Source organism: Pleurodeles waltl, chromosome 11, assembly GCF_031143425.1.
Source record: "Pleurodeles waltl isolate 20211129_DDA chromosome 11, aPleWal1.hap1.20221129, whole genome shotgun sequence".
NCBI lineage: Eukaryota > Metazoa > Chordata > Amphibia > Caudata > Salamandridae > Pleurodeles > Pleurodeles waltl.
Window position 1 is genome coordinate 941,767,451 of NC_090450.1, and position 144,179 is coordinate 941,911,629.

At 47.0% G+C, this 144,179-nt stretch overlaps 1 protein-coding gene across 1 annotated transcript; it reads left to right on the top strand.

Moving 5' to 3' along the window:
- The first annotated feature begins 8,973 nt into the window (after window positions 1-8,973).
- On the top strand, window positions 8,974-98,436 carry DRG1 (developmentally regulated GTP binding protein 1). Its single transcript, XM_069215073.1, has 9 exons — window positions 8,974-9,130; window positions 10,385-10,508; window positions 23,811-23,986; window positions 31,050-31,119; window positions 42,180-42,349; window positions 66,708-66,838; window positions 75,197-75,364; window positions 91,555-91,677; window positions 98,152-98,436. The coding sequence occupies exons 1-9, from the start codon at window positions 9,089-9,091 to the stop codon at window positions 98,249-98,251; spliced, it is 1,104 nt and encodes a 367-aa protein (XP_069071174.1). The 5' UTR covers window positions 8,974-9,088; the 3' UTR covers window positions 98,252-98,436.
- Window positions 98,437-144,179: the final 45,743 nt, after the last annotated feature.

A 144,179-nucleotide genomic window follows, 5' to 3' on the forward strand; every position in this document is an offset into this window, starting at 1 on the left:
GAAACTTCAATGCCTTCGTAGTGTAAAGGTATTTCAAGATGGAGGGTCTACATCTTTTACCAGACCTCCTTCAGCCGGGAGACTGGCTGATACGACTAGATCTCAAAGATGCCTATTTGACGATCCCCATCTGGCATCCCCACAGACGTTTCCTCCGGTTCAGGTGGAGGGGTACTTGGATGGAGTACTTAGTTCTGCCCTTCGGGCTCTTGTCGGCGCCTTGGTGTTTTACCAAATTGCTCAAGCCAGTAGTGGCATTTTTGAGGGAGAAAGGGATTCGTTTGATCGTCTATCTAGACGACATCCTGATCATGGCTCAGTCCCAAGACCTGTTGAGGCAACACGGTCTCACAACTGTCACTCTTCTTCAAGATCTCGGATTTGTCATAAACGACAAGAAATCGGTCCTGGTCCCCTCCAAGACTGTAGAATTCTTAGGTTTTCAGATAGATTCCGACAGATCGCTCCTGGTTCTTCCCAAGACCAAACTTGGAGCCACCAAGAAAGAGCTTCAGGTGGCCTTGTCCAAGACGTCATTGTCCCTGCGAAAGATCGCACGGATTGTGGGTCTCCTGGCATCCTCGGTCCAGGCAATCTTTCCAGGTCTCCTCCATTACAGAGCGTTACAAAGACTCAAGATACGTCATCTCCAAAGGGGTTTGTCATATTCGGACTTGGTCCCTTTGACAGAGGAAGTCAGTGCGGAACTCAGCTGGTGGCTGTCCCAGGTCGACGCGTGGAACGGCAGAGCCATCTTCAGCTCCCAACCCGAGACGGTGATAGAGTCAGATGCCAGCCTTTGGGGCTGGGGCGCGAGATGCGGGGACATCTCGACGGGGGGGAGATGGTCTTCGCAGGAACTTCAGTTGCATATCAACTGCCTGGAGTTACTGGCGGGGTCATTTGCGATAAAGACCTTGTCGCCCAAGAGAGTGTTGTGTTCCATTCTTCTTCGGATGGACAATGTGGCGGCAGTCAGGTATATCAACAAGCTGGGGGGCACTCGTTCGCCTTTCCTTGCGGAGATAGCCAAAGATTTTTGGCATTACTGTCTGGAACATAGCCTACAAGTGAAAGCGGAATATCTGCCGGGTCAGATCAATGTGATAGCGGATTGGCACTCTCGCTATCTCACGGACTACAGCGACTGGAGGCTTCTGCCTTAGCTGTTTCGGTTGACCCAGCAACTGTGGGGTCAATGCAGAGTGGATCTCTTTGCCTCTCGCCTAAACAAACAACTTCCGCTGTTTTTCAGTTGGAGGCCGGATCCATTGGCAATGGCGACGGATGCTTTTCTTCAGGATGGTCAGGTGCCCTCAACTATGCATTTCCTCCGTTTGCCATGATTCCGAGGGTGGCGTCGCAAATCAAACGCCAGAAGGCGGAGGTGATTTTGATCACTCCACTCTGGAGAGCACAACCATGGTTCCCGCTGCTGTTGGCACTGGTGTGCGACTATCCTCTTCTTTTGCCTTGGTCGCCGGACATGCTTCTGGGACAGCAGGGCGAAAGACACCCTCTAGTTCTGGACAGGAAGCTGCAGCTGAGGGCCTGGAGGCTTTCAGGCAACAGTGGCTTTTGCCAGGCCTTTCGCAATCAGGTCGAAAATTCATCAGTGGGGCTTGGGCCCCTTCCACTAGAAAGAGATACCTCTCCGCTTGGAGAGCATGGAGTGGTTGGTGCCTGGAACGGTCTTTGGATCCCGTGGCAGCTGAGCTTGCCCACGTTGTGAATATTTTATCGCAGAAAGCCAAAGATGGACTCTCTTACAGGTCAGTAAATAATTTTCGTTCAGCTATTTCGGCTGGCCAAGTTAAAGTGGATGGTGTTTTGGTAGGTATGCATCCTTTGGTTGTTAAGTTATTAAAAAGAGTCAGGGTTTCTAAGCCTCCTTCCTCTAAGTATACTTCCCTTTGGGATGTGAATCTGGTTCTTCATCTCTTTAAGAGTTGGCCAGAGAATTCTGACCTTTCTAGAAAACAGTTGTCGGCGAAACTAGCTATGATGCTGTGCCTACCAGCTTGTCGATGTTCTTCAGATGTGGTTGCCCTGGATCTTGCAGGTAGAGTGTTTACACCGGATGGTGTCTCTTTTTCCATTTCTAGAACAACAAAAACTATGTCGTCCTGTATAGACTACAGTGCTTTTCCTTTTTCTAGGAAATTATGTGTTGTTGCTTGCCTAAAGGAATATGAACAACAGACTAGATCTCTCAGACAGAATTTGACAGGTCAATTGTTGATTTCTCTGTGCAAATCTTTCAAACCTGTAGCTACAGCTACCATTGCTAGATGGTTGCGCTTTGTCATGGCTCAAGCAGGTATTGATACGCAGGTATTTGGTGCGCACTCTGTTCGGGGCGCCATGGCTTCCAAGGCTGTAGTTTTGGGTATGTCAGTGTTGGACATTATGAGATCGGCAGATTGGTCGTCAGACTCCACGTTCAAGCAACTTTATTATAAACCAGTGGGTGATTTTGCTTCCAGTGTGTTTCAAGCAGCTTTGAACTAGCATAATCTGAGCCTCTGGTCCTGACATAGAATAAAACATTTGCTAGCTTTCGTGCCAAGAATATTTTCAGTTCTATTAAGGACACGGAGGCAAAGATTATCCCGCCCTAGGATTGTATGGTTTAAGCACTCGCTTTCTAGTTAAGGCAGTTTTTTCTGTCAAGATGTGTCGTCATGTTCCCTCCCTAATTTATTCTACGATTAAGTAAATATACTTATTGATGCTAAAGATATTTTTTGGGTGTTGTTATCCCTTTCTCGTTATTATTATGATCTTTCTTGTCTTATCTAGGATCGGACCAGAAAGGAGAATAGGACACAGTACTTCCGAAAGCTCGCTGGCTTGCTCTGCTGGTGAAATGTTCTCTTCAGCTTAAATGTTCTCAAGCGTTCATCAAGTTCGACTTTGGAGTTTGTACTATCCAGTTCGTGTCGCAAAGAAAGAGGAAGTCCAGAGGCGTTGATAGACTCTAATATGAGTGGAAGACTGTTGATTGGTGGACATTTGTTGCATTGCTTTATGGGAAATGTAGTTTGTGTTTTGATTGGCTGCTATTATTTAAGAAGTAAAGAAAGAGAAGCATAATCTTCGCCTCCTGTCCTGACATAGAATTGAAAATTCTAGACTGGAAAGCTAGAAAAGTTTTAACTTTACTCTCCCTACTCCACTCTACGACACTGTACTCCAGCAATTCTATGTCAGGACCGGAGGCGAGGATTATGCAGAATCTTTCTTCACTTTTAATGACAGCAGGTTCAAAGTAAACAAGAAAAAACTACAACTCCCATGAGACCCACTCCCATGGCAACCAATGTCCAATCACACTGCCGTCCGACCAAATGTATAAATATCCCAATGCCGTGACGTTCTTCCTCTTTCTTCACTGCTCTCTGTCAGATAAGTGTCACCTTCTCTGTCTCTGAGTTGTTGAGCTAAGATAACTGTTCGGTTAAAACGATTTGTTTTTTCATAACTCTGTTCTTTCATCGCGCGTGTGTGTTGTAGTGTTTGTTGCTACGGCAACACCAACGCGCGGTTAGGCTTTTCAGCCCGAGCGCGATCGAGAAATAATCTCGGTCGGGTCCACCAGAGGGCGCTCTTTCGCGCGCTCAGGTGCTCCCGAGCGTTATTCTTTAGCGTTTTGAGTCGCGTTCGCGCTCGCACGCTTCAGATTAACGCTTTGGGGTTTAAAGCGAGTCCCTGCTCACTTTAAACCCTCCCAACCCCCGCGGACACCGCGAGTCGGTGGTTTCTCTGTGTGGGCCGTCTGCTCAACGAGCGCTTCGCTCGTGACGACCCGGATTTCCCTGTCACTGCAGGAGCGCGGGGTCTGCCCGGCGAGATTTAAAGGGCGTTTTTTCTTCCTGCATAATCCCGACATGTCCCTCAACGAGCGCGACGCTTTCCCCACCCTGTCCCCGGGGGAGGGCTCATCCCAGAGGGCCTTGGCTCCTGAGATGGACCTCATGCTGTCACAGGCTATTCATAGGGCCCTAGGGCCCTTACAAGACAGCGTGGCCAGGTTGTCGGACCACGTGTTTGGGGAAACAGGGATGGGGCTGACAGGGACTGACCTACAGGGAGAGGCAGTCCCCAAGAAACCTCGCAAGCGTGTCGCGGGGCACCTGGAAGGATTCGGTCGTCTGACTGAATCTTTCTGTAAGAGTGCGCGCACGCTGCAACAACTACCCTGCCGGGAGGGGTTGGAGCCCGGCGAGACCGGTGAAGTGACTCACAATAGATCGGACCCCCAAAGCGGGTCGCGAGGGACACGGATGGGGACTCTTCCTCTGATGAGGATCAGGAAGCGGGGCGTCCCTGGCGCCCATCTTCTAACTTATCAGACCCGCCCGGGACGGAGGACTCGGAGGAGGAGATGTTCCACCCTGAGGATTTGTACCATCCCCGCTCTTCGGAGTGGCACCCGGATAAGAGGGTGGCAGACTATGTAGCCAGCAAAATTCGCCAGCCCCTGGAGAAGGAGGTTCGGGCTAGATTGCGGGCGGAATGCCCACGCCCGACTCTTCCGGATCGAGTGGCGGCTACCCCTGATCTAGATCCCAAACTATGTACTTTCTTCGGGAAGTATGTCAAGGACCCGAAGAAGGGTATCGATCGTTCCTGGAGGGGATGCCAGGATAAGTTATTGGATGTCCTGGGTCCCCTCACGCAGATCATTCAGCTCGCCGATCGGGCTCGGCGATCCAATTCTCCCATTCCCACAGATATCGTGGCGGGGTGGGCCCAGAGGGCGGTCTGCTTGTTGGGGAACGCCAATTGCGCCCTCTCTGCGGAGAGGAGAAGGTCATTACTTATTAAAATAGACCCTAAACTAGGAGAACTCTCCAACTCAGAGGCAGGGGCGGTGGCCCAAGGGAACTTGTTTGGGGATCCTTTCCTGAAGGAACTGAGCAAGTTCGTAGCAACCTTCTCGGCGCTCGATAAGGCGCAAAGCTCAATTAAGAAAATCTTTCCTGGAAAGGTTTTCGGCGGGGCCGGACGAGGCAGGGGCCGCTCCTCCGGCCGTGCTTTCCAGCAAGGCCCCTCGCCCTACCCAACAAGTGGGCCTCCTTGACGTCAGACGCTTGGGTGCTGCAGACGGTCAGGGGGTTCCACATAGAATTCCTGGGGACCCCAGTTCAGGACTCTCTTCCACGGCCCTTGGTTTTCTCGGACGCGGAAGCAGCTTTGATAGACGCGGAAGTTCAGGAGCTCCTTCAGAAGGAGGCTATTCACCCGTCGACGATCTATCCCAGGGGCTTCGTGAGCAACCTGTTCCTTGTAGAAAAGAAGGACAAAGGGTTTCGTCCCGTTATCAATCTCAAGTCCTTCAACGAATGGGTGGTGTACCGCCACTTCAAAATGGAGGGCATTCACATGCTCAGGGATATCCTACTGCTTGGGGATTGAATGGTACGGTTGGATCTCAAGGATGCCTACCTTGCGGTCCCCATCTTTCCTCCTCATCGCCGGTTCCTGCAGTTCCTCTGGAGGGGTCAGGCATTCGAGTTCACTTCCCTGACATTCGGCCTGGCTTTGGCCCATGGTGCTTCACGAAGCTACTCAAGCCAGTCGTAGAATACCTGTGGGCTCGGGGGATTCGCTTGATTATTTACCTCTACGACATCCTCTTGATGGATCAGTCGCGCTCGCAGCTCGTGTCCAATGCGAGCATAACTATTCAGCTCCTACAGGATCTGGGCTTCGTGATCAACTCACAGAAGTCGGAACTGCTTCCCTCGCAGTCGATGACCTTTCTGGGGTTCCTCATCGATTCCCAGGCAGCCTCCCTCAGTCTCCCGGGTCCGAAGGTCAAGAAGATCAAGAAGGAGCTGTCCACGGTCTTGAGACGGGACAGAATTTCCCTGAGGCAACTGGCCAGGGTGGTGGGGCTCCTTTCGTCCTCGATCCAGGCCATCTTCCCGGGCCCTCTTCATTACAGGGCCCTGCAACGTCTCAAGGCCCATCACCTACAGAGGGGGCTTTCGTATTCAGAGCTGATAGCTTTGTCCCAGGAGGCGCGGACGGAGATCCAGTGGTTGCTAGACCACATGGAAGCGTGGAACGGCAAAGCAATATTCGGGGACGCCCCCGATCTGATCATAGAGTCGGACGCCAGTCGTTCCGGCGGGGGAGCTCGTTGTAGGGACATCTCCTTCGGGGGGCGCTGGACCCAGCAAGAGCTCGATCTACACATCAATTGTCTGGAGCTCCTGGCGGGTTCCTTTGCGATCAGATCCTTGACGCGGGACAAGGTTTCTTGCTGCGTGCTGCTAAGGATGGACAACGTCTCGGCGGTACAGTATATCAACCGCCTGGGGGGGACCCGCTCGAGGGCCCTAGCGGAGTTGGCAAAAGATTTTGGCATTTTTGCCTCCAGCGTCAGATCTCGGTCACTGCGGAGTATCTTCCGGGGTCCCAGAACATCCTGGGTAAGGAGCAATAGCTCAGTGGTAATGTCATCTGCCTGTGATGCTGAAAGCTCCCCAGGACAAGGGTTAGAATCCCTCCATGGCTGGTAAAAATTGTATTGCGGTGTTCCTAGCTCTGCTGGAGCGATGGGGTCCTTGTGCAGTGGATCTCTTTGCCTCCAGGTGGAACACTCAGCTTCCTCACTATTTCAGCTGGCGCCCGGATCCGGGAGCGAGCGCAGTCGATGCTTTCCTTCAGAACTGGGGCCGAGATCAGAACTATGCGTTTCCCCCCTTCCTTCTGATTCCGAGAGTAACAGCTCAGGTTCGTCGCCAGGGAGCGACAGTCATTCTGATAACACCGCTCTGGCGGTCTCAAGTGTGGTTCCCATCGCTTCTGGAACTATCTTGCGATTTTCCCATTCGGCTTCCGGTTCGTCCGGACACACTGTCGAATCCAGAGGGGCAATTCCACCCGTTAGCCCTTCAAGGCCATCTCTCTCTAGTGGCCTGGCGGATTTCAGGGAACGCTGGACGGACCACAGACTTTCACGAGAAGCTGAGGATTTCATCAGACAAGCATGGGCCCCTGGTATTTGCAAGAGATACAGATCAGCCTGAAACGGCTGGGCTCGTTGGTGTCTGGCGAGGCACTTCGATCCCTTGGGGGCCCAGATTACCGATATCTTGAATTTTCTAGCTGGCCTAGCTGCTTCTGGCCAATCCTATTGCTCTGTAAATTCTTTTCGTTCTGCGATTTCGGCGGGACACCCTCCAATTGATGATCACCCCGTAGGGGAGCACCCGTGGGTGTGCAAGCTATTGAAGGGCATCCGCATGGCCAAGCCACCGGAACCCAGGTACACCTCCTTGTGGGATGTCGATCAGGTTTTACGATTCTTGATCGCATGGCCGGATAATCAATTCCTGTCGCGTAAACAGTTATCGGCCAAACTGGCGATCTTGCTCTTCCTCATCTCATGCAAACGGGTCTCTGATGACAGGGCTCTAGATGTATCCGCTAGAGTTTTCTCGCCGGAGGGGGTTACTTTCACGATTTCAAGACGTACAAAGTCTAGTACCAGGTCAGTAACCTATCCCGCTTTTGAACATACGCCAAAGCTTTGTGTGGTTAGATGCTTAAAGAGGTATGAAGAAGTGACGGCGGAACTCCGGCCGTCGGGGGAGAGACAATTGCTCATCTCCATCAAGAAACCCTTCAGGGCGGTTTCCTCCCCCTCTATCGCCAGGTGGGTCCGGTGGATCCTGTCGGAATCGGGCGTTAATGTCCAGCCGTTTGGAGCTCACTCCACCCGAGGTGCCATGGCCTCTAAAGCTTTCCATGTAGGCGGTAGATTGGAGGACATTATGAATGCGGCCGACTGGTCCTCTGAGTCGACTTTTAAAAAATTCTATTTTAAACCTATTCATGAAGCCGCTTCGTTGGTGGTGAGTAAGCTTTGAACATGCATAATCCTCGCCTCCGGTCCTGACATACAATGAGAAATTTCCTAGCTAACGTGAAGGAAAGTTTCAATTCTATTAAGGACACGGAGGCGAGGATTATCCCGCCCGCCACGGTGGCCATGGCGCCCGCCCGGAGCGAATTTTATCCATTGCAAGGTGGTATATTTAGTTTTTCATTACGGATATTCAATTTGCGATGTCATGTATCCTGCCTGATTTTGGTATTATAAGCTTGTTTGCTCTATCAGTCAGAGAACTACGAGTTCGTTTGTATGATTTGTCGACTTTGCGGATTCGATTGCTTACCTTTTACTCTTTACTTGTTCTTAGGAGTGACTCCTGCGTCTACATAGTGGCGGTCCACGTCAGTTCGCAGTGAAGACGAGGAAGAACGTCACGGCATTGGGATATTTATACATTTGGTCGGACGGCAGTGTGATTGGACATTGGTTGCCATGGGAGTGGGTCTCATGGGAGTTGTAGTTTTTTCTTGTTTACTTTGAACCTGCTGTCATTAAAAGTGAAGAAAGATTCAGCATAATCCTCTCCTCCGTGTCCTTAATAGAATTGAAACTTTCCTTCACGTTAGCTAGGAAATTTCTCAATCGACTCTACAACACTGCTCTCCTTCTGCACTCTATGACACTTCATGTCATTAACTTTTAGCCTTGCTGAACAGCAGCCACACTGTTGTACAACATGGGAAAAACACAACCACATTGCCGAGCCAATACTTCTTGTATAGGCGAGATCTAATGTCTTTGCCAATGCTTGTTCACTTTTATTGTGCTTTATTTCAAATATGTTTTAGCGGTGGTTGCTGGTAAATGTACTGTAACGCGTTCTGATGCCCACAGAAAGTCACAAATAAACACGTCCTGTCGTATAATATACTTAGAAACGAGGAATTCCTTGTTCAATTGAGGGCCCACCGACAGACACTGGTATAACCTAAGAGCCAGTTTAACACTCTAGTTCTTCGTTAGAAAACTGTGCGTATACGTAGTTTGTTCCAATGAGAGCTGGTCGAGAGGCGGGAACAAATTGGCATTGTGACGGAAGCACGCATGCAAAAAATGCCTAGCAGCTCGCGCGAGATTTTCTTTTAGTTCTCGCGTCTGCGTGTTTTAGTCTTCCTCTTGCAGCTCCGGCTTCTGTGCTCGTTCTCTTGGACTGCCTGGAGCCTCTGAACCGGCACCATGAGCGGGACCCTGGCCAAGATAGCAGAGATAGAGGCCGAGGTATGCCTGTGAGGCGGGGGCTGGTGGGTCAGGCATAATTAGCGGCCCGGGGGGACTGAAGAGCGAGGACAAGTATTGGAGGAAGAGTGAGGGGGACAGGCATGAGCAACATTGTAAATTGTAAAATTGCGACATGCTCGTGAGCTGAATAACGTCTGAGCGGAGTTGGGGGGGTGTAAAAGACGGTGACGAGATGGAGAGAAGGTATCCGTTTTGGGTGAATGCTTTTAAGGAGACTTGAAAGGAGATGTGAACGGCGAAAAGTCTTGTAACTGACAGGGAGCATGGAACAGCTCACAGTTGGGAACATTTGCATGTTACTTTCCCTTCTGCTAGATGATAGTTTTACTGAATGAAACCTAGATCAGGGAGGTTATTTCAACAAGGTGCATGAGGATCCCTGAGAAGGATACTTCGACAGGCCCCTAGTTTGTGGAAAAATAGGTCTCAAGTGATGGGTGTACCAAAGAGGGACATTTATGAGATGGGGAGAGAGGTGTAGACTAAGGAAATGGAGAACACTTTTGAGTGAGGAGAGTTCACCCCTGTTGTAGAGTCGTTGAAGGGTCGACAATAGGAAAGGCCTAGTGAGAACCAGAGATGTAGAGGTAGAATGTTCGCTGTTGAGATGTATATCTGGTAGCCGGAAAATGGCTCTCAACAAGAAGATGCCCACCCTGAGGCAGGATAAACAGGAGGGGTCTGATAGTATGGAACTAAATGAGAAGCCAGGAGAAAGCCTATGTCTCGACCCACTCCTCCGAACATATTTTAGCATATGACTTGGCACGTTTTTGGTGAGTGGAGTGATATTTCACCCTGGAACAAAACATTTTAGAAGTTCGCTAGTAAGAGAAGGCACTTAGATGAGCAATACCTTTAGGTGAACGAGCAAATTAGTTTGCCCCTTCTCCCCAATAAATGCACGTATATGGAGCAAAGCAGTGAAGAATGAGTGAACATCCCAAAGGAAATGGTAAAATCTGAACTACACGCCCCAGGAGCAGGGTACGTAGGGTATTGATGCTTTGGTATAGAGGTCAGGATGAACTGTTCAGAAACATGCAGCTTATTTATGTGTGGGTCAATCCTCTCGCGTCTGTTTTACACTTTTCCTAATGTACCTCCCTTTGTTATGTGTTAAAATGCTCAGCATAGTCTTTGCTAAGTTCTCGGGTTCCTGTAGAATTCAGTTCCGCCCCCTCACCCAGCTTTCGCTTGCAAAAAAAATAATTTTAAATTTTAACTCTGCAGATGGCCCGTACGCAGAAGAACAAGGCCACAGCTCACCACCTGGGGCTGTTGAAAGCTCGCCTGGCCAAACTTCGTAGGGAGCTAATAACTCCAAAAGGAGGTGGTGGAGGAGGGCCAGGAGAAGGTTTGTTATTTCTCTTTCATTTTTCTTTACTAGGTTTTTAAGCGTTGGCTGGTGACGAGTTGTCACTTTGGTGTGCTTCAATGTCCCTATCTCTTCTAGAACTGGAGTTGAAGTTGTGGGGGTTTGTGCGTCCTGATGCTTCAGGATCAGAGTTTCGCAGGGTCAAACTGCACTTAGAGGAGCCATGAATTGGTGGGAAGGCTTGTTTGAAGAGACTTAATTTCAGATGTGTGTTTTTTTTTTTTTGTGTGATGTTAAACTGGGTTGATGCCTTGTATTTGGGCAGAGCACATTCCAGAGGTGAGCTCCCATGTAGAAAACTGACCTCCTACAATGGCATTTTTAATTCAGTCTGGGCTGAAAAATGAGATTTGCATTGATATATTTCTATGATTAGGAGTGCAGTTTTTTTTTTTATTAATCTATTTTTTTTAAGCAAGTTATTCTGTCATTACAGGCAGTCGTGATCATGTTGCCGTTTATATTACCCAGTACTATCAACATGAAACACGTTAAACATATAAAACTGACTCTTTACCTTAACCTTACAAATTGTATAATTTTGGGAAGTTGGAAACTACCTTTTTATTGTAGTGTAATAGTATTTATATAGCGCTTACTACCCCTGATGAGGCGTCAAAGCGCTTTTCGGCGAGTAGCACACTACTCCGGAACCCAACAAGAATTAGTGATGGATTAGTATCGGAAATATGAGTACAGTTTTAGTATTATGAGTGCATTTGAGCCGCGGATATGAGAGTTTGTTAGTTAGATTGACTGGAGAAATGGAGGGGTGGAGGAGGAAAGAAATCCAGAAGTGTTAATTGGGAGTATATCCCTCATTTACTCATCTCAAAGGCTTGTGATGAGTAAAGGGGGGTGAAGAAGGGAAGAGTCTGTGGAAGGGTTAGGGAGATCATAGTAGCAGGGTGAGATAAATAAGGGAGAATTTAATAGGGTTGTTTGGGAGGTCATGGTAAAGTGAAGTTTGGTGAGTTAGATGTGGCAGCAGAGGGGAGAGCTTAGGCAGAGTTATTTAGGAGATGAAAGTAGTAGAATCAATCAATCAATCAATCAATCACAATATTTATAAAGCGCGCTATGTACCCGTCAGGGTTTCGAGGCGCTGGGGGGAAGGGGGGGGGGTGGAGGTGTGCTGCAGTTAGCGGTCGAAGAGCCAGGTTTTGAGGAGTCTCCTGAAGGTGAGGAGGTCCTGGGTCTGGCGTAGAGATGTGGGGAGAGAGTTCCAGGACTTGGCGGCGAGGAAGGAGAAGGATCTGGCGCCGCAGGTCTTGCGCTGGATTCGGGGGACGACGGCGAGGGCGAGGTTGGCGGATCGAAGTTGACGTGTGGGAGCGTAGAAATTGAGTCTGGAGTTGAGGTAGGAGGGTCCGGCGTTGTGAAGTGCCTTGTGAGCGTGGGTGAGGAGTTTAAAGGTGATCCTCTTCTCCACCGGGAGCCAGTGGAGTTCCCTCAGGTGAGGGGAGATGTGACATCGGCGGGGTATGTCGAGGATCAGTCGGGCGGAGGCATTTTGGATACGCTGGAGTCGTTTGATGTCTTTGGTTGGGATGCCTGTGTAGAGTGCGTTGCCGTAGTCAAGTCTGCTGCTGACGAGGGCTTGGGTCACCATCTTTCTGGTCTCTGTTGGAATCCACTTGAAGATTATGCGGAGCATGCGGAGGGTGTTGAAACAGGAGGAGGAGACGGTGCTGACCTGTTTGGACATGGTGAGTGCAGAGTCCAGGATGAAGCCGAGGTTTCTAGCGTGGCTGGCAGGGGTGGGTGGGGGACCGAGGTCGGCGGGCCACCATGAGTCGTTCCAGGCCGAAGGAGAGCGCCCGAGGATGAGGATTTCCGTCTTGTCGGAGTTGAGTTTCAGGCGACTGTTGTTCATCCATTCGGCGATGGATTTTAGTCCTTCGTGGAGGTTTGTTTTGGCGGTGAGTGGGTCTTTGGTCAGGGAGAGGACGAGCTGGGTGTCGTAGGAGATGATGCTGAGGTGATGCTGGCGGGCCAGTTTTGCGAGGGGGGCCATGTAGACGTTGAACAAAGTAGGACTGAGGGAGGATCCTTGGGGGACGCCGCAGATGAGGTTGGTGGCTTTGGAGCGGAAGGGGGAGAGTCGGACTCTCTGAGTTCTGTCGGAGAGAAAGGATGAGATCCAGTGGAGGGCTTTGTCTTGGATGCCGGCTTCCTGGAGGCGGGTCAGTAGGGTGCGGTGGCAGACTGTGTCAAAAGCGACTGATAGGTCGAGAAGGATGAGGGCCGAGGTTTCGCCGTTGTCCATTTGATGTCTGATGTCATCTGTGGCGGCGAGGAGAGCAGTCTCCGTGCTGTGGTTTCGTCTGAATCCGGATTGTGAGGGGTCCAGGATGGAGTTGTCTTCGAGGAAGTGGGTGAGTTGTGTGTTGACGATCTTTTCGATGACTTTTGCTGGAAAAGGGAGGAGAGAGATCGGGCGGAAGTTTTTGAGATCATTGGGGTCGGCCTTGGGTTTCTTGAGGAGGGGTTGGATTTCAGCATGTTTCCAGCTGTCCGGGAAGGTGGCGGAAGTGAAGGAGAAGTTGATGATCTTGCGGAGTTTGGGGGCGATGGTGGCGTTGGCTGTGTTGAAAACATGATGAGGGCATGGGTCCGTGGGGGAGCCTGAGTGGATGGTGTTCATGGTTGCCATGGTTTCTGCGTCGTCCACGTGGGTCCAGGCGGTGAGGCGGCAGTCGCGGTTGGAGACGTCGGGGGGGATCTGGCGGTGGGCCGGTGTTGAAGCTGTTGTGGATGGTAGCGATTTTCTGGTGGAAGAAGGTGGAGAGGTCGTCGCAGAGTTTCTGGGAGGGCGGGATGTCGTTGGCGTTGGCTTTTGGATTTGAGAGTTCTTTCACGATGCCGAAGAGTTCTTTGCAGTCGTGGGCATTGTTGTTGATGCGTTCGGTGAAGTGGGCGCGCTTGGCGACGAGGATCCGTTGGTGGTGTTCACGGTTTGCGTCTTTGAGGGAGGCGAGGTTGTTGGGCGTGCGTTCTAGGATCCATTCCTTTTTGAGCTTCTGACAACGGCTTTTGGAGGTGGTTAGTTCGTCTGTGAACCAGGCTGGTTTTTTCTTTCCTTGGTTGGCGGTGGGCTTCTTGAGCGGGGCTAAGGTGTTGGCGCAGTCGAGGATCCATTGATGGAGGTTGATGGCGGCTGTGCTCGGGTCGGTCGCGTCGGGTGGAGGGTTTTTAACGAGGGTGCTGGTCAGTTGGTCTTGGGTGACTTTGCCCCAGCGGCGGTAGGGGGGTAGATGGATGCGGTGCTGCTCGGTAATTTTCTTATAGGAGAAATGGACGCAGTGATGGTCGGTCCAGTAGAGTTCGGAGGTGTGGCTGAAAGAGATGTGGTTGCTTGAGGTGAAGAGGGGGTCGAGGGTGTGTCCAGCGATGTGGGTGGGAGTGTTGACCAGCTGGCGGAGTCCGAGGTTGAGGAGGTTGGAGGTCAGTGCTGCGGTGTTGACGTCGTTGATATTTTCCATATGGTAGTTTAGGTCTCCCAGGAGGATGTAATCCGGGGAAGCGAGGGCGTGGGTGCTTGCGAGGTCGGCGATGGTGTCGCTGAAGGGGGCTCTTGGTCCTGGAGGGCGGTATATGAGGGTTCCTCTGAGGGTCGTGTTGGGGTCTGTGTGGATCTGGAAGTGGAGGTGTTCGGCTGTCTTGAGGGTGTCGTCAGTGTGGGTGTGGATTTTGAGGGAAGCTTTGTGAGCGATGGCTATTCCGCCGCCGATTCAGTTGGTTCGGTCTCTTCTGGTGATTTTGTAACCGTCCGGTATGGCGATGGCGATGTCCGGAGCCCAGGAGTCGTTCCACCAGGTTTCGGTCAGGAAGGCCACGTCGGGTGCAGTGGAGTCGAGCAAATCCCAGAGCTCGATGGCGTGTTTTCGTGCGGAGCGGGTGTTGATGAGGATGCAGTTCAGGTGGTTGGGGTTGAGTGATTCTATTGTTGGTTTTGTCGTTCTGATGCAGGAGAAGTTGCAGGAGCGGCAGGAAAAAGGTCCTTTGGTGTGCTTCGGGGACGCCAGGAAGCACTCCGTGGAGGAGCCGGTGTTGAAAGCGCGGAGTTCGTTGGCTGAGTAGCGGACGCGGGGGCGCGAGGACCAGGGGGGTGAGGGGGGAGGGAGGAGCAGCTGGGAGGCGGGAGGCGGGAGGGAGCGGCAAATGGGGGCGTGAGGGGGGCGGGGCCGCAGGGAGGCAGCGGCAGGGATCGGGGAGCGCACAAGGGGCAAAAACACAGAAAACAAGCAAAACTAAAGGCAGTCACAATAAGAAAAACCACACAATAAGAAATACAATACTGGCACAATACACGATCGGGGAGACAGCAATCAGGGGGGCACAATGGGGGCAGAAGCGCCGGCGGCGAGGCGCAGAAAAAACGAAAAACAACTTACGGGACGGCGGAAGCGGCACACGGGTCAAGTGAGCCCACTAGCCACCAGGGATGAGGCGCAGGAGGATGCCTGCGGGTGGAGGAGGGCCTCGAACACGCAAACGGCAGCGTGGTCGTGGGACAGAGGCAGGAGGCAGCAGGTTGGTGCTGCGGTCGTGGGGGGCGAGCTCAGGACCTAAAGCAGGTCAGAGTTCGCTCACTCGCGACGCGCAGCGCCAGCCATTAAGAAGGGAGGGGGGAGGGAGGAGCAGGTGGGAGGCGGGAGGGAGCGGCAAATGGGGGCGCAAGGGGGTCGGGCTGCAGGGAGGCAGCAGCAGGGATCGGGGAGCGCACCAGGGGCAAAAATACAGAAAACGAGCAAAACTAAAGGCAGTCACAATAAGAAAAACCACACAATAAGAAATACAATACTGGCACAATACACGATCGGGGAGACAGCAATCAGGGGGGCACAATGGGGGCAGAAGCGCCGGCGGCGAGGCGCAGAAAAAACGAAAAACAACTTACGGGACGGCGGAAGCGGCACACGGGTCAAGTGAGCCCACTAGCCACCAGGGATGAGGCGCAGGAGGATGCCTGCGGGTGGAGGAGGGCCTCGAACACGCAAACGGCAGCGTGGTCGTGGGACAGAGGCAGGAGGCAGCAGGTTGGTGCTGCGGTCGTGGGGGGCGAGCTCAGGACCTAAAACAGGTCAGAGTTCGCTCACTCGCGACGCGCAGCGCCAGCCATTAAGAAGGGAGGGGGGAGCAGCTGGGAGGCGGGAGGCGGGAGGGAGCGGCAAATGGGGGCGCGAGGGGGTCGGGCCGCAGGGAGGCAGCGGCAGGGATCACAAGGGGCAAAAACACAGAAAACGAGCAAAACTAAAGGCAGTCACAATAAGAAATACAATACTGGCACAATACACGATCGGGGAGACAGCAATCAGGGGGGCACAATGGGGGCAGAAGCGCCGGCGGCGAGGCGCAGAAAAAACTAAAAACAACTTACGGGACGGCGGAAGCGGCACACGGGTCAAGTGAGCCCACTAGCCACCAGGGATGAGGCGCAGGAGGATGCCTGCGGGTGGAGGAGGGCCTCGAACACGCAAACGGCAGCGTGGTCGTGGGACAGAGGCAGGAGGCAGCAGGTTGGTGCTGCGGTCGTGGGGGGCGAGCTCAGGACCTAAAACAGGTCAGAGTTCGCTCACTCGCGACGCGCAGCGCCAGCCATTAAGAAGGGAGGGGGGAGGGAGGAGCAGCTGGGAGGAGGGAGCGGCAAATGGGGGCGCGAGGGGGGCGGGGCCGCAGGGAGGCAGCGGCAGGGATCACAAGGGGCAAAAACACAGAAAACGAGCAAAACTAAAGGCAGTCACAATAAGAAATACAATACTGGCACAATACACGATCGGGGAGACAGCAATCAGGGGGGCACAATGGGGGCAGAAGCGCCGGCGGCGAGGCGCAGAAAAAACTAAAAACAACTTACGGGACGGCGGAAGCGGCACACGGGTCAAGTGAGCCCACTAGCCACCAGGGATGAGGCGCAGGAGGATGCCTGCGGGTGGAGGAGGGCCTCGAACACGCAAACGGCAGCGTGGTCGTGGGACAGAGGCAGGAGGCAGCAGGTTGGTGCTGCGGTCGTGGGGGGCGAGCTCAGGACCTAAAACAGGTCAGAGTTCGCTCACTCGCGACGCGCAGCGCCAGCCATTAAGAAGGGAGGGGGGAGGGAGGAGCAGCTGGGAGGCGGGAGGTGGGAGGGAGCGGCAAATGGGGGTGCGAGGGGGGCGGGCCGCAGGGAGGCAGCGGCAGGGATCGGGGAGCGCACAAGGGGCAAAAACACAGAAAACGAGCAAAACTAAAGGCAGTCACAATAAGAAAAACCACACAATAAGAAATACAATACTGGCACAATACACGATCGGGGAGACAGCAATCAGGGGGGCACAATGGGGGCAGAAGCGCCGGCGGCGAGGCGCAGAAAAAACGAAAAACAACTTACGGGACGGCGGAAGCGGCACACGGGTCAAGTGAGCCCACTAGCCACCAGGGATGAGGCGCAGGAGGATGCCTGCGGGTGGAGGAGGGCCTCGAACACGCAAACGGCAGCGTGGTCGTGGGACAGAGGCAGGAGGCAGCAGGTTGGTGCTGCGGTCGTGGGGGGCGAGCTCAGGACCTAAAACAGGTCAGAGTTCGCTCACTCGCGACGCGCAGCGCCAGCCATTAAGAAGGGAGGGGGGAGGGAGGAGCAGCTGGGAGGAGGGAGCGGCAAATGGGGGCGCGAGGGGGGCGGGGCCGCAGGGAGGCAGCGGCAGGGATCGGGGAGCGCACAAGGGGTAAAAACACAGAAAACGAGCAAAACTAAAGGCAGTCACAATAAGAAAAACCACACAATAAGAAATACAATACTGGCACAATACACGATCGGGGAGACAGCAATCAGGGGGGCACAATGGGGGCAGAAGCGCCGGCGGCGAGGCGCAGAAAAAACGAAAAACAACTTACGGGACGGCGGAAGCGGCACACGGGTCAAGTGAGCCCACTAGCCACCAGGGATGAGGCGCAAGAGGATGCCTGCGGGTGGAGGAGGGCCTCGAACACGCAAACGGCAGCGTGGTCGTGGGACAGAGGCAGGAGGCAGCAGGTTGGTGCTGCGGTCGTGGGGGGCGAGCTCAGGACCTAAAACAGAATGGATTGGGATGAGTCAGAGTGGGAATGGAGGATAGATTGATAGAGACATGATATATGATGATGGGTAGTTAAGTGTGATAAGATGAGAACAGGGATTTATATATATCTAGTATAACAACCCACCCAGGAGCTATGCAATGACCCACAAACATGCCAAGCACAGAAGAACATATACACATACATGTGCCAGACGCACAGAGGGTCATAACATTTCCAGTCACCACATATGAGTATTTCTGTTTCAGAGGTATTTAGTTGAGATGGCTTCAGGTCATCCACTGATCAACGGCTCTGACGCAACAGTAGATTTCTGAGTTTTCAATGTTTTTGGGGCATTCTAATTTAAGTAGTATTGGTGTGTCATCTGCATAGTTGTAGCATGTGAGATGGAAATCATTGATCAGTTCTGGTAATGATATCATGTAGATGTTGAAAAGCAAAGGTGAGATGATTGATCCTTGGGGAACCCCTGCTTTTGTGAGGTAGGGTTTGGACGAGAAGGGGAGCGAGTAGATGATGTTAGATCTTTTTTAAAGAGAGGAAGTAATCCAGTTGAGAGCAGTCCCTTGTATGCGGGCTTTGTGGAGTCTTTGAATTAGGGTGTCATGGTCAACCGTATCAAAGGCAGCTAAGCGGTCCAAGAGAAGTAGTGCAGCAACTCCATTACGGTCAACTGTGTTTTTAAGATCATCACAGATTGCTATGAGTGGTGATTCAGTGCCTGTTCCTTGGTGGAATACAGTTTGGAAGTCCGAAAGTATGGAATTGTTTTCAATGAATTGTGACGTCTGGGTGAATGCTGCTCTTTCTATCAATTTGCCCAGGAAAGGTCCATTTGTGATTGTTCTGTAGTTGTTGGGGTCTTGCGGGTCTAGGTTTGTTTTCTTTAATAATGGTTGTATGTATGCCTTTTTCAGGTCTACAGGAAAAGTTCCTGTAGTTAGTCGTTGATGATTCTTCTTACAGGTGTGGCAGCAGAAGTAGATAGAAGAATGTTCTTGAAGATTTGTGGTGGTTAAGGGTCAGAAGGGCAACCGGAAGGTCTGCTTGCTTTGACCAAATCCATAAATTCACCTTGGGATATTTGTTGGAAGGACTGTAGAGACTGTGTTTGGGATAATTTTAGAGGATATTTTAGGAAAGGGGTTGGTGCTGATGGTTTTCTTCTGTTTTAAATAGGAGTCCAATGTGTCTGCCTTGGTTGTGTAGTGAGTTGCCAATTTGTTTGCGAAATCTTGAGTAGTGGTATGTTTGATTTTAATCTGTTCTGACTTAACTAGTATTAGAATCTTGTTTCTCCTTATTATGATCATACACTTCATTCTTTCCTAGTTTAGTGTGTAGTGAATGCCTAAATAAGGGGGTTCATGGCTTTGTTGTGTGTGCAGTCGAGATATGTCATCACACCATCAACGCTGGAGGTGCGGAGATAGGCATGTGGGAGTTTGTGCTACATTGAATGGTTCGTGGAGGTCTGTTGCATATTTTTTCGGTGCCAGTGTGTGTTTCAGCTTGTCCCAACTGGTCGTTTTCATGTGCCCAATTGCCCACCTAATTAATGTGGATATGGCTGTATTCTTAGCCTATGTGATTTCTGATATTTATTTCATCCTGGTTGCTGTCCATGGTGCCTTCATTTACTTTCAAAACATAGCTCTGTGTCTTTTCACGAGGATCATGTCCAGATCTACAATTTTTTTTTTCATTTTCTTCTTCTTTTTTGACCTTTTCAAGAATCCTCGGGCTATCCATGTTGATCCTTCCCATGATCTCTAAGATAAAACTACTTCTTGGCCTTTCAGAAGCCTGATTATGCAGATCAGGTCGAGAACATGTATAAGGGGGCCCACATCAGCCCTTTCTCCTCCTGGACAGGTGTTTGGTGCTGTCGTTTGTATCTAGCAGTTAAGGATGCCCTATGTAGGTCATAAAATATGATACATTTAAACCTAGTGGTTCTCAATTCTTCTAGGGAAGTAGGACATCTCCCATTTTCCTATCCAGAACCATCTCCCATGTATGTTTGAGGATTGTCGGGACAGTCCCTGATGCTTGTGGTATGTTCAATATATTACTTACCACCTTTTCCATGTGTGAGACGCATGGGATATACTGTGTGCGTTGAAGGCTCCAAATCAGCTCATCCACTACGTATGACTGACTGGGGCGGGTACCATGCTTCCAGAATTATCCCATTTATATTTAAGACTTCCAGTTTTTACTGATTTTTACAGATCAATACATACAGAAAATTTATTTCCTGTCTGTTTATTTTTTTAAAGTGAGAGAATACAATCGTGCTTCTTGTGAAGGACGCTCCTTGTTCTTCATGAATTCCATACCAGCTGCTAGGCAGATAGACTGACAGTCCCTTAAAATTGGGTATATGTTAACATATATTTGTATATAATGCTAATAGTTGACTGTCGTTTTTTTTGTTATATTTAACTGCCTAATTTGCTAAAGCACAGCAGGCATCAAAGTGTAAGTGCATGTTTATCAGTTAAATGTGGAAATATACCATTTTACAACTCCATTTATTCTCAAAACATAAAATAAATATGGATAAATACCAATAAAATTGCCCAAAAATAAATATGAATAAATACAGATGGAAATGTTTAAAAAAATGAATACCATAAAACTTAGAGCCCTATTCCATAGGATGGTCATATTCAGATGATTGCAGACTCCCGTCTGAGACCAGTTTTCTCTCAATGTCAGGATGTTCGATCTGTGCCATTGAACTGCAGTTTTGGAAAGTCAGACCTCGGAAAATCATGAAAATGTTAGTAGACCTGCAGATCAAATAACCTGAATAATGTACTCGACCTAACTAATGTACTTGATCTGTAAACAGGTCTCAAATTGTGTGGTCCTAGGCAAATATTTTATTTTACAGCATTGCCTTTTTCTTCATTCTCACATATGAGTTGCACCATCAAATGTGAGTTCAGCATTTCTGCTATACAGAAAAACCTCTTTTGTTTGCTCCATGAAGAATAAGAAGTCAGCCCTCATATAGGGTAGGCATGACCCATGCCTTGCCTCTTGGTTTACTAATAGCATTGCCATCAGGGCAGGGGTGTTTCTCTGTTTATGTGTAAAAACTCTTTGAATAAATATGCTACGAAAGCATGATTTGGGAGCACACTGTCATTTGCAGACAAAAAAAATGCCCCAAAACCTTCCCACTAATTTGCAGCTTTACTGATAAAACTATATAGTGTATTAATAATCTGTGCAAATTGGATTTCATAAAACATCATTATCGTTTGTATTTGATATGTTTTCATCCTATTAAAATATTTTCCTTCACACAAGTACAAAATATGGACTTTCACAACTACTAAAATATATTTGAAACGTTTGCACAGTGGACCTAGAAATTTAAATGTGTGTTAGTTAAAACCCGACATGCTATAGCCTTTCATTTCACACTCTGTTCAGCAGGTCAGATGGTTCACCTTACAAAATCCTGGAACTCTGCAGTCAGAGGAAAAATTAATTGTAAGAAGACAAACTGACTTTTGACCTCTGTTTCTAAACAAAGAGCAAGTGTAACAAGATAAGAACAAGATTTAAATAAGTCTTTATGGCTCCTTCACTTTCTGACTGAACAGAACATCTGTTCTTTGTTAAATGACCAGAAGGGGCGAGTAGGTCCTAAAAATAGCTCAACCTAATAAAATATGACTCGCCATAGCGAATGGGCGATTAGATTTTGGAGGATTGAAAGTGTTTTAAATTTCAGGTAAAACATTGCATTGGAGGTTTGGAGAGTGTGTTTCAGTGGTTTTATTGCATGTCAGGCACTGCTCCCAGCACCATCGTAGCAGTCCTGGTGCACCGTCAGCGTCCATTGATATTCTGGTCAGAGCCATGTGGTGTAGAGGTTTTCTGACATTTAGGCTGTTACCATTCAGATGGCCACTTAGCTGTGCTGACAAATAGTAACTTTTGCAGTTTGGTGCTCCCAGTCCTCTGCACAAGCTGGAAAGTTGTATTGTTTGCAGTGTCAGTGAATATGTGCTTGCACGGTCCGGTGCTTATTTAATTTTGTGAAGAATTTTGGCAAGTTTACCCATCAGTATTGCGTAGTAGTACATGAAGCAAGGTAGCACAGTTGTCTTTAGAGAGCTTCTTCCAGACTGGATGAAGTTTTTCATTTTCGTCATTGCTGTGACTATATTAACCTCAGCGGCGTTGGTATCTCCACGATATATCTGAACACACTAGGTGCCTAATTGTGCGTATCTTCCACCATGGCCAAATCAGGAGAGTGCTGTCATCCTAAGAGGCCTGCAGGAGAAGTGGAAACACACTTCTTTTTTATTTGTTTACCAGTAGTCCAGGCATTTTGTTACATTGATATAGTGACATCATATACAATAAGACTGTATTCACAGTGCGGAGATATAGCAAAACTTCATCCGCATACAGAGCTATTATGTGTGGGTAGCCTTAAATGTGATTTGTCTAATATCTTTTTTCCTCTTACTCATTACTGCCATCAGTTCCATAGCCAAGGTACCAAGCATTGACAAAGCTACTAGATCTCGCCTGTTGGACACATTGGCTTTGCTAGTGTTTTATTTTTTTATTTTTAAATGCTGTAGAGCATTACCAATGTAAAAGCTTATAAAGCAGCCTTGTCACTTTGTAGATGGTGGAAGTAACAATAGAGTGCAGGGCAGAAGTAACACATAGGGCTGGAGAAAACCTGGGGGAGAGCACATGAAGCACGCAGGTGAGAGAGCAATTTGGGAGCTTCGGTGGAAAAGAAGCACATGGATGAGGAAGCAACACAGGTGGCAGAGACAACCCGGGGCAAGTGAAACAAGTTGGGGGTTAGGAGAGAAGCGCACAGGCAAGAAAGATAGCAGCACAGAGGACAGCTTTGAGTACACTAGGGACATCTGGAAAACACATGCGGTTTTATGAAATGCATATCCAAAAAGGAAAAAAGTAATACCTGAAAGTTATGTGCAGGAAGGACATAAATAAGGTGGCCATGCTCCAGGGGAGGGACAAGGGCAAGAGGAGGAAGGCAAGCCACACAAGTTAACAAAAAAGAGGCAAACGAGTCCCATTAAAACCAATCGTTGGTAAGCGGTGGGAGGACTCTAAGGCCACTGCAAGCTGACATTGGGGCATTTCGTAAGCAAACAGCTAGCACTGTCTGGTAGGTGAGACCTAAAGCAGAGTGGAAATTATGGATATTACCGCCTCGTTCCTCTCTTCACTCCACAGGAATTGGAGATAACATAACTGCTTCACACCCTGGCTGTTGGCTCGTAGTACAGGATGTGCACCTATTCCCTGATTATTGACCCCCATATGCTATATTCTCCAAGACTGTAATCTGGTACCTCCAGCTAGGAGAGTCAAATGCTTTCTCGATGTCTGTGGCAGCTACAGCTGTCTTTGTGTTGTCTGTACAAGTTTATAAAGAACGTAAAACAAACTTTGTATGTTTAGGGATTTTTGCACAGCACACAATTGATCAGAATGTATTATGTCAGGCAAGAAGACATGGGTTATTCTGGTCACTAGTTCTTTGCATACTATAACACAGGTCTGTATTTTGTTCCTGCGTTGTCACTATTATCACTTGTTGGCAGTGGTGTGTATAGACCCCTTCTGCTTTGCTGCTGGGTACATATCTAGTAGGTGTGATGCAAACATATTCTGATATGTTGCATAAAATGTGGTTGGCAGGCCATCACAGCCTGGGGTTTTAATGTGTTGACTGGGAGTGTAGCTTGGGGACAATCACTGATGGGTAGAAGGATCTTCACTGCAGCAACTTTTTAGCTGACATCTGTTACATTTAAGGAGCAATTGACTTGTAGCGTAAGGGACTGCAGGCATTTTATTAGGATATTTGGAGGCTTATGGAAGCATTTAATGCTGAGAGGGTCTAAGGACATGGTTGGCTGATGCAGCAAAAGTTCAAATGTATTAGTTTGCTTTGGTGGTGGTTTAGCGACTGGCAGGCTGTCACCTGTGTTTGTGGTTGGTTGTAACTGCGACAATACTTCATCTTGATCAATGGTTTACAGCAGGCTTGTTTTCGTTCACAATCTGGAAATGTAGTAGGTAACGTGCTTGTAGCCTTCATTTTGCACTACTTGGAGGTTTGCTGTGACAAGAATTTGTTGGAAACAGCATTCACATGCTCTTTTGTGTCCTTAAACATGATTTTAAATCTTCCAGGATTTGATGTTGCAAAGACCGGAGATGCACGCATTGGATTTGTGGGTTTCCCATCTGTGGGGAAGTCCACACTTTTGAGTAACCTGGCTGGCGTGTACTCTGAAGTCGCAGCATATGAGTTCACCACCCTGACAACAGTGCCTGGTGTTGTGCGATATAAAGGAGCCAAAATACAGGTAAGAATGTTTACCAAACAGATATGGGGCAAAATCTGTTTGTTTGCTGTTGAGTACATGATCTCTGCTGTTAGTAGCTTGAAGGTACTTTGTGCTTCTTGCTGCCTAGAAGCAGCAGTTGTGCCAAAACAGTTTAAAATTGTAATTTTGAGTTGAGCTGCGATTGGAGAATTGATTTTGGTACGAAAATGAACTAAAGTCTAGGGTGTTCTTTTAGTTATGCTCCTCCTTACTCCCAGCTTGTACGAGAGACTAGCTAACGTTAGGTGAATGTGATGCTTTTGGTCAGAGTAGTCCTTGTTTAGTCAAGTTCTGAATGATTCTCACCAAACTAAGTCTGCTTTCCTATGTACAGAGATTTTTTTGGGGGCGGGGGGCAGGAGGTGTTGGATTGTGTAATTGCCCTCCACATAGCATTAGATGGGGCGGGTTTATGGAAAGATCAGAGAAGACACGACCAACCAGGCATTGGAAGTTACTTGTATGGCTCAGTATTAATCTGCAATTCATTACTGTGATTCTGAACCATAATGAACCAGGAATTCGTTGACTTGGCAGTTTGTGGCGAAGGCCATTAAAAATGCAAATTTACAAGAGATAAACCTGCATTTTGTTTGTTTAGACGTTGTGGGTTCATACTGAAGCTATTTGCGACAGTTGGCTGAACAATAATTGGGAATGTGTAACCAGCATGACATCCAGCGGGCTACCACATATTTGTATGACCCAGCATTAATCAAATGCCTGTTGTAAGAAAGGGCCTCTTTTGACATGGTAGCCCCCCACATTTTGCCTGGAAAATTATGTTGTTTCAAACTGTAAGTACCCTGGGCCCCTGCTAAAGAGGTTCCCAGGGCCAGATCTTTCCCCAAAATTGTACTTTGTATTGGCACTTCAGCTACCCTTGCAAGTACCTAGTAAATGGTACATACAGCTTGGGTACTGAACTCCTCCCCCCCCCCCCCCCCCCCCCCCCTTTCAGAACTGGAACATCTATTATGCTACTCTGAGAGGCTCCACACCAGCCTCTAGCAGACTGCCATTGCAGGTGCATGACAAAGTGTATTTAAAAGTTGCAAACTCGACATGGCACTCACTAAGGGTGCCCTGTCCACTAACACTGCATGCATTATAGGTAAGTCACTTCTCTGGCAGGCCTTACAACCCTAAGGCAGGGTGCACTATAATGCATGGGAGGGCATATGTTTGCGTGAGCAAATATGCCCCTACTGTGTCTTTATAAAACCATAAGACATAGTAAGTGTATAGGGAAGCCATAGCAGATACCTGTGCTGGACACTGGTAATTAAGAGTTCACCACCTACATGATGGCCTCTCTGAATACTGGTTTATTTGGTATCAAAGAACTCAGAATAATAAACCCACACTGATGCCAGTGGTGGATTTATTACACCATATACCCAGAGGGCACCTTAGAGATGCCCCTTGCAAAACCGAACATTCCTGGCATGGTTGCTGACTGGTTTTTACCAGCCTGCCACCACCATACAAAAGTCTGGACTACGGGGTGAGAACCTCTGTCCTCAGGAGCCAGAACACAAAGCCTTTCCTGGGTGGAGGTGTTGCACCTCCTCCCCCATGAAGGCACCCAGGCCCAGCAGTCCGCTTCAAAGGCTTTACCGCCTTTGAAATCTGACCTCTGACTCTGGTGCGAGCAGCACATGACCGCCCAACTGTTTTTCCCCCACTTTGAGCAGGGAAACCGCCAGGAACACTTTGCCAGAGTAGGAGTGGCCACACCCAACCTGCACCACCCCCAGGTTTGGTAGGCAAGGTAAACCCTCTATTTCATTTTCCTACCATCTTGGATACTGGCCCTCCAACGTCGAACACACAAACTCTCCTAGGCCCAGAAGCCAGCTCCAGTAAAAGGACTTCAGGACACCCAAGAACCACCCCCCAGAGTGGCCCTGCTGACCTGTAGTCCATCAAAATCGGAATTATTTTTGTAAATATGTCGAGTGTGTGTCCACATTTATTGATACTGTGAGTACAACAAAGGCTTGGCAAATCACCAAGATAAGCCTAACTGCTCGCCCACACTACCACAAAAACTGGGCATTAGGTGCTCTGCTTTTTACCTCTGAAATCCAAGATAGGATTGCTTGGATTCTCTTCACAGCGCACATTATTTTTGGACACTATATAGATAGACCGCCTCCTACACCTGTGTCCAATCATCTACTCTCTCATGTTGAACTCATGAATGGCATCCTGATGTGGAGGATGATTCCTCTGAGGATCAAGAAGAAATCTTCTGGATAATTGTTCATAGCTTGATGGAGGTGGAACCTATTTTGCACTTCAAGGATGTTTTGTGTGGTTTAGAAGAAGGCTGTTGCCACCACTGATGTAAGGTGACCCTGAACATTGGTACAGCGAAATTGAGTTTCTGTTCTAAAAATGTTTTTGAGAAAGTCTTGTTCTTATGAGACGATGATATCAATTGCCATGGACTTCCGAGGTATTTATCAACAGTGTGAAGGTTGCGTAGATCCAAGGAGTCAAGAGTTAGTGTCCGTTTCGTTTTATCATTTATTTTGTGTTTTTTTTGTCCAATAAATGAGAGAATAGTAGTTCTTAATGGTGTCACATCTGGAACAACTGTAATAGCCCAGGGCATCCTTTTAATATTGTTGTGAGTTTGGCACACCAGTCACTAGTAGAATCCTGATGGAGAACCACAAGAGGGATCATAAGGAGCATGTGGATATCTCTTATGTGAGTAAGGATCCAATAACAGCCCTGTCAAAGAGAACCTCAGAGGACAGTGGCCCACCCCTAGGTACTGAAGTGCAGTTAGTTGTGGTGCTAGTGACCCCCCGGCTCCCTCATCCCAAACAGTCAAGGTTCCACAATAATGGCTGAAGCAAATGCCATCCAGCCGCGAGAAGGGGGCATCTGAAGCTGCCCAAACAAGGGATTTTTCCCATTCCCATTTTCTGTCAACTTTGGGTTGGCAGGGAGTCCCAAAAAGTGGTTGGTCTATTGAGACTTGTGATGCTCAAGGTCTTTCATCATGTCCTTGTATTTTGTTTTAAGTTGCTTGAATTCCTCCAAAGCTTTGTCTTGCCATGTAATGGTTAGGGGCCGTAGCTGTCAAAAGAGCTTTCTTCTCAAATCATGCAGTGCTTTAATCAAGCTTACAACCCAAAACAGTCTGCCCCAATCCAGTCCCAGGCAGTCTGCCCCACTTCAATCCCAAACAATCTGCTCCCATCCAATATGCCAATCCCCAATCCCAAACAATCTGCCACACTCCAATCTAGAACAATCTGCTCCAATTCAAAAGTCTGCCCCACTCCAATCCAGAACAGTTTGCCCCACTCCAATTATAATCTGTCCCACTCTAATCTACCCCACTCCAGTCTGCCCAGTCTAACCCACTCCAGCCCAATCCACCCCATTCCAATCCTTCCCAGTTGAATCTACTGATTTCCTCCCCCCTCCCCCCCATATCTCCAGTCCATCCCACTCCAGTCTAAATCACCTTAATCCAATCCACCCCACTGCAGTCCAATCGGGTGTGGAATTCCTATAGCCCGACGCCCAGGACATATATTGTTTGGTGTCAAGGACAACAAGTTTTCATGGTTTTATAGTTAAGGACAAGTAGGCCCAATCCCCTGCAGCACAAAACCTTTGGCTTCCAGTTTATACGGAAGGGAAGTGTCTGAAGTTGAGGTAATTTTTCTGTTTATATGTTCATACTGTTACATGGTTTATTTATACAAAGCCTTTATTATAAAGGGTGAACACTGTAAATAAATGTTGTAAGCTCGAACTACACAAGACAGTGGTTCTTGTAAGTGAATGTGTCCACACACACGTTTGAAAAGTTTAACAAAATGAGGCTACGTATAATGCTCACAGAATGCTCTCTGATTAGATACAAATGTTTGCAGAAGCCTGTAAGCAAGACTGCTTTCAAAAGAAAAAAAAAATGCAACTAGGAAACAAAAAAGTTTTACTAAAGTACTGTGAAATTGTAGGTACCATTTCTTTAAATAATCAATAAGTGAAATGTGTTGATGCATGCTAGTATTCCCGAAACATATTCAGAATGGTAGATCAGTGTAACCAGTTTCAACAAGATTATGGGAAGTATGAAACTAAATCAATGGGAAAGCCAAACCCATCTGACATTGGTGGTCAGTCTTTTGGGTTTGTCAGTGCATAACTTGTTTTGAAATGGCTTTTGGAAAACAATATTGTTGTGGAAGCTGCCAGGCCCTCACAATTGTAACAAACATTGGCAAAATACAAAAATAATGTTGGGTCTCAAAAAGCACACACTGCCACAGTAGTTCCTGGCACTGAACAAAACTACTTTGTGTGCTAATATGCTCTTTGTGAAAGAGCAGATTGCTATCATTCACAGTAAAGCACGCTAATAGATGGATAAATAAAGAAGAATTTTAATAAAAATAAAACGCTAGGCCTAATTGGAGGCCCAGTTCTTGAAGAAAGTCACAAAAGTGAACCCATGGTATATGTCATTGCATTAGTGCAGAATGATGTAAATTCTTGTGATTTCACAAAAGCCATGAGTAGAGCAGGAAATTGTACTCCTAGAAAATATTTGTGAAATGTATTTTAGCATGAGCAAATATGCAAGAGTAGTTTTACTCATGCAGCGTTTACAAGTTCACATTCTCTCCAACCTCTTTTTCTCTGCTCTGGAACAACTACTTCTGTGCTTGTCAGAAGTAAATTTCCATTCTTTCTCAGTATGGGAAATTATTTGAGACAATCTGATGAAAATCCTTAAAACATGCAAGTTAGTAGGTTTGCACGGACTCAAAGGCATTCAAACCCTTTAAGTATTTCTTACTGCTTCCTCCAGCCGCAATATGTAGATCTGCACAAAGGTGACAAAATAAAGAAATTGCTAGTGTTCAAGCCCTACTATAGTAGTAGCCCTGGCATAATCACCAGAGCTCTTACATAATGAGATTGCTGACGTAATTAGTCGCCACTCTAAGTGGCACCAAAGGGACAAGTCGATTTATTTTTATAAGATAAGTAGGCTTATGAAGCAGCATGTCCCATGGACAAGTAGATATTTTATTAAATTCCACACCCCTGCCAGTCCAGTCCACCCACACTAATCCAGTCGACCTCCACTCTAGCCCAGTCCACCCCACTCCATTGAGTCCAGTCGACCGCACTACACTTCAGTGAGTCCAATCCACCCCACTCTAGTCCAGTCTAATACGTCCCACTCCAAAGTACCACATTCCAATCCACGTCACCTCACCCCAGTCCATTCCACTCTACCCCAATCCAATCTCCACCCCAATCCAGTCCTATCACTTCAATTCATTCCATGCAATCTAATCAACCTCACTCCAATCCACCTCAGTCCTGTCCACCTCACCCTATTTCAATCACCCCATCAGATCCACCCTCTCCAATCCACCCCACTCCACCTAGTCCTACCCTAATCCAATCCATCCCACTCTACTCCAGTCCACCAGACTACCTCAATCAAATACAACCCAATCCACCCTATTTCACCCTACTCCACGCTACAACACTACCTGCCACTGAACTCTGCTCCCCTTTACCATTCTGCCATGGAGTAGGGGTGAGCAATCTACTCCTACAAATCCACTTCACAACACTACTCCCCCACTCCAGTGTATGACCCTCCACACCACTAACTTTTAGACATACTGAACATCAGCCACAGGGGTACACAACATGGCAAAAACACATTGCCAAGCCAATAGCTCTTATGTAAGCAAGACCTACTGTCTTTTCTAATGCTTATTTTTGTTTATGGGGTCGTTGTCAATGATATGTATGGTAGCTGTCTCTGCAGTAGCATGATCTAAAGCAAGATTGGTAGTCATGGAGGAGATGGTTAGTGTTAATGTTATGTAGAATTTAGCATAGGCTGCTTTTTCAATCTTGCAGATGAAGGTTTGTGAGCGATGAGTGGAGTCATCAGGGTCTAGTGCAGGTTTCCTTTGGAGTGGAGGAGCAGGCCTGTAGTTACATCTTCTGGTAAGGAGCCTTGAGTGAGAAAGGCATGGACAATGGTGAGTAGGGGTGGGAGTGCTTCTGAGGGAAGAGCTTTAATGAAGTGTGATTTTGAGGCAACTTTTTCATAGGAGGTGGCGTTGAGGGTATCAAATATCTCAGAGCAATAAGATTTTGAAGGATGACAATTCCCACCATACTATGAGAAGGGATGCGTCCAAGAGGAGAAACAGACTTGGTGTTAATGTGTTGTCATCTCTGCTGTATTTTTTCACAGAAGTTGTTGTTGATGGAATATCACTTTTTTTGCGGAGTGTAGGATAGAAGTGTTGTCCAAGAGGTTGATGCAGTGCTTGATAGTCTTGATAATTTTGCTTTTGTTGGCAGCCTAATGAATGGTGTTATAGTGCTTTGCAAGGCATTGTCTGCGTGTTGTGCAGAGGGACTTTGAAGTGAGGACTTAGGGTTTCTGTTTTTCTTAGATTTTTGTTCCTCGCTCCATAAGGAACATTTGTTGCCGGCAGGGTCTTTGGAGTACATGTAAATGAGATTGCACATGGCAAACTGAGTTACAGAGTGGTAAGTGCTGTGTGAGTAGCTTGGAGGTTGTCTCTCGCTTGCCTGGTTAACGTGCTTGTGGGTGACAGTAAAGGCTTTTTACATTTGTGGGCCAGACGATGGGTGTTGTGCCCTTCAGGAGCAAGGATATCTAGGATGTGCCACCATTGGGGGGTGAACCAGTTGGCACAGGAATACTCTAGACTCAATAAATGGGCTGTGATACAGCCTCCACAGGTGATGGAAGTTAAAGAAACTGGAATCTGGCAGCCAGCAATCAATGATATGGCTTTTTGCCTTGCTTAGCTGTTTGAGATCTGGTCTTTTGTTGGTGCAAGCTTCTCAGAAGATGAGGTGGCATTCTGCTTAGTGCATGCTTCAGTAAGGTGACATTTGAGATTTGGCCCAAGATTATTTATTTTGAGATGTTTGCCATTATTTTGAGATTTTATTGCCCCCAACTGATTTTCACCAATTTTATTTCCAATGTATCCAGCTTCTCGATCTACCAGGTATCATTGAAGGTGCCAAAGATGGAAAGGGTAGAGGTCGACAAGTCATTGCAGGTGAGAAGTTTTTTTTTTTTCTTTCTAACCTTCAGTTTCACATTAGCATCCTCTCACTGCACATGGCTGTTTTTAATACCTATACTATCCCATAAATTGTCCATGCAATAATCGTGAGTGCAAGTCTCTTTCTAGTCTTGAGGTTTTAGGCATGTTTAGAGTGCCATGTGGATATGTCAGTTATGCAGAGAACTTGACAGACAGTTAAGCTGTCAGTGTATCAACTTTATCAGGGGCCCCTCGAGAAACTGAATTATCGTCATGTTGGCTAATAAAAAGAATATACAACGTTCAGAGAGGCTTCCGCAAACTCAAGTATTTAGGGGTCAAATGATGAGTCTAGACCAGGCCTTGCCCAGGAGGAATTCACTGTCTAGCTCTGAACTAAGTCTCAATTTAGAATAATTTGGGGGCACTCTGAGCCCCTCTGCTGCTTATCACATAGGAAAACTTGTTATTTTAAGAGGCAGGCTGTTCTTGAAGACAATCAGTTTCAGCTATCCAAAGAACTCAGATCAAGTAAGAACGTAAGTTTGATAGTCAGAAATTTAATGTGAGATCATGTTTATCATGTTTATCATGGAGAAAATGCCATTGCTGTACATTAAAAGGATATTGTAAGTTCCTGCCGCATTTTCTTTTTGATTATCTAAAGGATTGAATTCTTGTGCATCTAGGACTCTGGCTTAATCAATGCTTATAGTATGTGATAGGGTGCACTTTATTACATACATAATTTTAGTTTCTAGAGCAGGTATCCAGGTTCAATTTAGGCCCCAAGCCCATTCCACTTGGTCATTCTTATGAGAGACTGACATGTAGGTAGATATACTAGATGTGAAATTCACAGTTGGCTTCAAGCAGCCAGTCAGTGACCCCAATGCAGGGCATGACGTGGTCCTGATCTCTTCTGAAAATGGGCCAACCTTTGTGGCTGCTCTCTAACCATGAATTTAGTTGGGCTGCTCCCTCTTAGCTATAATAGCTGTTCAAATGTCAGGGAAGCATTTCCCTGTCTCGGTTCTAGACGGACTCAAAGGGCCATACCTGAGATTCCAAATTATAAAACTTTAAGTACCCCACCACCAAAGGATGCCAATGTTGACTTTCTGTTTTCTAGCCTGCACACTAGCATCACCAGTATGCTTAATGCGGTGACCTCTCTCCATGAAAGTCAACTAAAGCCAGCCTTACGGCATTGATACCCAGTTCAACCTAGATCTTTCCGATATGGAGAGGTCCAGTCGAAACTCTGTACTGTGCTGGATTAAGTTTAGGCTGAAAGCAAATGCTATCCAGTGCAAAGTAACCACACAAGGCTATTTCAGAAAGGTACACAGAATAACATGTGTATGGCAGATTGGCAAGTTACCAAATCAGATGAGGAACTCCTCAAGATTTGTCAGTGTAAAAGCCCTTATCTCAACAGTAGTTGCCAAGGCTAATTTTTAGAAAAACAAAAATATTGACATTTGAGAAGTCGTCTGGGTGGGTGCAGAGCAATGTCCAGTCTGGGCTTCATAGCCAGCGTTAGTTTATGATCACCTCTTAGGTTATTTACGGCATAGGAAGAACAAAATCTCCAATGCTGCTGAAGCACATGGTTGTAAAGGTCTCCCCTTCAGGCACTAAGGCATGCCATAGTTACTGCTATTCTAAAGAAATCTCCAGAAAGTCCAAAACCCCTCATCCAAATGTTGCCCAGTCACAAACCTTCCTTTGCCAACAAAATCACCCAGTGAACCCTTTAAGGATTTGAGGCATACCAACTACTTCATAACTGCCAATAAAAGGTGCAGGCCAGCTAAAATCACTTGGGCTGTTAGGGATGTGGGGCAAGGTAGGAGAAAGACGGGCTGCCATATCTCAAGGATTAGATACGACAGGGACACAGCAAAACTTTGTCCATAGATTTGAGATTTCTGCAGGGGTGTTATAGAATGAGCTTCCTTCGCATATAAACCTGGATCTTGCATGCCAGAGATTGATTAATAAGACCAGGAAGCTTAAACGGGGACTGCTTTCGGACTGGTAGCCAGTGGAGAGCTTTTAGAATGCGTAGCAGGAGGAAGATTACAGATCAAACACGCTGCCATCTTTTTTACAACTTGCAGTTTGGAAAGAAGAGCTTAATTGGCTGCTACCAACAGGGCATTCCCATAGTCAAGATGACTCACGATCAGGGCTTGAATTAGTATTTTCCTGGAACTCGATGAAAGCCACAGGAGCACTTTCTGAAGCAAACAAACTGTAGTAAAACCGGTGCCACAAACGAACAGAACATGTTAGAGAGGTTCTCGTTGACCATAAAACAGAGAGTTTTAAATTACCCCCTGGGACATGGAGCAGGGCCGAACTCGGATGGCCACCAATCTACTGAACAGAGAGGGCCTGTGCCTTCCTAAACAGCAGAATTTCTGTCTTGTCTCCATTGAGCTGAAGACGGCAGAGCGTCGTCCAAGCTACTGTCTTCCTCACAGTCAGTAAATCTAATCTTAACATTATCCAGATCTGCCCCAAATGAGATGATTAAATGGTTATCATCTGCACAAGATAATGTAGGAGACTGGCTCAGTTTATGGTGTACTTCTATGGTGTGGCACCCTACAATGAGTCCAGGTAACCCTTAGTGATTGTGAATAGGTGATCAGATAGCAGAAGCTCTCTTGGAGCCTGAGGATCTCCCGGAGGAAGAGCCAACAAGTCTTGGCAAGTGCAACAGTCCAGAGCACAGGGGTGCCAGTCTAGTGGGAGGAGCAAGGGCCTGCAGTCTCCCAACTTTGATAGAAGACAAGCAGGATCCAGAGGAGGCCACAGACTTGCCACTTGTGAAGCAGGATCTTCGGATGTCCAGGGACAGCAGACTAGGGGTGTGGCTCCTTCACTCGAGGGGTGATTCTTTTGTGATTCCTCAGGGCTAAAAAAATGTACTCGACCACTTGCTATGGCAAGTCATATTTGAGCAGGTCAAGCTATTTCTAGGACTTACTTGTCCCCTCTGGCAAGTTGACAAAGAACAGGCGTTCAGTCAGAAATTAGAGGGGCAATAAAAGATGCCTTTACAACTTGTTATTGTATGTCACATTTGCTCTGTGTTCACACAGTGGTCAAAAGTCAGTTTGTCTTACAATTAACTTTCCTTCTGACTGCAGAGTTCCAGTATTTTGTAAGGTGAACTGTCTGGCCTGCTGTTTAGTGTGTGAAATAAAAGGCTATAGGGTGTCAGGTTTTTCCTAACACGCTACATTTAAATGACTAAGTCAACTGTACAAACATTTCAAAATATCTCAGTAGCTGGGAAAGGACATTTTTTTTTATTTTTATTTTATTTTAATAGGATGAGAACAAATCAGAATACGTGTTGATGTGTAAAGGATATTATTTCTGAAACCCAATTTTCACAGATTAATACACTATATAGTTTTATCAGTAAAGCTGCAGGTTAGTGGAAAGGTTTTTGCACATTTCTCGGAAACTTACTGTCTGTAGATGAGTGTATGCTAGCACGTCATGGTTTAGTAATCTATTTTTTAAAAGTGAGTGTTAAACTGAGAAACACTCCTACCCTGATGGCAATGCTACTAGTAAACAAAAAGCAAGTCATGTATCCCCTATATCTGGGCTAGATTCTAGTGATAAATGCAGAAAACCTTAGTTTACTCATTCAAACAAGTTTTTTTTTTTGTACTGCAGAAATGCTGAGCTCACATATTTGAAGGTGCAATCATATGTGAGACTGAAGAAAAAGGCAACTGTAAACTATTTGCTTAGGATCACATAATTTGAGACCTGTTTACAGGTCAAGTACATTACTGTTAGGTCGAGTAGATTATTCAAGTTACTGAACCTGCAGGTCTGGTAACATTTTCATGATTTTTCAAGGCCTGTTCCTGGTTCATACAGAGTTCTTGTGATCCTGGAGGATGGGAATTCTTGCAAGATCCAGAGAAACAATGTTGCAGTGGGAACCTTCCACTCCAGAGCCAGAGAGTCTTGCTTGACAGATGTGAGGACCCAACCGTGAGGAGACCTTAACTCCAAAAGGGGGTTGGTCACTCTGCAGTGACCCACTTATCAGAAGGGGGTCAGGAAAGTCTCCTACCTGGCCTAACCAACCACGTGCCCCCAGGGGCTCTGCACATCTTATTTTCAAGATGGAAAAATCAAGTGGTCACCAGGCAGAACTCTTGGCACCCCTTTAGGGGAGAGGCTGGACATAGTGTGGTCACTCCCCTGTCCTTTGTGTAGTTTCAAGCCAGAGCAGGAACCAGGGGTTCCTGAACTGGTGCAAACCGGATTATGCAAGGAGGGCACCACATGTGCACTTGAAAGCAGTCTGGTGGTGCTCAGAGGCACTTAGACACCTAATACACAGAGAGAGGTAGTCACACCTCTCCCCTGTAGGAAATCCTTTGCCCTGCTCCTCTGGAATGAACCTGGCTCATCAGCAACAGGACATAAGTGTCTAAGGGTCCGCAGCAGCGTGGGCTGGAAGCTGTAACCCGTAAGGCTGCACAGGCAGAACTGGAGGCTCTGCTAGGGCACCCACAGAGTACATGGTATCATGCAACTAACACTATAATCGGTGTTTGATACCAAATATGCCTAGATTTGGAGTAGCCATAATGTAGTTGGACCACTCGTGTTGACCAGTGTCCACTACATACTTTAAGATGGCTTCTCCACACTCCAGGAATTTGGCTGGGGTCTATAGGGGGTACCCTGCTCATGCAGGGGCACACTCACACTTAGAGACATGCACCCTGCCTTTGGGCTGAAGGGCCTCCCAGAGTGGTGACTTGTAATGTCTAAGTGTAGTGGTTAGGTTTGGCAATGAAAGGGTGCATAAACCCTTTCATGCAGGCTGCAATGGCAGGCCTGCAGTACCAGTTTGCATGGGCTCCTATGGATGGCATAATACATGCTACAACCCATAGGGGATCCCTGGTGCACAAATGCCCTGGGTACCTAGGTACCCTATACTAGGGACTTACATGGGTGCACCAGTATGCCAATTGGGTGTTAAAAGTAACAAAACAACTAAATTCAGGGGAGAAAGCACCGTCACAGCGGACATGGTTAGCAAAATCCCAGTGAACTACAGTCCAAGCACACGGACATCAGGCAAAAAGTGGGGGTTACTATGCCAGAAAAATGGCACTTTCCTACAGATATATCAAAGCCGCAGGATTTGACAATTTGAGCGGTGGGGGGTGGGGAGGGATTACATAGATGTTAACCCCTTGCAGGCCACGGACGTAATGGTTACGTCAGATTACTGGCCCTCGAGGGAAGCACTAGCACTCTTCCCCCCTCCCCTGCCCCCCCCCGAGGGCCACCCCTCTCCCCCACCCCCTAGGTCATGGCTGGAAGGGGAATCACTTCCCCCGACCCCCCCAGTGACGTCTGATGAGGTCAGCAGGCGAGAGTGTGCTGACATCATCAGAGGTCACCTCCCATCTTCCAGCGCGATTGCGGAAGAGAAATGCTCAGCATTTCTTTTTCGCTCGGGAGGAGGGGACCAGCAGAGGCATGAAAGGAAAGGCCTTTGTTTTTTTTGGGTGAAATGAGCAGAGCGGCCCCTTGGGCAAGGGCCGCTCCCCAGGGGGGCACATCATTTTTGGCCATTTCTGCCCGTCCCCACCCCACCCCGTGCAGAAATCCCCTAGACACCAGGGAGAGATAGATATATATATATCTATTTTTTTTTTTTTTTTCATTTGTGTGGGGAGCGACCCCATAGGCAAGGGTCACTCCCTGGGGGGCCAAATTGTTTTGGGAGGGGGGTAGGGGGAGCGGTGCAGAAACCGGTAGACACCAGGGATAGACATATATATATATATATATTTTTTTGTTTTATGTGTGGGGGGCGACCCCCTTAGGCAAGGGTCGCTCCCTAGCGGGCCAAATTGTTTTTAGGCCATTTTTTTTTAATTTGGGATGCTGCCATGTAGAAAAATCCACAAGACCCAGACGCATATGAAAACTTAACATCTGGCTTCACATGCACCCCGCACCATTTTCTTACCCACGGTGCCCTGCAAACCTCCAACTTTGCTGGAAATCGCACATTTTTCCCACATTTTTGTGGTGGAAACTTCCGAAATCTGCAGGAATACACAAAATTCCTACCACCCAACATTGTCATCTATACCAATAGAAAGCCTGCTGCACTTGTCAGCCTAAAAATGTTATTTCAAACTGCCCTTTTGGACACGCTTTGGTTCCCACCTCAATTTCAACATGTTATTGGCTCTTCCCTGTCGCAGGCGCGTGGCCCACCTACACAAGTGAGGTATCATTTTTACCGGGAGACCGAGGGGGAACGTTGGGTGATAGGAAATTTGTCCCGGTGCGGTGATGCCACACAGAAATGTGGGGAAAAAGTTTTTTTTTTTTTTTAAGGCTAAATTTGAAGTTTGCTGAGGATTCTGGGTAGGAAAACATTGATGGATCCACACAAGTCACATCTCCCTGGACTCCTTCGGGTGTCTAGTTTTCAGAAATGTCTGGGTTTGGTAAGTTTCCCTAGATGGATGCTGAGCCCAGGACCAAAAAGGCAGCATCCCCCAAAAAAACAGGTAGTTTTTGTATTTGATCATTTTGATGTGCCCAGATAGTGTTTTGGGGCATTTCCTTTCGCGAGCACTAGGCCTGACCACACAAGTGAGGTACTGTTTTTATCAGGGGACTTGGAGGAATGCTGGGTGGAAGGAAATTAGTGGCTCCTCTCAGATTCCAGAACTTTGTCACTAAAATGAGAGGTAAAAGTGTTTTGCTGGACAAATTTTGAGGTTTGCAAAGGATTCTCGGTAACAGAACCTGGTCAGAGCCCCACTGGATTCCCCTAGGTGTCTAGTTTTCAAAAATGCGCAGGTTTTGTAGGTTTCCCTAGGTGCCGGCTGAGCTAGAGGCCAAAATCTACAACTAGGCACTTTGCAAAAAACATGTCAGATTTCAATGTAAAAATGCGATGTGTCCATGTTGTGTTTCCTTTCGTGAGCATTAGGCCTACCCACGCAAGTGAGGAACCATTTTTATCGGGAGACTTGGGGAAACACAGAATAGCAAAACAAGTGTTTTGCCCCTTGTCTTTCTCTACTTCTTTCCTTCCAAATGTAAGACAGTATGTTTAAAAAAAAAAAAAAAAAAAGACATCTATTTGAGAAATGCCCTGTAATTCACATGCTAGTATGGGCACCCCAGAATTCAGAGATGTGCAAATAACCACTGCTTCTCATCACCTTATCTTGTGCCCATTTTGGAAATACAAAGGTTTTCTTGATACCTATTTTTCACTTTTTATATTTCAGCAAATGAATTGCTGTATACCCGGTTTAGAGTGAAAACCCATTGCAAGGTGCAGCTTATTTATTGGCTCTGGGAACCTAGGGTTCTTGATGAAGCTACAAGCCCTATATATCCCTGCAACCATAAGAGTCCAGCAGATGTAACGGTATGTTGCTTTCAAAAATCTGACATCGCAGGGAAAAGTTAGAGTAAAACGTGGAGAAAAATGGCAGTTTTTTTCACCTCAATTTCAATATTTTTTTATTTCAGCTGCTATTTTCTGTAGGAAACACTTGTAGGATCTACACAAATTACCCCTTGCTGAATTAAGAATCTTGTCTACTTTTCAGAAATGTTTAGCTTTCTGGGATCCAGCATTGGTTTCACACCCATTTCTGTCACTAAGTGGAAGGAGGCTGAAAGCACAAAAAATAGTACAAATGGGGTATGTACCAGTAAAATGTCAAAATGGTGTTGAAAAATTGGGTTTTCTGATTCAAGTCTGCCTGTTCCTGAAAGCTGGGAAGATGGTGATTTTAGCACTGCAAACCCTTTTTTGATGCCATTTTCAGGGGAAAAAACAACAAGCCTTTTTCTGCAGCCCTTTTTTCTTATTTTTTTTGTTTGTTTTAAAAACGAAATTTTCGCTGTATTTTGGCTAATTTCTTGGTCTCCTTCAGGGGAACCCACAAAGTCTGGGTAGCTCTAAAATCCCTAGGATGTTGGAAAAAAATAACTCAAATTTGGCGTGGGTAGCCTTTGTGGACAAAAAGTTATGAGGGCCTAAGCGCGAACTGCCCCAAATAGCCCAAAAAAGGCTTGGCACCTGAAGGGGTAAAGGCCTGGCAGTGAAGGGGTTAAACAAAGTAGGCCTCAAAGAGTACCCCTGAGGGACCCCTTTGTTCATTGCCATGGTTCAGGATTTAAAGGAGTCTAGTGAAACAGTCTGGGTCTTATTTTCCAAGAAATCTATGATTCATTGGAAGGCTTTTCCCTAGATACCAGTCTCAAAAAGCCTACAGCTCAGATTGGGATGTAAGGCAGCTGGCAGATTGAGTAATATCAGCATAGCCAGAGGGTCAGCATTCAGTGAGAGTCTAATTGAGTCACCTACTGCCACCAATGGGGTTTCTGTAACATGGAAAGCTCTGGAACCAGTTTGAGAGGGTCCAGTAAGCCACAATCCTCCAAATAGGAGGAAAGTTGTTTCTTAACAAAGACCCTCAATCCTTGCCTAGAAGGGGAAGGAGCCAGATGGGTTGATAATTGGCAAGGTTGTTGGGGGTCTATTATTGTTCTTTAAAATAGGGGTGACCTGAGCGGATTTCTAATCCAGCTGCAGTTTTGCTTAGTCTAGTGATAAGTGTTAGAAATTGGGTCTCTAGTTGGCAGAGGTATGCAACGTGTCCAAGTAGGGACCACAATCCTAGTCAGGATAATTCGCAACACAATCCAAGATGCACAAGTCAATCTATCACCTTTTTTAGGTTTAAATAAGTCTTAATCCACAAGAAACAGTGGTTGTATCCTGTTAACACAGTACCTGGGTTGTCAAAAATAACAATGAAGTGGAGGGGATGCGTTGGAAAATAAAGCAATGCAATGTTTTTTCCAGTGCAGCAAAGGTGAATGTCGTTTATTTCCATGGGGCAAAGTGATGGATCAGTTTTTCGAAAGCACAGCTTTGCTTCCTTACTGCGCTGCAGGAATATTTTTGATGTGTGGAAAATCCAAAACGTGCTGGTAGGATGGAGCAGGTGTTGCATTAATTCAGCAGGCGAATCGATGATTTTCCAGCTGAGACAGGCCAGGCACTGTGTTGACTCTGCAGGCATTGCTTTGATTTTTGTGTTTTCAGGTTTTTATTTTTTTGTTTTTTTGGCATGTGGTGCGTTGATTTTCTGACGGGCTGGATTTTCTCTGTTTGGTGAAGTCTTCGATGACCGTGAGACTTTAGAACGGAGGCAAACTCAATCCAAGCCCTGGGAAAACACTTGTGGGGACAGGGGGAGCCCTTCCAGCAGAGTCGGGGGCCAGCAAGCAGCAGGGCAACTAGTAAGAGAGAAGCAGTCCTTCCAGAAAAGCCGTCCAGATGAGCACTTTTGGCAGTCAGGAAGTCCCTTTGACAAAGTTCATTTGCAGGTATATGTGTCAGATTTGGTGGGGTCACAGACCCAGTATATATACACCCAAAAGTGCCTTTAAAGTGGAGGAAACTTCAGAGAGTGGTTTTGAAGTGCACAGATTTCCTTTTCAACCCAGTCTGCCAGGAGATCTATGGGGGAATTTCAGTCCTTTGCGTGAGGGCAGGCATCTAGCCTTGGAAGTGTAAACAAAAGCCCCTCTACCCTTCCTGCCCAGACAGTCCCATCAATATGCAGATGCAGCGGAGTTTTCTGTGTTTATGGTTTTCTGGGTGGAATGCACAAGGGGAGCTGTCAACTGGCACAGAGCAGAGGTGGATTGGAGACTGGCTGTATGGCATAAAGAGCAGTAAGGGCAGAGAAATGCCTACTTTGTAAAATTAGCATTTCTAAAATAATAATGTAAAATCCAACTTCACCAGCCAGTAGGATTTCTCACTATCATTCCAACCATGTCAACAAAACAAGGCTACTCCTCTCAGATCAGAATTTACCGCTTAAAAGAATATAAGGGATTTTCCAATGCTGGCCTATGAGAGAAGCAGGCTTCACAGTAGTGAGAAACGACTTTGGGAGTTTTTCACTACCAGGACATGTAAAACGTATAAGTACGTGTCCTGTCTTTGACTTACATAGCACCCTGTCCTCTGGATTGCCTATGGCCTACCTTAGGGGTGACTTTTATATGTAATAAAGGGGGAATTTAAGACTTGGCAAATAGATTTAAATGCTAAGTCGATGTGGCAGTGAAACTGCACACACAGGCTGCAATGGCAGACCTGAGACATGGTTAAGGGGCTACTTATGTGGGTGGCACGATCAGTGCTACAGGTGTTTAATTTACAGGTCAGGGCACATCTAGTGCACTTTACTAGGGACCTAGAGCAGTGGTTCCCAACCTGTGGTCTGGGGGTCCAAGGGATTCCAATTATGATTCAGTGGGGATCCCTGGGTTCCAGTACTGATAGTGGGGGTCCACAGAAGTCAAAAGGTTGGGAACCACTAACCTAGAGGTAAATTAAATATACCAGTTGGGTATGAGCAAATGTTTCCTTGTTTAGGGGAGAGAGCACAAGCACCAGTTAGCAGTAGTAAAGTGTGCAGATTCCTAAAACGAGCAAAAAACAAGGTCAGAAGTCGGTCGGGTCTAGCAATAAATTGGAAGGTGTTAATATGACTGACAGGCTGTCTGATGGGCTGGCCACTATATGAGGGGCACAGGGGTCCTGCAAGAACAAGTGTAGTAGATGTCTAACATCTCCTGCACTTGCTCTTGGGAAATTGCAGCAAAAGTCTCCAATAATACAGGGTAGTTTGTTGATTTATTCATCTGTAACTCAATATCTTCAGCTTCCGAGGATTGAATAGCACATTTCTGATAGGTTTAAGTAATAATTCCCTCGAGGTGATCAGCAGGTGAATAGCAGGTATACAGGCATGCAGATTGGTGAATTCATTAAGCACCTTGAATAGTTCTTTGGCAGAATTACCAGCCTGTTCAGTTCTATTAATGGTGTAGAATCTGCTTGCCTCGCTAATTTAATTTTCCTATGTTAAATAACTAGCACTAATTTATATGCATTTTATAGCGCTCACTTCATCCCCTTGAGCTGTTTCTTTCCACAGTTGCCCGCACATGTAACCTGATTCTCATTGTACTGGATGTACTAAAGCCACTAGGACACAAGAAGATAATTGAGAATGAACTGGAGGGTTTTGGCATACGCCTGAACAAGCAACCTCCAAACATTGGTTTCAAGAAGAAGGATAAAGGAGGCATCAACCTCACAGCCACTGTAAGTTTTGGAGAAGGGGTCTTGAAATGACTGTTAAGATCAAGAATTGCTGATAGAAGAATAATGTACAGCGCAGAACGTGCTCCAAATGGTAGTGAAATAGAACTCAGTATATATTAACAGAACATTTAGCCAGCATGCGAGAATCACCAGACATGCAGATAGATTTACAATGATGCCTGGGGCCAATACCTGCTTTCAAAAAGAGGAGTTGGGAAACACAGAATCACAGTGGGGTTTACATTACAGTCTAGAATAGTAGAAAGATTGTGGTCTGTGCACAGTCTTTCAGCAATCATAGTCCAAGTACTGTATGTGCATTACTTATGCACAGAGTATAATATGAAATTATGTAGCGGAAACCAACAGGAAGGTGTTGTCACATGTTCTGTTCCTGTTTTTCAAGTACCGTTTGTTTAGTTTTTTTTTCCTCTCTGCCTTTTGGATTAATGTCTGAGGTATGTTATGTGGTACAAATATTTTTGAATCCTCTGTTGAATGAAAGCAGTAACTGAAATCACATACATTTTTCCTCCTTCCCATATCTTACAATTTAATATTAACATACACAGCCTTAAATCATGTTCTCATTGTGAGGCATAGAAATATGGATTGCTTAGATTTTTACATTTAAAATCCCCAGTTGCAACTCTTTTTTCTTTCTTTAACATACTGTCTTTGGTAGTGGCTTTTCTGTCAGTTGTCCTACTTATTTGAATCTCTTTCTGGTAATTGGGCAAGTTCTAATTCTTGATTTGGATTGTCTGCTTTTTCATTAGCTATGTTTTTTGGGCTGATGGAGTCTTATTAGTTGTTTCTATGTTATTAAATCATTTTCAGATTTTTCTGGATCTGTATGAGCAGGTCTTATTCATTGTTTGTCAGAATCACTACTCAAGTATGCCCTTAACGTGTGTTTTGCCCTTCTTTCCTGTGCATTGCTACACTTCTACATACAAGTATCAGTCCTAAAATTGTCAACATGTATTGCATTTGTTTCCCCTTTGGCTTTTGGTGTAAGCCTAGTCTGCATTTCAGTTAAAGCAATGCCATAACTACGACAATGCTCTCATTTGTGTACTAAGCATAACCGTAAGTTAGCAATAGCCAGAAATGTCCATAGTGAAGCAGATAAATAAAATTAGCATTCCCCGCAGTGTATCTTGGTTACCTGGAGTTCATTCTCAATATATTTTGCTAACCGTAATTGCTTGAATATGTTCTATTTGGATATTGCAAGTGCGTCAATTTAAATATAGTTGCTCAATGCTTTACAAGTGTGTATTTTATGGTGTCTTTCCATTCAGTCTCTGTCCCGCTTTTATTTCCTCTTTGGTTCTTCATTCAGGCTTTCTGAAGTGATCGCCATGTACGTTGTTGTTACTGGTCGTCCCCATGTGTTAATGCTTTTAATGCTTGTAGTGTATGAAAGTTCAGAGGTGTACTATGGAACTCCTTCACTGTATCTTGTGCTCTAATGCCCATTCTCTCAAATAGCAGAAACTGTCCTCGTGTAATCCACGATTTTCTCTGGCATCTTCAAAAGTGAGCATTTCACCTTCACAAAGGTATCTTATCCGTATTATTCCCTTTTGGATCCAGGTTGCTGCTATGACCCTAGGGGCTATTTGTCTATATTCTTTAAGTCCCCATAATGTTTTTTTTTTCCTTTTTACAAATTGTATTTTTATTTTAGATTTAGCTGGTGAGCCAGCCCTAGATCTGAGTAATCAAGTGTGTAATGCCTTCAGTAATCACAGGTTATGCAAAGTACATATGTTTCAATTCTGTACCACCATAACAGCCTTTTAGCAGCTCTTTCCTCAGACTACCAGTATGGGAAGCTTTGGATCTGTGATGCCAAGTAGTAATCTACTATATCTGATACGCCTATTCCTCCTTTATCATACACTTAATTGTAGTGTCTTCTGTTTAATCCTCTGCCGCTCAATAATGATGTAATAATACTATTTAGTTCATGGAACACTCTTGGAGGAGGTGTAAGCCGACCATAGAATGCATGTAGTTATCATCGGGCTATGATTATATTTCTTTGTGCCATCCTGCCCACAATGGACAACAGTGCTGTCTAGTTGTGCAGTGTAAATGTTTCCTGCATTCACATGCTGTGCATTGTTCCTAGTCATTGGGTCTAGTATTGACCATTGTAGTCCGTCGTCTCTTTTAATTATTATTATTTTTTTTTCTGTGGGTTTTGGCGATCCCTGTGAGACGTATTCCCTGGAAACTCCTCAACCTAGTCACTTTTTTCAGATTTTTTTTTTCTGTCCTGGGGTCTGGAAGCAGCAGCGAGAGCCTCAGGGTTAAAATAAAGAGAAGCTGCACCACAGAAGTCTTTTTGGCAGAAAGGCAGAAGGAAAAACAAAAGAGAAAATCGGAGATCGCAAGGCTTTCCACTTGGTAGGAGAAAACACCATAGATCGAAAAAACACAAAGAGGGTGAGACTGACACATTAAGACCACGTGTGTCAGCGAATGCGAAAAGTGCAAGGAGAATACACTCTTTAGATTTTGCCAGGAGTGCCACCGCAAGTATGTGCAAAAAAAAAAAACAGCCCAAAGTTTAAAAGCTCAGCATCTCGAAAGACCAACGTTCAGAGGACTACACAGCGTGCGCAGAGTTTTGCACAAAAATGATCCTGGCAAGACAAACCCAGGTTGGTCATGGCTGCCCCGCAGGGAAAACGGGACTCCCTTTGATACCTTTGGTTGTCCAGTGAAGATAAGGCACTTGGAGAAAAACAGGAGCTCGAGACACCAAACACAAGGTAAATCCACAGGGACATCTGATGCTGGAGCCAAGAGCATCGGATTCAAAACTCAAAAAACCTGCAGCAGCGCCGAAACGTTCATCACTGGAGACCAAAACAAGGCCGAAAGAGCGCCACAGATCCAGGACAGAAGACATCTTCGAAAGCAAACTCTGGGAACAAGCTTAGACCTGGGAGTGACAAACTCAACGGGAGAGGATGACGCGGCACTGAACCCAAAGAGCCGTTCAACACCAGTGCCCAAGGGTGGTTTGACATTAATGCAGAAAAGCGTTTAGACATCGAGGGCTAAGTGAGACAGAACTCTATGTTGATCAGTGATCTTTTTAGGTAGATAGAAAAGAGGCACCTCAAAGCCGAGCTGGAAGCCCCCATCCAGAAGAAGAAAATGTTCAATGAAATGCTACAGAGATCCCACTGCCTCTCAAGCAGCAAACCAAAGCACACAGGGAGCAAGAGGCAGAGGACCTCGAACCTCCACTGACACAAGAGCCTAAGAAGGAGTTGGAAGCGGTGGTCTTCAAAGTACAACACCAGTTCCAAGAGCAAGAATCCTCACATTCAGGTAATCCTTTGAAGCCTGGCAAGACATCAATGACGACTTTCCAGATAGAGTTAGACTCCTACTTGTCCGACCCTTGCCACCTAATGACATTACTTCATACAACATGGTCATTGAAAGGGCGGGTAACTCTTATGGGCTATAACTGCAAGAGGAGCAGAGTGAAGTATGCTTCCTCTTAGCAACATTGCTTCTAGATCAAAACAAGCATTTGCAATGCAATAGGTTTGCAATTTCTTGAGTTTGAGCTATTGGCATTGTAAATTCATAACTGGACTTTCCTTGCTACGTATATTGGCCAACCCTGCCTAATAATGTCGTCTTTTCCTACCATATAATTCCAGTGTCCCAGCATTTAACTAAAGCACTTTCATTTACCACATCCTGAAACAGAAGTCAGAGTGTGGAACAGCAGGGGGCACTGCAGAACAGCAGCAGCAGCAAGAGGTGCATTAGCAGTTGTATGTGGACCCCAAAACCGCAATATTGGGGCACTTCAGATCAGGATTGGGAGTATAGACCGAGCTGTGTACTGGCCCAGTGCTGGAATAACAAAGGCAGTGGGTGAGGAATGAGAAACTGAGCGCAGTGTAAGTCCTGGTATTGGAATAATGGGGCGCTGCCGGTTAGGGTTGAGGAGCAATGACAGAGTTGTATGTGGGCTGCAGTACTGGAATGGTAACAAGCTCACAGTGTCGGAAGTGAGGTACGTTAATGGAGCTTTGTGTGGAACCTAGTATTGGCGTACCAGTGTTGCCGAGTGGTAGCTTGGAGGTGCCCTGGTGAAGCTGTGAGTGGGGCCCAGCATAGGAGTGGCTTTGCCTCTGAACCACAGAAATGAGGGGCGTGTGTGTGAGCCGTAGTACTGAGAAGAAACATGCACTGAATGTTGGAATTGATGGATTCTGGCGGAGCTGTGGTGGTTCCCATCAACAGTGGCGTTGGATGTTAGAATTTAAGTGCACTGGCTGAGCTGTGTATTGCTCTTTTGGGTCCCGTATTGGCTTGGCAGTGGGACTGAATATTATAATTGAGCTCCTGTAACAGAACTGTATGTGAGCGGGGACCCAATATGAGTAGAACTGAGATGCACTGATGGAGCTGTGCCCGAAGTCCCAGTACTGGAACAGCAGAGTGTACCAACTGTAAGAACTGAGGTGCTCTGGCAGACATTGTGTGTGGGGTTCTGGCACGGGCACAGCTGAGGGGCTTGCACTGATGGGGCTGCACCTGAGGTCCCAGTACTGAAACAGCTGTGTGCACTGACTGTAAGAACTGAGGTTCTCTGGCAGACAGTGTGTGTGGGGTTCTGGCACAGGCACGGCTTGGAGTGTGTAAACTGAGGGGCATTGATGGAGCTGCTACCGGGATCCCAGTATGGAGCACAAGTGGACACTGTCTCTAAGGATTGCGGAGCCCTGTTAGAGCTGGGTGCCTATGCTATAAGCAATTACAAGCGATCATCTACCCGGGGGACCACAGGCAGGCACACTTGGTAAAGAAGAAGATAGCCTGATTTATAGCCTTGTTTACAGCTAGGCTTGGAGCAAGAGTATTCTGCAAATGAAAAGGGAAGCTTACCTGGACAGGAGCAGGAAACATGTTTTTTTGTTTTTTTTAAAGTCCCCTACAGACCAGATAAACAGGACAAAGCCTAATTATACAGTAGTTGGTCCCTACTCCCACACAGAAGGAGGGACAAAGAGGCATGACTGATCCCTAGCAAGCAAGGGTCTTTAAATGACACTGAAACTAACAAATGAAATAGCTGGAAGAAAAAGCTATACAGTAGAAATATACTTAAAAGTATACAAGAGGTCGTATGCTTATGCTCGACCTAAAAAGGGACCAATGTCTTCCCATGCTATCAAGTGTCCTAGATCAGGGGGGAGAGTCATTCCAGGAGCCTCCTGCAGCTGAAGCCTTAATATAGAAGGTAAAAAAGGAATTCCTGTTTTCCACCACCCTACCTTCATTTGGCTAACACATCAGCTGACTCCCTAATAAGTACAGTGGCCAGCAAGCGGGCAAATACCCCCTCATCCATCGGGCCCTATCCAGACAATGAAAGCAAGAGGGTGGACATGGTGGGGGAGATAGATGGAGAGCTTGAAAGCAACACAGTGGTGCACAGCAAACTCAAACGACCTGCCCAGGCGGTACGCTCATTAGCAGTGAGACATAATAGAAGTGCTCATGCAACACCTACCAGACAAGTTAAAAAAAAAAAAAAAAAAAAGGGGAGGGGAGGGGGCAAACTGTGTGCTGCATGAGGGCAAAACAGTTGCCAACGCTAGACTTAAGTGAGTAGTAGATGTAGAACGTACAGCCAGTAGGTGGTAATCCAACGCTGCTGCAATGCACAGGAAAGCTTGGATCAATCTCCAGATTTAAACAGGAAGTACAATATGCAGTTGGAAACAGTCTCTTTTGTGATAGTCAATGAGGCTCTACAGTGCATGAAAGATAGTGGGGAGTCCAAGGCCACCGGGGTCTATTAATATAAAGTGCCTTTTTTGAGAGAGTATAGTACAAAGAAAGCACACCCACATAGGGAGGTGCAAAGCCAAGCACCCCACATGGTCTCTTCAGCCAACAAACCACTGCTGCAGCAATACCACCGCTATGGCAATATGGTTCAACATAAAGACAGTCCTTTTGGGGACAAATATGGCTCAACATCAATATGGTCTTTCAGGTAGAATATCTGAGTGCCTACCATGATTAGAAGGTGGCCTGATTAAAAAGCCTTGAGGGTCTTCACCCAGGGTCAAGGTCTACAGCTATTGATACTTCTGTCATTGTACCTGGAAGGATGGCACACTCCACTGCCCTCTAGACGCAGAGTTTTCCCAACCTTCATTTCTTTTAGCTCGGATGCCAATTCATGTTTAGTTAGCAGGGAATCTAGCGTTGTCATTAGTTCTACTGTTAGTCTGGATATGTTTGTCAGGTAGATCTCAGCGTTTTGTGGGTTTTCACATTGTTTTGTTTGTATAGGTTTTCTAATAGCATGGAATGTATTGTTTACTTTGATTGTGGAATTATGCACCCTTCCTGTGTTCTCCTATGGTCTATAAGTTGATTTTATTTTTTTGTTTCCACATTAGTAGCCATGCCAATAGCCTCTCGATCTTTCTCCCTCTCTATATAATTCATGCCTATACAAGGTGTTGGTGTATTTGTCGACACTGTCATATTGTTCTTTGTGTGTTCCTGTTTCTTGGACTCCCAACTGTCCCAAACGTTTAACCACACCTCGATGCAGGTCAGCTATCTTCAGTTTGGTCTGACCTGTATCTGCCTACATTTGTGTACTCACCTCATAAGTCTTCCCAGTGCATGCCTCTCACCTCATTGTCGCTTTCAATGTGTTCCACTCAGGTGATCTAATGTAGGCTTTATTCCAGTGTTTGTCAAAGATATACTGTCGATCTAGAAGTCCCTGCTGTTGTGGCTGGTTGTCTACATGGGTTTCCAGATATTGCATTGTTGAAGCCACCTGCTCACATTACTGGGGTGTCTACCTCTGCATTCATTTAATTTTTTATTTTCTGGGTTGTTAAAGTAGCTGTCGCCAGACAATTATGTGAGGCTCGCTAAAGAGGGGCTTTGGCTACTTCCACATATTGGTAGCCAGGACTACATGTTTTGATTGGGCAGAAGTTGTGTGCTTCCACAAAAATGTTGTTGCCCTTCACACAGCTGTGATCTTTGTTTATTTATCCAGCTGCCTAAGCTTGAAATTTCATGGGCACACACACAATATTAGAATGCCTTTTTTTTAAAAAAAATATTTTTTTATTAACATTTTATCATTCAATAAACAGTATTATGTTTACAGCACCATCTTGTTTGCTTCGTGTTAGTGCATAACAGTGTTAATATCACTACTGTCTACATTGTTTGAATGTTCTACTTCATTAATTATTCAATAACCTTTATACTTTAAACGTATGCAAGAATAGAACATCAGTGGCGCTTCTTCTCGTATGGGTTGCCCAATTGGCCTAGTGTAGCAGGGTCATGTTTTTCTAGCTATTATACAACACCTTTAACTCGTTTCAAACATTAATTAACTTAAACTTAAACACGATGGCAAAGTAGGGTGTGGAGGCTGCTAATGCAGGGGGATGCCATTTCTTGGCTTTTCCAGTATGTATGGTGTCATTACTCATAGACTTGTCTGGTTTCAGGTGGGTGGGGCGTCTACCGGGTCCAGCCTGTCTGTTAATCAATGTCATGGGCTCTGTCCCCTGTTGCCTGCCTTTTGTTTAATCTCGGCCTTATTGTGTCTTCCCTTATCATGTCCTAGAGGGCGAGGCAACATTTCCTCCCTTCCTATGTTCATCCAGTCTCCACTCCTGTTGGAGTGTCTGCGTCCACTGTTCTCAATATATTGTCCCAGCTTGTCATTGCTACTTCCCATTTCTGTGCTATAGGGTGGCGACGCAGTCCCCTCCCCGCTCTTCAGGACCTGGAGTTCGGCTCTAGCCCATGTTGTAACGTCTTGTCTCCACCCAACCCTGGGGGGCCGAGACTGTGCCTTCCAGTTCTTTGTGATCTGTCTCCTATATAATACCAGTGCCAGATTCAGAAATCGGGTCTCCACTCTTCCCCGCGGCAACCCATTCCCAAAGCCCATCAAACATCTGTCAGGGGTCGGAGTCAGGTTCATATTAAGGAGTCTCGATAGGTCGGACATCACCTCTTCCAACCCCAGTTGGATCTCTGGACAGGTCCATACCATGTGGTCAAAATTTGCGTCTACATTTTTACATCTGGGGCACACCCTAGGAACTCCCCCATAGATTACTGTTAGCCGATGTGGGGTGAGGTACGTTCTGTGGAGATAATTATATTGTATATATCTCAGGCGCGTACTGCGAGCGACGGACCGGGGGTAAGCCAAAGCTCTGTTCCATTCCGCATCTGACGGTTCCCTACCGACTGTCCTCCCCCATCTCTCTCTCAGTGGCCGCAGGGAATCTAGTGCATCCTCAACTTGAACTCGGTATAATTTAGATATCAGATGGGACTCATCTCCTGATGTCAATAGGAGATGCAGCACCCTGTGGGTGGCTGGTTCCGCGTTGACCGTGATCCAGTGCGTTTTCAGCACATGTATCAGTTTATGATGCATAAGGAACTGACCCGGGGAGACTCCACTGTCAACAAGATTAGTGAAAGATCTCAACACTCCCTCCTGAAACAGGTCTCCCACCGTTTCTATTCCTGCTCTCCTCCAGGTTCCGAGGCTCATGCCTCCCAGGTTCCTCTCACCAGCCTCGATCGTAAGTACCGCCAGGGGTAGGGCCGGAGAGTACGGGGGGACAGTGCCATCCCTTTTCACGCACCTTTTCCAACATGCTGACGCCACTTTTGTCATCGGGCTGTGCATGTGGGGATTAAGCTTCCTATTTGTCATTCGAGCAATGAACTGATTTATGTCCTCCACTACTCGGTCGGCGTACCTCTCCAGGTGACCCTTACCTGTGAGCCACCCGGCAACCCATTGCAGCTGGGATGCCAGGTAGTAGGCTTCAAAATCTGGTGCTCCTAGACCCCCCTTGTTAGTTGGCCTGCATAGTATCTGGAGCGAAGTGCGTCTACGGCCATCATCCCATATAAGTTCCCTGAGTAGGGTGTTAAGTTCACGAAACCACGCTGTTGGAATCAGAAGGGGCGGGTTAGCGAAGTAGTATAGAAGCCGGGGCAGCATTACCATTTTGGACAATGCTACTCTGGCCATTATCGTCAATTTCAGCGATCGCCAGAACCCCACCGAGGACTTCAGAGATCGTAGAGCTCTGCCCAGGTTACCCTCGCGCAAATCTGCCCTGTCGTGAAACACCTGTATGCCCAAGTACTTAAAGGTTCGAGAGGCCCAAATCATATCCCCAGGGCATGTTGTCGGGCGTTCGCCGCCCGGAGCCATAGGGAACACGCATGTCTTGCTACGGTTGAGGCAAAGTCCAGATATGTTCCCATAGTTCTCCAGCACTCCCAGCGCCCATGGGAGATCCTTCTCTCCGTCCCTAAGGTAGACAAGTATATCGTCAGCATATAGCGAGATATGTTCTTGGTGTCCCCATTCCACTCCTATACCCACGCCCTCCCGCCGCATCTGGGACGCCAGCGGCTCGATGGCCAGGGCGAATAACAGAGGGGACAATGGGCAACCTTGTCTGGTTCCCCTGTGAATTGGGTAAGTTCCGGATACTGTTTTACCTGTTCTCACTCTTGCCAGCGGTGACGTGTACAACAAGTCCACCCATTTGACCCAATCTTCACCCATTCCCATACGGAGCATCACTGCTCTCAAGTAGTCCCATCTGATCGAGTCAAATGCCTTCTCAAAATCCACCGCGAGCAACACCCCTGCTGCAGGTTTCATGTCGCTAGGCATATTCAGGACCGCAAAGAGACGTCTCAGGTTTAAGGAGGTGCTGCGATTCGGGACGAAACCATTCTGGTCTACATGTACCAGAGTTGGTACAAGAGGGAGTAAACGGTTGGCCAAGATCTTGCTTAGTATTTTAAAATCACTGTTTAGCATTGACAGGGGGCGGAAGTCAGTCACCGAGGGTTGCCTAGATTTTGTCTTAGGGAGTGGGACTACCATTGCCTCTCTCATGGTGCACGGCATTATCCCATTCTGTAGCGATTCTGTATACATCTCTACCAACTGGGGGGTCAGTTGCTTCTCGAATTTTTTATAAAAGTCCATGGGGAGGCCGTCTGTTCCCGGGGTCTTCCCTGAGGCTAATTGAGCTATAGCTTCACTGACCTCCGCCACCGTCACTGGGCCCCCCAGCCTATCCCTGTCTCCGGCCATCAGGCTCGTTATAGGTATATGTTGTAGGTAATTATCAAAGACCTCCGTACTGATTTCAGCCGGTTTTCCATATAAAAAGGTGTAATATTCCTTGAATGCATCATTTACAGGGCCTGGTCTACTTCTGCATGACCCTTCCTTATCCAGCACATTTGAGATGGGCTCAGCATCTCCACCCGGCCTCACCAACCAGGCTAACATTTTCCCAGACCTACCCTCTTCAGATTGTAGGGAGGCAAAGTATTTTTGTGTGCTGTGGCATCTAAGAAGTTGTTCGATCTGGGAATGGTCTCTTTGCCTGAGTATATTTCTCATTTACTAGTGTGCCAGTCCCCTGAGTAAGTTCTCCCTCATGTATTATCTTCTCTAGCGTAGTCCGCTCCCTTTCAAGTGTGCGTCTCACTCCGGCCGATTGTCCAAGACAAAAACCCCTTGTCACCACCTTGAGGGCCTCCCATTCCGTAGATCTAGAGGTGGTGGATCCACTGTTAAATTGAATATGGTCAGTCAGATGCTGTCTCAGGGCGTCTCTATATGCTGGGTCCTCAAGTGCTGTAGGGGACAATCTCCAGGCCGGAATGGGGGGCCTAATCTCTGCTGCCCTCCATGTTACCAATAGGGGGCTGTGGTCGGACAGTGTACGGCCCAGATATTCTGAGTGAACCATCCCACGTGCAAGGTCTGCCGTACACGCCACCCTGTCGATTCTGGTGTGGAGTCGGTGAAGGCCCGAATAATATGAGTAATCCCTGTTGTGTAAGTGTTGTTCCCGCCATATATCCACTAGCCCCCAGTAGCTCATCCATTCACTAAGTTTCCCAGCTATCTTACTTGACATTGCACCCTGTAGTGGGGGGGAGGATCTATCCAAGTCTACATCTAATATACTATTGAAGTCCCCTCCAACCAAAAGCTCTCCTCTCCTCTGGCGGGTGAGGTGGCTCGATAATTTCGTCAAAAAGGGGATCTGGTCCTGATTTGGGGCATACATGCAGCACAGGACAATCGGTGTGCCGCATAGCTGTCCCTCCAGAATCACGAACCTCCCCTCACGATCTATGTTGGAAGCTTCTATCTCTAGGGGAACCCCTGCACGGATCCAGATCATTACTCCCCTTGCGTACGCTGAGTACTCTGTTGCGAACACCCGCCCCCTCCACCTACGTCTCAATCTCTCAGGTTCACCAGCCGCCAGGTGGGTCTCCTGTAGCATTGCTACCTGTTTATTCCTCCTTTTTAAATAAGCCAGTATTTTGTGTCGCTTGGCCGGTGACCCCATCCCTCTAACGTTCCACGTTAAGAAATTGTATTCTACCATGTTGGTGATTTTTAAATTTACATTGGCTACTCTTTGCTACTTTTACCGTCTGCTGTCTCCTGATCCTTAGTGAAGCACTGTTGTTACGCAACCATTCACCACCCCTTGCCATCCTAACTAGTAACTGCTTATCCCAACTCCCCCTCCCCAGGGCACCTCTCAAACAGTAGGCTGCCCAAAAACAGAAAAAACACCCGTGCAACAGTGCAGCATGTTTCATCTTTTAGTTGCAGTTCTCGCCAGTCCACCTGTACAGGCGAGATTCCAGTAGGGGGGTGGCCCTGCACGGAGGGGCCATTAGTGCACCATTTGCGCCCGCCCCGGGGTATCCGGTAAGCCTCTGGGCCTCAGAGGTCATCTGCAGTTTGTGGGGTCACTACCGGGGCCTGCACCGAGCTGCTCAAGCCCCCGCCGATGACATCACAGTCTCATCAGATTCACCGCCAGAGTCCTCCCGGGGGGGGTCCCCTCTCCGTTCACACGGGCCGCTGCCTCCAGTGCTGCTCTTCTGCCACTTTTCTTTTTGGTTCCGGGATGGTGCCAAGCGTGGGCGACTTCGGGTCCGTCTTTCCCTGGGGGGCCGGCGCGGTCCACCCCCGGTCGGGCCCCCCTCCCGAGCCGCTCTGTCTGGGTCCCATGAGTTTCCAGCCATTCCCATGCCTCCTCCGGGGATTGAAGAAATGTTGTTTTACTGTCAAGCATTACTTTCAGCTTAGCCGGGTACAGCAACGAATATTGTATACCTTCGTCCCTTAGGGCCCTTTTGACTGCCATGTATGAGGCACGCTTACTCTGTACCTCTACTGTAAAGTCCGGGAACAGCGTGACTTCGCCATTTGCTACCTTAAATGGGCCCTCTTCTCGCGCCCTTTGTAGCAAGATGTCCCTGTCTCTATAGTGTAGTAATCTTGCGATCACCACTCGGGGGGGCCTGCCCGGCGCCAGGGGCCTCGCAGGCACGCGGTGCGCTCTTTCCAGAGTGTAGAATGAAGTCAGCCGGCCCGGTGCCACCACTGTGCTCAACCATTTTTCCAGGAATTCTACCATATTTGATCCTTCTGCCCCCTCCGGGAGGCCCACCACTCGCACGTTATTCCGCCGGCTTCTCCCCTCTGCGTCCTCAGCTCTTCGCTCTAGTCGCATCACTCTATCTCTGAGGTGCGTCATTTCGGCCTGCAGGTCTTTTTGTTTTGGTGCAATGTCGGCCAGTGTGGTTTCTGTCTCTTTGACTCTGTCCGATAATTTGTGATGGTCAGCCCTCAAGAGGCCCAGTTCAACCGCGACCTGATTGATGTCGTGTTGCAGTGTTAACTTAGTGTCTTCTATCGCACCCAATATTTTGTCCAGGGTGTCCTGTACATCGACCTGCAATGGACCCCGCACGTCCCCCCCCCCCCCGCGCCCGGGGGTCGCTGTGCCGTCCATGACTTTAGCCCTGTGGCGGTTCTTAGGGGACATCGATTACGTAGGAGATCGTCCCCCCCCCAGTGGCGAATCCGACCACGGTGCGTTAGCTCAGGGGATCCCCCATCTAGGACTTCCGTCTCAACCGCAGGGGCCGCCAGGTAGAATCCCATCAGCACCAGAGACCCGTGCTTTCTCGCTCAGGATCTCCGTGGACTCGGGGCGCGTTGCACCAGGACACGAGGCACCACACCAGTTCGACCACAGTAGTCGCCACTTCAGGGACCGGACCGGACCGGTCAGGCAAGGCGCCCACTATCGACCATCCCCCGCGGTGGGCCACCGCGCGGAGTACCGCGGACCGCTCCCATCCCGTTTCGGCAGGCGAGCCCTGCTAGGCAGTTCATCCACTCTTAAGGAGGCGCTGCAAAGCGCCACTTCGCTGTGCCTTACCCCCGGGCCACCGGCCGTCCGCCGTTACTCAGTTCTTCGATTGGCATGCCCCAGTCGGGGTCACCCCGGGATTCTCATCTCCCCAAATGCAGCCGGGCGATCCTTCATGCTCTGTGGCCCGGGGCCCACCATGCTAGTCCCAAGCTCGGGGGCCAGCGCTCCGTTCGCGCAGTAGGCCACCACGGGCACGACCATCCAACAGGGGGCCCCTCTATCCGCCGATCGTCTCGCTCAGCCGAGGGTCCGGTACTTTCCTCCCCAAGGGCGGCCCTCCCGGGGCCCGGCCCGGCCCGTTCCGCAGGAGTGTGCCGGTGCTCAAAGTGGGTGTCCGCTACACCAGAGGCCCCTTCCGCCAGACACAGCGTGCCGCATGCAGGGTCGGCGCCACAGCAAGGCTCCCGGCAGCCGGGCCCCCGCCAAGCCCAGGGGCTCCGGTCGTTTCTCCTTACTTGCGAGGGTGGGGCCGGAGGGCCCGCACGCACCCCCGGTCGCCGTCACACCGTCCTCCGCGGTCTCTGGAACACAAGGCTTTCCACGAACAGCCCTGCAGCAACCCCCAGGCAGGAGGGGGGCCGCGGTCGGCTGGCTCCCCCTCAAACGGCGCGCGGTCCCACGCCCAGCTGCGTATTCGCTCACTCGCTCAGTCCGGCTCCCGACATTAACGCGGCGACAGGCCCAAGGCCGAGGGGCTCGCCGGCCGCCTCCGACGGGCTCCGCCAGGCTCGCTCTGGGCTCCACCGGTGCTCGGGTCGCCCACACGGGTCCCCAAACTCGCTCCCCGTCAATTTGCCCCGGGGGGAGGCTCAGGATAACAGGAGAAGTTTAGGCCCCTCCGGAGCAGACGGATCAAGCGTGCGCCATCTTTGGCTTCGTGGCCACGCCCCCCATATTAGAATCCCTTTAATGCATCTTAGACAACTTGATAATTTACGTTGTTTTTCCTGTGGCAGCATCAGAGAAGAGGGCAGTCATTAACCAACATGTATTTTTAGGTCCGTCTTGACCATGCAGCTATCACCTGACCTACCCCAATATAATTCTACAGTTCTTTGCTTCCTTATAAATACATACCTATTCCTGTGCTATTTACTTGTATGGTAAGTTGAAGCATTACAACATTCCTTTAAAGCAAGCTCTATTGGTATTGCCAATGCTTGTTGTAGTACGTTGGAGCAGAAGTATTGGTTTGAAATGCTCTGAGCATGGGTATTCATCAGGCAGATATCTAGAGACATAACATGGGTGGCCATAAAAAATACCCTTTATCATCCGCCCCTTGAATAGCGGGAGAAGTATGTCTCTCCTATCACCAGTTTAGCATGTTCTATCCAAGTTGTGTCTCTTGAAGGAAAGCTACTCCTACCTATTTATGCTTTAGGTCTGCTAAAACTTTTTTTTTTTTTTTTTCTTCTTCTTATAATTGTTAAAACCCTGCACATTGCACATCATTTTACTGTGCCTTCCATTTGTGTCTAAGTGTGAGTTTTCATTATTTGTCAGCCTATTTTTGACAACTGTACCACTACTTCTCACCTCGCATGCGTATTCCCAACATGCATTTGCAGTGTGCATGTTGTATTGATGAATACATCTTGTATTTCTAGTTTCGTTTCACTCACTTGGTCAGTGCTCTTGGTGTGGTAGTTCCAACTCTATAAACCTGCTTCTGCCCTCACATTCAATGTCGTTTCCACACTTCTAACTTTTCAAAACTTAAAATGACAAAATTACCTGGTAGTGAACAAACATTATTACACTTGTCTAGGGTGAGAAACAGATTTCCAGCTGGAGACGGTGCTCCTCCTCACATGGGACGTTTGGTGGGATGTTTTCTCTACTCACTGTGGCCTGGCTTTGTCTTTTCGAGTTAACCTTCTTACATACACGTGGGCCACTGGAATTAGGGGAGCATCAAAATATGCAGTTGGGTTGACCAAATTATGCAGCAAGAAAAGCCAAATTAGGCAGCGTAGTGTGGCACTTTTTTTATTTTTTTTTTATCGTTTTAATTCATTATTTTACCATTTTTACACATGGTAATACTGCCTGGGCAAATATTTTACCTCATTAGTATCAGTTTAACAACTAAATACAGAATTAAGAAAAAGAAAGATTACGAAGTTGCATAGTCTTCCAATGCGTGCGAAGACGTCACAGGGTGTTTAATAACTTTTGATCATCATCATCAAGCAGACTTTATTCGACTTTCAACAAGTCATAAAAGTATCAAGTAAAAGCACATATATATATATATATATATATATATATATATATATATACACACACAATAAATAAAATAGTAAAGAATAAATAATAAAAAATAAAAAAAATAGAAGTGCACATCATTAATTTATCCGTATACATATTTAAATCACCTTAATAGATTTAGGCCAATGCGCCCATGGACTTCCTTACGGTCAGTACTAAGCATAAAAAATTTGCCAAAATTCCACACATTTCGATAGAAGATAAAACATGTAAGCTAAAATACGCATCCCGACACTGGCGCAAGTTGATCGATCTTAAAAATGGCATTAAAAAACATTTTCTCTGTTTATCATAAAACTTACAAAAGAGGACCACGTGCATCGTAGATTGGGCTGCCTTCGCGTCACAGGGGCATAGTCTTAAAACTGTGCTCAAGTCATTCATAGTCGGAAAAGTTACTAGGCGATGGAAGGTGTCTAATCGTAGTCTTGTAAGGACAAAATGATGTTGAGGGTTTGTCGCGCTTACTAGGTAAGGCTGGATGCCTTCCATAGACAGAATCAGTTGATTGGACATGACACTGGGCTTTTTCGATTCTGCTTCCCATCGCCGGTCTTCCAGTTACTTCAACGTCATGGCCCTCAATTCTTTCCTGGTTATTTTTCCCAATGATTCTGGGTTTGTATAGTAGTCTTTACAACCCATGTTTCCAAAAAAGAACATAATAGATTTCAACCAAGGAACTCTTAGCGAGTGAGTTAGCCTCATACAATCAGTTAGGATGGCCCTGTTTAGTCCAGTGTGCTCTGAGGTCCATACTTTGTGCCATAATAATAATGGCTGTATCTTTATCAAATCGGCTACAAAGGAAACCCCTAATTCCACGTGGCTAACGTATGACGATGTACCATTTGGTACCATTAACAAGTATCTGAGGAAGTCATTCTCCACCGTCTGAATCGGATTGCATTTAGTATACCCCCAAATACATGGCAGCCGGGATGCACTTAGCTTTGTAGATTTTTACCATATTCAGCGGGGTGATTCCCCCCCCCCCCCCCCCCAGCCTTTTAGAAAAAATCTTCAGAGACGCCGTTGTTTTAATGATTTGGTCTTTTTTAGTTTTCAGGCAATGTGCCCATGAACCCTGTTTGTCAAACATTATGCCCAAATATGAAAAGGTATGAGCTATCTCTACTTTGTCCTCATGAATGGTAGTGTTGTAAATCTTACCCGATTGCCTACCACAATTCATTATAAAAGTTTTAGACCGGTTGACTGTAAGTCCCAGATCTGTCATAAAGGTTATGCAGGTAGTTAAAGGTTTATGGAGGGCTAATGGTGTCCTAGCCATAAGTACTGCGTCATCTGCATAAAGTAGTGCAGGGACAGCACGGTTACCTATTTGGGGAAGGTCTTTACATTTGCTCATCAGTTCTTATTCTAGATTGTTTATATATATATATATATATATAGTGAGAACAAGAGTGGAGCAAGAACGCAGCCTTGTCGGACCCCTCTATATATACCGAAGGGCCTAGTGCATTCCCATCTCATCCCATACCTTACTCTTGCTCTGCATCCTGCGTACATGTCCCTTATAAACTGAACTATTGTTAATTCGACCCCCATGCTACTTAACCCCTTAGCTGCTGGGCCGTCTCCCCCCCGTGCTGAGCCCTTTTTTGGCTATTTGGGGTAGTTTGCGCTTAGGCCTTCATAACTTTTTGTCCACATAAGCTATCCATGCCAAATGTGTGTCCTTTTTTCCAACGTCCTAGGGATTCCAATGGTACCCAGAGTTTGTGGTTTCCCCTGGAGGAGACCAATAAATTAGCCAAAATACAGTGAAAATTTTGTTTTTTCCAAACTAATTAGAAAAAAGGGCTGCCGAAGAAGGCTTGTGGTTTTTTCCCTGAAAATGGCATCAACAAAGGGTTTCTGGTGCTAAAATCACCATCTTCCCACCTTTCAGGAACGGGCAGACTTGAATCAGAAAACCAAATTTTTCAACACAAATTTGGCATTTTACTGGGACATACCCCGTTTTTACTATTTTTGGTGCTTTCAGCCTCCTTCCAGTTAGTGACAGGAATGGTTGTGAAACCAATGCTGGATCCCGGTAGCTAAACATTTCTGAAAACTAGACAAAATTCTGAATTCAGCAAGGGGTCATTTGTGTAGATCCTACAAGGTTTTCCTACAGAAAATAACAGCTGAAATAAAAAAATATTGTAATTGAGCTGAAAACAGCCATTTTTCTTTGTTTTACTCTAACTTTTTCCTGCGATGTCAGATTTTTGAAAGCAATATACCGTTATGTCTGCTGGACTCCTCTGGTTGCGGGATATAAAGGGCTTGTAGGGTCATCAAGAACCCTAGGTACCCAGAGCCAATAAATGAGCTGCACCCTGCAGTTGGTTTTTATTCTATACTGGGTATACAGCAATTCATTTGCTGAAATATGAAGAGTGAAAAATGGGTATCAAGAAAACCTTTGCATTTCTAAAATGGGCTCAAGATAAGGTTTTGAGGAGCAGTGGTTATTTGCACATCTCTGAATTCCGGGGTGCCCATACTAGCATGTGAATTGCAGGGCATTTCTCAAGTAGACGTCTTTTTTACACATTCTCTTATATTTGGAAGGAAAAAATGCAGAGAAAGATAAGGGGCAATACTACTTGTTTTGCTATTCTATGTTCCCCCAAGTCTCCCGATAAAAATGATACCTCACTTGTGTGGGTAGGCCTAGCGCCCGCGACAGGAAGTGCCCCAAAACACAACATGGACACATCCCATTTTTTGACAGAAAACAGTGCCTACCTGTGGATTTTGGCCTCTAGCTCAGCCGGCACCTGGGGAAACCTAGCAAACCAGCGCATTTTTGAAAACTAGACACCCAGGGGAATCCAAGATGGGGTGACTTGTGGGGCTCTGACCAGGTTCTGTTACCCAGAATCCTTTGCAAACATCAAAATTTGGCCAAAAAAAACACTTTTTCCTCTCATTTCGGTGACAGAAAGTTCTGGAATCTGAGAGGAGCCACAAATTTCCTACCACCCAGCATTCCCCCAAGTCTCCCGATAAAAATGGTACCTCACTTGTGTGGGTAGGCCTGGTGCCCGCGAAAGGAATAGATGACACAACGGTCAATGTTGGTCCTTACATGAGGCAGCTGTTGACCCTGGGGTGATCCATTCCTGACGCAGGCACTAGGTGTAGACACTCAAGTGGGGTAGTGTTTTTATCAGGACAGGTGAGGAATCACTGGGTGGTAGGAATTTTGTGGATCCCAGCATATTCCTGTAGTTTGTGTGACAGAAATGCGAGAAAAATAGAGTTTTTATTCAACATTTCAGCTTTGCAGGGTATTCTGGGTAAGAAAACTTTGGGGAATCAACACAAGTCGCACCTCTGTGGACTCCCCCGAATGTCTAGTTTCCAGAAATGGTTGGGGTTAGAGTGTTTCTCTATATGGGCGCCGAACCCAGACCAAAAATACAGGTGCCTGCCTTACAAAACCAGTTTGTTTTGCGATAGATAATTTTGATGTCTCCACAATACTATTTGGGCTGTGGAATTTGGGGCTGAACTAAATTGGGGATATCTCTCTATCTCTCTCTCTATCTCTCTCTCTATCTCTCTCTCTATCTCTCTCTCTATCTCTCTCTCTATCTCTCTCTCTATCTCTCTCTCTATCTCTCTCTCTATCTCTCTCCTAAAAAAAAAACACCTTGTCACATACCATTCGTCACAGTCTTTAGCACCTCCTGCGCCCAGTCCAACAATCATTATTGGTGCTCCCACTCCCTCCTCCTCGGATTCCCTCATTACCACCCAGCCAAAGTGCCCTTCATCTCTCCATAGCCGCCCTCCACCCTGCACATACATTTCATTTGTATTATAGCGCAGGTAATGGCTGACTTTACTAATGTACTCAGCTATTTACATAAAATACAGATTTGCTCTTTGCAGTAGGCATATAAACCTTCTGTGCTTCTTTATGGCACTGAAAGTGCTACTAGACAAGTCTGACCCTTTTGTAGCAGAAACATAATCACAATACTTGCTTGACTTTTTTATTGCTGCCTAAAAGCTACAGTTGAAAAGCGTCAGTTGAAGTATGTGCATTGCTTTGAAGATGCAACTGCAAGACAACTGGTGGCAAATATATATCACTTTTATATGTGGGTCTGGTTTTCCTGTGGGCCGATCGCAGCCCCCAGGGAAACCACACACATATTGACAAAAGTGAAATTGATAGATATATATAGATATATACATATCTATATCTATAGATATATCTATAGATATATCTATAGATATATCTATAGATATATCTATAGATATATCTATAGATATATATAGATCTCTCTCTCTCTCTCTCTCTCTCTCTATATATATATATATATATATATATATATATATATATATATTTATATATATATATATATATATATTTATTTTTTAGTTGTTGTATGGTTTCCTTGGAGGCCAGAATGGCCCCCAGGGAAACCCTACAACAACTAAAAAAAAATATTGCCCCCCCCCCCCCCCCCCAGTGAAATCCCTGGTGTCTAGTGGTGTTTCCTGGCCCCCGATCGCAGCTGTGCTGCGATCGGGGGCCAGGAAACACTTTTAGAAGGCCTCGTAAGAAAGGGGAGACTGCAGGGTGCTGCGGTCGGGGGCCAGGAAACACTTTCAGGAAGGCCTCGTAAGAAAGGGGAGACTCTCCCCTTTCTTACTAGGCCTTCCCGAATGTGGGGAAGGCAGTTTGTGGCCGTTTTCCCCATTGGAGCAGAAAGCGGCCGCAAGGCTGCTTCCTGCTCCGATGGGAAAATCAACATTGTAACGTCACAAAGGGGCAGGGGGAGACACGGAAGAGCTTCCGTGTCTCCCAGGGATCAAAAAAAAAATAATAATAAAAGGATTTATTAACCCCCTCCCTGGTGTTGGCCACTGGTCGTGACCCGCACCAGGGAGGTAGTGGACGCCCGCACTTAAGCGGTTAAAATGTCCCATAACTTCTCATGTAATACGCAGTCAAATGCTTAAGATAAATCTATAAAGGCCAGGTACAAGTTACACTCTCTGGTCTTTGTGTACTTCCCCACTAGGAGGCTTAAATTCAGGCCCTGTTCCACTGTACCTGTTCGGAAGCCATACTTCACTGGAGATAAGATGTCATTTCCTTCCACCCATGTTTGGAGTCTATTTAAAATTATTCTCCCCGCTAGTTTAGCTGATGTGTCAAGCAGGGAGATTGGCCTATAGCAGGCTGGGTTAAGGCGGTCACCTTTTTTTATATATAGGGATGATGACGGAATCTCGCCACGTCGATGGAGGGCCTTGTATGCAAAAGGCCCTCAATACCTGCGTCATTAAAGGGCCCCATAGGTGCGTGTTTGCCTTGTATAAATCTATTGTGCCATTTGAGCTAGAAACAGTTATTTTTGCTTAAATCTGCAGATTATGCAGCAGATGGTGGATGATGTGACTAATCCATGATTATGCCAAACAATAAATAAATAAATAAAAGCTGCAGCAGCATAATCCAGTGGCCACACTATACACCAGAGCCTTTCTCACCTGTTTGGGTCTGTAGTTCCATATGGGAGGAATGCTCTCGCCACCAGCAGGTTGCTCCCTGCAGGAACCCGTATGCCCGGTGCTTTTGCACTGATCTAATGCTCACTCTCTTGCACCTACCACAAGCTCTGATACCTGTAGCGCATGGGTACTCACAAACATCTTCCCAAGGGCCAAAAAGTATTGTCTGATGTAACCAAGGGGCGTATTGGTGTTAGTGGGGCGTTGGTCAGACGAAGTCGGGATTGACAGTAAGATGGATGTAGGGAAAGTGAAGCATATTCATCTAGTGACTGGATTGCACAATATGTCCCTAGAAAACCTAATAATAATAATCCTGGCTTCCCTGCTCTACCAAATAGTATGATCCTAGGCAATTGTTACTTCACGTTCCCTCTTTTTCATTATTAGCACATAGATGAAGACCTTGAAATACATAACTTCAGGATGTGCACTGTACAAAACCTTCTCCTGCATTTAATAAATATAATGTTATTCATGTATAAAAAGAACCAAGGCCACCCAAAGAGTCCACATAACTGACTTGCTTCTTTAGTTCACTATTGGCATTGTTGTCTGGGTGGGTGAAAAATGTTTCTAAATTCTTGTTTGAAAACGATCACTTTTAAAATGATATGTTTCAGTGCACCGATATAATATACTGTTCTAAGGTGAAAAGGTTCTCCATGTTAAGACGTTATCGTATTTTTACACTTTTGTTGCAAGATGTCTTTAAAATGAGGGTGTTTACAGGGAGTGCAGAATTATTAGGCAAATGAGTATTTTGACCACATCATCCTCTTTATGCATGTTGTCTTACTCCAAGCTGTATAGGCTCGAAAGCCTACTACCAATTAAGCATATTAGGTGATGTGCATCTCTGTGATGAGAAGGGGTGTGGTCTAATGACATCAACACCCTATATCAGGTGTGCATAATTATTAGGCAACTTCCTTTCCTTTGGCAAAATGGGTCAAAAGAAGGACTTGACAGGCTCAGAAAAGTCAAAAATAGTGAGATATCTTGCAGAGGGATGCAGCACTCTTAAAATTGCAAAGCTTCTGAAGCGTGATCATCGAACAATCAAGCGTTTCATTCAAAATAGTCAACAGGGTCGCAAGAAGCGTGTGGAAAAACCAAGGCGCAAAATAACTGCCCATGAACTGAGAAAAGTCAAGCGTGCAGCTGCCACGATGCCACTTGCCACCAGTTTGGCCATATTTCAGAGCTGCAACATCACTGGAGTGCCCAAAAGCACAAGGTGTGCAATACTCAGAGACATGGCCAAGGTAAGAAAGGCTGAAAGACGACCACCACTGAACAAGACACACAAGCTGAAACGTCAAGACTGGGCCAAGAAATATCTCAAGACTGATTTTTCTAAGGTTTTATGGACTGATGAAATGAGAGTGAGTCTTGATGGGCCAGATGGATGGGCCCGTGGCTGGATTGGTAAAGGGCAGAGAGCTCCAGTCCGACTCAGACGCCAGCAAGGTGGAGGTGGAGGTGGAGTACTGGTTTGGGCTGGTATCATCAAAGATGAGCTTGTGGGGCCTTTTCTGGTTGAGGATGGAGTCAAGCTCAACTCCCAGTCCTACTGCCAGTTCCTGGAAGACACCTTCTTCAAGCAGTGGTACAGGAAGAAGTCTGCATCCTTCAAGAAAAACATGGTTTTCATGCAGGACAATGCTCCATCACACGCGTCCAAGTACTCCACAGCGTGGCTGGCAAGAAAGGGTATAAAAGAAGGAAATCTAATGACATGGCCTCCTTGTTCACCTGATCTGAACCCCATTGAGAACCTGTGGTCCATCATCAAATGTGAGATTTACAAGGAGGGAAAACAGTACACCTCTCTGAACAGTGTCTGGGAGGCTGTGGTTGCTGCTGCACGCAATGTTGATGGTGAACAGATCAAAACACTGACAGAATCCATGGATGGCAGGCTTTTGAGTGTCCTTGCAAAGAAATGTGGCTATATTGGTCACGGATTTGTTTTTGTTTTGTTTTTGAATGTCAGAAATGTATATTTGTGAATGTTGAGATGTTATATTGGTTTCACTGGTAATAATAAATAATTGAAATGGGTATATATATTTTTTTGTTAAGTTGCCTAATAATTATGCACAGTAATAGTCACCTGCACACACAGATATCCCCCTAACATAGCTAAAACTAAAAACAAACTAAAAACTACTTCCAAAAATATTCAGCTTTGATATTAATGAGTTTTTTGGGTTCATTGAGAACATGGTTGTTGTTCAATAATAAAATTAATCCTCAAAAATACAACTTGCCTAATAATTCTGCACTCCCTGTATAATGTTACCTGTGGAGGACCCCCTAGTTACTTTATTTTATTTAATACCAATTAATCTTTAAGTAAGCGCTTGCCTGTTTCTTGAATGTCTTTGTTTGCTGAATCATGTGAACAGCAGCCCAGTGCTGCTGTGGACTGGGGGCCACATGCGGCCCCGGGGCCGTGTTTTGGGTATCAGTGCTGTAGCAGAACTCTCAGGGATTGCCTCCAGCCTCGCTTCCTCAACAGGCAGGGTCTGTATTTAGCTTCTGTTTCCTGAATGTGTATTTATAATCTTGTCTTGTGAATTATATTTTCGCCACTACACTGAGTAGTAGAAAGGGGTGAGACCAATAACCTTACAGTAGGTGAAAGGCGGTGGGAAGGGTTGCTAAGCCATCTCCATTGCTGTACATGCCTGTTTTCTGAGTTTTTAGTGGGTTCTGTACTTGTTTCTTATCTTCTCCATGTGGGTGTAACCTCTCGATCATGAGCCCAGAGAAAATGTAAAGAGGGATTTGAGGATAGGGTAGCATAGTCCAAAAAATAAATACGTTTTTACAAGTTTTATTGGCCAAACCAGTAAGCATATACTAAGATGCTACAGTCGATAAGCTTTCTTGCCCCAAAGATTATTTCAGAAACAGTGTTTTTGGTTACTCAAAAAAAAATGTCCAATATGTGTTTTCCAGTCTAGCGAAAACCACCTCCATTGATTTAAGGTTCTTGAGTGCTTAAACGTACATACGCTGATTTTTAAGGAAATACAATGTCCGTGGTCAAGAATGTTGTGGGGTGCTTGGTAAGCACCTTGTAGGAGGCATGGCACAGTGGTATTCCAGCCCCACCCGCCCGCTGTAAATTTGGTAACGCTTTTTATTTTTTAAATCCACAGTGTACTCAGTCAGAGTTGGACAATGATACCGTGAAGAGTATTCTAGCAGAGTATAAAATTCATAACGCTGATATTACTCTACGGAGTGATGCCACTGCTGATGACCTCATAGACGTGGTTGAGGGGAACAGGTATGTTGAAGCTGTTACCACCAGGTTGCACTGTATAGAAATAGTAGTGTTCCAAAACTTAGTACATCCCACATAATGGTACGGAAAGATGAAAAAAAGTAGACATAGAAAGTCATGAAACTAAACTCTTTCTGTGCATGCTACTTACAAATGGAACAGTGATTTCATTTTTTTTAAATGTAATTTGTGTTAAAAAAAAAAAAGACTTGTTTACAATTAATTTTTGTTTTAATTAAAGAGTAACCATTTGAAATCGTTTTGTATATTGAGTATTCCCCAAATGTCTTGAACCCTTATACATGTTTATCTGGTTTCCCTTTAATTAGTTGTGTGAAATGGTTTTCAACACACTTAATCTCTGTGGACTCGCAGCCTTTTGGACTTCTGCCATGAGTGAGTCTTACGAGTCCCACTGTCTGTAAGCTCTTTTAAAATGGATTGCGAGTGCTAAATGCCAGTGTCAACCTTTCAAGATAAAGGTCTGCTTCTGTGCAGCTGGGGTTAAGAGGCTCTAGGCTGGTTGCACATGAATACACGCACACATAGAAGTTAGTATCTCTTGCTCAACCCATAAGTCAGCCTGGTATCTGTGCACACGCATGCATGCACACATATGGGCTGAGCGAGTGAGACTACCTTCTAACTCAGCCTGGTATCTGTGCACAGATAGCCTGTTGCAGATGAGGCCCTTTATAGATTGGCGATGACCTGGGCCAGTCCTTTTAAGATGACTGGGCATCCAGAGTGTGTACATCGTACATCTTTAGTGATTTACAGAATAGGGTATGTGCTTCACTGTATTGTATACTGTTTGATAGATAGATATATATATATATATATATATATATATATATATATATATATATATATATATATATATTCAATCCTCCCCCTCCCCAAATCACATCATGGCCATTTACCAGTGATTGTGTCTCTTCCTGAGAGAGAGCTAACCATCCTGACTCAGAAGACTGGCTTGTTTCTGAGTCCAGGAAAAGCCAATGGGTGTGAACTGCTAACCACTTAGCAGGCATTACTTAAATGGGGTAGGGCAGGAACAGTAGGCAAGTCAAAGATCAGCTTTAACGCTACCTCTGTTGACCTTGGGATGATAGGGAGAGATTCTTACTCATCCCCAGGACCCACCTTGACAATCCAGCTTCAGCCACAGCAGAAGGCAAGACCAGTTTTGACCTTTTTGACATGCAGGATACCTGGCTGGAGAGAGACCTGGTGCCCACAAGTCAGCCAAGCTGTCCCAGAAGCCTCGAGGTAAAACCTTTGACCAGGACAACTCATTTGGTATATCGACCTACACTCCATCGTGGTTGGATTGAAATTGTGCTTAGGGCCCAGTCCAATGTAATCTTTTTTTCCATAGTGCTTGACTTTTTCTAGGCACATTTTTGCCTTAAAATATAAAACTTAGTCCCCCTTAACCTATTTTGATTATCTTGGTGATACTTCTGTTGGCAGTGTCACCCTCTTGCTTTGGTGTGACATCGCGCTGGGGTGGGACTACATCCCCCAGCATCCCTGCCTTCGAGGCGGAGTGGAAGGAGGTGGGGCCAGTGACCTGCAAGACACGTTAAAAGTGCGATAGCCCGCCACACAAGATACTTCTGTTGCTGGTGGCCTAGTCTTGCTTTGGTGTGACATTGCACTGGGGTGGGACTACATGCCACATCATCCCTGTCTGTGAGGTGGAGTGGAATGGAGTGGAGCCAGTGACCTGCAAGACACACTAAAGGTGCGATAGCCCATGGCGCTGGCTGTGCCTGGGTGAAAACCGGACTCATCTTCGACAGCCATTGACCATAAGAGGCCGGGCCACCTTTCTAGTTCCTTCATGCTGGCAGCATTTCACAGTAAGTGTACTTATTCCTCTCACTGGGGGGCCTGTTTGTGACAGTGGGCAAATGCCAGATGGTTGTAAGGCAAGACTCTGCTGTGACGCCACTCCCCCCCCCCCCCCCCCCCCCCCCCAAAACCAGGGCTCTTCTTTGACTTTGTTTTTGATTCGGGTGGTTAGTGTCTTATCCAAAAAAAATTGAACTCGCAGAAAGGCGGCTATTGCCGAGGTGGGGGAAAACATTAGCTCTAGAAACCTTTTGTTTAATTTCCCCACCAGCTGAAACATCAGGAGACTCCGCGGGAGACACTATAAACACGCTCTGCCCAGTGCCCTTAATTTCAGCTTCAGATAGACCAGTGGAGGAAGGCCAGCATTGGGTCTATCTCCTGCTACATCCTAGCTTAGTTTTAATAGCAGTAGAGTGGAAAAAGTGGTGAAAAAGAAGAGGAAATTGAAAGCGGCCAGCTAATTCCCAAAATTTGGACCCCAGACTCTCTCATCGGAACACAAACTTCCCTTCCTATCAGGTCTCCATTTTTGCTATAAATAATGATATGTGCCGGGAGAGCATTTTTATCTTCGGAGGGCTTTGTTGGTATAGTGAAGACGACCATTGTTGAAGCAATTACTCCTGTTTTAGAAAGAATTGGTGCTTTTGGAAGGGGCTATCAAGGACTTACTTGCTAAGCAGGTGTCTATAGTTACCCCTGCAGCCCGACAGTGTCAGTCCAGGCATCCCATTATGTGTCTACCCACATACCAGAGTGTAATCTTTGTGGTTCAAACACCACATGAGACCCTGAAAAGTCAGCTCAGAGCCTCATTAGGTCAAGTGGCGCTTACATCTCAGCAGCAACAAATTCCACCCCCGCTCCAGCGATATGTCATGGGCCTGAGCAGGAAACTTCGCAGTTGCCATCTGGTCATACGGCAGAAAAGCCCTGCAGTCTCTCCAGCTGCCTTTGAGAGAGTCTTTCAGCACAGCTCCACTCATGGTCAGGAGCCTTTACATTTCCCCCTGACTGTTCCCCATACGTGGCTCTGCTGATGGGGGTTCCACGTATAGAAAGTACGGCTGATGAATCTTATACAGCTCTTTAAAATAGTGTCACTGACTCTCCAGAAATACTGATTTTGCCATCCGGGAGTTTAATGGTATTCTCATGGTGAGGAGAGTGGGTTGGGTAGGTCCTTCTGCCAAGCATTTAAAAGGGGATTGTATTATTGGTAATTGCAGGTATCCAGAGCTGGCCCACCGACTAATAAGATCGAGTTGTAAGGGTTGGAAAAAAAGAGCTGTTGACCAGGTGTTTGTCATGCCATTGGATTATTTCTTTTGTTTACCCAGTTCCAACAGGGTGAAGGTGAGAGCAGATTATCATACTCCCCATGGCTCAGTGGTACCACGAGCCCATGAGATTCCGACACTCAACAGATTCCAGGTGTTATAAGAGCTGGATAGCAATAATTGATTTGATCGCCATCTTGAAGCCCCCTTAGAAAAGGGTTAATTGGCCCCTATCAGGTGTTCTCTAGCACATCAGGCCGATAGTTTAATTATGGATGGGGTTGCTCATGCTTTGGGAGACTTTGCCTGTAACGTCCTGGCCTCTGATTCTTCTAGTGTTGGGGAGAGGGTCCAACCTGATTAGGAGCTTCAATGTACTGTAAGCCGGAAGCCTTGTTCTTCGAATAAATTTGGCAATAAAATATGCCCAGACCGGGAAACCTCATCCAGTCAAGGGTGTGGATGGTCCGTCCAATTAATGAGGAGAGTCTTGAAGCCTTGACGCTCAGTATAAACAACAAAAATTCTAATTTAGTGTTTAGCAATTAAAGCTAGCTCCGCTTTGCCACGCCCTGTGGTTTTACGGCTTCTCTCTTAAAATACAGCAGGACTCAGATCCAAGTTGAATAATCAGGAGTGGTTGAGACTCATTGAGGATTTTGACATTATATGTTGCAAAGATACTTGGTGGTTTGCCCATTTATCAACAGGTTTAGGTCCTTCTGTTCCTCTGCGGTGCCTTCAGTGGCTAGTAGGGGGGGGAGGTTTTTTTTATTTTTTTTGTCCTGGTTTCTACCGCAGAAGCTCATATCACAACTAATGAACTGTTTTCAAACCCCTATCATCTTCTGAAGTTATCTCATCTTGAGACATTTAACATAATCTTTGTAAATCTTTATTACAATTTCTGTGAGTGCCAACCTGTAGGGATTATTGAGGAAATGGAAATCATGTAAATTGAATCTAACTCTTCCATTTTATGGGTGGGTGATTTTAATATATCTAAATGTGCTGCAGAATTTTAAATGGCCAGGGCGATAACACGGGCCATTTTCACCACTTGGTGTACGGTGAAGCCCTAACACGAGTAATGGTGGTTAAGTGTGTTTTTGTTGTGTTTTTTTTTTTTGCTTCAGATTTAGGGGAGGAACACTCCGTGTATGTCCCAACCTTTGTTGGGAGGGGCAAGAGTACCCCTATAGACCATGTCCTATTGTCTGAGGACCTGATTCAACAGCTAGGGAAGTATGAGGTTCTTTGTTCCCCTTGGAGTGACCATTATTCAATCTTCGAGTTATCATTCCCCTACATAGCTCCTCTTAGCCGTGGCCAGCTTTCACCTTTAATGTTTACCCCAGCAAAGGGGTTCGTAGGATGTGGCATCATGTTGATGCTAATAAAATCCTACTAGAAGTGGTTAGCAATAATCCTAGAGAGATTAATAGCTGTTTAACTGATGATCAGGCTCCAGCTACCATTTTGCTTAAATGTTACTAAGATCTGCACCTTTGTCTCGGATCTGTTATTGACCGATAACCTCCCGGAGGGAGCAACCTGCTCAGACTTGGTTTAACTCTGAGTGCACTAACACCTTAAATGTCTTAAAACATGTTATCAACATTATCCCACGAGAGCCTGCAGCGGTATGGGCAACCAGAAGCAATTATAAATCTGCCATTAAGAAGAGAGATGGACATAAGAGCAAATGCCTGGGATGAATTGGAACGTGCTGCCGCCTTGAAGGAAGATACGGCATTTTGGGAAGTTGTGAACAGGTCGTTTTTTTAAGGGGAAAAAAACCCTTCAAGGATTGGTTGTCATAAATTGGAGCAGGAATTGGTTTCCTATTGCTCTAAAATATTGAACCCTGTATTTGCCAAATCCAAGACATTGCCAGGGGATCATAGTGTGCTGCATTTGCCTTTAATAGGTTTTAGAAAATCTATTTCAGTTGAAGTGCGTTTGGCAATCCTGAATTCTGCAACAGGGAAGGCACCCGTTTTTTTTGTATATAATGTTTTTTTTTTTTTTTTTTTTTTTTTTTTGAGCCACAACCCGCATCTCTGGACTCCATTGATGACCAATGTGTTTAGGTCCTTGATAAGTGGAGGGCCTTTGGAGTCATGGAAACAGTCAGTCACTGTTCCTAATTACAAAAAAGGTAGTACAAATAGGGACAAACACTGGGATATTATGGGTCTTGTGGGTGTTGACACCCTCCTCTTCTTAATAGACATAAAAAAAACAAGTCACCAAGATAACTACATGAGTCTGGTACTCCCAGTTGGGAGACTTGACACCTCCCATTAGTTAAACTTGTGGGACAGGGCTGTATTTTGGCTGCTTTTTATTTATTATTTATATATTATGTTAATGCTTTAGATTCTTTCTTAGGTTAATGGTTAATGTCCCCCCGATGCACCTAAAATAGATTCACAATCAGGGTCCGTCCTGCTGTGCACAATTGATGCCCTTTTAGCTCATGCAGTTTGCATGCACTTTTAGATGGGTTCCCCATTGTAGGGGCTGAAGCTTAAGATCAAAAATGACAAATCATTCATCTTAATTTGTGCCCTAAAGAATACCCGCTCTGAAATGTTTTTCATGGTTGGCACTTCAATCACTAAAATTATCCACTGCAGTTATTTGGGCATTTTATTTTATGCAAATCTGTCTTGGAACCTATTACTTTTACAGTGGTCCCAAATGGTGGAGGCAGGGTGCGAATCTTTGTTTAGGTTTGCGAGGAACTTGGGCTGCAAGCCTCCAAGAGAATTGATCCAGTTAGATAAAAGCAAATGTCTCTCTTGCACATCCGGGGCAGGTGTGTGGGATATTTGCTCTCAAAGCCCCTTCAGGTAGTAGAGAATTAGGTATTTGTGCAGACTTAGGTCTCCCCATATCGAGTTTTATTTCCCATTATGAAGTGGGGTTAGGATTTTTAGACGATCTGGTTGTCCTGGCACAAATTTTGCTAGGGGCTACAGTCTGGTCTTCCTCTGAGCTGATTTTTACTTGTAAAACCCTGGAAGATTGTCTTAATCTAAGTAATTAATCAGCTTTCCCCCAGATTGCCTATGTAAAAGGTACCCTCCAGGACCTAAACCTGAGCTACCTTTTTGAGACTCCGCACATGTATTAAGGGTCAGGTGATGGAATCGTATTGTGCCCACCGTGAGAGAGTGAGACTAGCAAAAGTTGCTAATATGGCTTCAGTGCAATCGTATAAACCGGTTTCCACATGTAATGGTATGGAACCCTATTTAATGTGGATAAGTGGCCCAGAACGCAGGTTTTATTTAATGTGGCTTAGAGCCAACACATTTCATTTCGTAGGGGCTTTCCCAGCTCCTGGGTCATGGTTTGCATCCTTACCTTGTTGACAGTGTGACGGGATTTCCACACAGTCTGCCAAGCACTTTATCTTGTTCTGTGTGTTGTATTATGTTTCCTGAAATTGTTTTTTATGTCCAATTTTTAAAGGTAAACGTTTTACAACACATTTAGAAGGTATATTGATTGTGCAGCGTTTAGAGGTGCCTAAGGTATGCTTTGCTGTTCTGAACTTATTATTCGGGCTTTGAAGCTTAGAAAAATACGCTTCATGATTCTTAACGGGGATGGGCTGTTTTATTGCTCTTTTGCTACTAATTATTTTAAGATCTTGCAGTGTGGCTTATATCTGTGCTTTTATGGTCGACTTTAAGACCAGATAAAGTGCATTTGAATGCTTATCTTGGTCGAAGTCAGTAGGCTGACTGGCAAGGTTGGCTCCAAGCCAATCACTGGTCTTCAGCTCTCGCTTCTGCGTCTGTTTTCCTCCGCCTTATTTCAGGTCGGCAGGATCTGATTTTCTGGTGCCAGGGGCTCCCCTAAATACTAAAGTTAGGGGAGTGTATGGTAGTAGCTGATGGGCTACTTACCCTTGGGGTCACTACACCCCCTATATGACCACTTCCTCTGGGAAGTGGGCATAACCCTTTCTCAGAGTTCCTAATTCTGCTGTCACCAAGATGGCAGAGTTCTAAATTTTGTATCAACATCAAGCAGCTCACCTTAGGGTGGGACTGATATGAGGGGTGGACACGCCTTTCTGACTACTAATTTTCCTGCCTGTCAAGGGTACCAAGTGGGCCCTTAGGCAGGGGGGACAGCATCTCTGCTGAGAGAAGCCAGATCTGCATACCAAGGGCGGTGGGCTTCTTTAAAGCCCCCTGCCCTGGGATGCAGAGCTGCAGGGCATCCTGTTGGGAGGGGTGTGTTAACACCCCTACCAGAGCAAGCTTTGTTCCTGACTGCCCAGGAGTGAAGCCTTTCACCCTCAAGGGTCAGAAACATGTTTGTTTGTGGCCGGTTGGCCAGTACACCAGGTACATGTAGGTTTTTCAGAGGGCACCTCTAAGGTGCCCTCTGGGTGCATGTATTAATACATCATCGCTGGAATCAGTGAGGGTTTATTAATACGAGATGTTTGATACCAGACATCCCTAGTTTTAGTGAAAACATCATGTAGCTGGGAAACTCCTATTGACTAGTGTCCACCACATGTACTTAAAATGGCTTCCCTTATCACTTACCATGTCTAAAGATTGACAAAGACATAGCAGGGGCATATCTGCTCTTGCGGATTTGTCCATACATGTAACATAATGCACCCTGCTTTAGGATTGGAAGACCTGCTGTAGGGGTAACTTACATGTATTGTGGGCAGTGTTAATGGGCATGGCACACAGGCTGTGTGCCATGTTGTATTTTCACTTTTAGTTGCACCAAGATACGCAGCCTGCAATGGCAGTCTGCATGTGCTAGGTGAGGGGGTCCCTGCGGGTGACACAATACATGCTGTAGCCCTTGGGGACCCTCTTTGGTGTTTATGCCCTCGGTACCATTTACTAGGGACCTGCAGGGGTGCCAAAGGTATTGTCCATTGGGGAATAATTTACAGTTTTAGGGAATGAGGTCTTACACTGGGAACATGGTTAGCACAAATCCAGTGCACTTTCAGTCAAAGTTGCATCAGATAACAGGCAAAAAGTGGGGGTGACCATGTCAAAAAGGGGCACTTACCTACACTGCCATTTAAATGTTTGAACTTCCCCCTCTTGCATGTTCAAAAAACAATGCCATGCTGCCTTTTTTTCCATCACCTTTGTTCCTTCTCTCTCCCATGTTTCTATAACTTACTGATGAACTTGTTTGACTTATGTTTTTGCAGAGTTTACATCCCTTGTATTTATGTGCTGAATAAGATTGATCAGATCTCCCTGGAGGAGCTGGACATCATTTACAAGGTGCCACACTGTGTGCCCATCTCTGCTCACCACCGATGGAATTTTGATGACCTGCTGGAGAAGATCTGGGACTACCTTCGTCTGGTGCGAATGTAAGTGCTTCAGAGTGTCAGTTTGTGTGCACCGAATGGCGGAGGAATTTGAGGTGAGATAACTGTAATACCCCATATCTCCTTTTGCAGACCACATTGGTAAAGCCAGAGTAGGGAGTCTCCAAAAAGACAATATATCAGTGAGCACGACAAGAGAATTTGGTGGCAGTTTTCTTTTTTTTTTTTTTTTCTTTTTTTAATTTTATTCTGGGGTAAAAGAAATTTTCTTTTGTCCCTTGGGCCTGGAACATGGATGATTGCTATGCCTACCTGATTTCGCTTTTAACTGTGATGTTTCATTGCTTTCTCTGCAGATGTTGACCCTAAAACTTTTTGAATTCTTGGATGTAGTGGTCAGAACCTTTGAGGCATAAACTGATCTATTTGCATAAAAGCGGCTTGATTTTCTAACACTTGCAGACTATCAATGAACGTTCTACTCTAGCTCAGTTCAGAAGGTTAAGTGAAAGATCTGACAGCTTTGTCCAGGTTACTGAAACATTTGATCCGCTGCTGTCTCGAGGCTGTTATGGCTCAGAACTTCTAATTACCTCTATGTCCCTCCTCCTCGACCCAATCCTTACACAATGAGTTGTGGTCCAATATAAGACTGGAAACAAAACAGGAAATGCATCTTAGCCCACCCACTCTTCAGTCCAGAAATATAAACACATACCTTACTGGAGCACTTCCTGTTGTGTTTCCTGTCTTCAGTGGGACTTACAAGAGATGCTGAGGTGGCTGCCAGGCTTCTCACCTCCACCTTGTTTCAGGGTATCCGCTGCGCAAGGCTAGGGAGACCCTGGGGCTGTCGTGGGAGCAGTAAATGACTTTGGGATTGCAGCATGCCTCCTTTGTGGCGTCCAGTATACAGGTAGGACATAACCCTGATGGCCGGGCAGTGTTGTGTTCTCCACGGGACATGGGGGAGTGCAGCTTTGCCAGCCAGGGCAGTATGACTGCTCCAGGCTCGGCGGTCGGCTTTGTTTTGTTATACATTGTCCGCCTCAGTTGTCAACTCGAGGCAAGCTGTGCATGCAGCGGTGCACCATTCGTATTTCCCAGGTTAGCAGCCTCTCGTTCAAGTATGGCTGTATGTGTGTCCAGTGCACCGCCATGACCTCTTCAGGAGAGTAGTGCACTGATTGGTAATTGGCCTCAGTGCACCTGTGCAAGTTTGACATTTCTGCATTCTTTGAGAGAGCAGTGAGGGTGTTTGGGGAATGATTTGCAGCTGTGCCTGCCTTTCACACACGCACATGCTTTTTAAAAGGTATTGCAATGTTACCCACTTGGTATATCTCTATGTGCACTTGTGAGAGCTTGTCCTGTTCAGTGACAATGGGTAAATATGCTGCAAGACAGAGGAATTGCTCATCTAGTTCCAGGATCTCTTCCCCATCTTCACTGGTGCTGTCTCTTTCTCTACCTCCTTCCAAGAAGACACGATTGAGGAAGGATGATAAATTGAAGCAACTTATTGTGGTGACTTTGTCTTCACTGAAGAAACAGAAGTCGGCCTCTCATGTTTCAAGGGAACATGTTCTCTACTGTGATATTTCCAGCTTCTCTTTCTCTGATGAATCTTTGCAGACCATTGACCATAGGGGAAAATACATTTCTAAAGATCTGCTGCCTAAATTAGCCCACATTCTAGACAATATGGTATTTCCTGCGCACGCCTTTGCCAGTACTTCCAGGGAGACCGTGTTGCTTCAGTTCAAGAAACTACCTAGTGAGGCCCTACCCATTCATCAGTTTGCCATGGTTGTGTTGTTAAATGACTGGAAAGATTCTGAGCATATTGCCTTATGGCCTAGCTTTATATTTTGGAGGAGATGGAGGAAAGGTTACCTGAGAATCTTCACATAGATTCCATTGTCGCAAGTCTGGTGGGTAGACCTTCCATGGCTGAGGAGAATATTCTGAAACATGTGGCAGATAAGAAGGTGGATTCTTCTGTGAGCAAGGCTTATGTGGGAGTGTGTCTGGCTTTGCGTGCTGGAGAATGAGGCCTATGTGGCACAGTCTTTATTAACCAACTTTAAGATCCTTATCAGCACTTATGCAGGAAGGTGGCCAATGTTCTGACCTCTTGGAGTTTATGGAAAGACAGACTGAGTCCCTGTTGGGCATTGCTTTTGACTCTGAGGGCATCCGCTCTGCCCTGTGGGGCTTCAATTGCTGCCAGGAGGAATTTGTTCTTGAAGGGTTGGAATACGGATGCAGCAGCACTCCATGGCGTGCACTTGCCCTTTACAGTTTCCGGCCCGTTTGGTCGTGATCTGGAGAAGTGGTTACATTATGCTTTCAAGGAAAGGAAACATTCTTTAGCCTTTCGGAAACGTCCGCATGCTATACCTCTTTTTATGGGGTCCTCCTCAAAGTCTTTTCGTCTGCCTTCTCGCAGACAGCCAGCCTCTTCAGGGAGCCAGAAGTTTCAAGCTAAAGAATTTCAGGTGAAGTTTCAGAAAAAGTCACGCACTGAGCCAGGCAATGACTTCCAGTGGTCCTGACCATGGTGACAACATCCCCTGGAGGTCCACTTGTGCTTGATGGGAAACTGGCTGTTTTGGGGCAACTGGGAGTCTCACAACATCTGACAAATGGGCCTTGAACATTCTGGACAGGGGTTACTGAATAAAGTTCCTGACCTCTCCTCCGTCAGGACTTTTTGTGAACCCCTGTCCTGCGGGATCCAGCGACACTCCAGGCTTTGCTGGCAGGGATCCAGTCACTTCTCAAGAAGGCCATTTTTCTGGTGCCATCTGCCCATAGGGGGACAGGAGTCTATTCCATCATATTTCTGGTTCCGAAGGTGGTGGGGGTGGAGGAGGGGGAGTTCTGGATTTTGATCAGTCTAAAGTCCCTGAACAAGTTTGTCCAGAAGATCTTTTTCAAAATGGAAACCCTTCAACGCATCATTCATTTGGTTCAGAACGGTTATGTCATGGATACATTGGATCTTCAAGATGCATACCTTCATTTCCCAGTTGCCCAGGAGTCTCAACAGTTTCTGCGGTTTGCCGTGATGGATCACCATTGGCAGTTTTGTGTCCTCCCCAAGTGTTTACGAAGGTAGTGGCTCCCTTGGTGGCTCATCTCCATTTCCAAGGGATATCCATATTCCCCTACCTAGACGACTGACTCATTGAAGCTCCTTCGGTTTCTGACTGCAGCAGCATCTAGCTCAGACCATTCATACGCAAGAAAGTCATGTTTTCTCCTGAATTTTCTAAAAGTCCAGGGTCATGAGGCTGCAGTCTCTGTTGTGGACATTGTTGGCTCTGAAATCTGCACCACTTGCTCAGTGGCTGGAAGTCCAGGGTCATATTGCGGCCACTGTCTTTATGGTTGGATGGGCCCATCTACATCGGAGACCATTGCTGTGGCTCCTCCACAGATTTGTGCAGTTTCCCATTCAGGACATGTCTCAGAAGATCACTGTCATGGGTAGTGATCTCCAGTGTGCAGTGGTGGTTGGTCTCATCCAATCTCAATTGGGGAATGTTGCTGCATCCTGCTCCTCCAGTTGTGCTGGTGACAGATGTGAGCATCCAGGGATGGGGTGCTACGTTGGGTCACCAGTCAGTCCAGGGTCATTGGCTTCCATCGGAGGCGAGATTCTCCTCGAATTGGAGGGAATTGTTGGCAGTGGAGAGAGCCCTGTGCCATTTCCAGACACATCTGTTTGGGTACAATGCGTTGGTTTTCTCAGACAACACAGTGACTGTTGCCTACATCAATCAGTCACTCAGTCTAGTAGCTTGCACACTGGGCAGACTGTCATTTTCAGTCAATCCGTGCTCAGCATATGTTTTGCTTTACTGCTGATGGAGCTGAAATACATCTACACTGAAAAGAATCTCTGGAATGCACCTCTTAGTCTAAGGAAGACATTTATTAAATCACTCTGCAAGGCTCGTAAAGGAAGGTCAGTACAGCCGAAAGTGTACGTTTAAAATGTGCGCAACAGTAAAATGAAAACATGTACAAAGAATCTCCAATCTATAAACAGCAAATATATATCTCTGCATATCTATATATGGAAAATGTCACTTACCCTGTGTACATCTGTTCGTGGCATTTTCTGCTGCAGATTCACATGCTGTGCACTGTTCCTGCCATCTAGTGTTGGGCTCGGAGTGTTACAAGTTGTTTTTCTTATAAGAAGTCTTTTCGAGTCACAGGACCGTGTGACTCCTCCCTTTCGGCTCCCTTGCGCATGGGCATCGACTCCATCTTAGATTGTTTTCCCGCAGAGGGTGAGGTAGGAGTGGTAGAGTGAGAAAAGTAAAGATGTCCATGCAGTGGAAAAGATAAGTATGTACATAGTTTGCGCTAAAGTAGTGTTTATTTACATATATACAATTTCTAATTGCAACTAAAACGGATACAGGCTCCCAGGGAGGTGGGAGGGCGCATGTGAATCTGCAGTGGAACATGCCACGAACAGATGTACACTAGGTAAGTGACATTTTCTGTTCGATGGCATGTGTAGCTGCAGATACACATGCTGTGCATAGACTACAAAGCAGTAATCCTCCCAGAAGCGGTGGACAGCCTGTAGGAGTTGAAGTTGTTTGAAATAAAGTTCTTAATACAGCCTGTCCTACTGTGGCTTGTTGTGTTGCTAACACATCTACACAGTAGTGTTTGGTAAAAGTATGAGGTGTGGACCAAGTGGCTGCTTTACAAATCTCTGTCATTGGTATGTTACCTAGAAAGGCCATTGTTGCTCCTTTCTTTCTAGTGGAGTGTGCCTTTGACGTAACAAGTAGCTCTCTTTTAGGTAACAAGTTTGTATGCATTTGACTATCCATCTGGCTATGCCCTGTTTGGATATAGGGTTACCCGCATGGGTTTTTTGGAAAGCGACGAACAATTGTTTAGTTTTACGAAATGGTTTTGTTCTGTCTATATAATACATTAGTGCTCTTTTTATGTCTAATGTATGCAGTGCTCTTTCTGCTACTAAGTCTGGCTGTGGGAAGAAGACTAGGAGCTCCACAGTTTGTTTAAATGAAACAGTGAGATGACTTGGCAGAAATTTTGGATTTGTGCGGAGAACTATTTTATGTTTGTGTACTTGTATAAAGGGTTCTTCAATAGTGAACGCTTGTATTTCACTAACTCTTCGTAGTGACGTGATAGCTACTAGAAATGCCACTTTCCAAGTTAAGAATTGGATTTGACAAGAATGCATGGGTTCAAAAGGTGGACCCATGAGTCGTGTAAGTACAATATTATGATTCCACAAGGGTACTGGTGGGGTTCCTGGAGGTATGATCCTTTTTAGTCCTTCCATAAAGGCTTTAATGACTGGTATTCTAAATAGTGATTTTGTGTGTTTTAATCTGCAAGTAAGCAGAGATTGCAGCGAGATGTATTTTGATGGAAGAAAAAGCAAGATTTGCTTTTTGTAGGTGCAGTAAATAACCTACGATGTCTTGTATGGAGGCATCTAACGGTGTGATGTGTTTTGATTGGCAGTAGAAAAAAAAATCTTTTCCATTTATTAGCATAACCATGCCTGGTGGTAGGTTTTCTTGCCTGTTTAATGACTTCCATACACTAATTTGGAAGATTTAGGTAGCCAAACACTAAGACTTCAGGAGCCCAGATTGCTAGATTGAGTGTTGCTGGATTGGGGTGCCTGATCTGTTTGTGTTGTGTTAACAGGTCTGGTCTGTTTGGAAGTTTGATGTGAGGCACTACTGAAAGGTCCAACAGTGTGGTGTACCACGGTTGGCGTGCCCACGTTTGTGCTATGAGTATTAGTTTGAGTTTGTTTTGACTCAGTTTGTTGACTAGAAAAGGAATGAGTGGGAGAGGGGGAAAAGCGTAAGCAAATATCCCTGACCAATTGATCCATAGAGCATTGCCCTTGGACTGAGGGTGTGGGTACCTGGACGAGAAGTTTTGGCATTTTTTGTTTTGTTCTGTGGCGAACAGATCTATGTCTTGTGTCCCCCACTGGTGAAAGTATTTATGTAGTATCTGGGGATGTATTTCCCACTCGTGAGTTTGCTGGTGATCTCGACTGAGAGAGTCTGCTAATTGATGGTGAATGCCTGGAATATATAGGCGAATATTGTTGTGAATTGCCCAATGGCAAGTTTTTGTGCGAGGAGGCATAATTGTGATGAGTGTGTCCCCCCTTGTTTAAGTAGTACATTGTTGTCATATTGTCTGTTTTGACAAGAATGTGTTTGTGAGCTAGAAGAGTTTGAAATGCTTTTAGTGCTAGGAAGACTGCTAGCAGCTCTAAGTGATTTATGTGTAGGTGTTTCTGTTGACTGTCCCATTGTCCTTGTATATTGTGATTGTTGAGGTGTGCTCCCCACCCCATCATTGATGCATCTGTTGTGAGAATGGCGTGAGGCACAGGGTCTTTGAAAAGGCCGCCCTTTGTTTAAATTTACGGGGTCCACCATTGAAGCGAATAGTGTGTTTGGCGGTCTATCAACACTAGATCCTGGAGTTGACCCTGTTCCTGCGTCCATTGGTTTGCAAGGCACTGCTGTAAGGGCCGCATGTGTAACCGCGCGTTTGGGACAATTGCGATGCATGATGCCATCATGCCTAGGTGTTTCATCACAAATCTGACTGTAGTGCTGATTTGGTTGTATCTTTGGTACCATGATGTGGAATGATTGTACCCTTTGTGGGCTTCGACTGGCAATGGCTTTTTGAGTGTTGAGTGTTGCTCCCAAGTATTGTTGAACTTGGGATGGTTGCAAGTGTGATTTTTGGTAATTTATAGAAAACCCTAGTGCGTGTAGGGTATCTATTACGTAACGTGTGTGATTTTGACACTGCTGTTGAGTGTTGGCTTTTATTAGCCAATCGTCGAGATATGGGAATACGTGCATGTGTTGTCTCCTTATATGGGCCGCTACTACTGCGAGGCATTTTTTAAATACTCTGGGGGCTGTTATCCCGAAGGGTAATACTTTGAATTGGTAATGCTTTCCTTGTATGACAAACCTGAGGTATTTTCTGAGAGATGGATGGATGGGTATATGAAAATACGCATCTTTAAAATCTAGTGTTGACATGTATTCTCCCAGTTTTAGTAAGGGGACCACATTTTGTAGAGTCACCATGTGAAAGTGTTCTGATTTGATGAATAGGTTGAGAGTCCTGAGATCTAAAATTGGTCTTAGTGTCTTGTCATTTTTGGGAATAAGGAAATATAGGGAATAAACCCCTGCTCCTTTTTGTTGGTGAGGTACTAGTTCTATGGCTTGTTTTGTTAATAGTGCCTGCACATCTGTTTGTTACATTGCTAGATGTTGCGACGACCGTTTGTGCGCTCTTGGTGGAATATCTGGAAGAAAATGTGTGAATTCTATACAGTAACCATGTTGGATAATTGATAGAACCCATGTGTCCGTGGTTATGTCTGACCAATGTTTGTAGTAAAATCTCAGTCTTCCTCCCACAGGGGATGTGTGTTGGGGGAGGTTGACGGGCAAGTCACTGCTTGTTATTAGTGGCCTGCTTAGTGGGCTGAAATTTCCCCCTTGACCTTTGGAATTGTCCCCTGAAGGGCCCCCCTCTCTGATATTGTGATTGGTAGGTGGGTTTTGTTTGAGAGGTGGATGTTTCTGAAGGCTGTTGTCTGAAACCTCCCCTATATTGCGGTTTTCTGAATGTCCATCTGTATTGGGACGAGTAGAGCGCTCAAATTGCTTTGGCCGTATCAGTGTCCTCCTTCATTTTCTCGATGGCTGTGTCCACTTGTGAGCCAAACAGTTGTTGATTGAATGGCATGTTAAGGACTGCTTGTTGAATCTCTGGCTTGAAACCTGAGGATCTTAGCCAAGCATGTCTTCTAATTGTCACTGCAGTGTTCACTATTCAATAGTGTTTGTCTCTCCTCTACCACTTGCTGAGCCCTTTTCTGGTATTCCTTGGGGAGATGTTGGATGATATCGCTCATCTCGTCCCAATGAGCTCGGTCATTGTGCGAGGAGGGCTTGAGAGTTTGCTATGTGCCACTTATTGGAAGCCTGTGACGCTACTCTCTTCCCTGCTGCGTCAAACTTTTTACTCTCCTTATCTGGTGGTGGTGCATCTCCAGATGATTGCGAGTTGGCTATTTCGCGCAGCGTCAACCACTACTGAGTCTAGGGGCAGCTGCTGTGTAATGAACACCGGGTCTGACTGTGGTGGCTTATATTTCTTTTCCACCCGTGGTGTAATGGCTCTTCCTTTCGCGGGCTGCGGAAAGATTTGTTGGGCATGTTTAAGCAAGCCTGGGAGCATCGGCAGACTTTGGTAGGAAGCATGCGTGGAGGCCAAGGTATTAAAGAGAAAGTCGTCCTCCAATGGCTGAGTGCATGCTCACATTATGGAATGCAGCAGCCCCACCCAATACTTGGGTGTATGAGGTGGTTTCCTCAGATGGAGAGGGTTTTGAGGGATAGCACTCGGGACTGTTGTCCAACACAGGGTCATCATAGAGGTCCCAAGGGTCTGTATCCTGTTGCGACTGCACAGTGCGTGTGGGTGACTGTGCAGTGGGCGTGGCAAGAGGTGAAATTGTTCTTAACGGAGAATGCAGAGGAGAATGTTCTGGGGAGAACTGGCGTAATGGAGATTTTTCTCTGGGGACTTTAGCCTTTGGCTGTTCAGTATCTGTACGTGATTGTAAAGCCAGTTTCCTTTTGAATTTGAGAGGAGGTGCTGTTTGGATCTTCCCAGTATCCTTATGGATCTGTATCCTTGCCTGTGTTTCATCAAACTCCTCCATTTGGTGAAGTTCCTCCTCAAATCTGTGTCTCTTTCAATTGTTTTGAGAGTCCATGTTCCTCTGTGTACTAGGCTTTTTCGGCTCTGAAGCCGTTTTTTTTTTTCGGCACCAAAATGCCCATGCTGACAATAGGCCTTGGCTCCGAAAAAGACTCTTTCGAGGCTTCGCCGACTCGATGAGTCGATGTCGAGTTTTCTCGGTCACGGGTTCTCGGCTCGAGTCCGAAGACTTCGGCACGATTTTGGCCTTTTTCGGTGCCAAAGGTTTTGCTTGGTCACCGCTTGATTTCTGATGGGTCGAGCCTTGGCTTTCTGGCAGTGGCGTCCCCGAGGCCTTATGTTTTGTCTTGGTCTGAGTTTGGGCTTGGGTCGGGGCAGGCGTACTCACTTGTTGGCCTGCTGTGTGTGGTCGGTCTGCGTTGGAGTTGTCCGAATCTGAACCTTGGATGGAGATAGCCATCTCCTCTTCCTCGACGTTGAGGTGCTCTGAACTCTTTGCCATTTGCAGTCGCCTCGCCCTCCGATCCCTCAAGGTCTTCTTCAATCAAAATGACCTGCAGGCCTCGCAAGTATCTTCTCTGTGGTCCGGTGACAAACACAGATTACAGACCCGGTGTTGGTCTGTGTAGGGATACTTGACGTGGCACTGTGGGCAGAAACGGAATGGGTTCCGGTCCATTAGGCTTCGACGTTTTCTGCGGTCAGGCCGACAAGGCCCTGGCTGGGCGTGGAAGCCCCGAAGGGCCACCAAAGCTGTGTTTCGCCGGTGTCGATGTCGCGATCAAAAACAATACCAACGATTTTCGGTGAATTTAGTCTTTTTCTGATTCGAATACGTGGAGGGAAGAGGAACACGTCCGAACCTGATGGCGGAAAGAAAACAATCTAAGATGGAGTCGATGCCCATGCGCAATGGAGCCAAAAGGGAGGAGTCACTCAGTCCTGTGACTCAAAGACTTCTTCGAAGAAAAACAACTTGTAACACTCTGAGCCCAACACTAGATGGCAGGAACAGTGCACAGCATGTGTATCTGCAGCGGAACATGCCATCGAACATACATATTCATACACAATGCAAGGCAGATAATTAGTAGAAATTCATCACCATGGGGCACAGTTGCTCCTTCATCTTTCTTCCAGTAGCTTCAAGCCGTAGACTCCTGAGATCTACTGTCAGGAGAAAAAGAGAGATCTAATCTCACGGGATTTCAGGCATTGACATCTCAATCCTGACTGAAGTCTCTGAATCTCCCCACCGTCAATCCTGGGTCTCTTCTATACCTTAAACAAGCCAGAGAGGAGATTTCTAGAGAAAAAAAAAAACAAAAACTCACTCCTTGTTATTCAGAAATGCTTGCTACTTCAGGTCAGTTTTGAAAGGAACACGTCGGAATTGGCCAAAATCCCAAGGTGCCCTCTCTCAAAACAAAACCGTTCCCTGCCATACCATAAAAATCATCCCAGCACACTCCTATCTGCCTAAGCCCTTGGTGAGAAAGAACACGCAGAATAAAAACATGAGCAAAAAGCACATTGCATAATGTGGGCATGGAAAAATACTTGTAGCTTTTAACGTGGCCGTGAAGCAAAGGCAAAAATAAAATCAATAGGCAAAATAAAGCTGATGGTCACTAATGTGACGGTTTGCTGCTAGGCTAAGAGCAACGTGGAGTCAGTGGACAAAACACATATCATTACTGCATATCGGGGTGTGGACAATACGGTGGCAGACTGAAATGACACATTGTCATTTCAGTGGCCTGAGGGGCTTCTCTATGCATTTCCTCCCTTTCCTCTCATTCAACCCTTTTTGATGAAGGTCCAACAGGAGGGAGCACAGGTAGTTGTGGGGCTCCCCTTCTGGCCTCCGAGGTCCTGGTTCCCTTTGCTGTGCAGCCTGGCTGTATATCCTCCTTGGATTTTATCAAAGGTCCCCCCTTGCCCTTGCGGTTCCTTGGCCCCTGCCTGCCTGTTACTTTAACGCTTCTGGTCTGGCTGTTGAACAGAGGACGTTGCTGAGGCAAGGTTTGCTAGATCATATTATTTCAGTGGTACAAGGTTCACGTAGACAGTCTATGCTATCCTTATTTTAAGCACTGGGCTAATTTCAATTTGTAGTGTTCTCTTCACTATTTTTCTACTGTTACCTGTCCGATTTCTGCTATCCAACAATTATTTTCGTAGATGGGTTTGTACAGGATTATGCACTGTCCACTCTGAAGGATCAATCGGCTGCTATCCGGGCATTTCATGAACCTGCCTCTTTGTCCGAGACTGCTGAGACTTTGGTATCCAGGCTGTTTTGCACTTTCTTTCTCTCTGCACCTTTGGTGAAGTCTTCTGTTCCTTCACTGGGATCTTTCCTTGATTCTTCACACTCTTCAGTCTGCACCTTTTCAGCCTCTGTGGATCTAAAATATCTTTCATTTAAAATCGATTTGGTGGTGGTTGTTACACCTGCTAGATGGTTGGTTGAATTAACTGCTGTGTTGTTCCCCTCCCGTTTCTGTGGTTCTTGGAGGATGCAGTAGTCCTGAGCCTTGATCATGAGTTTCTTCTTAAAATTGCTGCCAGATTCCATTTTTCATAAGAACTTATTTTGCCTGGTCTCTGTCCTTCTCCTGAGAAGCACTTGCTGCACACACTGAATAAGTGTACCTTGTCTGCCTATAATGCCAGAACCGCACCTTTTAGGACATCTGACATCCTTTTGGTCTTTCAGGTAATGGGAAGGCAGCCTCCAATGTTGACCATCAGTTTGGATTAAGGACACAATTTCTTTGGCTTACCAAGATGCTGGCTTGCCTTGCATGGTGGCTGCTGAGACACATTCAACTAGGGGTCTTTCGGCCTCTTTGGCAGCCTTTAAGGGTGTCTCCTTGGGAGAGATTTGAAGTGCAGGTACCTAGGATTCTGACTCTGTTGGAGACTAGTGCCTGAACTGTGCACAGCCTACACACGTGAATTTTGGACAAGCTGTCTTGCAGGGAGTGGATGGGGCTGCCACTGTCTTGACTTGCTTGTTGTTTTTGGTTTCATTAAATCACTGCATCTTACACTTAGCTGTTGTGTGATTTTCAGGTGTTATGTTTGGCATCCACAAAGACCTTTCCTCTGAGTTTTTGCTTTGGTGTGTCTCACTGTGTAAGGACTGGATCAAGGACGTGGGACATAGAAGTAATGCCCTGATTTCTTACCAGTAATACTCATTGCTTTTTGTCCTACTCTCCCATGACCCACTCCTACTTCTAACCCACGCCCCCGCTATCAGTCCTTTGTGGGGCTTGGTTTGTCAGGATGTGCTCCAGTAAGGTATTTGCATGGACTGGAGGGGTGGGTAGGGCTAAGAAGTTTTTCCTGTTTTGTTTCCAGTCTTGGATTGGACCATAACTCATTGTATAACAACTGGATCGAAGACGAATAAGACTAGGAGTTAATGAGGACTACCGGTAAGTAATCAGGGCATTATCCCGTGGATGTCACCCTGCATCCCTGGTCAAGATTTAGAGTGGCACTTGAAACGGTGAATTAAGATGTTATTACCAATTAATCACCTTTCTTCACACTGCTCAAATCATTAGCTCATCATTAGTTGATTTGCTCGTGTGAGTCAACACAATCTGTAGGAAGTTGGCTCTGTATGTACTATTTCAAAGTAAGGAATAGCATGCACAGAGTCCAAGGGTTCCCCTTAGAGGTAAAATAGTGGTAAAAAGAGATAATACTAATGCTCTATTTTGTGGTAGTGTGGTCGAGCAGTAGGCTTATCCAAGGAGTAGTGTTAAGCATTTGTTGTACATACACAGACAATAAATGAGGTACACACACTCGGAGACAAATCCAGCCAATAGGTTTTGTATAGAAAAATATCTTTTCTTGGTTTATTTTAAGAACCACAGGTTCAAATTTAACATGTAATATCTTGTTTGAAAGGTATTGCAGGTAAGTACATTAGGAACTTTTAATCATTTCAATTGCATGTATACTTTTCAAGTTATTCACAAATAGCTATTTTAAAAGTGGACACTTAGTGCAATTTTCACAGTTCCTGGGGGAGGTAAGTTTTTGTTAGTTTTACCAGGTAAGTAAGACACTTACAGGGTTCAGTTCTTGGTCCAAGGTAGCCCACCGTTGGGGGTTCAGAGCAACCCCAAAGTTACCACACCAGCAGCTCAGGGCCGGTCAGGTGCAGAGTTCAAAGTGGTGCCCAAAACGCATAGGCTTCAATGGAGAGAAGGGGGTGCCCCGGTTCCAGTCTGCCAGCAGGTAAGTACCCGCGTCATCGGAGGGCAGACCAGGGGGGTTTTGTAGGGCACCGGGGGGGACACAAGCCCACACAGAAATTTCACCCTCAGCGGCGCGGGGGCGGCCGGGTGCAGTGTTAGAACAAGCGTCGGGTTCGCAATGGAAGTCAATGAGAGATCAAGGGATCTCTTCAGCGCTGCAGGCAGGCAAGGGGGGGCTTCCTCGGGGAAACCTCCACTTGGGCAAGGGAGAGGGACTCCTGGGGGTCACTTCTGCAGTGAAAGTCCGGTCCTTCCGGTCCTGGGGGCTGCGGGTGCAGGGTCTTTTCCAGGCGTCGGGACTTAGGTTTCAGAGAGTCGCGGTCAGGGGAAGCCTCGGGATTCCCTCTGCAGGCGGCGCTGTGGGGGCTCAGGGGGGGACAGGTTTTGGTACTCACAGTCTTAGAGTAGTCCGGGGGTCCTCCCTGAGGCGTTGGTTCTCCACCAGCCGAGTCGGGGTCGCCGGGTGCAGTGTTGCAAGTCTCACGCTTCTTGAGGGGAGATTGCAGGGTTCTTTAAAGCTGCTCCTTTGGATAAAGTTGCAGTCTTTTTGGAGCAGGTCCGCTGTCCTCGGGAGTTTCTTGTCGTCGTCGAAGCAGGGCAGTCCTCAGAGGATTCAGAGGTCGCTGGTCCCTTTGGAAGGCGTCGCTGGAGCAGAGTTCTTTGGAAGGCAGGAGACAGGCCGGTGAGTTTCTGGAGCCAAGGCAGTTGTTGTCTTCTGGTCTTCCTCTGCAGGGGTTTTCAGCTAGGCAGTCCTTCTTGTTGTTGTTGCAGGAATCTAATTTCTAGGTTCAGGGAGAGCCCTTAAATACTAAATTTAAGGGCGTGTTTAGGTCTGGGGGGTTAGTAGCCAATGGCTACTAGCCCTGAGGGTGAGTACACCCTCTTTGTGCCTCCTCCCAAGGGGAGGGGGTCACATCCCTAATCCTATTGGGGGAATCCTCCATCTGCAAGATGGAGGATTTCTAAAAGTTAGTCACCTCAGCTCAGGACACCTTAGGGGCTGTCCTGACTGGCCAGTGACTCCTCCTTGTTATTCTCATTATTTTCTCCGGCCTTGCCGCCAAAAGTGGGGGCCGGGGCCGGAGGGGGCAGGCAACTCCACTAGCTGGAGTGTCCTGCGGTGCTGTGACAAAGGGGTGAGCCTTTGAGGGTCACCGCCAGGTGTTACAGCTCCTGCCTGGGGGAGGTGTTAGCATCTCCACCCAGTGCAGGCTTTGTTACTGGCCTCAGAGTGACAAAGGCACTCTCCCCATGGGGCCAGCAACATGTCTCTAGTGTGGCAGGCTGCTGGGACTAGTCAGCCTACACAGATAGTCGGTTAAGTTTCAGGGGGCACCTCTAAGGTGCCCTCTGTGGTGTATTTTACAATAAAGTGTACACTGGCATCAGTGTGCATTTATTGTGCTGAGAAGTTTGATACCAAACTTCCCAGTTTTCAGTGTAGCCATTATGGTGCTGTGGAGTTCGTGTAAAACAGACTCCCAGACCATATACTCTTATGGCTACCCTGCACTTACAATGTCTAAGGTTTTGCTTAGACACTGTAGGGGCACAGTGCTCATGCACTGGTACCCTCACCTATGGTATAGTGCACCCTGCCTTAGGGCTGTAAGGCCTGCTAGAGGGGTGTCTTACCTATACTGCATAGGCAGTGAGAGGCTGGCATGGCACCCTGAGGGGAGTGCCATGTCGACTTACTCATTTTGTTCTCACTAGCACACACAAGCTGGTAAGCAGTGTGTCTGTGCTGGGTGAGGGGTCTCCAGGGTGGCATAATACATGCTGCAGCCCTTAGAAACCTTCCCTGGCATCAGGGCCCTTGGTACCAGAGGTACCAGTTACAAGGGACTTATCTGGATGCCAGGATGTGCCAATTGTGGAATCAAAAGTACAGGTTAGGGAAAGAACACTGGTGCTGGGGCCTGGTTAGCAGGCCTCAGCACACTTTCAATTCAAAACATAGCATCAGCAAAGGCAAAAAGTCAGGGGGTAACCATGCCAAGGAGGCATTTCCTTACACAATCGCTTATGTCTCACCATCTCAGTGTTAGGCAGTGTGGCGGTATTGTAACATTTTAAATAGCTCTTTCTACTCTCTGTGATTCTGAAACACTTGCACTTGTTAGTAACATGCTACACTGTGTAGGGTGTGTGGTTGGAAGGGTGTTTTGGTTCCATATGGATAGTGGGTCGTGTTGCATGTGATGACAACTGAGGTGAAGTTATTGTGTTAAAGAACATAGAACTTAGCAGTGTGATAGATGACGTGTGAGGTTATCGTTTTCAGTAACCTGGTAGCTTTAAGCAGCTATGGAGGTCCCTTTATGCAGCGCTAGCTACCAAACTGGCTTGTCTATTCTGAGATTTTTAATTTATGGTCCTGAGCAGAAATTAGTTGGAGGGGAAGGTGAGGTGGGGAGATCTGCTGGGATGAACTTTGTTACTGTTATCTCATCTGATTTTTAGTGCAAGATGTTAAGAAGTGGTCCTATTATCTAGATATTTGAAACGAGCAGCGTTGAACTAAATTAGTCTCATGTTGGCCAGTGGTATATTGGTAGATGTCTTCAGTTTTTCCATGCCTGTAAAGTTTGTGCTGAGTAACTTATTCCTGTGGACTTGAACAGTACTGGGTGGTGGACATGACCTTTTGGATTTCTGTCTTTTGGGAATATAGGATTCCCAAGCAGATTAAGGGGGGTGTTGTGCAGCCTGTTTGAACCACAGTCAGCTGACTGACAGCTGAGATGTTATTAGTATTAGTTAGGGCCAGGAGGGTTGTACATGAATTGTCATTACAATAAAATGTAGACTAGCCAAAGATTAGGCCACATTAACCTACCTTGACAAAGGAAGTGTTTTGCTGGTTTCGCTGAAGCTATTGCAGTACCAAACCTGGGTCCATGGAAAAAAAGGTAGTTAAGAAAAAAAAAATAAGAAAAAAAAGAGAGGGCCTGGCTAGAGGCAAAGGTCTGTGGGCCAACCCTTATCCTCCGGGGTTGGCCTCCAGAACTCTGGTGTTGCTACAGGTGGTGCACAACTGTTAGTGGTTTGTGGACAGAGAAACCTTGATAAAGGCAAAAATGAACCTGCAATGAACTGACTACTCTTCTGTGAGACTGACAAAATGTTTCTTTGTTTCAGCTACACAAAACCCAAGGGTCAGTTACCAGACTACTCTTCGCCAGTGGTGTTACCATCCTCCAGGACCACTGTTGAGGACTTCTGCATTAAGATCCACAAAAGTCTCATGAAAGACTTTAAATAGTAAGTGTTTGTATGTCTATGTACTTGACTGGATATGATTCTGTATTTTATGCAAAAATAATGCCTACAATGTGTGGGTTTGTGTGTGCATGTAAGACTGAGATGGGGTTAGACAGAGTTATTTTACTGATGTTAATTACACCTACTCTTACTTAAAAGCATACTTGTACACCATTTCCACCCTCTGAGAAAGTTACAAACAGTGGTTTTGTTTCTGATGATTATCTACAATAGAAGTGTGAACAGCAGAGCAAACTGTTAATTCAAGACATGAGTGGTTCAGAAAAGTTGTTTACAAAATGGCTTCTTGATACGAGTGAAGGAATCATCATGTAAACGTTAATTACAGCCTTCTATCTATCGACTTATTATTTTATCCAGGAGTCAACTGTTGAAAATTCACTATAGTCTTGCAAATGTAGTAGAGAAAAATATGTTGAAGTTGAAACATTTTAGAAAGGTTTAAAATGGCATCACCAACACACCTTATAATCAACTGGGAAGGCCTCATGGAAGTGGGAGTTCTTTGGAATTTGGAGGTGACCAATAATGTGGAATTCTTACACCTGCCTGTAGAATGCTGCTCGACCGTTACTGTGGCTAGTGAGGATGCAGCCACTTTTCGTTGACTGAACCAGCTTGTTTTTTTCCCCATTTTACTCAGTGTTGGCTGGTAATGTGGTTGCCTGGGGCTGTCTGAACCAGCAGCTGTGTTTTTTAATCTTGTTTTAAAAAGTGAAACAGTAAAAGATTTAGGGGACTGTTGTGTACAGTGGAAAAAAAAAAGGCAGTGACTAGAAGACTTAAAAGCTTCTGGGAACTGTGCTGGCATTTATTGCTCAAAGAGAAACAACCTCAATACAATTTGATGATTAGTGATTAGGAGTGTCATATGTGCCCCTTTGGTTCTATACCATCACTTGCAGCATTTCAAGGGCTGCTTTATGGGCAGTTTTTTAAAGCATATACCACATCATGAAGCATAATAAAGATTAATATTGTACATAGACTAGAGGAAAGTGCAGAAGTACTTGATAAATAAGACATTGTAAATGCAGTGATTAAAGCAGTGAGCAGGGCTATTTACAACAGCACATGCCTCATCTAGGTTTAAATTGCAAAAGGTCATAGAAGCGCAGAAAATAAATGTATTTCTGGGTCCAAGCTACAGATCAATTTTACTGCAAAGAATGCCAGTTTTGTACACCATCCACGTATATGGCATTGAAAACCAGAATATGTGCACTAAACAACTATACCGACATTGGATACATAGCAGTTGGGTCTCCTGTAGCAGGAAAAAGATACCATAAGGATGTGAATAGGGTGAATAAGCTGGTTCAATGTAATCTTTTGTTTTACTACTTTATGTGGGGTATGTACATAGCTCCAAACGAATAGAGTACCAGACAATGAGCCATTGCTTGTAAAGCCTTGTGTAAGTGTTTTATTATTAAGTATTGGTCTTTGCAGTGGAAGAGTGTCTAAGCTCATTGGAGAGTGAATGTCTCCTGATAGCGTCCATTTCTGTGGCAAAAAATCATTCTTGGAGAAAGATGGATTTAATTCTGAACAGTTTAGAATGTAGAAGATAAGATGGTGTGGTGAAACAGATCCTATATAACACAAAGGAGAACATTTGCACAACCAAACTCCTACAGTGACGATTGCAACAGACGCCTCATATACAGGATGGGGTGCACACATGGACAATCTCCGAGTGCAGGGAGCTTGGAAGGAACAGGAGGCAACACAATATATCAACATTTTGAAACTATAAACAGTGTTCCTTGCCTTAAAAGCATTTCAGAAAGAGATGTAGGGGAAATCAGTATTGATCCAAACTGACAATACTACCACAATGTTTTATATCATAGACTCCAGTCTCCCTGTACATGTAGTTCAGTTTTGAGAGGCGCGCAGTTCATCTTCTGGAGTATTTCGGAGTCTGAGGAGTTGCCATAGCCCAACCTCAACAGGACAAAATGAACCACAATTTAGAAACATACAGGGAGAAAGGAGTTTGATTCTGAACAGTTTTGACTTGAGTGTTGCGATGACCTTGAGAAATGAGTTGCCTTTTAGTAAATTCCAGTGATCTGGTGCATTCATTGATAGAGAACTTGCAATCCAGAAGTGGGAGGACTCCGATTGAGATTAAATAGAAACTAAACACTGGGGTAACGGAATGAGCAGCAATTCACTAGGGGAAATCAGAATCGATCCAAACGGACATCGTGGCTCTTGATGACTTAGAATTCAGATATCTAAAGCTGCCAGAAAACACAATGGCTGTCCTGAGAGGCAAGGAAACCAACACTTAGGAAGTGCTGTACAGCTAAATGGAAAAGTTACTCACTATGGTGTTATAAATGAGGACTATTCAGAAAAAATACAAAGAAGACGGTGTTAAAATACTTAACACATCTTTTAGATTGAAAACTGACCTATGCATCTTTCAATGTACATTTAGCAGCTATACTGGCTTATGCAAGGGGCCACATAGGGAAAAGCTTCTTCACAGCACCAGTATTTAAAAGGTTCTAAGAAGGAACAAAAAAGGATTGTGCCACCAAAGAAGGTAGCAGCACCCACTTGAAACTTAAATGTTGCTCTCACGCAATTAATGAAGACTCCATTCAAGCCTATACACAAAGAAGCTTTACAAATGCTCACTGCTTTTCCTGTAGCTATAACTTCTCTGCGCAGAGTAAGGGAGTTGCAGGTACGCACATTACAAGAAGCTTATTTTCAAGTACACAAGGACACAATTGTTATGAGAACTGATCCTCCTTGCCAAAAGTAATTTCACAATGCCACATAAATCAGAGTATTCAAATACCAAGTTATTTTCCCAAAACACATGCTGAAAGAGTGCTACACGCATTAGATACAAGACAGGCTGTAATGTATTACATTAATGGACAAAACCAGACAGAAAAACAATCTCTTTTGCAAACAGTTTTCTAGGAGGACCAGTAACCAAGAATACAATTGCAAGCTGGATAGCACAAACAATTCAGTTGTATCACAAAATCGCAGGGAGAACACTGCAGTCATTACCTGGAGTTTATTCTACAAGGAAGAAGGGGACAACCATTGTCCAGCAACTACCCTCTACAAGACATTTGTGTGACAGTAAGGTGGTCATCTATACACACATTCACAAAACAATTATACAGATGAATAAAGAAGCACAAGTGGGAGAAAAAGATCTTACAACATCTGTTTACCAATCAGTGTGCATCTTCAGCCCAAACACCACAATAATAAACTGCTACAAAGTCCATGCACAGCATGTGAATCCAGAAAAGATTTATGCTGCTAAACGTATAGTTTACCTGTCGGTGTAGTTCTGCAGCTTGAAGAAATTTCTGGATTCACAAGTAACCCATCCGCCTTCGCCAAGATGGGGGGGAAAAAAAAACCTGAAGATGGCGACCGAAGGTGGGAGCTTGCAGAGGAAGCACATCATCATCATAAGGGGGCGCTAAATGGAGGTATGTCGACACCCACCTGCTGCAAAAAAAACAAAAATAGAAGGACAAAAAAAATCGGGGACCATTTCGGAACCAACCACTAGATGGCGGAATAATGCCCAGCATGTGAATCCAGAAAATTCTTCAGGCTGCAGAACTACACTGGCAGGTAAGAAACTATACATTTTGAGTGAACCTCCTTGAGTCACCTCTGCATTGCCCAAACCTATGTAGTGTAGGGGTACTCAACATTTGGTTTGATACATCGGCATTTCACTAACTTCAAACATGATTGTTAACCTTGAATCATAGGACCTGCATCAGCTACTCAAAGGGCAAACACTTACAACAGGTCACTTTTGCATCAAAAAGATTTGTGTCCGTTAGTGGAAGCAGTTCAGTAGCCTCCAGTAATCACCATGTTTTCCACTTCAAACGTGTCTTCTTTAGATCACCACCTTCTTCAACTGGCACTACTATGTGTTGGGCAACCTAGCCATGGAAGAAACTTGACTTGCGCATTTTGTGGACAAACTGTCTGCTTTTTAGCCAGAATCCTACAATGTCTTCCGGCTCCCATGAAAGACACCATCTAGCTATCTCTTCTGTGGTAAGCAGGATGGTTTGTTTGTGACTTAAATTTATGTTAAAAGAAAACTAGAAGCCTTGGAAGAAAACATGCAACCAATACTATAAGACTGCTCCAAAGACAGTACCGAATATATAGAACTGTCAAGAAGGCTGAAAGATACCATTATTTCCATTGTTTTTCAGAAATCATATGACCAATCAAAAAACTTGTTTAATTTCTTACTTTGCTGCGATACTGGCCAGAGCGACTATTACCAGGATGTTCCAGAGTGACTTAAAACATCCTAATTTAAACCGATTCTGCAAAGTCAGGGACTCTGTTCCCTCAAGCAGTCTAAACTAAAGACTAGTATGCAATTCTGTTCTTGAGTAAACTCAGCTAAGTTTTCTCAGATAAGCAGCTTTAGTGGCAGGTAGATAGGATTCATACCACAAAGAAATACAGAATATGTATCCATCTCCATCTGTGATGATCTCAAGAACACTGTAGATCAGACGTGAGTTACATTATTACTCATGGATTTCTCAGAATGACAGTGAATAATTAACTATTTTTGCAAAGACTAAAAGACAAAGGGATTTCACAAACCGTCTTCAATTGGATACAATCCTATATTACCAGTAGGGCACTCAATGTCACATTAACATCCTTCTACTTGGCCCCACTCAACAAAAAGGTAGCCATCCCTCGGGGATCTTCTATCTTTTCTCCTATTTATAAGGTATATCCAGCAAATATACATCTGCCACCACTTGCTGACCTTGTCCTTTTGCTTCAGGCGCACCTGCTACAAATGTAGATGAAAATGTCACAACTATATGTCTGAAAGAACACTCAACTGGGCAACTGCCTTCTGGCAGTTTACCAGTGGATGCTAAAGAACCATCTTCAACCTAACTTGGTCAAAAACGGAAATTTGCAACTGCAAAATCTGGCTGCCCCAGCATCGCATATCAGCCTGGCCACTGGAGTTAGATCTGCCTCCATTCACATACAAGGAGGTGAAAAATCGTGGAGTGATCATGGACTCCAACATCTCACTCGAAACTCAAGTTAACAAAGTGGTAAGAAAATCTTTCTTCATTAGAGCACGACTACGTATTTCCCCTTGACCTTTCGCAAAGGATCCTGTCATCAATGGTTCATGTTCTCACACCTTAACTACACAGATGGCCTCTACATTGGTCTATTAAAAAAAAAATGATGGCAAGACTAAAGCTAAAATAGAACACCACTATCTGACCAGAGCTAATTCAGGGGGACTGAATCCCATCCAACCCCCTAGCCTCAACTCAAAGCCCTACACTGTAGGATTTTTCTATTAATAGTATTGTATGATATGTAGGACATTGGTTACCAGTAGCAAAAGAGTGGAAGGCGCTCCTTCTCCTAGCTTGCAGCAAAATCCTGGAAAGACCTCCCCCTTCGTCTGCATACCTCATCCTTTTTTCTTGAATTCAGGAAAGCACTCAAGACCTGCCTGTTCGACTGAACTTCACAGCTTGCTGTCAGTCCTGGATACCATTGTGGGTGATTAGCCGTGCTCTATAAATCGGATTTGATTTCAATATGATCTGCAACACTTATTCTTACTGTTAAATTCAGAAACTAAGCTGTCCGAGACCTTTGGTCCTAAATGGCTCCACTCCTGATCATTCCCTCATTTTAGCAAATAAAGATTTGAAGGTAGCTCATTCTCTGCACAAACATTTAAGCTCTGGAGCAAGCTACTGAAAAGAATAGGGAACTTCGGCACCCATTTAGAAATCAGAAAAGCAGTAAAGACCTCTCTGTTCCCAAAGCCGTAATACAGCAGCACGTCTGGTGGTAGGCAGGTGCTAGAAACCCATTGTTTATTTTTCTGCAGTGCTTCTGGGTACATGCTTCGCTGAGTTTTTACTGACTGAATGATTTGTGATAAGAGGAGAACAAGGATAATGTACTAGACAAAGTGGCTAGTCTCAGTAGTTTAACAAACTGGTAAAAACCGCATACAAAAAAAACATGCATGCCATTGTTGTAGGCTTATGTTCCAGTATTGTGATGGGATAGTATTCTGACAGTTAATTTTTAATCTACGTTGGCATGCCAGTAAATGTACACATATTTACTCTAAATGGAAAATATTTACTTAGCAATGGAATTTGTCATCTGGGTTTGGACACATCTGCTATATGTTGGTGTATATGTACTTAAATGCAAGCAAATTAATTTTTATTTTGAACTATCTATCTACTGCGGCTCAGAAGCTGGCTTTGGGCATGGAAAGTAGCTTGTGAGATGCAGGAGAATGCAGGTGCACTGGGTGTGTTTGTGTGCAGGGTGATTTTAGAAATGGGTTCATGGGTTCACTGCTTTGTGGGATGTACGTCAGTTTTGATGACGTCTCCTCTTCCCTTTTAGTGCCCTGGTGTGGGGGTCGTCTGTGAAGCATAACCCACAGAAGGTTGGGAAAGATCATACTATGGAAGACGAAGATGTCATTCAAATTGTGAAGAAATAATGCATAATCACCTTCTCGTTTTGGCATGCCAAAGACACTAGCAGACGCCAGGCATGGAGATAAACTTGCACAGGTGGGAGGAATGGCTTTGGCAACGGACTGTCAACATTACTTGCCATCTTCTGTTGGGAGCATTCTGCCTTGATATCTGTATAAATCTATTTCATTAAATCTGCAAAACAAAATGTTTTTTGTTTCGTTCAGTTACTCTCATGGGCTGAATTTGGACTCTTATTTTATTTCGTGTGGCATGTGGATTGTGAGGCCGGGTCAATTTGAATAGCTTTTTACCTAATGCTCGCAGACTTGCAAAATTGTAAGTTGTCGAAATGAAAATCAGATGTAATTTTCTATTGCACGTTTGCTTCTTGTTTCCTGCACAATGCTTTTGTTTAGGAATAGTGTTATGGGTGCCCACCTTGTAGTCTATTCAATGTAACTTTTTAGTCTCTTGTAAATGTTGCCAGCTTTCATTGTCATTGATTGTAAAAGTGTCTGTGGCAAGGAGTGTGGTCTTTAAAGCTAAGACTGCTCAGCCAGCGAAAGTCTTGTCGCTGCTTAAACACGTTGCAAATGAGTAATTTACGAATGAGTACAATGTATTGTCACAAATTAAAACCAAAGCATTTTTTTTACTTGTATATATTAACTAATCGTGCATAGCTTGCACTTAATGAAAACAAAGTGGAGAGATGCAGGGGAATGGACATGGCAGGCAAGGTAAATGATGGCTGACACCACAAAGGAAAAAAAATAATGCTAGGATGGGTTTGACAGCTGCAGAACAGAATCATGAGATTTGCGCCCCAGACTGGACAATCAGCCGCCCTGGAGACCAATCCTCTCATTCACCACCGCTGTTGCGGGAATCTCTACGGCCTTGTACACCAGCAACCACGCTGCACTCCCCTCTTCTACCAATGAGATCGTTTGGGTATAGCCAAAGGCACACTGCAGCACAATTGATAAGAGATATAGCCTGCTCTGTTCCCTAACCTGTAAAGAAATGATGTTCCTGCTAATTATCCTGGAGCTGTACAGCCCATCTCCGCCTTCATTTGGTGTGAACCAGGTGCAGTGTAGCCCCTTGCCGGGAAATGCAGACACTAGCTGGTTGAAGGGACTGCTGCTCTGCTGCAGTATTGTTTTGCCTGTCTGAATCTGCTGCTGCCTTTTTGGCACTTTTTGAATCTCAGTGGCTCTCTGTCCGCAGTCTCCATCCACAACCAGGCATCTGTTCGTTATATCACGCTTTATTGAAGATCATCTGGTGCAAGACCATGGTGCTCAGATCCCAGGTTCAAGGACTAGATGTAGACTGGGCAGAATATGTTGTTTTCAAAATGCAAACTAAATTCTATGTCAGACAACAGATAACGGAGGCCATTGTCTACAAAACTAAAAGCCTAAACTGTGATGGAGAGAATGTGTGAGATCATGGAGTAGGGGGCGGAGGCCTGGTACAGGACTAGCATATAGCAGAGTCCTTTTGTTACTTGTAGCCAAACATGTATGAGGCACCAGTGGAGGGCACTCCAGTGGAAAAATACCTAGAATCCTACAGTGGCAAAAAAAAAAAATCTCCATCACCAGCTGAGAAGCCTTGAGTGACGAAATTATGGTGGAAGAGGTGGTTAGAACTGTACATTGGTTGAAACAGGGGAAAGTCCCAGTTCCAGACAGCTTCACCCATGACTTTTAGAAAATCTGTAGATCACTGGTCACTCTTCTTGTTAAATTGTTTGAGCCTTTGGGAAGATGCGAGCACTGGTGGACTCCCTAGTGGATGCTGCAATATCAGATTCCAAAACCCGGCAAAGACCAGTGTAGTTTGTACTTCCCAATCTTCTTGTTGAAATTAGATGCTAAGCTATTTACTAGGATAATGGCTTTACAACTAGGACCACTGATGGCAGATCTGTAATAATCAGGATTCATCCCAAAATCCTGCACGTAATTGAAAATACCCAAAGGACTATAAATAAATCTTGCATTGCTAGCTAGATGCAGAAAAAGCTTTGGCTAGAGTTTGTGTGGCATACATGGCAATACTGGTACGCGTTCTGGGCTTTGCACTGTGTTTTACCATATGGATTCTTTCAAGTTATCAATCATCAAAAGTACACAGAATTAACGGGACTAAGTTTCCCCCAAATCTTACCATCAAAGGGGGACATGCCAGGGCTGTCCGTTTTCTCCACTTCTGTTTGCCCTCGCACATTAATCTTTTTCTAACTGTGCCCAAAGACAGAAGTATATCAAGGGGTTCAAAATCGGAACTGATACCTTTTAAAATGCCCATGTTCTCAGGTGACATCATGGTGACGCACTCTTATCTACTCTTCACAGTCAAGCCGACTGGAGGAGCTGCAAAACTACTAAGAGGTATGAGGCAATAGCAATACACACCGGATTCAATTTAATACTCCTCAATTCCATCCATGATCAAAGGAGACATTTCCAAGCTCTGTTCCCAGTCCATTGGACTCCAAGGCACCCACCTATCCAGGAATACATGTATCTTTGCCAACAGTCTAAATGGTGGTCTTCACTTGTCACGTCTGATGAAAACGTTACAGCGGTGGAGGCAATTTTCAAGGCCATGGTAAAGTGTTGATACTCACCAGGTTGCCATGCTTGATTTGATACCCTCTAAGCTACTTAAACAATTGCAGCAGGTGCCTAATAACTACATCTCTGCTGGTTTAAAAAATAAAATAAAATAAAAAAGCCTGCTGGTTATTTAGCATTCAAATAACCAAGATGGGTAACTTTACCAATTTAACAGTGTACTTTCAAGCACTGCGGCTGCTGCTACTGGTTGGACTTGGTTAAAAATCAAACGAAGCCCTTGTACTGTATTGATCACATGATCTTGGGCTTCTCCATTTTATTGGATCAATGGCTGGTGAAATCAGATGGGTCTTTAGGGCTGCATTCTTCCCGAAAACAAGAATAACAGTGGGTTTTTGGCATTAATTATTTTCTGGATTCACATGCTGTGCATTTTTCCGCCATCAAGAATAAACATTCTTGTTTGTGGTGTAGTCGGCACATTTTGTGATAGTGTTACGTTTTGTAATTTTTAGGCCTCGGCTAGACTGCGCTCTGGCTGCCACGGAGAGAGGGTAAGTATTCACTTTGTGGGCTTCAACTTGCCCATAGGCCCCCCATTTTCTGGCTCCATCATCGCTCGCATTCTTTTTCCCCTTTTGTCTATGGCGTGCATGTGTCATACCTCTTTTTGTGTTGACTCCCCACTTCTTTGATTTGCAACAGTAAGGCTCTTTCGCATTTATGCCATTACAGCTTTCTTTTCAGTTGCTGCAAGAGCGGTTCAACTGTTTCCGTCTTTTCCTTTCAGTTAACCAGCACAATTTCTGACAAACTATGCTTAGAACGAGCAGTGAGTTACTTTGATTTGCAACAGTACAGCGCTTTCGTATTTATCATTTGACCATTTATTTTTCTTTTCATTTGATCTATTAGAACGCCTTTACCTCACGAAATATCTTCTAGGTCTTTAATCTATACATATTACAAGCGTTCCACACTAACCACAAGTAGTTCTTTTGTCAGTCCCATATTATTATGCAATTATACAGATTGACTTTATTTTGTACCCTTATGTTTCTGGCCAACCAGGCTGATTTCTCACTTGGTTCCCATTTGCTCTTTGATCTTTATGTGCATACAGGCGCTTTATTTACATCAGGATGACCACAGTGGACTATTAACTGGTTCTGTGCCGAGGACGTAATGGTTACGTCCTGCGGCACAGTGCTGCTGTGCCCAGGACGTAACCATTACGTCCTGGGCACCCAGCCCAGAGGAAGCGCTAGCGCTCCCTCTGAGGGGTTAAAGTCAGGGATGGAAGGGGAAGCCTCTCCCCCCCCCCCGCCATGACATCAGCGCTCGAGCTGATTGTCACAATGCCTCCTCCTTCGCTCTGGAAGCTCAGCTTCGAGCGCGATGATCGGAAGAGAAATGCAAAGCAGAAAAGGTTGTTTTTGCCCCTCTCGCGTGGTGGTTGTTTTTGCCTCTCCCGCGTGGTGGTTGTTTTTGCCCCTCCCGCGTGGTGGTTGTTTTTGCCCCTCCCGCGTGGTGGTTGTTTTTGCCCCTCCCCGACCGCCTGTCCTGCCGCGTGGTTGTTTCCCCCTCCCTCCCACCAGCCGTTTCCCTGCCCACCTGTTTCCCTCCCCACCCTCCCCTGTTGCTTTTTCCTCTCCCTCCTGCCCCTGTCGCTTTTGGGAGCGAACAGCAGCCGTGCTGCCATACAACATGGCTAAAAGACATTGACAATGACTCCCATGTTGCTAAGACCTGTTGGCTTTGCCAGTGCTTGTTTACTCGTGGTAACACTGTGTGGGCAAAGATTTCACCATATTAGCACTGATTAACACGCAAATACAGCAGAAAGCAATTGAAAGATGAGTCAATTTGCGAAGAGCAGAAACAAGTGTGGTCACATTTATAGTACCTTTTGCTCCGTCTGACCTAGAAACAAATGTCCTTTTTCGTTCAAATCTGCAGATTATGCAGCAGATGATGGATTAAATGGCAGATCCACAATTATGCAGAAAGTGCTGCAGCCACAGAATCACATAATTCCAGTGACCCTGGATATATGGTATGAACTGAACATGGTATCTCACAGCTTGAAACCATGATAAATATGACATCAGTATTATATAGGCCTTTACTCCTAGCATCGTCTCTTAATAAAACCCTGGGACAGGGGAGATGGGAGAAGCTTTGAAAGGAAGTTCAGCAATGGTGAAAGTGAAACATTGCATGAGCCACTATTTTCAAAATCAACAGTGGCTGTATCTCATCCTGCTCCATTCAGTGGGATCCTCCCAAAGTGATCAGGTGCTGTCACAGCATTCGCAAGGCCTCAGCCACACACAGGCAGCTTGAGAATGACATCACTAGAACCGAAGGAATAAATAAAACCCTTAAACACCAATTTGCCACCAACCCTACATGCGCAGATACCCCCTCCGCAGAGAAACTCCTCACTTTGTTCACCACAAGTGACACCTCTGAGACCCCTAACACTGATCTCCAGGCCCAAACAGAGTCCCTAATTCATATTCAACAGGAGATCCTGCTGTTTCCATCATTATTACAAGCAACTTCATACTGAGGGCCAAAATGACCCCTCTTCACATATAGCAGCATTTCTCAGTGAACTTCCACTCCCATCCTACCTCCTCTCACCCCACCTTCAGAGTCTCTCCTTGGGACCGCGAGAAATTGGATGCACAAATATCCTCACAGATAATTAGGAGAAAACTCCACGATCTACTGGCTAGCAAGATGCTGTGGACAGGTGGCCTGATGATGGACTTCTAAAACACACTCACTCACTTTTCTTGCCCGCAAACTAGCTGACCTTTATGAAATTTCTGCAGAAAATGGAAATCTTGCCCTGTCGCTGAAGGAGCCCCTGTTGGCCCCCTTGCTTAAACCAGGGTACGCACCAAATGACTCCTCCTCCTATAGGCCAATTTATATTCTAAGTTCAGACCATAAATTACTGGGTAAAGTTCTGGTCTCTCAAATTCTCTCACTCCTTCCCCATCTAATCCATCCAGATCAAAATGAGTTCATTCCTGTAGGAAAACCACATTGAATCTCCTATGCCTGTACTGAATTATGGAAACTGCTCCCCAGCCTGGCTGAGATCAATGGCCCTTAGCTTGTATCATGAAAAAGTATTTGACACTTTCCACTGGAAGTACCTTCTTGAGGCTGTAGGACAGTACCCTCTTTTTGGCATGGCTACCTGCACTTTTTGCCTGATGTCAGTATGTTTTGACTGCGTTCACCGGGATCCTGCTAACTAGGACTCGAGTGACTGTGCTCTCTCCCTCTAAATTTGGTTGTTTGGACGTCACACACTCCACATTTGGCATACTAGTGCCCCCATATAAGTCCCTAGTATATGGTACCTAGGGCATTGGGGCACCAGGGGTTCCCAATTGGCTGCAGCATGTATTACGCCACACATTGGAGGCCATTTACAATGTGTCTGCAGGCCTCCCTATGCAGCCTGCATGAAAAGGTGCATGTACCCTTTTCACTTCAGGTCACTGCAAGTCACCCCTATGGCAGGCCCTCCTAGCCTGGAGGGCAGGGTGCAGGTACCCGGCCCTCCTAGCCTGGAGGGCAGGGTGCAGGTACCTGTGTGTCAGGCACCCCTACATGAGCAGAGGTGACCCCACAAACTCCAGCTCCATTTTCCCAGACATTGTGAGTGCGGGGAAGCCATTTTACCAGTGTACTGGACATAGGTCACTACCTATGTCTAGCTACATTATGGTAACTCCAAACCTGGACATGTCAGAATCATACCCCAATACAGTTGCCAGTATTGGTTGTATATTCCATGCACTCTGGGGACTCCTTAGAGGACCCCAGGTATTGCTCCTACCAGCTTTCTGTAGTTTTCCGTGCAGCCCACACTGCTGCCACCCCTCAGGGTGCCTCTGCAACGTTTACTTTGACTTCTGGCCACTGGAACCGCAACAGAACTTCACAGGAACCTACAATCTGCATCTACAGCGATGACTCCGCTGCAACATTGTTTCTCCTGCTCCTTCCAGCAACTGCAACATTTCACCGACTGTGCATCCTCTGAGGATGACGAGTCTTCAGCCTGCACAAGAAGGAATCTCCCTTGGAGTGAAGGAGTCACTCCCCTGCATCTGCAGGCAACAACTGCAGTGATGACCGGCTGCGTGGATCTCCTCTCCTTCAGAACTGCCTGGATCCTGCATCACGGGTGGTGGTCTGGAGTGGTCCTCTTAGTCCTCTCAACCAGCTGCCCAACTTGGGAGACAGTAAGCCCTTGCTTCTCCATGCAGGATAGTACCCCGTGCACTGCTTCTCTTGCAGCTACCAAGGCTTGTTGGCATCTCCTCCAAGGGATCTTCAGGCTCTGTGTAGCCCCAGCACTCTTCCCTGTGACGCTCAGCCCTCTGCGAGCTTCTCCTGTGATGTGGGACTCCGTTCTAGGTGCGCTGCGTGGGCCTCGCCTCGACTCCTGTGCTTGCTGCCTGTGGGGGCTGCCTCCTCTTCCTGTGACACTTGTTTCTGCTGAGGGTCACCCAGAACTCCCCTCTGTGGGTTGAGTCCCCTTGGACCTTGCTGGTTCTCAGCAGCTCCGCACTTCTTCATCCACGACATTTGTTTTTGCCAAGACTCGTTGGTGGTTCTTCCACACCACTGACCGACTGCAATCCTTCTTCTGGCATAGGATGTCGACTCCATCACGCCAGAACTCTTCAACTGCTCAAATACTACAATGCTGATGGTCTTCGCCCACTGTCTACCTTGTCTTGCATCCACAGATGGGTGGTGAGTGGCTCCTGCCACCACCAGACACTCCAATGTGAAATGGACTTGGTCCCCTTCTTTTTCAGGTCTTCCTCTTCCAGGATCCACCTTTGGTTTCTTGCAGTCTTGTCTGGGTCTTGCAATATCCTTCTCTGAAGTCCTTTTGGTGGGTTTGTGGAGAACCAGATACTTACCTCTTTTCTCCTGGTCACTGGGGGCATTCTGGTACTTAACCTGTGGGTTTCCTAGTTCCTCCAGCTCCCCTCTACCCAATTCACTTCCTTGGCGCATTTTACTTTCTTAGTATATGGTTTGGTCCCCCCCAGTTTTCTATTTCATTCTATGTTAATTCCTGACTGTTATTGTACATATAGTATGTTTTACTTACCTCCAGTTGGGGTATTACATATGTAGAATTTTAGCATTTGTGTCACTAAAATAAAGTATCTTTATTTTTGTAACACTGTAGTTATTTCATGTGTGTAAGTGCTGTGTGACTACAGTGGTATTGCATAAGCTTTGCATGTCTCCTAGATAAGTCTTGGCTGCTCATCCACAGCTACTTCTAGAAAGCCTGGCTGCTTACACCTGAGGGGATACCTGGACCTGGTATAAGGTGATAACACCAGGCCAGCTTCCTACAAAGTTTTGCATTTGGCCCCCACATTACTTGGTTCATATAGATAATATACTGTTGCCCAACTGTGCGAATCTGTCGCAGAAAACCTTTAGGGTATGTTGGGGAATGTGGCTGAGTTGCCACTTGTCCTTCCTCCACTTTGTCTTGACCATGGAGCCAATATTGATTCGTTTACATGCTGCCGGAGTGACTTGAGGAATCCCTATCCTTGATGGGAGTCATGCAGTTTCCTTAAATGAAGACAATATTCTCCTTTATCTCAAGGACTACCAAGACTCTTGTAAGGAAATGCCTCCTTGGCATGGTTACCCCCTCACTTTTTGCCTTTGCTGATGCTAGGTTTTGATTTGAAAGTGTGCTGAGGCCTGCTAACCAGGCCCCAGCACCAGTGTTCTTTCCCTAACCTGTACTTTTGTTTACACAATTGGCACACCCTGGCATCCAGGTACGTCCCTTGTAACTGGTACCAAGGGCCCTGATGGCAGGGAAGGTCTCTAAGGGCTGCAGCATATCTTATGCCACCCTGGGGACCCCTCACTCAGCACAGACACACTGCTTGCGAGCTTGTGTGTCGTGGTGAGGACAAAACGAGTAAGTCGACATGGCACTCCCCTCAGGGTGCCATGCCAACCTCACACTGCCTATGCAGTATAGATAAGTGACCCCTCTAGCAGGCCTTACAGCCCTAAGGCAGGGTGCACTATACCATAGGTGAGGGCACCAGTGCATGAGCACTGTGCCCCTACAGTGTCTAAACAAAACCTTAGACATTGTAAGTGCAGGGTAGCCATAAGAGTATATGGTCTGGGAGTCTGTCAAACACGAACTCCACAGCACCATAATGGCTACACTGAAAACTGGGAAGTTTGGTATCAAACTTCTCAGCACAATAAATGCACACTGATGCCAGTGTACATTTTATTGTAACCTACACCCCAGAGGGCACCTTAGAGGTGCCCCATGAAACCATAAACAACTACCTGTGTAGGCTGACTGGTTTTTAGCAGCCTGCCACACTCGAGACATGTTGCTGGCCACATGGGGAGAGTGCTTTTGTCACTCTGTGGCTAGTAACAAAGCCTGCACTGGGTGGAGATGCTTATCACCTCCCCCTTGCAGGAGCTGTAACACCTGGCAGTGAGCCTCAAAGGCTCACCCCCTTTGTTCCAGCACCACAGGGCATTCCAGCTAGTGGAGTTGCCCGCCCCCTCCGGCCACGGCCCCACTTTTGGCGGCAAGGCAGGAGGAGATAATGAGAAAAACAAGGAGGAGTCACTGACCAGTCAGGACAGCCCCTAAGGCAACCTGGGCTGAAGTGACTCTGACTTTTAGGAATAGGGATAGGACTGTGCCCCCTCCCCTTGGGAGGAGGCACAAAGAGGGTGTAGCCACCCTCAGGGCTAGTAGCCATTGGCTACTGCCCTCCCTGACCTAAACACACCCCTAAATCCTGTATTTAGGGGCTCCCCTGAACCTAGGAAATCAGATTCCTGCAACTTAAGAAGAAGAGGACTGCTGAGCTGAAAAACCCTGCAGAGAAGACTGAGACACCAACTGCTTTGGCCCCAGCCCTACCGGCCTGTCTCCCTCCTTCGGAAGAAAACTGCTCCAGCGACGCTTTCCCCAGGACCAGCGGGGTGTTCAGGGGCCCTAGAACTGTAAGAATAAGAAAGGGAGTAGCCATACAACGTGACCTAGGGAATACCCAAGGAAAGTAAGATGGTCTTAAGGGAGATCGGGGTGAAGACCAAAATCCCATGACTCATGTTGACTGTGCTTCTCTCAAATTCGGTGTGTGGGGATAGAGAAGGCAGGAGGTCTCCCTTTTATCCGGAATGTGTCAAATGCCGAAGGTCCACCGGGGACTCACCCCACGGCTACGAGACCACAGGGGAGGGAAGATAGGAAGCACAGAGGGGGGGGGGGCAGGGCAAAAAAGAAGCAGGTGGCATAAGCACACCACACAACCAAAGACCAAACGTATGATACATGTAGTGTAATCAATACCATACAAAAAGCTGTAATAATAAAGAAATAACTCTGCAGACTGTATCAGGAAACATATGCGGCATGTCTTTAACAGAACATTCGTATCTGTTATCAATATGGCAGAGTGTTCGCATAGAGGCTAGCCTCTTATCAGGCCCAAAATGGGAGAACATCATAACAAATATCAGTATGAACATGAAATCAAAACACTGACCCAGACCCCTCCCTGACCCCCCTCTAGCCGTGGAGAAGGCAATGATAGAATAATGTGATACTTAGCTGTCTGTGGAGGAAGAACCCGTTGCTGGGTCAAGAGCGGGAAGTCCTCAGGGCACCCTGGGATCCAGCATTATGAGTGTTCTTTGAGGGCTGGCTTGAAGGGAGAACGGGACTTGTCTCTGCCCTGGTCCTGAGTGTGGTCAATCACTGCTTGAACATGGTCACGGCCTTCCTGTGATTTAGGGGGACCGTCATATATCCTGCCTCTTTTTTGCGAGGTCGGACACTGAGATTGAGACAACGGAGGCGAAGCTGTGGAGAGATCCTCAGGAGTAAGGGTGTCAAGTTCTGAATGCGCGGAGGTGATGTCCATAGGATGCGTGGCCAGGCCATTCAGTAAGGAGCTGAGATCTGCAGGTTCAGTGAAGTCCCTGTGTAGGAAGTTGGCTCTGTATGTGCTATTTCAAAGTAAGGAATAGCATGCACAGAGTCCAAGGGTTCCCCTTAGAGGTAAAATAGTGGTAAAAAGAGATAATACTAATGCTCTATTTTGTGGTAGTGTGGTCGAGCAGTAGGCTTATCCAAGGAGTAGTGTTAAGCATTTGTTGTACATACACATAGACAATAAATGAGGTACACACACTCAGAGACAAATCCAGCCAATAGGTTTTTATATAGAAAAATATCTTTTCTTAGTTTATTTTAAGAACCACAGGTTCAAATTCTACATGTAATATCTCATTCGAAAGGTATTGCAGGTAAGTACTTTAGGAACTTCAAATCATCAAAATTGCATGTATACTTTTCAAGTTATACACAAATAGCTGTTTTAAAAGTGGACACTTAGTGCAATTTTCACAGTTCCTAGGGGAGGTAAGTATTTGTTAGGTTAACCAGGTAAGTAAGACACTTACAGGGCTTAGTTCTTGGTCCAAGGTAGCCCACCGTTGGGGGTTCAGAGCAACCCCAAAGTCACCACACCAGCAGCTCAGGGCCGGTCAGGTGCAGAGTTCAAAGTGGTGCCCAAAACACATAGGCTAGAATGGAGAGAAGGGGGTGCCCCGGTTCCGGTCTGCTTGCAGGTAAGTACCCGCGTCTTCGGAGGGCAGACCAGGGGGGTTTTGTAGGGCACCGGGGGGGACACAGGTCCACACAGAAATTTCACCCTCAGCGGCGCGGGGGCGGCCGGGCGCAGTGTAGAAACAAGCGTCGGGTTCGCAATGTTAGTCTATGAGAGATCTCGGGATCTCTTCAGCGCTGCAGGCAGGCAAGGGGGGGATTCCTCGGGGAAACCTCCACTTGGGCAAGGGAGAGGGACTCCTGGGGGTCACTTCTCCAGTGAAAGTCCGGTCCTTCAGGTCCTGGGGGCTGCGGGTGCAGGGTCTCTCCCAGGCGTCGGGACTTTAGGTTCAAAGAGTCGCGGTCAGGGGAAGCCTCGGGATTCCCTCTGCAGGCGGCGCTGTGGGGGCTCAGGGGGGACAGGTTTTGGTACTCACAGTATCAGAGTAGTCCTGGGGTCCCGCCTGAGGTGTCGGATCTCCACCAGCCGAGTCGGGGTCGCCGGGTGCAGTGTTGCAAGTCTCACGCTTCTTGCGGGGAGCTTGCAGGGTTCTTTAAAGCTGCTGGAAACAAAGTTGCAGCTTTTCTTGGAGCAGGTCCGCTGTCCTCGGGAGTTTCTTGTCTTTTCGAAGCAGGGGCAGTCCTCAGAGGATGTCGAGGTCGCTGGTCCCTTTGGAAGGCGTCGCTGGAGCAGGATCTTTGGAAGGCAGGAGACAGGCCGGTGAGTTTCTGGAGCCAAGGCAGTTGTCGTCTTCTGGTCTTCCGCTGCAGGGGTTTTCAGCTGGGCAGTCCTTCTTCTTGTAGTTGCAGGAATCTGATTTTCTAGGGTTCAGGGTAGCCCTTAAATACTAAATTTAAGGGCGTGTTTAGGTCTGGGGGGTTAGTAGCCAATGGCTACTAGCCCTGAGGGTGGGTACACCCTCTTTGTGCCTCCTCCCAAGGGGAGGGGGTCACAATCCTAACCCTATTGGGGGAATCCTCCATCTGCAAGATGGAGGATTTCTAAAAGTTAGTCACCTCAGCTCAGGACACCTTAGGGGCTGTCCTGACTGGTCAGTGACTCCTCCTTGTTTTTCTCATTATCTTCTCCGGCCTTGCCGCCAAAAGTGGGGCCTGGCCGGAGGGGGCGGGCAACTCCACTAGCTGGAGTGTCCTGCTGGGTTGGCACAAAGGAGGTGAGCCTTTGAGGCTCACCGCCAGGTGTGACAATTCCTGCCTGGGGGAGGTGTTAGCATCTCCACCCAGTGCAGGCTTTGTTACTGGCCTCAGAGTGACAAAGGCACTCTCCCCATGGGGCCAGCAACATGTCTCGGTTTGTGGCAGGCTGCTAGAACTAGTCAGCCTACACAGATAGTCGGTTTAAGTTTCAGGGGGCACCTCTAAGGTGCCCTCTGGGGTGTATTTTACAATAAAATGTACACTGGTATCAGTGTGCATTTATTGTGCTGAGAAGTTTGATACCAAACTTCTCAGTTTTCAGTGTAGCCATTATGGTGCTGGGGAGTTCGTGTTTGACAGACTCCCAGACCATATACTCTTATGGCTACCCTGCACTTACAATGTCTAAGATTTTGTTTAGACACTGTAGGGGTACCATGCTCATGCACTGGTACCCTCACCTATGGTATAGTGCACCCTGCCTTAGGGCTGTAAGGCCTGCTAGAGGGGTGTCTTACCTATACTGCATAGGCAGTGAGAGGCTGGCATGGCACCCTGAGGGGAGTGCCATGTCGACTTACTCGTGTTGTTCTCACTAGCACACACAAGCTGGCAAGCAGTGTGTCTGTGCTGAGTGAGAGGTCTCCAGGGTGGCATAAGACATGCTGCAGCCCTTAGAGACCTTCCTTGGCATCAGGGCCCTTGGTACTAGAAGTACCAGTTACAAGGGGCTTATCTGGATGCCAGGGTCTGCCAATTGTGGATACAAAAGTACAGGTTAGGGAAAGAACACTGGTGCTGGGGCCTGGTTAGCAGGCCTCAGCACACTTTCAATTGTAAACATAGCATCAGCAAAGGCAAAAAGTCAGGGGGCAACCATGCCACGGAGGCATTTCCTTACACAACCCCCCCCCAAACGAAAGAGGATGAGACTAACCTTTCCCAAGAGAGTCTTCATTTTCTAAGTGGAAGAACCTGGAAAGGCCATCTGCATTGGCATGGGCAGTCCCAGGTCTGTGTTCCACTATAAAGTCCATTCCCTGTAGGGAGATGGACCACCTCAACAGTTTAGGATTTTCACCTTTCATTTGCATCAGCCATTTGAGAGGTCTGTGGTCAGTTTGAACTAGGAAGTGAGTCCCAAAGAGGTATGGTCTCAGCTTCTTCGGGGACCAAACCACAGCAAAGGCCTCCCTCTCAATGGCACTCCAACGCTGCTCCCTGGGGAGTAACCTCCTGCTAATGAAAGCAACAGGCTGGTCAAGGCCATCATCATTTGTTTGGGACAAAACTGCCCCTATCCCATGTTCAGAGGCATCAGTCTGCACAATGAACTGCTTAGAATAATCTGGAGCTTTGAGAACTGGTGCTGAGCACATTGCCTGTTTCAGGGTGTCAAAGGCCTGTTGGCATTCCACAGTCCAGTTTACTTTCTTGGGCATTTTCTTGGAGGTGAGTTCAGTGAGGGCTGTCACAATGGATCCATATCCCTTCACAAACCTCCTGTAATACCCAGTCAAGCCAAGGAATGCCCTGACTTGAGTCTGGGTTTTTGGAGCTACCCAGTCCAGAATAGTCTGGATCTTGGGTTGGAGTGGCTGAACTTGGCCTCCACCTACAAGGTGTCCCAAGTAAACCACAGTTCCCTGCCCTATCTGGCATTTGGATGCCTTGATAGAGAGGCCTGCAGATTGCAGAGCCTTCAAAACCTTCCTCAGGTGGACCAGGTGATCCTGCCAGGTGGAGCTAAAGACAGCAATATCATCAAGATAAGCTGTGCTAAAGGACTCCAAGCCAGCAAGGACTTGATTCACCAACCGTTGGAAGGTGGCAGGGGCATTCTTTAAACCAAAGGGCATAACAGTAAACTGATAATGCCCATCAGGTGTGGAGAATGCTGTCTTTTCTTTTGCTCCAGGTGCCATTTTTATTTGCCAGTACCCTGCTGTCAAGTCAAAGGTACTTAGAAATTTGGCAGCACCTAATTTATCAATGAGCTCATCAGCTCTTGGAATTGGATGGGCATCTGTCTTGGTGACAGAATTGAGCCCTCTGTAGTCCACACAAAACCTCATCTCTTTCTTTCCATCTTTGGTGTGAGGTTTGGGGACTAAAACCACTGGGCTAGCCCAGGGGCTGTCAGAGCGCTCAATTACTCCCAATTCCAGCATCTTGTGGACTTCCACCTTGATGCTTTCTTTAACATGGTCAGATTGTCTAAAGATTTTGTTCTTGACAGGCATGCTGTCTCCTGTGTCCACATCATGGGTACACAGGTGTGTCTGACCAGGGGTTAAGGAGAAGAGTTCAGGAAACTGTTGTAGGACTCTCCTACAATCAGCTTGCTGTTGGCCAGAGAGGGTGTCTGAGTAGATCACTCCATCTACTGTACCATCTTTTGGGTCTGATGACAGAAGATCAGGGAGAGGTTCACTCTCTGCCTCCTGATCCTCATCTGTTACCATCAACAGATTGACATCAGCCCTGTCGTGGAAGAGCTTAAGGCGGTTTACATGGATCACCCTCTTGGGGCTCCTGCTTGTGCCCAGGTCCACCAAGTAGGTGACCTGACTCTTCCTCTCCAGTACTGGGTAAGGGCCACTCCATTTGTCCTGGAGTGCCCTGGGAGCCACAGGCTCCAGAACCCAGACTTTCTGCCCTGGTTGGAACTCAACCAGTGCAGCCTTTTGGTCATACCAAAACTTCTGGAGCTGTTGGCTGGCCTCAAGGTTTTTGGTTGCCTTTTCCATGTACTCTGCCATTCTAGAGCGAAGGCCAAGTACATAGTCCACTATGTCTTGTTTTGGCTCATGGAGAGGTCTCTCCCAGCCTTCTTTAACAAGAGCAAGTGGTCCCCTTACAGGATGACCAAACAGAAGTTCAAAGGGTGAGAATCCTACTCCCTTCTGTGGCACCTCTCTGTAAGCGAAAAGCAGACATGGCAAGAGGACATCCCATCTCCTTTTGAGCTTTTCTGGGAGCCCCATGATCATGCCCTTTAATGTCTTGTTGAATCTCTCAACTAAGCCATTAGTTTGTGGATGGTATGGTGTAGTGAATTTATAAGTCACCCCACACTCATTCCACATGTGCTTTAGGTATGCTGACATGAAGTTGGTACCTCTGTCAGACACCACCTCCTTAGGGAAACCCACTCTGGTAAAGATACCAATGAGGGCCTTGGCTACTGCAGGGGCAGTAGTCGACCTAAGGGGAATAGCTTCAGGATACCTGGTAGCATGATCCACTACTACCAGGATATACATATTTCCTGAGGCTGTGGGAGGTTCTAGTGGACCAACTATGTCCACACCCACTCTTTCAAAGGGAACCCCCACCACTGGAAGTGGAATGAGGGGGGCCTTTGGATGCCCACCTGTCTTACCACTGGCTTGACAGGTGGGGCAGGAGAGGCAAAACTCCTTAACCATGTTGGACATATTGGGCCAGTAGAAGTGGTTGACTAACCTCTCCCACGTCTTGGTTTGTCCCAAATGTCCAGCAAGGGGAATGTCATGGGCCAATGTTAGGATGAACTTCCTGAACAGCTGAGGCACTACCACTCTCCTAGTGGCACCAGGTTTGGGGTCTCTGGCCTCAGTGTACAGGAGTCCATCTTCCCAATAGACCCTATGCGTTCCATTTTTCTTGCCTTTGGACTCTTCAGCAGCTTGCTGCCTAAGGCCTTCAAGAGAGGGACAGGTTTCTTGTCCCTTACACAGCTCCTCCCTTGAGGGTCCCCCTGGGCCTAAGAGCTCAACCTGATAAGGTTCAAGCTCCAAAGGCTCAGTTCCCTCAGAGGGCAGAACTTCTTCCTGAGAAGAGAGGTTCCCTTTCTTTTGCTGTGTTGCAGTTGGTTTCCCAACTGACTTTCCTTTCCTCTTGGTAGGCTGGGCCATTCTTCCAGACTCCAGCTCTACTTGTTCACCCTGAGCCTTGCATTGTGCTCTTGTTTTCACACACACCAGTTCAGGGATACCCAGCATTGCTGCATGGGTTTTTAGTTCTACCTCAGCCCATGCTGAGGACTCCAGGTCATTTCCAAGCAGACAGTCCACTGGGATATTTGAGGAGACCACCACCTGTTTCAGGCCATTGACCCCTCCCCATTCTAAAGTAACCATTGCCATGGGATGTACTTTTCTCTGATTGTCAGCGTTGGTGACTGTGTAAGTTTTTCCAGTCAGGTATTGGCCAGGGGAAACCAGTTTCTCTGTCACCATGGTGACACTGGCACCTGTATCCCTCAGGCCCTCTATTCTAGTCCCATTAATTAAGAGTTGCTGCCTGTATTTTTGCATGTTAGGCGGCCAGACAGCTAGTGTGGCTAAATCCACCCCACCCTCAGAAACTAGAGTAGCTTCAGTGTGGACCCTGATTTGCTCTGGGCACACTGTTGATCCCACTTGGAGACTAGCCATACCAGTGTTACCTGGATGGGAGTTTGGAGTGGAACCTTTCTTGGGACAGGCCTTGTCTCCAGTTTGGTGTCCATGCTGTTTACAGCTATGACACCAGGCCTTTTTGGGATCAAAGTTTTTACCCTTGTACCCATTGTTTTGTGAAGAGGCTCTGGGCCCACCCTCCTGTGCAGGTTTTTGGGGGCCTGTAGAAGACTCTTTACTATTTTTAGTTTTGGTTGTCTCATCACCCTTCCCCTGGGGAGTCTTTGTGACCCCTTTCTTTTGGTCACCCCCTGTTGAAGTCTTGGACACCCTTGTCTTGACCCAATGGTCCGCCTTCTTTCCCAATTCTTGGGGAGAAATTGGTCCTAGGTCTACCAGATGCTGATGCAGTTTATCATTGAAACAATTACTCAATAGGTGTTTGTAAGGAAATGCCTCCTTGGCATGGTTGCCCCCTGACTTTTTGCCTTTGCTGATGCTATGTTTACAATTGAAAGTGTGCTGAGGCCTGCTAACCAGGCCCCAGCACCAGTGTTCTTTCCCTAACCTGTACTTTTGTATCCACAATTGGCAGACCCTGGCATCCAGATAAGTCCCTTGTAACTGGTACTTCTAGTACCAAGGGCCCTGATGCCAAGGAAGGTCTCTAAGGGCTGCAGCATGTCTTATGCCACCCTGGAGACCTCTCACTCAGCACAGACACACTGCTTGCCAGCTTGTGTGTGCTAGTGAGGACAAAACGAGTAAGTCGACATGGCACTCCCCTCAGGGTGCCATGCCAGCCTCTCACTGCCTATGCAGTATAGGTAAGACACCCCTCTAGCAGGCCTTACAGCCCTAAGGCAGGGTGCACTATACCATAGGTGAGGGTACCAGTGCATGAGCATGGTACCCCTACAGTGTCTAAATAAAACCTTAGACATTGTAAGTGCAGGGTAGCCATAAGAGTATATGGTCTGGGAGTCTGTCAAACACGAACTCCACAGCACCATAATGGCTACACTGAAAACTGGGAAGTTTGGTATCAAACTTCTCAGCACAATAAATGCACACTGATGCCAGTGTACATTTTATTGTAAAAAACACCACAGAGGGCACCTTAGAGGTGCCCCCTGAAACTTAACCGACTATCTGTGTAGGCTGACTAGTTTTAGCAGCCTGCCACAAACCGAGACATGTTGCTGGCCCCATGGGGAGAGTGCCTTTGTCACTCTGAGGCCAGTAACAAAGCCTGCACTGGGTGGAGATGCTTACACCTCTCCCAGGCAGGAATTGTCACACCTGGCGGTGAGCCTCAAAGGCTCACCTCCTTTGTGCCAACCCAGCAGGACACTCCAGCTAGTGGAGTTGCCCGCCCCCTCCGGCCAGGCCCCACTTTTGGCGGCAAGGCCGGAGAAAATAATGAGAATAACAAGGAGGAGTCACTGGCCAGTCAGGACAACCCCTAAAGGTGTCCTGAGCTGAGGTGACTCTAACTTTTAGAAATCCTCCATCTTGCAGATGGAGGATTCCCCCAATAGGGTTAGGATTGTGACCCCCTCCCCTTGGGAGGAGGCACAAAGAGGGTGTACCCACCCTCAGGGCTAGTAGCCATTGGCTACTAACCCCCCAGACCTAAACACGCCCTTAAATTTAGTATTTAAGGGCTACCCTGAACCCTAGAAAATCAGATTCCTGCAACAAGAAGAAGGACTGCCCAGCTGAAAAACCCCTGCAGCGGAAGACCAGAAGACGACAACTGCCTTGGCTCCAGAAACTCACCGGCCTGTCTCCTGCCTTCCAAAGATCCTGCTCCAGCGACGCCTTCCGAAGGGACCAGCGACCTCGACATCCTCTGAGGACTGCCCCTGCTTCGAGAAGACAAGAAACTCCCGAGGACAGCGGACCTGCTCCAAGAAAAGCTGCAACTTTGTTTCCAGCGGCTTTTAAAGAACCCTGCAAGCTCCCCGCAAGAAGCGTGAGACTTGCAACACTGCACCCGGCGACCCCGACTCGGCTGGTGGCGATCCAACACCTCAGGAGGGACCCCAGGACTACTCTGATACTGTGAGTACCAAAACCTGTCCCCCCTGAGCCCCCACAGCGCCGCCTGCAGAGGGAATCCCGAGGCTTCCCCTGACCGCGACTCTTTGAACCTAAAGTCCCGACGCCTGGGAGAGACCCTGCACCCGCAGCCCCCAGGACCTGAAGGACCGGACTTTCACTGGAGAAGTGACCCCCAGGAGTCCCTCTCCCTTGCCCAAGTGGAGGGTTCCCCGAGGAATCCCCCCCTTGCCTGCCTGCAGCGCTGAAGAGATCCCGAGATCTCTCATAGACTAACATTGAAAACCCGACGCTTGCTTCTACACTGCACCCGGCCGCCCCCGCGCTGCTGAGGGTGAAATTTCTGTGTGGACTTGTGTCCCCCCCGGTGCCCTACAAAACCCCCCCTGGTCTGCCCTCCGAAGACGCGGGTACTTACCTGCAAGCAGACCGGAACCGGGGCACCCCCTTCTCTCCATTCTAGCCTATGTGTTTTGGGCACCACTTTGAACTCTGCACCTGACCGGCCCTGAGCTGCTGGTGTGGTGACTTTGGGGTTGCTCTGAACCCCCAACGGTGGGCTACCTTGGACCAAGAACTAAGCCCTGTAAGTGTCTTACTTACCTGGTTAACCTAACAAATACTTACCTCCCCTAGGAACTGTAAAAATTGCACTAAGTGTCCACTTTTAAAACAGCTATTTGTCAATAACTTGAAAAGTATACATGCAATTTTTATGATTTGAAGTTCCTAAAGTACTTACCTGCAATACCTTTCGAAGGAGCTATTACATGTAGAATTTGAACCTGTGGTTCTTAAAATAAACTAAGAAAATATATTTTTCTATATAAAAACCTATTGGCTGGATTTGTCTCTGAGTGTGTGTACCTCATTTATTGTCTATGTGTATGTACAACAAATGCTTAACACTACTCCTTGGATAAGCCTACTGCTCGACCACACTACCACAAAATAGAGCATTAGTATTATCTATTTTTACCACTATTTTACCTCTAAGGGGAACCCTTGGACTCTGTGCATGCTATTCCTTACTTTGAAATAGCACATACAGAGCCAACTTCCTACATTGGTGGATCAGCGGTGGGGTACAAGACTTTGCATTTGCTGGACTACTCAGCCAATACCTGATCACACGACAAATTCCAAAATTGTCATTAGAAATTGATTTTTGCAATTTGAAAAGTTTTCTAAATTCTTAAAAGACCTGCTAGGGCCTTGTGTTAGATCCTGTTTAGCATTTCTTTTAGAGTTTAAAAGTTTGTTAAAAGTTTGAATTAGATTCTAGAACCAGTTTTAGTTTCTTAAAAAGTATTCCAACTTTTAGAAGCATAATGTCTAGCACAGATGTGAATGTGGTGGAACTCGACACCACACCTTACCTCCATCTACAGATGAGAGAGCTAAGGTCACTCTGTAAACTAAAGAAAATAGCAATGGGCCCCAAACCTACCAAAGTACAGCTCCAGGAGCTTTTGGCAGAGTTTGAAAAGGCCAACCCCTCTGAGGATGGCAACTCAGAGGATGAAGATAGTGACTTGGAGGGAAATTCCCCCCCTCCAGTCCTACTTAGGGAGAGCAGGGCTTCTCAAGCCCTGACTCCACAAATAATAGTCAGAGATGCTGGTTCCCTCACAGGAGGGACCAACAACTCTGAAATCACTGAGGATAACTCCAGTGAAGAGGACATCCAGTTAGCCAGGATGGCCAAAAGATTGGCTTTGGAAAGACAGATCCTAGCCATAGAGAGGGAAAGACAAGAGATGGGCCTAGGACCCATCAATGGTGGCAGCAACATAAATAGGGTCAGAGATTCTCCTGACATGTTGAAAATCCCCAAAGGGATTGTAACTAAATATGAAGATGGTGATGACATCACCAAATGGTTCACAGCTTTTGAGAGGGCTTGTGTAACCAGAAAAGTGAACAGATCTCACTGGGGTGCTCTCCTTTGGGAAATGTTCACAGGAAAGTGTAGGGATAGACTCCTCACACTCTCTGGACAAGATGCAGAATCTTATGACCTCATGAAGGGTACCCTGATTGAGGGCTTTGGATTCTCCACTGAGGAGTACAGGATTAGGTTCAGGGGGGCTCAAAAATCCTCGAGCCAGACCTGGGTTGACTTTGTAGACTACTCAGTGAAAACACTAGATGGTTGGATTCAAGGCAGTGGTGTAAGTAATTATGATGGGCTGTACAATTTATTTGTGAAAGAACACCTGTTAAGTAATTGTTTCAATGATAAACTGCATCAGCATCTGGTAGACCTAGGACCAATTTCTCCCCAAGAATTGGGAAAGAAGGCGGACCATTGGGTCAAGACAAGGGTGTCCAAGACTTCAACAGGGGGTGACCAAAAGAAAGGGGTCACAAAGACTCCCCAGCAGAAGGGTGATGAGACAACCAAAACTAAAAATAGTAAAGAGTCTTCTACAGGCCCCCAAAAACCTGCACAGGAGGGTGGGCCCAGAGCCTCTTCACAAAACAATGGGTACAAGGGTAAAAACTTTGATCCCAAAAAGGCCTGGTGTCATAGCTGTAAACAGCATGGACACCAAACTGGAGACAAGGCCTGTCCCAAGAAAGGTTCCACTCCAAACTCCCATCCAGGTAACACTGGTATGGCTAGTCTCCAAGTGGGATCAACAGTGTGCCCAGAGCAAATCAGGGTTCACACTGAAGCTACTCTAGTTTCTGAGGGTGGGGTGGATTTAGCCACACTAGCTGTCTGGCCGCCTAACATGCAAAAATACAGACAGCAACTCTTAATTAATGGGACTAGAATAGAGGGCCTGAGGGATACAGGTGCCAGTGTCACCATGGTGACAGAGAAACTGGTTTCCCCTGGCCAATACCTGACTGGAAAAACTTACACAGTCACCAACGCTGACAATCAGAGAAAAGTACATCCCATGGCAATGGTTACTTTAGAATGGGGAGGGGTCAATGGCCTGAAACAGGTGGTGGTCTCCTCAAATATCCCAGTGGACTGTCTGCTTGGAAATGACCTGGAGTCCTCAGCATGGGCTGAGGTAGAGCTAAAAACCCATGCAGCAATGCTGGGTATCCCTGAACTGGTGTGTGTGAAAACAAGAGCACAGTGCAAGGCACAGGGTGAAAAAGTAGAGCTGGAGTCTGGAAAAATGGCCCAGCCTACCAAGAGAACAGGAAAGTCAGTTGGGAAACCAACTGCAACACAGCAAAAGAAAGGGAACCTCTCTTCTCAGGAAGAAGTTCTGCCCTCTGAGGGAACTGAGCCTTTGGGGCTTGAACCTTATCAGGTTGAGCTCTTAGGCCCAGGGGGACCCTCAAGGGAGGAGCTGTGTAAGGGACAAGAAACCTGTCCCTCTCTTGAAGGCCTTAGGCAGCAAGCTGCTGAAGAGTCCAAGGGAAAGAAAAATGGAACACATAGGGTCTATTGGGAAGATGGACTCCTGTACACTGAGGCCAGAGACCCCAAACCTGGTGCCACTAGGAGAGTGGTAGTGCCTCAGCTGTTCAGAGAATTCATCCTAACATTGGCCCATGACATTCCCCTTGCTGGACATTTGGGACAAACCAAGACGTGGGAGAGGTTAGTCAACCACTTCTACTGGCCCAATATGTCCAACATGGTTAAGGAGTTTTGCCTCTCCTGCCCCACCTGTCAAGCCAGTGGTAAGACAGGTGGGCATCCAAAGGCCCCCCTCATTCCACTTCCAGTGGTGGGGGTTCCCTTTGAAAGAGTGGGTGTGGACATAGTTGGTCCACTGGAACCTCCCACAGCCTCAGGAAATATGTATATCCTGGTAGTAGTGGATCATGCTACCAGGTATCCTGAAGCTATTCCCCTTAGGTCAACTACTGCCCCTGCAGTAGCCAAGGCCCTCATTGGTATCTTTACCAGAGTGGGTTTCCCTAAGGAGGTGGTGTCTGACAGAGGTACCAACTTCATGTCAGCATACCTAAAGCACATGTGGAATGAGTGTGGAGTGACTTATAAATTCACTACACCTTACCATCCACAAACTAATGGCTTAGTTGAGAGATTCAACAAGACATTAAAAGGCATGATCATGGGGCTCCCAGAAAAACTCAAAAGGAGATGGGATGTCCTCCTGCCATGTCTGCTTTTCGCTTACAGGGAGGTACCACAGAAGGGAGTAGGGTTCTCACCCTTTGAACTTCTGTTTGGTCATCCTGTAAGGGGACCACTTGCCCTTGTTAAAGAAGGCTGGGAGAGACCTCTCCATGAGCCTAAACAGGACATAGTGGACTATGTACTTGGCCTTCGCTCTAGAATGGCAGAGTACATGGAAAAGGCAACCAAAAACCTTGAGGCCAGCCAACAGCTCCAGAAGTTTTGGTATGACCAAAAGGCTGCACTGGTTGAGTTCCAACCAGGGCAGAAAGTCTGGGTTCTGGAGCCTGTGGCTCCCAGGGCACTCCAGGACAAATGGAGTGGCCCTTACCCAGTACTAGAGAGGAAGAGTCAGGTCACCTACTTGGTGGACCTGGGCACAAGCAGGAGCCCCAAAAGGGTGATCCATGTAAACCGCCTTAAGCTCTTCCACGACAGGGCTGATGTCAATCTGTTGATGGTAACAGATGAGGATCAGGAGGCAGAGAGTGAACCTCTCCCTGACCTTCTGTCATCAGACCCAAAAGATGGTACAGTAGATGGAGTGATCTACTCAGACACCCTCTCTGGCCAACAGCAAGCTGATTGTAGGAGAGTCCTACAACAGTTTCCTGAACTCTTCTCCTTAACCCCTGGACAGACACACCTGTGTACCCATGATGTGGACACAGGAGACAGCATGCCTGTCAAGAACAAAATCTTTAGACAGTCTGACCATGTTAAGGAAAGCATCAAGGTGGAAGTCCACAAGATGCTGGAATTGGGAGTCATTGAGCGCTCTGACAGCCCCTGGGCTAGCCCAGTGGTCTTGGTCCCCAAACCTCACACCACAGATGGAAAGAAAGAGATGAGGTTTTGTGTGGACTACAGAGGGCTCAATTCTGTCACCAAGACAGATGCTCATCCAATTCCAAGAGCTGATGAGCTCATTGATAAATTAGGTGCTGCCAAATTTCTAAGTACCTTTGACTTGACAGCAGGGTACTGGCAAATAAAAATGGCACCTGGAGCAAAAGAAAAGACAGCATTCTCCACACCTGATGGGCATTATCAGTTTACTGTTATGCCCTTTGGTTTAAAGAATGCCCCTGCCACCTTCCAAAGGTTGGTGAATCAAGTCCTTGCTGGCTTGGAGTCCTTTAGCACAGCTTATCTTGATGATATTGCTGTCTTTAGCTCCACCTGGCAGGATCACCTGGTCCACCTGAGGAAGGTTTTGAAGGCTCTGCAATCTGCAGGCCTCTCTATCAAGGCATCCAAATGCCAGATAGGGCAGGGAACTGTGGTTTACTTGGGACACCTTGTAGGTGGAGGCCAAGTTCAGCCACTCCAACCCAAGATCCAGACTATTCTGGACTGGGTAGCTCCAAAAACCCAGACTCAAGTCAGGGCATTCCTTGGCTTGACTGGGTACTACAGGAGGTTTGTGAAGGGATATGGATCCATTGTGACAGCCCTCACTGAGCTCACCTCCAAGAAAATGCCCAAGAAAGTGAACTGGACTGTGGACTGCCAACAGGCCTTTGACACCCTGAAACAAGCAATGTGCTCAGCACCAGTTCTCAAAGCTCCAGATTATTCTAAGCAGTTCATTGTGCAGACTGATGCCTCTGAACATGGGATAGGGGCAGTTTTGTCCCAAACAAATGATGATGGCCTTGACCAGCCTGTTGCTTTCATTAGCAGGAGGTTACTCCCCAGGGAGCAGCGTTGGAGTGCCATTGAGAGGGAGGCCTTTGCTGTGGTCTGGTCCCTGAAGAAGCTGAGACCATACCTCTTTGGGACTCACTTCCTAGTTCAAACTGACCACAGACCTCTCAAATGGCTGATGCAAATGAAAGGTGAAAATCCTAAACTGTTGAGGTGGTCCATCTCCCTACAGGGAATGGACTTTATAGTGGAACACAGACCTGGGACTGCCCATGCCAATGCAGATGGCCTTTCCAGGTTCTTCCACTTAGAAAATGAAGACTCTCTTGGGAAAGGTTAGTCTCATCCTCTTTCGTTTGGGGGGGGGTTGTGTAAGGAAATGCCTCCTTGGCATGGTTGCCCCCTGACTTTTTGCCTTTGCTGATGCTATGTTTACAATTGAAAGTGTGCTGAGGCCTGCTAACCAGGCCCCAGCACCAGTGTTCTTTCCCTAACCTGTACTTTTGTATCCACAATTGGCAGACCCTGGCATCCAGATAAGTCCCTTGTAACTGGTACTTCTAGTACCAAGGGCCCTGATGCCAAGGAAGGTCTCTAAGGGCTGCAGCATGTCTTATGCCACCCTGGAGACCTCTCACTCAGCACAGACACACTGCTTGCCAGCTTGTGTGTGCTAGTGAGGACAAAACGAGTAAGTCGACATGGCACTCCCCTCAGGGTGCCATGCCAGCCTCTCACTGCCTATGCAGTATAGGTAAGACACCCCTCTAGCAGGCCTTACAGCCCTAAGGCAGGGTGCACTATACCATAGGTGAGGGTACCAGTGCATGAGCATGGTACCCCTACAGTGTCTAAATAAAACCTTAGACATTGTAAGTGCAGGGTAGCCATAAGAGTATATGGTCTGGGAGTCTGTCAAACACGAACTCCACAGCACCATAATGGCTACACTGAAAACTGGGAAGTTTGGTATCAAACTTCTCAGCACAATAAATGCACACTGATGCCAGTGTACATTTTATTGTAAAAAACACCACAGAGGGCACCTTAGAGGTGCCCCCTGAAACTTAACCGACTATCTGTGTAGGCTGACTAGTTTTAGCAGCCTGCCACAAACCGAGACATGTTGCTGGCCCCATGGGGAGAGTGCCTTTGTCACTCTGAGGCCAGTAACAAAGCCTGCACTGGGTGGAGATGCTTACACCTCTCCCAGGCAGGAATTGTCACACCTGGCGGTGAGCCTCAAAGGCTCACCTCCTTTGTGCCAACCCAGCAGGACACTCCAGCTAGTGGAGTTGCCCGCCCCCTCCGGCCAGGCCCCACTTTTGGCGGCAAGGCCGGAGAAAATAATGAGAATAACAAGGAGGAGTCACTGGCCAGTCAGGACAACCCCTAAAGGTGTCCTGAGCTGAGGTGACTCTAACTTTTAGAAATCCTCCATCTTGCAGATGGAGGATTCCCCCAATAGGGTTAGGATTGTGACCCCCTCCCCTTGGGAGGAGGCACAAAGAGGGTGTACCCACCCTCAGGGCTAGTAGCCATTGGCTACTAACCCCCCAGACCTAAACACGCCCTTAAATTTAGTATTTAAGGGCTACCCTGAACCCTAGAAAATCAGATTCCTGCAACAAGAAGAAGGACTGCCCAGCTGAAAAACCCCTGCAGCGGAAGACCAGAAGACGACAACTGCCTTGGCTCCAGAAACTCACCGGCCTGTCTCCTGCCTTCCAAAGATCCTGCTCCAGCGACGCCTTCCGAAGGGACCAGCGACCTCGACATCCTCTGAGGACTGCCCCTGCTTCGAGAAGACAAGAAACTCCCGAGGACAGCGGACCTGCTCCAAGAAAAGCTGCAACTTTGTTTCCAGCGGCTTTTAAAGAACCCTGCAAGCTCCCCGCAAGAAGCGTGAGACTTGCAACACTGCACCCGGCGACCCCGACTCGGCTGGTGGCGATCCAACACCTCAGGAGGGACCCCAGGACTACTCTGATACTGTGAGTACCAAAACCTGTCCCCCCTGAGCCCCCACAGCGCCGCCTGCAGAGGGAATCCCGAGGCTTCCCCTGACCGCGACTCTTTGAACCTAAAGTCCCGACGCCTGGGAGAGACCCTGCACCCGCAGCCCCCAGGACCTGAAGGACCGGACTTTCACTGGAGAAGTGACCCCCAGGAGTCCCTCTCCCTTGCCCAAGTGGAGGGTTCCCCGAGGAATCCCCCCCTTGCCTGCCTGCAGCGCTGAAGAGATCCCGAGATCTCTCATAGACTAACATTGAAAACCCGACGCTTGCTTCTACACTGCACCCGGCCGCCCCCGCGCTGCTGAGGGTGAAATTTCTGTGTGGACTTGTGTCCCCCCCGGTGCCCTACAAAACCCCCCCTGGTCTGCCCTCCGAAGACGCGGGTACTTACCTGCAAGCAGACCGGAACCGGGGCACCCCCTTCTCTCCATTCTAGCCTATGTGTTTTGGGCACCACTTTGAACTCTGCACCTGACCGGCCCTGAGCTGCTGGTGTGGTGACTTTGGGGTTGCTCTGAACCCCCAACGGTGGGCTACCTTGGACCAAGAACTAAGCCCTGTAAGTGTCTTACTTACCTGGTTAACCTAACAAATACTTACCTCCCCTAGGAACTGTAAAAATTGCACTAAGTGTCCACTTTTAAAACAGCTATTTGTCAATAACTTGAAAAGTATACATGCAATTTTTATGATTTGAAGTTCCTAAAGTACTTACCTGCAATACCTTTCGAAGGAGCTATTACATGTAGAATTTGAACCTGTGGTTCTTAAAATAAACTAAGAAAATATATTTTTCTATATAAAAACCTATTGGCTGGATTTGTCTCTGAGTGTGTGTACCTCATTTATTGTCTATGTGTATGTACAACAAATGCTTAACACTACTCCTTGGATAAGCCTACTGCTCGACCACACTACCACAAAATAGAGCATTAGTATTATCTATTTTTACCACTATTTTACCTCTAAGGGGAACCCTTGGACTCTGTGCATGCTATTCCTTACTTTGAAATAGCACATACAGAGCCAACTTCCTACAGTGTTCTTTCACAAATTAATTGTACAGCCCATCATAATTACTTACACCACTGCCTTGAATCCAACCATCTAGTGTTTTCACTGAGTAGTCTACAAAGTCAACCCAGGTCTGGCTCGAGGATTTTTGAGCCCCCCTGAATCTAATCCTATACTCCTCAGTGGAGAATCCAAAGCCCTCAATCAGGGTACCCTTCATGAGGTCATAAGATTCTGCATCTTGTCCAGAGAGTGTGAGGAGTCTATCCCTACACTTTCCTGTGAACATTTCCCAAAGGAGAGCACCCCAGTGAGATCTGTTCACTTTTCTGGTTACACAAGCCCTCTCAAAAGCTGTGAACCATTTGGTGATGTCATCACCATCTTCATATTTAGTTACAATCCCTTTAGGGATTTTCAACATGTCAGGAGAATCTCTGACCCTATTTATGTTGCTGCCACCATTGATGGGTCCTAGGCCCATCTCTTGTCTTTCCCTCTCTATGGCTAGGATCTGTCTTTCCAAAGCCAATCTTTTGGCCATCCTGGCTAACTGGATGTCCTCTTCACTGGGGTTATCCTCAGTGATTTCAGAGGTGTTGGTCTCTCCTGTGAGAGAACCAGCATCTCTGACTATTATTTTTGGAGTCAGGGTTTGAGGGACCCTGTTCTCCCTAGATAGGACTGGTAGGGGGGAATTGTCCTCCAAGTCACTATCCTCTTCCTCTGAGTTGCCACCCTCAGAGGGGTTGGCCTTTTCAAACTCTGCCAAAAGCTCCTGGAGCTGTATTTTGGTAGGTTTGGGGCCCATTGTTATTTTCTTTATTTTACAGAGTGACCTTAGCTCCCTCATCTTAAGATGGAGGTAAGGTGTGGTGTCGAGTTCCACCACGGTCACATCTGTGCTAGACATTTTGCTTCTAAAAGTTGGAATACTTTTTAAGAATCTACAACTGGTTCTAGAATCTAATTCAAACTTTTACAAACTTTTAACCTCTAAAAGAAATGCTAAACAGGATCTAACACAAGGCCCTAGCAGGTCTTTTAAGAATTTAGAAAACTTTTCAAATTGCAAAAATCAATTTCTAATGACAATTTTGGAATTTGTCGTGTGATCAGGTATTGGCTGAGTAGTCCAGCAAATGCAAAGTCTTGTACCCCACCGCTGATCCACCAATGTAGGAAGTTGGCTCTGTATGTGCTATTTCAAAGTAAGGAATAGCATGCACAGAGTCCAAGGGTTCCCCTTAGAGGTAAAATAGTGGTAAAAAGAGATAATACTAATGCTCTATTTTGTGGTAGTGTGGTCGAGCAGTAGGCTTATCCAAGGAGTAGTGTTAAGCATTTGTTGTACATACACATAGACAATAAATGAGGTACACACACTCAGAGACAAATCCAGCCAATAGGTTTTTATATAGAAAAATATCTTTTCTTAGTTTATTTTAAGAACCACAGGTTCAAATTCTACATGTAATATCTCATTCGAAAGGTATTGCAGGTAAGTACTTTAGGAACTTCAAATCATCAAAATTGCATGTATACTTTTCAAGTTATACACAAATAGCTGTTTTAAAAGTGGACACTTAGTGCAATTTTCACAGTTCCTAGGGGAGGTAAGTATTTGTTAGGTTAACCAGGTAAGTAAGACACTTACAGGGCTTAGTTCTTGGTCCAAGGTAGCCCACCGTTGGGGGTTCAGAGCAACCCCAAAGTCACCACACCAGCAGCTCAGGGCCGGTCAGGTGCAGAGTTCAAAGTGGTGCCCAAAACACATAGGCTAGAATGGAGAGAAGGGGGTGCCCCGGTTCCGGTCTGCTTGCAGGTAAGTACCCGCGTCTTCGGAGGGCAGACCAGGGGGGTTTTGTAGGGCACCGGGGGGGACACAGGTCCACACAGAAATTTCACCCTCAGCGGCGCGGGGGCGGCCGGGCGCAGTGTAGAAACAAGCGTCGGGTTCGCAATGTTAGTCTATGAGAGATCTCGGGATCTCTTCAGCGCTGCAGGCAGGCAAGGGGGGGATTCCTCGGGGAAACCTCCACTTGGGCAAGGGAGAGGGACTCCTGGGGGTCACTTCTCCAGTGAAAGTCCGGTCCTTCAGGTCCTGGGGGCTGCGGGTGCAGGGTCTCTCCCAGGCGTCGGGACTTTAGGTTCAAAGAGTCGCGGTCAGGGGAAGCCTCGGGATTCCCTCTGCAGGCGGCGCTGTGGGGGCTCAGGGGGGACAGGTTTTGGTACTCACAGTATCAGAGTAGTCCTGGGGTCCCGCCTGAGGTGTCGGATCTCCACCAGCCGAGTCGGGGTCGCCGGGTGCAGTGTTGCAAGTCTCACGCTTCTTGCGGGGAGCTTGCAGGGTTCTTTAAAGCTGCTGGAAACAAAGTTGCAGCTTTTCTTGGAGCAGGTCCGCTGTCCTCGGGAGTTTCTTGTCTTTTCGAAGCAGGGGCAGTCCTCAGAGGATGTCGAGGTCGCTGGTCCCTTTGGAAGGCGTCGCTGGAGCAGGATCTTTGGAAGGCAGGAGACAGGCCGGTGAGTTTCTGGAGCCAAGGCAGTTGTCGTCTTCTGGTCTTCCGCTGCAGGGGTTTTCAGCTGGGCAGTCCTTCTTCTTGTAGTTGCAGGAATCTGATTTTCTAGGGTTCAGGGTAGCCCTTAAATACTAAATTTAAGGGCGTGTTTAGGTCTGGGGGGTTAGTAGCCAATGGCTACTAGCCCTGAGGGTGGGTACACCCTCTTTGTGCCTCCTCCCAAGGGGAGGGGGTCACAATCCTAACCCTATTGGGGGAATCCTCCATCTGCAAGATGGAGGATTTCTAAAAGTTAGTCACCTCAGCTCAGGACACCTTAGGGGCTGTCCTGACTGGTCAGTGACTCCTCCTTGTTTTTCTCATTATCTTCTCCGGCCTTGCCGCCAAAAGTGGGGCCTGGCCGGAGGGGGCGGGCAACTCCACTAGCTGGAGTGTCCTGCTGGGTTGGCACAAAGGAGGTGAGCCTTTGAGGCTCACCGCCAGGTGTGACAATTCCTGCCTGGGGGAGGTGTTAGCATCTCCACCCAGTGCAGGCTTTGTTACTGGCCTCAGAGTGACAAAGGCACTCTCCCCATGGGGCCAGCAACATGTCTCGGTTTGTGGCAGGCTGCTAGAACTAGTCAGCCTACACAGATAGTCGGTTTAAGTTTCAGGGGGCACCTCTAAGGTGCCCTCTGGGGTGTATTTTACAATAAAATGTACACTGGTATCAGTGTGCATTTATTGTGCTGAGAAGTTTGATACCAAACTTCTCAGTTTTCAGTGTAGCCATTATGGTGCTGGGGAGTTCGTGTTTGACAGACTCCCAGACCATATACTCTTATGGCTACCCTGCACTTACAATGTCTAAGATTTTGTTTAGACACTGTAGGGGTACCATGCTCATGCACTGGTACCCTCACCTATGGTATAGTGCACCCTGCCTTAGGGCTGTAAGGCCTGCTAGAGGGGTGTCTTACCTATACTGCATAGGCAGTGAGAGGCTGGCATGGCACCCTGAGGGGAGTGCCATGTCGACTTACTCGTGTTGTTCTCACTAGCACACACAAGCTGGCAAGCAGTGTGTCTGTGCTGAGTGAGAGGTCTCCAGGGTGGCATAAGACATGCTGCAGCCCTTAGAGACCTTCCTTGGCATCAGGGCCCTTGGTACTAGAAGTACCAGTTACAAGGGGCTTATCTGGATGCCAGGGTCTGCCAATTGTGGATACAAAAGTACAGGTTAGGGAAAGAACACTGGTGCTGGGGCCTGGTTAGCAGGCCTCAGCACACTTTCAATTGTAAACATAGCATCAGCAAAGGCAAAAAGTCAGGGGGCAACCATGCCACGGAGGCATTTCCTTACACCCTGGATTTGCCGTTGTAAGTAATCCACATACAAGCCGGTTAAAAAATACCATATTTTATATCTAGGTTCCTAAATTGTGGGCGAAGGGCCAGAAATGCCTTCCGCTTATCATTGGTTAGTCTGGAGAAATCCGCTACCACTCTAATCTCGTGCTCCTCCAGAGAGTATGGGCCTTGGGATTTGGCGAGCCGACTCATGGCATAGAAAACATGCAATGATAGGATGGGGCTTGTCGGAGGTCGCTTTATGTAAAGGGCCAATCCTGTGGACCCTTTGAAACTCCAATGGCAGTGAGAACTCCAGGCCAGTAAGCTCGGGCAGAAGAGATTTGAGAAAAGTTTTGATATCAGAGCCCTCCTTATGTTCCCGAAAAAGCCAAAAAATCGTACGTTATCTCTGCAACTCCTATCCTCCAAGTCAATTAACTTTGTTCGTAAAAAACATAACTCTGCCTCATGATTGGGCAGTGCCGCCACCTGACCCTCCATAGTCGTGAGGCGTTGATCCAAATCATGCACCGTCTCCCGGAAGCCAGCAATGTCAGCTCGAATGGAGGAGGAGGAGGCCACCGTCAGGTCCGAGATTTTGGAGTCCATTACCTCCAGTCGACGCCCCACTGCGATGATCTCCAGTAATATGCAGTTTGCTGCCTCTAATGCAGTGGGGTCGGCTGGTGAAGATGCAGAGCATGGAGGAGCCGTCTGTGCTTCCATGGTTTTGGGTTGTGCAATAGCCTCCGAAAACAACAGTTGGCGGGAGTGCTTACCAGAGGGCTTTCCGTTTGGCATTGCCCTAGAGTGGTGAAGTTCCTGGAGAGGAATTACCTAGTGAGGACGCAGCTGTTGATCCCTGTTCCTGCTTGAGGAGTGACGGTATCTGTTACGCAGTCGACAAGACTACCGGATATGTATCTGTTGTAAGGGATCAATCAAGCAGACAGAGGCCATATGGCTGCATAGGTGGACTCAAACATAAGGTTGCATTCTCTCCTCCACCCTAAGACAATCCGGATGGTGAAAGTCCCTGTCAACGGGACTTCTGGAGGTAGTCTATATTAGTTCAGGGCCCAACACTAATTGCCAGACTGATAGAATGGTGAAAGAGTGGAGGATATAGAGATGAAGATTACAGTGATGAGCCCCAGTGATCCTGACTGATTGGGACCTCAATCACTACTCCCTTGTAGACATGCAGAGGACCCTGTCCTTCGAGATGCACCACCTAGGGAATCAGTCACTTGTCATAGGCGGAGACGCCCTTGCCTGGTCTACTGAATTTGACTCCTGATCCTGCCTGAGGGATTCTAGGTGGGATAGCGCTGCACTCTCCTGCGCATCTCTCTACGAGGCGCTCCGTTCCAGGCTCCTAGATGGGCTCCCAAGATTAGATGGCAAGGATCCAGGAGGGGCCCAGTATATTTCACACCGCTGAATATGGATATTGATGGCTGCCCATGTTACAGGAGCACGGGGAACGATTGCCTGGGATATGGCATGCAGCATGAAAGAGTTTGCGCTAAGGCTGGGAGATGCAGGAAGTCAAACACTCCAAAGGCCTCACATGGAATGGAGTGACTGCAAACTAAACAAAGCCATGCGCTCCAGCACACCTCTTAAAGAACAAGGGATGGATAGAACCGTAAGGCTCAAATATCTTACAAAGTTTAGAAAGACCAGGTTGTGTATTCCCAAATAAACGGTATTTCGTGCTCCGTGCACTGCCCTCTAGGTGCAGTCATGCTACATGAAGGGCAGCTTCGGTCCTTCTGGTCCCCCAGTTGCTTCCCTGGAGGTCCGAAGCTGCAATGCCTCTGCTGTGTGCCTCACGCTTTCAGATTCCCGCGGGGCTCCTTCGCCGGGGCAGGATGCTCTGACGCACACCGGGCCTCCTACCGATCCTCTGCACAGAGGGGAAGGGCAATCATCCCTCGCCTCCTCCTCGTGGGAAACCCTGGTCTTTTCGGAGGATGCAGGATGCGGGATGCGCGCCGGCTTACGCGGCCAAAGAGAGGCGCTCCCGGCCTCCCATATCGCTGCCTCCGCCTCTGCCCAGCACCGTAATCAAGGCCGAGGCTCAGCGTGACTCCCCGGGCCGCGCCCGGCCGTTATCTGTTAATGGCCGGAATGGCTGTTACATGTCACGGGACTCCCTGGTTTTCGGGCCCAACGCTCCCTCGGGGGTCTCCCTTGTAGCGAGGGAGGCTTCAGATGAAGGATTGCGCCCCCTCCACCGGCTCGACATCGCCCGGCACACGGAGCACTTCGTTCAGGCGGCCATTAGACTTGGCGGCCAGACCACCCCCCATACATTTCTACTTTAGAATCCTGTCCAGGCCTCTGCAGCACATTAAAACGTAAACAGTTGGCCAATATATTTTTCTGTGGGAAAGGTGGCAGCCCTAACGGCCGTCCATTCTCCTCGTCATCGCCCATTTAACAAAAAAAATAAAATGCTGATCAAAAAAGGCAGCAGGATTGTGGTGGACATATTGCCTCTTTTCACAGACAAAGCGTTGTTGCCTTGTAAAGGCCTTTTTGCAGTCACTCGAGCATACTGATCCAGACATTCAACCCTAAGGAGCGCCTCTCTGTGCTGGGCAGAGTCTGCCTAGCTTCCTGTACCTGGCTGTTTTGAGGCCTTGCCTAAACGTGTTGCCTGCCTGCCAGTCAGCCCTTCTGTGCTCTGTGACCCACCTGTCACGATTCAGGTGGAGGGGAGATAGGGTGACCAGAACTTTAAAGCCCAAAACCGGGACATTTCACAAAAACAGAAGGACTAAATTTTTACTTCAACCAAACTCACGGCATGGCAGCACTCATCAGTGTAGAATTACAGAAGAGGCACTATGAACATTAATCAAATTCAATTTTCAAAGCCAGTGTAATGCCTGTTAATTAAATTGCTTTCTGATAACACCAACTAAGTATCCCTGCTTTGGAAAACAAAACAAAAAATACCTTCAGGCGACCCTCTTTAAACACCGGGACATGAGCTAAATTTCCCCAAATCTGCCTGGACAGCTGGGGAAAACCAGGCAAACCTGGTCACCCTAAGGCAAAGGTCTTCAAACTAGGGGGCGGGCCCCCCTGGTGGGGTCTCAAGTGATCCCGGGGGGGCACCATGCTCTGGTTAAAAGAAGCATTATACAGATAACGTCTTTGTTGTAAACAGAAGTGTGTTACTGCATTTTTAAAAAGGTAACAGTACTTAACTGCAATGTTTAAATAGGTCTAGACATATTCAGACATTGCCATCTTTATAAATTAATTGTGAAAAATTCAGAGGGGGCCCCAATGATTTTTATTTTTCACCTGGGGGGCGCGGCATTCAAAAGTTTGGAGACCACAGCCCTAAGGGGAGAGACAAGACAGATTGAGAGTGTGGATTTAAGAGAGTAGTTCGCACTGTGCATGGTACCTATTTAAGGCCCTACAGCTTGCAAAACATGTTAATTGCCATCCCAATGCAGTCCCTATGGCCAGGAATGTATGCTACAGTCTGAAGAGCCTAGAGTAAATCTATTTATTGTACATGTATGAACAGGAGTGTTCTCTAGTCACTGAACGTTGCACTGTAAATACGAGCATCTTTGGTGTCCTTGGACATGAGCCAACACTCCTCCTCCCCTGGCCCTGACATTTTAAACTTGGACCTGGCCCAGGAACCTGTGGAACCTGAGATGCAGCGTGTCTGGAAATTCAGATTTCAGGAACAAGCAGTCTATCTTCTTGTGCTTCGCCTGCTATGTTGCCTTCTCATGAAACCTGCTGCATTTCATTTCTCTTCCACCCTTAGGCCCCTCTGATCGGCCACCAAAATAGTGTAGCATTTTATTACAAGCAGATACCTCTTCATCCAGCCAATCGGTGGCAATTGGGACAGACCCTGTACACCCAGCGAGAGCTCAAGGAGGGCATATAGTGCAGCAGATTATCTGTTGCTCCAGCAATGGTGGTTTGCCACCATAAACACCCGCCACAGGGTTTACACACATACTCATCCCATCTCGAATGGAATACTGAAACTCTTTTGAAAGAAGATTTCCCCTTTTAGGGACAATGAATGATGGAAGAAACCAGTTTCCATTTAAAGCATAAGGGTTTTAACATCCTCTTGAAACTCTCAGAGAAGAGTGTCCCCAGAGATACCTCCACAGGAGGAGGTTAATTAAAACTAGGACCTCCTAGATAGGATACAGGCTGCAGTCGCACAATCGTATACTTAGGACATTCAGAAGCACCTACTTCACAGCCTAATCTTGGGTAGAAAGTTGGTCATGTAGCCTTTGAGAGTTATTGGTTAAATCCCCTTTCAACAGATCATACAATCAAAAGGACAAAAAGAAGTTGCACCCCCCCCCCTCCCGGAGAAACCAACCTACAGACTGCACTTGTGGACTGGAGCAGGCCCCCTGATCCTCTGCTCTCTGTGACTCACACACTGCAAGCGGCCCGCTGACACTGAAACCGTGCTGGTACCACCTTCTCTCTGCGCTGGAAGAGGTTGAGGTAGGTGCGGTTTGACTCAGGGCCTGGGGTCATTGTCAATGATACAGTGCGATGCAGGAACCTCCATCTCCCCCCTATTAAGGAGGCAACCCGCCACCAACGGCTTGCGCACCATGGCTGAGGCAGGCCGCAGAGCAGCGACTGTTTGGCACCTGGAGCAGAGGGTACCCATGGGGGACCCTGGAGAGGCACAGCAACACACTGGGCCGAGATAATAGCCAGCTGATTATGATCCAGAAATATTAAAGCAAGCACCAGTGGTCTGGTCGCCAGTTCGGTGGAGCCCCTACCAATCAACTGCATGGATGAGCCGCATTGGGACCCCTGGGTGGCCGTGTGGGGTCGCACTGCCTGAGGGGGCCTCCATCCTGTTACGGAGGGAGAAGGCAGCGAGAAGTTGCAGGACCCTATGTCCTGTAGAATGAGACAGTGGGCCCCCTGACGACCAGGTTCGCTCTAACGACATCCCCTGCGAAGTGGATGAGAGACTGGGACTACCCACTACCCTCGATACAAGGGGCCTGTGGGTTTACGCTGGGGACAGTGGACGGAGCGGAAGGAGCCTTTGGACAGTACTGCAGCACGCTGGTTTAGACACACTGCAGCCAGGCTGTCCAGTCCCATCAGAAACTGGATAAGGTGCATGATTGGCTGTGGAAAAGGTTACAGGTATATCTCCTTCCAGCGCTGGAAGAATGCAGATGCCATAACTATTAGCAAGTTCGGACTGTGCTTTTATGTCATATTAGCCGCCTGGATGCCCAGCAGTGAACTTGAACACTCATTCAGGCCTCGATTGGTAGGTTCATCTCAGGATTGCAGGCAGTGACAGGAGGTGACTACTGTGTGTTTCAGGAGCGCAAAGCCTAGGGTGTTGTCTCTGGCAGCCTGTGGTGGGATTGACTTTCTGCGCCGGAAGAGGAGTCAGTGGACCAGACCATGCTGGTGTGTGGGGAGTTACCGTGAAGATGAGGGTTTGATCAAGAGAGCCTAGGTCCTAGTCGGAGGTGCCCCGCTGTAACTCACACGACCATCATAATCTCCCACTACTCCATGGGTAAGGAAAGAGCACCCAACAGCCAAAAATGGACCAATTCACCTCCCAAGGTGTGGGTGGTGATCCGCCGAGGGAAACTGGTGAGACAACACGGGGCACAAGCCAGCCGGAGACCCAGATACTGGCAGCTATTGAGCAGTCCAGGCTAAGATTGAGGGAATGACCATTGATGTGAATCTACTCACGACTGACCTACACAAAGCAGCTGAGTGGTCTGTGATAACAGAGACCCAGGTCACTGACCTACGGGAAGAGGTCACCACACTAGAAGCTCCCTCAAGTAAGTTGGAGGCACAGATGGAAAATGCGGAAGAGTGATCTACAGTTTGTGGGATTATCTGAAGGTGCAGAGGGCAATACCTCAAAGATTTTCTTGGAGGAATGGATCAAGACTGCACTCCCAAATGTTAAACTGCCAAGATTCTTCGCTGTGGAGAGAGCACAAAGGGTCTGGCCCTGCCACCAACGCTGGGGCTAAACCCAGGACTGTTATTGCAAAGTTTCTTAACTATAGCGACCACAACGAACTCCTGCAGGAGTTGCACCAGCATGGAGACCCAACATTTGAAATGCACATCTTCCCTAACTACACCAGGGCTGTCCAACTGCAAAGGCAGTCCTTCAGTACATGCTGCTTTACCCAGCCAAACTGAAGGTAATACAAGATGGGTGTTCCTTATTCTTTATGTTGCCGGAGGAGACTGGCTGGAGATCCATGGTGATGGCCGGCTCCTGACTACGTCCTCAGGACTGAGGTGAGACCTGCTGTGGAGGTAGCCCCTGTAAGGAAATGCCTCCTTGGCATGGTTGCCCCCTGACTTTTTGCCTTTGCTGATGCTATGTTTACAATTGAAAGTGTGCTGAGGCCTGCTAACCAGGCCCCAGCACCAGTGTTCTTTCCCTAACCTGTACTTTTGTATCCACAATTGGCAGACCCTGGCATCCAGATAAGTCCCTTGTAACTGGTACTTCTAGTACCAAGGGCCCTGATGCCAAGGAAGGTCTCTAAGGGCTGCAGCATGTCTTATGCCACCCTGGAGACCTCTCACTCAGCACAGACACCCTGCTTGCCAGCTTGTGTGTGCTAGTGAGGACAAAACGAGTAAGTCGACATGGCACTCCCCTCAGGGTGCCATGCCAGCCTCTCACTGCCTATGCAGTATAGGTAAGACACCCCTCTAGCAGGCCTTACAGCCCTAAGGCAGGGTGCACTATACCATAGGTGAGGGTACCAGTGCATGAGCATGGTACCCCTACAGTGTCTAAACAAAACCTTAGACATTGTAAGTGCAGGGTAGCCATAAGAGTATATGGTCTGGGAGTTTGTCAAACACGAACTCCACAGCACCATAATGGCTACACTGAAAACTGGGAAGTTTGGTATCAAACTTCTCAGCACAATAAATGCACACTGATGCCAGTGTACATTTTATTGGCAAATACACCCCAGAGGGCACCTTAGAGGTGCCCCCTGAAACTTAACCGACTATCTGTGTAGGCTGACTAGTTTTAGCAGCCTGCCACAAACCGAGACATGTTGCTGGCCCCATGGGGAGAGTGCCTTTGTCATTCTGAGGCCAGTAACAAAGCCTGCACTGGGTGGAGATGCTAACACCTCCCCCAGGCAGGAATTGTCACACCTGGCGGTGAGCCTCAAAGGCTCACCTCCTTTGTGCCAACCCAGCAGGACACTCCAGCTAGTGGAGTTGCCCGCCCCCTCCGGCCAGGCCCCACTTTTGGCGGCAAGGCCGGAGAAAATAATGAGAAAAACAAGGAGGAGTCACTGGCCAGTCAGGACAGCCCCTAAGGTGTCCTGAGCTGAAGTGACTCTAACTTTTAGAAATCCTCCATCTTGCAGATGGAGGATTCCCCCAATAGGGTTAGGATTGTGACCCCCTCCCCTTGGGAGGAGGCACAAAGAGGGTGTACCCACCCTCAGGGCTAGTAGCCATTGGCTACTAACCCCCCAGACCTAAACACGCCCTTAAATTTAGTATTTAAGGGCTACCCTGAACCCTAGAAAATGAGATTCCTGCAACTACAAGAAGGACTGCCCAGCTGAAAACCCCTGCAGCGGAAGACCAGAAGACGACAACTGCCTTGGCTCCAGAAACTCACCGGCCTGTCTCCTGCCTTCCAAAGATCCTGCTCCAGCGACGCCTTCCAAAGGGACCAGCGACCTCGACATCCTCTGAGGACTGCCCCTGCTTCGAAAAGACAAGAAACTCCCGAGGACAGCGGACCTGCTCCAAGAAAAGCTGCGACTCTGTTTCCAGCAGCTTTAAAGAACCCTGCAAGCTCCCCGCAAGAAGCGTGAGACTTGCAACACTGCACCCGGCGACCCCGACTCGGCTGGTGGAGATCCGACACCTCAGGCGGGACCCCAGGACTACTCTGATACTGTGAGTACCAAAACCTGTCCCCCCTGAGCCCCCACAGCGCCGCCTGCAGAGGGAATCCCGAGGCTTCCCCTGACCGCGACTCTTTGAACCTAAAGTCCCGACGCCTGGGAGAGACCCTGCACCCGCAGCCCCCAGGACCTGAAGGACCGGACTTTCACTGAAGAAGTGACCCCCAGGAGTCCCTCTCCCTTGCCCAAGTGGAGGTTTCCCCGAGGAATCCCCCCCTTGCCTGCCTGCAGCGCTGAAGAGATCCCGAGATCTCTCATAGACTAACATTGCGAACCCGACGCTTGTTTCTACACTGCACCCGGCCGCCCCCGTGCCGCTGAGGGTGAAATTTCTGTGTGGACTTGTGTCCCCCCCGGTGCCCTACAAAACCCCCCTGGTCTGCCCTCCGAAGACGCGGGTATTTACCTGCAAGCAGACCGGAACCGGGGCACCCCCTTCTCTCCATTCTAGCCTATGCGTTTTGGGCACCGCTTTGAACTCTGCACCTGACCGGCCCTGAGCTGCTGGTGTGGTGACTTTGGGGTTGCTCTGAACCCCCAACGGTGTGCTACCTTGGACCAAGAACTAAGCCCTGTAAGTGTCTTACTTACCTGGTTAACCTAACAAATACTTACCTCCCCTAGGAACTGTGAAAATTGCACTAAGTGTCCACTTTTAAAACAGCTATTTGTGAATAACTTGAAAAGTATACATGCAATTTTGATGATTTGAAGTTCCTAAAGTACTTACCTGCAATACCTTTCGAATGAGATATTACATGTAGAATTTGAACCTGTGGTTCTTAAAATAAACTAAGAAAAGATATTTTTCTATATAAAAACCTATTGGCTGGATTTGTCTCTGAGTGTGTGTACCTCATTTATTGTCTATGTGTATGTACAACAAATGCTTAACACTACTCCTTGGATAAGCCTACTGCTCGACCACACTACCACAAAATAGAGCATTAGTATTATCTATTTTTACCACTATTTTACCTCTAAGGGGAACCCTTGGACTCTGTGCATGCTATTCCTTACTTTGAAATAGCACATACAGAGCCAACTTCCTACATTGGTGGATCAGCGGTGGGGTACAAGACTTTGCATTTGCTGGACTACTCAGCCAATACCTGATCACACGACAAATTCCAAAATTGTCATTAGAAATTCATTTTTGCAATTTGAAATTTTTCTAAATTCTTAAAAGTCCTGCTAGGGCCTTGTGTGTTAAGTCCCTGCTTAGCATTTTCTTTTAGAGTTTAAAAAGTTTGTTAAAAGTTTGAAATTAGATTCTAGAAACAGTTTTAGATTCTTTAAAAAGTCTTCCAACTTTTAGCAAAATAATGTCTGATACAGAGATGAATGTGGTGGAACTCGACACCACACCTTACCTCCATCTTAAGATGAGGGAGCTAAGGTCTCTCTGTAATATCAAAAAAATAACCATTGGCTCCAGACCTACCAAAATTCAGCTCCAGGAGCTGTTGGCAGAGTTTGAAAAAGCCAACCCCTCTGATGATGACATCACAGAGGAAGAAATTAGTGACTTGGAGGCCAATGTCCCTCCTCCAGTCCTAAATAGGGAGAACAGGACCCCTCAAGTCCTGTCTCCAACTGTGTTAGTCAGAAATAGTGAGTCCCTCACAGGAGGGTCCCACATTTCTGAAATCACTGAGGATGCTCTCAGTGAAGATGACCTCCTGTTAGCCAGGATGGCCAAAAGATTGGCTTTAGAGAGACAGCTCCTAGCCATAGAAAGGGAAAGACAAGAGATGGGCCTAGGACCCATCAATGGTGGCAGCAATATAAATAGGGTCAGAGATTCTCCTGACATGTTAAAAATCCCCAAAGGGATTGTGACAAAATATGAAGATGGTGATGACATCACCAAATGGTTCACAGCTTTTGAGAGGGCTTGTGTAACCAGAAAAGTGAACAGATCTCACTGGGGTGCTCTCCTTTGGGAAATGTTCACTGGAAAGTGTAGGGATAGACTCCTCACACTCTCTGGAAAAGATGCAGAATCTTATGACCTCATGAAGGGTACCCTGATTGAGGGCTTTGGATTCTCCACTGAGGAGTACAGGATTAGGTTCAGGGGGGCTCAAAAATCCTCGAGCCAGACCTGGGTTGACTTTGTTGACTACTCAGTGAAAACACTAGATGGTTGGATTCAAGGCAGTGGTGTAAGTAATTATGATGGGCTGTACAATTTATTTGTGAAAGAACACCTGTTAAGTAATTGTTTCAATGATAAACTGCATCAGCATCTGGTAGACCTAGGACCAATTTCTCCCCAAGAATTGGGAAAGAAGGCGGACCATTGGGTCAAGACAAGGGTGTCCAAGACTTCAACAGGGGGTGACCAAAAGAAAGGGGTCACAAAGACTCCCCAGGGGAAGGGTGATGAGACAACCAAAACTAAAAATAGTAAAGAGTCTTCTACAGGCCCCCAAAAACCTGCACAGGAGGGTGGGCCCAGAGCCTCTTCACAAAACAATGGGTACAAGGGTAAAAACTTTGATCCCAAAAAGGCCTGGTATCATAGCTGTAAACACCATGGACACCAAACTGGAGACAAGGCCTGTCCCAAGAAAGGTTCCACTCCCAACTCCCATCCAGGTAACACTGGTATGGCTAGTCTCCAAGTGGGATCAACAGTGTGCCCAGAGCAAATCAGGGTCCACACTGAAGCTACTCTAGTTTCTGAGGGTGGGGTGGATTTAGCCACACTAGCTGTCTGGCCGCCTAACATGCAAAAATACAGACAGCAACTCTTAATTAATGGGACTAGAATAGAGGGCCTGAGGGATACAGGTGCCAGTGTCACCATGGTGACAGAGAAACTGGTTTCCCCTGGCCAATACCTGACTGGAAAAACTTACACAGTCACCAACGCTGACAATCAGAGAAAAGTACATCCCATGGCAATGGTTACTTTAGAATGGGGAGGGGTCAATGGCCTGAAACAGGTGGTGGTCTCCTCAAATATCCCAGTGGACTGTCTGCTTGGAAATGACCTGGAGTCCTCAGCATGGGCTGAGGTAGAGCTAAAAACCCATGCAGCAATGCTGGGTATCCCTGAACTGGTGTGTGTGAAAACAAGAGCACAATGCAAGGCACAGGGTGAACAAGTAGAGCTGGAGTCTGGAAGAATGGCCCAGCCTACCAAGAGAACAGGAAAGTCAGTTGGGAAACCAACTACAACACAGCAAAAGAAAGGGAACCTCTTCTCAGGAAGAAGTTCTGCCCTCTGAGGGAACTGAGCCTTTGGAGCTTGAACCTTATCAGGTTGAGCTCTTAGGCCCAGGGGGACCCTCAAGGGAGGAGCTGTGTAAGGGACAAGAAACCTGTCCCTCTCTTGAAGGCCTTAGGCAGCAAGCTGCTGAAGAGTCCAAAGGCAAGAAAAATGGAACGCATAGGGTCTATTGGGAAGATGGACTCCTGTACACTGAGGCCAGAGACCCCAAACCTGGTGCCACTAGGAGAGTGGTAGTGCCTCAGCTGTTCAGGAAGTTCATCCTAACATTGGCCCATGACATTCCCCTTGCTGGACATTTGGGACAAACCAAGACGTGGGAGAGGTTAGTCAACCACTTCTACTGGCCCAATATGTCCAACATGGTTAAGGAGTTTTGCCTCTCCTGCCCCACCTGTCAAGCCAGTGGTAAGACAGGTGGGCATCCAAAGGCCCCCCTCATTCCACTTCCAGTGGTGGGGATTCCCTTTGAAAGAGTGGGTGTGGACATAGTTGGTCCACTAGAACCTCCCACAGCCTCAGGAAATATGTATATCCTGGTAGTAGTGGATCATGCTACCAGGTATCCTGAAGCTATTCCCCTTAGGTCGACTACTGCCCCTGCAGTAGCCAAGGCCCTCATTGGTATCTTTACCAGAGTGGGTTTCCCTAAGGAGGTGGTGTCTGACAGAGGTACCAACTTCATGTCAGCATACCTAAAGCACATGTGGAATGAGTGTGGAGTGACTTATAAATTCACTACACCATACCATCCACAAACTAATGGCTTGGTTGAGAGATTCAACAAGACATTAAAAGGCATGATCATGGGGCTCCCAGAAAAACTCAAAAGGAGATGGGATGTCCTCTTGCCATGTCTGCTTTTCGCTTACAGAGAGGTGCCACAGAAGGGAGTAGGATTCTCACCCTTTGAACTTCTGTTTGGTCATCCTGTAAGGGGACCACTTGCCCTTGTTAAAGAAGGCTGGGAGAGACCTCTCCATGAGCCTAAACAGGACATAGTGGACTATGTACTTGGCCTTCGCTCTAGAATGGCAGAGTACATGGAAAAGGCAACCAAAAACCTTGAGGCCAGCCAACAGCTCCAGAAGTTTTGGTATGACCAAAAGGCTGCACTGGTTGAGTTCCAACCAGGGCAGAAAGTCTGGGTTCTGGAGCCTGTGGCTCCCAGGGCACTCCAGGACAAATGGAGTGGCCCTTACCCAGTACTAGAAAGGAAGAGTCAGGTCACCTACCTGGTGGACCTGGGCACAAGCAGGAGCCCCAAGAGGGTGATCCATGTGAACCGCCTTAAGCTCTTCCATGACAGGGCTGATGTGAATCTGTTGATGGTAACAGATGAGGATCAGGAGGCAGAGAGTGAACCTCTCCCTGATCTTCTGTCATCAGACCCAAAAGATGGCACAGTAGATGGAGTTATCTACTCAGACACCCTCTCTGGCCAACAGCAAGCTGATTGTAAGAGAGTCCTACAACAGTTTCCTGAACTCTTCTCCTTAACCCCTGGTCAGACACACCTGTGTACCCATGATGTGGACACAGGAGACAGCATGCCTGTCAAGAACAAAATCTTTAGACAATCTGACCATGTTAAAGAAAGCATCAAGGTGGAAGTCCACAAGATGCTGGAATTGGGAGTAATTGAGCGCTCTGACAGCCCCTGGGCTAGCCCAGTGGTCTTAGTCCCCAAACCTCACACCAAAGATGGAAAGAAAGAGATGAGGTTTTGTGTGGACTACAGAGGGCTCAATTCTGTCACCAAGACAGATGCCCATCCAATTCCAAGAGCTGATGAGCTCATTGATAAATTAGGTGCTGCCAAATTTCTAAGTACCTTTGACTTGACAGCAGGGTACTGGCAAATAAAAATGGCACCTGGAGCAAAAGAAAAGACAGCATTCTCCACACCTGATAGGCATTATCAGTTTACTGTTATGCCCTTTGGTTTAAAGAATGCCCCTGCCACCTTCCAAAGGTTGGTGAATCAAGTCCTTGCTGGCTTGGAGTCCTTTAGCACAGCTTATCTTGATGATATTGCTGTCTTTAGCTCCACCTGGCAGGATCACCTGGTCCACCTGAAGAAGGTTTTGAAGGCTCTGCAATCTGCAGGCCTCTCTATCAAGGCATCCAAATGCCAGATAGGGCAGGGAACTGTGGTTTACTTGGGACACCTTGTAGGTGGAGGCCAAGTTCAGCCACTCCAACCCAAGATCCAGACTATTCTGGACTGGGTAGCTCCAAAAACCCAGACTCAAGTCAGGGCATTCCTTGGCTTGACTGGGTATTACAGGAGGTTTGTGAAGGGATATGGATCCATTGTGACAGCCCTCACTGAACTCACCTCCAAGAAAATGCCCAAGAAAGTGAACTGGACTGTGGAATGCCAACAGGCCTTTGACACCCTGAAACAAGCAATGTGCTCAGCACCAGTTCTAAAAGCTCCAGATTATTCTAAGCAGTTCATTGTGCAGACTGATGCCTCTGAACATGGGTTAGGGGCAGTTTTGTCCCAAACAAATGATGATGGCCTTGACCAGCCTGTTGCTTTCATTAGCAGGAGGTTACTCCCCAGGGAGCAGCGTTGGAGTGCCATTGAGAGGGAGGCCTTTGCTGTGGTTTGGTCCCTGAAGAAGCTGAGACCATACCTCTTTGGGACTCACTTCCTAGTTCAAACTGACCACAGACCTCTCAAATGGCTGATGCAAATGAAAGGTGAAAATCCTAAACTGTTGAGGTGGTCCATCTCCCTACAGGGAATGGACTTTATAGTGGAACACAGACCTGGGACTGCCCATGCCAATGCAGATGGCCTTTCCAGGTTCTTCCACTTAGAAAATGAAGACTCTCTTGGGAAAGGTTAGTCTCATCCTCTTTCGTTTGGGGGGGGGGGGGTTGTGTAAGGAAATGCCTCCTTGGCATGGTTGCCCCCTGACTTTTTGCCTTTGCTGATGCTATGTTTACAATTGAAAGTGTGCTGAGGCCTGCTAACCAGGCCCCAGCACCAGTGTTCTTTCCCTAACCTGTACTTTTGTATCCACAATTGGCAGACCCTGGCATCCAGATAAGTCCCTTGTAACTGGTACTTCTAGTACCAAGGGCCCTGATGCCAAGGAAGGTCTCTAAGGGCTGCAGCATGTCTTATGCCACCCTGGAGACCTCTCACTCAGCACAGACACCCTGCTTGCCAG

What these genes read in the sequence shown, in the direction of transcription:
- DRG1 (XM_069215073.1), top strand. Translation starts at nt 9,089, where the DNA reads ATGAGCGGGACCCTGGCCAAGATAGCAGAGATAGAGGCCGAG. An exon ending in AGGTCGACAAGTCATTGCAG is followed by an intron (nt 31,120 to 42,179) that starts GTGAGAAGTTTT and finishes TTCTTTCCACAG; the next exon opens with TTGCCCGCACATGTAACCTG. An exon ending in CTCATGAAAGACTTTAAATA is followed by an intron (nt 91,678 to 98,151) that starts GTAAGTGTTTGT and finishes CTTCCCTTTTAG; the next exon opens with TGCCCTGGTGTGGGGGTCGT.